Source organism: Eschscholzia californica, unplaced genomic scaffold (genome assembly GCF_041429995.1).
Source record: "Eschscholzia californica isolate CP2 unplaced genomic scaffold, dmEscCali1.0.p SCAF_1, whole genome shotgun sequence".
Taxonomy (NCBI): Eukaryota; Viridiplantae; Streptophyta; class Magnoliopsida; order Ranunculales; family Papaveraceae; genus Eschscholzia; species Eschscholzia californica.
The window spans coordinates 32,893,669-33,037,847 of NW_028238198.1; the positions used below are offsets into that span (position 1 = coordinate 32,893,669).

General features: G+C 36.9%; 7 protein-coding genes, 1 long non-coding RNA gene and 4 other non-coding genes across 16 annotated transcripts in view; 5 read left to right on the forward strand and 7 right to left on the reverse strand.

Moving 5' to 3' along the window:
• Window positions 1-10,865: 10,865 nt before the first annotated feature.
• Window positions 10,866-13,433, reverse strand: LOC147566203 (cytochrome P450 CYP749A22-like). 2 transcript variants are annotated; one of them, XM_086652699.1, is made up of 5 exons: window positions 13,075-13,433; window positions 12,604-12,827; window positions 12,250-12,482; window positions 11,563-11,946; window positions 10,866-11,446 (listed from the first exon to the last, which is right to left on the reverse strand). In XM_086652699.1, exons 1-5 carry the CDS (start codon window positions 13,394-13,396, stop codon window positions 11,443-11,445), a joined length of 1,167 nt encoding a protein of 388 aa, XP_086508825.1. In that variant the 5' UTR covers window positions 13,397-13,433; the 3' UTR covers window positions 10,866-11,442. The 2 variants fall into 2 exon arrangements, with proteins under 2 accessions (XP_086508825.1, XP_086508824.1); XM_086652698.1 differs by having other exon boundaries at window positions 11,558-11,946.
• A 732-nt stretch (window positions 13,434-14,165) lies between these two features.
• Window positions 14,166-17,904, forward strand: LOC147566204 (cytochrome P450 CYP749A22-like). The gene is made up of 5 exons (XM_086668218.1): window positions 14,166-14,500; window positions 14,610-14,833; window positions 16,439-16,671; window positions 16,755-17,145; window positions 17,374-17,904. Exons 1-5 carry the CDS (start codon window positions 14,197-14,199, stop codon window positions 17,800-17,802), a joined length of 1,581 nt encoding a protein of 526 aa, XP_086524344.1. The 5' UTR covers window positions 14,166-14,196; the 3' UTR covers window positions 17,803-17,904.
• A 14,052-nt stretch (window positions 17,905-31,956) lies between these two features.
• TRNAI-AAU (transfer RNA isoleucine (anticodon AAU)) lies at window positions 31,957-32,030 on the forward strand. The gene has a single exon. It is a non-coding gene; the product is annotated as a tRNA-Ile (tRNA).
• A 1,397-nt stretch (window positions 32,031-33,427) lies between these two features.
• LOC147566206 (calcium/calmodulin-regulated receptor-like kinase 2) lies at window positions 33,428-36,039 on the reverse strand. Its single transcript, XM_086652705.1, has 7 exons — window positions 35,720-36,039; window positions 35,502-35,655; window positions 35,175-35,301; window positions 34,946-35,031; window positions 34,340-34,411; window positions 34,038-34,241; window positions 33,428-33,946 (listed from the first exon to the last, which is right to left on the reverse strand). The coding sequence occupies exons 1-7, from the start codon at window positions 36,037-36,039 to the stop codon at window positions 33,860-33,862; spliced, it is 1,050 nt and encodes a 349-aa protein (XP_086508831.1). The 3' UTR covers window positions 33,428-33,859.
• A 1,183-nt stretch (window positions 36,040-37,222) lies between these two features.
• Window positions 37,223-39,613, reverse strand: LOC147566207 (amino acid transporter AVT6A-like). The gene is made up of 5 exons (XM_086652704.1): window positions 38,976-39,613; window positions 38,727-38,879; window positions 38,177-38,380; window positions 37,627-38,092; window positions 37,223-37,491 (listed from the first exon to the last, which is right to left on the reverse strand). Exons 1-5 carry the CDS (start codon window positions 39,394-39,396, stop codon window positions 37,359-37,361), a joined length of 1,377 nt encoding a protein of 458 aa, XP_086508830.1. The 5' UTR covers window positions 39,397-39,613; the 3' UTR covers window positions 37,223-37,358.
• Window positions 39,614-45,807: 6,194 nt separating this feature from the next.
• LOC147566208 (transcription factor bHLH49-like) lies at window positions 45,808-50,001 on the reverse strand. Of its 3 annotated transcripts, XM_086652702.1 has the most exons (10): window positions 49,563-49,884; window positions 49,287-49,361; window positions 48,265-49,179; window positions 47,926-48,135; window positions 47,772-47,837; window positions 47,602-47,670; window positions 46,938-47,009; window positions 46,622-46,822; window positions 46,374-46,461; window positions 45,808-46,258 (listed from the first exon to the last, which is right to left on the reverse strand). In XM_086652702.1, exons 3-10 carry the CDS (start codon window positions 49,072-49,074, stop codon window positions 46,221-46,223), a joined length of 1,554 nt encoding a protein of 517 aa, XP_086508828.1. In that variant the 5' UTR covers window positions 49,075-49,179; window positions 49,287-49,361; window positions 49,563-49,884; the 3' UTR covers window positions 45,808-46,220. The 3 variants fall into 3 exon arrangements, with proteins under 3 accessions (XP_086508828.1, XP_086508827.1, XP_086508829.1); XM_086652701.1 differs by lacking the exon at window positions 49,287-49,361 and having other exon boundaries at window positions 49,563-50,001; XM_086652703.1 differs by lacking the exons at window positions 49,287-49,361; window positions 49,563-49,884 and having other exon boundaries at window positions 48,265-49,278.
• A 17,175-nt stretch (window positions 50,002-67,176) lies between these two features.
• Window positions 67,177-67,254, forward strand: LOC147566209 (small nucleolar RNA R160). Its single transcript, XR_015231617.1, has one exon. It is a non-coding gene; the product is annotated as a small nucleolar RNA R160 (small nucleolar RNA).
• Window positions 67,255-67,548: 294 nt separating this feature from the next.
• On the forward strand, window positions 67,549-67,629 carry LOC147566210 (small nucleolar RNA R160). Its single transcript, XR_015231619.1, has one exon. It is a non-coding gene; the product is annotated as a small nucleolar RNA R160 (small nucleolar RNA).
• A 166-nt stretch (window positions 67,630-67,795) lies between these two features.
• Window positions 67,796-67,875, forward strand: LOC147566211 (small nucleolar RNA R160). Its single transcript, XR_015231618.1, has one exon. It is a non-coding gene; the product is annotated as a small nucleolar RNA R160 (small nucleolar RNA).
• Window positions 67,876-74,839: 6,964 nt separating this feature from the next.
• Window positions 74,840-77,963, reverse strand: LOC147566212 (wall-associated receptor kinase 2-like). The gene is made up of 3 exons (XM_086652700.1): window positions 77,020-77,963; window positions 76,373-76,519; window positions 74,840-76,289 (listed from the first exon to the last, which is right to left on the reverse strand). Exons 1-3 carry the CDS (start codon window positions 77,918-77,920, stop codon window positions 75,214-75,216), a joined length of 2,124 nt encoding a protein of 707 aa, XP_086508826.1. The 5' UTR covers window positions 77,921-77,963; the 3' UTR covers window positions 74,840-75,213.
• A 12,177-nt stretch (window positions 77,964-90,140) lies between these two features.
• Window positions 90,141-99,390, reverse strand: LOC147566213 (uncharacterized). The gene is made up of 2 exons (XR_015237398.1): window positions 99,322-99,390; window positions 90,141-92,964 (listed from the first exon to the last, which is right to left on the reverse strand). It is a non-coding gene; the product is annotated as an uncharacterized LOC147566213 (long non-coding RNA).
• Window positions 99,391-139,915: 40,525 nt separating this feature from the next.
• LOC147566214 (uncharacterized) overlaps window positions 139,916-144,179 on the reverse strand; it is a 6,625-nt gene continuing 2,361 nt past the window's right edge. For both annotated transcript variants that reach the window (XR_015237399.1, XM_086668228.1), the window contains exon 2: window positions 139,916-140,173. Coding sequence is in view for 1 of the 2 variants with exons in the window: in XM_086668228.1 (XP_086524354.1) it covers window positions 140,139-140,173 (35 nt within the window). In the remaining variant the exon portion in view is untranslated. The remainder of the gene's footprint in view (window positions 140,174-144,179) is intronic.

Below are 144,179 nucleotides of genomic sequence, written 5' to 3' on the forward strand. Positions count from 1 at the left end.
AAAATAGCCTTCATCTGCTTCTTCAATTTATGCTCCAGTTGTGTCAGCTGCTGTAGCATATGCTGTAAAGGGATAATGAGTTGTTGTATGATGTCTATGCTCTTGAAGATGATGAAAGATGAACAACAAGGGGAGGATTCTGAAATTGACCCAAGTTCATATTATAATAACCAATACATGAAAGCTCCAGGGAGAAACTACCAGATGAAAAGATCAGATTTTGAAAGCAACCCAAGATCATATTTCCAAGATCTTAGAGGAAAACCCCCTCACAATTCTGATCATATTAGTTATCGCGTTTAATTAGACCTTGAATTTAATTTATTAAGGAATGAGTTACTAGTTTAAGGATCTGTTTATGTTTGCTGTTTTGATAATCTTGGTTCATCTAGTCTGTTTTTTTTTTGTTTCAGTTTTAGTGTTTATGTCTTATAAATAAATTGTTCTGATTTGGTTATGGATCCTTTAACTTAACCTGTATCACTCTCCTATCTGTTGTTTTTTTTTTGTAAATTCTCAGATAGTATTTGGTTTTGGGTATTTGTTGTTAATTACTTTTATTTTGTTTACCGGACTTACTGTAAATATATTTCGATGATGTCTGGCTTCCCGGATATCTCTACGAAATTCAATCATGTAGGCTATACTCTTATTAAAACTTCTCAACCTGTTAGGGTTTGTCGGAACATCATAATTTCGAGAAGACATTAATTCTATTAAAGGTGGTAACTGGTAAAGCATATAAACCTTTGGTAGAGCCTAAGATGTTGCTCTGCTTGGCCATCTTTTAATATTTGAAGATTGTTCATGCTTTCATGGGGCAAAACCTCTGCATTCACATAGTCGCATTCCTCGACACGCTTTGTACCCCTACTTACGTCCCTTATCACTTTTGGGACACATTAAATTCACGTAATGTTCTTCCAAAATCTACATGGTAATTCAAACAATTCTTCGATTTTTCTGTTCCAAGCTGCATTCTTGTCACGCGACCACAATTCATATATTTCGTCTGACATAGGCGACATGTCGTCACCATTCCTTTGACCACCTACTAATGGTCTTCGTTGTCGTTCTTTAAACTTTTTCTCGCGCTCCCAAGACAAACCAGAACTCCCATGTTTTCTTCTCCAAATTCTTGAACTTTGGACTCCTTTCTTGGCTCTAAAATATTATTTCTCATTGGTTTATGGCTATATCCAAGGATTCCTCTTCTTATTTGGCCAAGGGTCATTATGAACAGCTCGTCGTTGATCTGAGATCTCAGTATGTGCTTCTTGATCCAGCTAAAGATTTTACCACCGAGCTATTCGTCAACGTAGGAAGGACCACTATACCTCCTTTTGTCTCATATTTTTTGTTGTTTCCTCCTCTTTGTCTAGGATGATCTTTAAGTGGATCGAATCAAGCGGTTATAGTGGGTATTCAATCCATGAATCATGATGACCTTTATATTATTTCTTCATGATGCATCAATGTCTTGTAATGACTATCGTTCTCGATTTCCAAAAAAAAAGTTACACCATGACATGGCATAGAGGTACATCCTCGTTGAGGAGCCACCTTATTGTCTTGAATAAGACAAGAAGCAATATCATCTTTTCACACCCTTTTAGAGGAAGTCAATGAAGGTGTACTTTAAATGTTTCTCTTTGAACCCAAAACATATGTTCGCATATTTAGAGATATATTATAGGCTCATTTGTCGGTAGTTTGAGAATAATCTCACACGAAGCGAAAAATTACTATAGTGACAGAGAATATAATATCTGGGTGACCTCGCTTAGTTCCCAACCGGTTTAAAGGAAAATATCATACATATAGTAAGTATGACCTTCAAAAGTTAAGCTTTTTCAAAATAATATTACACCTTCATGTACTAGGAATCAATTTTACTAGTATTATAGCTTTCACTTTGGCTCTTTTCCCTTTCACGATTCCTTTTTCTTAGTGGATGTTACTATGTTAGTGCTTTACTTTTGCTTGCTTAATACAAAGGAAAAGAAACGAAAGATGAGAGAGAAATTGGATCATGATAATCTTAGTGTGGCCCATTCGAGCGACTGGGAACCAAACTTTTGTTTTAGTATTCGGAAGTGAACTCGGAATGATAATCTTAGTGGGGCCAATTTGAGCGACTCCGCAACCAAATTTGTGTTTTAGTATTCGTAGGTGGAAATGTTGTCAAAAAGTTGAAATATTAAAAGATTGAGAATGATATAGCGATTCAATGATGGAGATTTATCTCATCAATAAAGATGTCAAAAATCCTAAATTTTTCCTTAACATAGTAGAGTATATATACAATAATGCTTTACCTATATCACTTTTTGACCATCTCCAATCATCTCACCAACTCCTAGACCAATCCCCTTATTGACTCCTTTGAGTCATTGTCCCTATGTAGTTTAATATACAAGAAATTGTGGAAGGTCAGGTTTAAATTTTATTACAAATACATTGATTTTTTGTCCTTCTAGACAACATAGAAAATTTAAAAATACACTTGAAAAACAATCTCAAAAGCACTCATTTTTCAATACCGAAAATACTCTTTTTTTGATCCAAAATTTCAGAAAATTTAAGAATGAAATTTCGAGTTTTACTTCCAACAGTAGTTTACAGAGAGAGGGAAGATTGCAAAATTTGGTCAATTTTCGCGAGCTGAATTTTAAGGGTTCAGTCGATTTTTTGAAATCAAATCATCAATCTATTTTAGGTTTAGGTGTTTGAATCTCTTTATTTGTTGTTTGAAGTTGAATTCGTAGGATTTTCAACTAATTTTTTTAACAAATTCTAGAGAGATGAAGTTTTAATTTCCATGGATAAATAATAATGGAAACAAAATCTTCTATTGTCTCAAGGTACAATTTTACTTTTTGATTTACTTACTTTCATTGTTATATACATACAAAAATAATTTGAACTTGTAATTATTTTGCGGTAGCTGAACAAAATGTTGATGGCTACAGTTACTGTAAAACAGTGCACACTTATTGCAAAACAGTGCAAACTTGTTGCAAGCTCTTCAAAACACTCAAACTCATTGCAAAACACTGCAAATTTGTTGCAAGCTCTTGCAAAGCTTTGGAAATCTTTTACAACTTAGATGGAAAATCTTTAGAAAGCATTGCAAAGCTCTGCAAACCATTTTGCAAAGCAGTGCAAACTCATTGCAAAGTCATCAAAAGCTTTGGAATCCTTTTGCAACTTAGATGGAAATTAAATTACTCTTGGACATACTTGCATAACCTTCAACGTAAAGGAACTCAAATTATGTACACCATGTGTGTTAAATTTTGATGAATTACGAGCTATTTGCATTACGTATTTTTTTAAGGGAGTTCGGGGGCGCAACCCCTGTTTTTTTTTTTCTGTAGATATTTTCAAAGTAATTAATTGGATAAAAAATGTAATTTCAGCTTGCAACATACTTGCAAGACTTCGCATGATTAAGCGGGAATATCAACATTTTAGATGAAACATCAAAGTTTCTATTTGTAACTCAGTTTTAAACTACTGCAACTGAAATTTATAACATTAATCTAGATGAAATTGTCACCTTCCGTATCACAACCATTCATCAAAATATTCACAAATACATTCATCAAGATATTCAGAGCAAAAAATAAATTCAGATGTCTTTTTTTTATTTAACCCAACAGTATTTATCACCAAAAATAATTTGAGCAACTATTTGTCCTCTAAGTTTCCTCATCTCATTAGGTTCAACCTCAATTTCTTCAATATCCTGAGCTTTTTAATAATTAAAATGAATTAACATACATATAAAGTGCAATCAACTCTGTAAAAAAAAAAAAGACAAGTCATTTAACTAATAAATTGAAAAAAAAAACATTTTACTTGCTTGTTAATAATCATGATTAATTTATACTTTTGATGTTTCTAATTATTGTGGACAATCTGTTGGGTTTTGGTGTCACCTAGTGATCTAAGGAGAATCTCAGACGTCTAGTACGTCTGACACTAGCTACCAGGATCACATGCAAGAACTAAATATGAACTGGAACGGGGTAGAGATTATACCTGAATCGCTTTCCTTCGAACTAAATCTGATGCTTTACCCGCAGATGATAGCTCAAAATTATAGTTCTTTTACTTGAGACATCCGAGCAAACGACTTGATCTCCTGCCTGTAGAGTCAGTTGGGCCCTTTTCGAGAGATTGAGACGAAGAACCCTTCTTATTTAACTAGATAGATAGAGTGAGAGATTTTTCTCTAAAATCTTTGGATTTTTGAGTCAAAGGTCCAAAATCTGGGGGGTAAACCCAAAAAAAAATCCACTCTTGCCCAAAAATTAGTTGCAGGTCCAAATGTCAGTTTTTTTATTTTTATCCCTCTATTGCCCTTGGACGGGACATGCTGACGTTTTCCTGAAAAAAAAACTGACTGGTAAATAAAATAATTTACCAGTACACGAAAAATTCAAATTTTCAAACGAAATTTCAAATTCCCTCGCAGCAAACCATCTCTTCCCGGTAAATAAAATAATTTCCCGTACACAAAAAAAATCCAATTTCCGTCTAAAAATTCCAAATTTTTTTGGACGAAATTTCAAATTCCCGCCCAAATTTCCAGTAAATAAAATAATTTCCCGGTCACAAAATCTTTTTTTCAAAATTTTGAAATTTTCAAACGAAATTTCAAATTCCCGCCCAAATTTTCAAATTTTTTTTACGAAATTTCAAATTCCCGCCCAGCAAAAGTGTCTAGTACAGAAAAAATTTTCCAGTAAATAAAATAATTTGCCGAAAAAAATTTCATTTCCCGAGAATTTTTCGGTGGCAGTTCCGTAAATTTCTGAAGAGTACAGATTCTGCTGGACGGGTTGTCAGATTCTTTTTCAGAAAAAAAAATCGTTTCCCGAGAAATTTCGATAGCAATTTTGTAATTTTTCGATGGCAATTTTGTAATTTTCGATGGCATGAACCGTAAATACTTTGTTTTCCAAGGGCCATTTCGTCATTTTTTTTTCGCAACCTGACACTTTGGACCTGCTTTTTATTTTTTGCCTACCTAGGATGGGAATCCTATTAAGGGCCTCCTTTTGGACCCTTCACCCAATCCCCCTAAATTCTCTACTTGATATTGTAGAGGATAGATTTTCTCTTGAGAAAATTCCATGTCTTTTCTGTCAAATATTAGTCCTTATATAGAGAATCCTAAAATTAGAATTTTGTTTGAATTAGGATTCGGTAAGAACTTCGAAAAGATAAGACTCATAAACCTTTTCTGAGTGAGATTTCCAGATGAGAGTTCCATCCCACCAGGGACTCCACTTTATGTGGTCGACCAGGGCAACCCCTTTAGTGCGTTGGGTCTGGTCGCCCACTCGTTTCAATCCTGATTCAACCTTCAGCTTACCAGTAAAAAATAGAATTGATAAATACATAGGGAATAACTATAACTGCAAATATTGCAATAACACTCAAACCTTGGAACAGGCAGTTTTTACACTGCTCTTATGCTCGGATAATTTGGTTTTATTTCAATATCAAATCGGATAATATTAACTCAGTCTTAGAATGGATGTTACAATGAAAAGATATGGAAACCAATCTTGCAGATTTATTACTCCAAAATTCTGTGGTTTATATGGAAAGCCATATGTGAACAATACTTCACGTACAATCTCCTATCCAGGTTATTCATAGAATTTCAAGAATTTCCAGAACAACGAAAGAACGAAAACACTAAGCAAAACTACAAGCAAGCTGGTACTTGGTCCCCACCAACATTCCTATACTACAAAATCTATACGGATGTTTCTTACAAACAGATCCCAGAAAGGGCAGGAACAAGATGCATTATTTACGACTCCTAAGCACAGTTCAAAGAAGCGTCATCAGACACGACCAGAAGAAGAAACTCGAAAGAATGTGAAAGCAAGGCGATGCTACAGGGCATACAGTGGGTGATAGAGCTGCTCATCGAATACCTCCAAATTAAAAGCGACAACAAAGCAATTGTGAATTACCTACACAATCCTCACACGACGATTAATTGGCAGTCCGCAACTCACATGAAAGAGATTCAAAAGCTTACCTCGCAATTAAAAGTGTTATCTTCACTTATATCACCCGAACCGGAAACACTAAAGCAGATAAATTGGCAAAATATGTGCGACTTCACAATCGTTCATGCACATGGAACTCCTTACCCGTCTTTCTTCTTTCTTAATTTTCTGTAATTTAGAAATTGGGCTGAAAATGCAATTTTAAACTTTTTTAGTTAAAAAGACAAGTTATATTTTTTTTTGTTAAAAACCCAAATTTTGTATTTTTTTGTGAAAACCTCAAATATTTGTATTTTGTTTGGTTAAAAACTCAATATTATTTACAAAGGTGTTGCAAGGGGTTGCAAGGTGTTGCAAAGCTGTTGTAAGGTGTTGCAAGGCGCTACAAAGCTGTTGTAAAGTTGTCGCAAGGCGTTGCAAAGCTGCAGCAAGGTTTTGAAAATTTAAAAAGTATTCAGGGAGCTAAAGACTAAAAAAAATTGACTGATCCTTTTTAACCAAAGTCCAAAATTTTCAGGAAGTTTTGACCAAATTCCCCTTTGGTTTTTTGTCTTCCTTCCGTGTACTTCTCAACAAAAAAAAACCAACATATAAGGCCAAAATTCTTACGATTTCAATTTTTTTGTTGAAATTTTTTTTTGTTGAAAGGTAACTAATATTACTAAAAGGTAAGAGTGCGAATACAATACATGTTAGAAATAAGTTTTGGGATGTTTTTCCAGAATCTATTGTTTTGAGTTTTTCCAACCCATTTCGCTAGCTTATCAGCAAGTATATTGTGATTTCTGGCGGTGTAGGGGAACTGAATGTTGTTGAAATTCGGGATGAGATCTTTGACTTCCTGAATGTGAGTTGTCGAATGCCAATGTATCGATTTTCTAGAATCGTGCATATACTGGATTAGATTTTGGTTGTCGCTTTCAATAATGATGTGCTTGTAGCTATGAGTAATCGCCCATCAGATAAAATGGCTTTGGCTTCACTTTCCTCGCTCGGACGAGTTCGAAGAGTTCTACTTTTGCTTAGGCCTGTAAATGGATCGAACTATTTTCGGATACAGTACTATCCGAATTTGAAATCCGAAATTATTCGAACTATCCGATAAGGGTTCGATATCCGACGGATTGTCAAAAATGACATCCGAATCCGATATCCAAAATGTTATTCGAATATCGAATATTTGTCCCATCCGAAATTCTGAATTTTAAGCCATAACATTATATCACACTATTATTCGAAATTCCGAATATTATCCGATCCGAAATTCAAATACAATATTATCCGATCCGAAATTCTGATAAGGGTTAAAGACTTGAAGTTGAACTTTGATTCTTTCAAATCTGAAGACTTAGTCTTAGACTTGAAGTTGACTAGTTGAGGATAAAGTTTTGTTTATTTTTTAATCCCTTAGGTGAATCTTAACCATTGATTTCAAATGCGAATCAGATCAGATTTTTTCGAAATCGGATATAGCTATATCCGAATCCGAAACCGCTATCCGAAAATTATCCGACAAGACATCCGAAATTCGAATCTGAAATCCGAAATGTCGGATTATTTGAGTGCGGATACGGATCGGATTCGGATTTTTGGACCACCGTTTACAGGCTTACTTTTGCTTCAATGAATTTGGCCTGTGAATCATGACTAATAAAGCTAATTCCAATACAATTGTTAATGTCAGTAAACGAGGTATCTGCATTAATTTTATAGTATGGGTATACTGGTGGAGTCCTACGTTGAGTACATAATCGTTTAGTGGTTTTAACTGCACCACGAGTGCGAGTGAATAATAAAATTTGATTAATAAATTGAGAGAGTCTATTAATGATATTCTCAAAACATTGATCACATCGTGCTTTCCAGATGTACCATAAGATATTAGAAAAATGAATGACATTCGAAGTACATGAGATATTGTCTAAATCCTGCCAGGATAAAATTCAATTAGAAACCGACTTAATATTAGTAGATATAATGTTAAAATAAAACCAAATAAAACCGAACATTTTTTGCAAATTGACAGTAAAGAAGAGCATCTTCAAGGGTTTCAATCAGGGTACAATTTGGGCAATCAACACGATTACCTATATATTTTCTAATTCTTTGACGAACAGGGAGCGTTCCGGCGCAACATTTCCAGAGAAAGATAGAAATACGCGGGATAGTTTTAATAATAATATTAGTTTGATGTTGAGAATGCCGAGCCAAGGTTAAATGATGCTACATAGATCCTACGGTGAATTTGCCCGATTGAGTGAAGGTCCACCGAATTTTGTCTTGCCCATTTTTTTTTATATCCATGGATTGGATGAGGTTACAAGTTTGTCTGTCAAACGTATTTTCTAGGATCTTATCATTCCACGATTGTTATGAATAAGCTGAGAAACTTTGGTGAGAGTTGAGTTGTTAGGATTCGATAAAGGAGGGGGTCAGAATCCATTGTTCATTCCGATTGTTAATTTGAGAACATTCTGCACTTCCAGGAATGTCCTTACTCAGCTGGGCCCGGGTTAAGAGTGTGGTTATAGTATTTGGCTTTAAGAAGTTTAAGCCAAATCGCATTGGTTTCAGTTTTAAGACGCCATGCTAGCTTGCTGAGGAAAGCTTTGTAATTTAAGTAGGGGTTGTGTATACCAAGATCGCCCAATTTTTTTAAGAGACAGATATATGACCATGCTTTGGTCATATCCCTTTAGATTTTTCCTCACCAGAAGGAGTTGCGCGAAGTTGCAATGCGATTGCAAAGACCTTTGAGAATGACAAAACATTGCATCTGGTATATCTGGCATAACTACTCCCAAGAGCTTGCCATAACTGCTTGCAGCTAGGCGTACGGTCTAGAATAGATAACCAACATATGGCCAACTTGAGAAAGGAAGTTGTGATGCCAATTGGAGAGTTCGGCCTGAATTTGATCTAGAATAGACTGGAAGACCTTAGTTTTGTTGGCGCCAATGAACAAATGATCTCCAAGGTATTTATTAGAGAAGGGGGTGTTTCTAACTTTAAGGCTTCGCATTATCATGTGTTTGAACTTCGGGTGATAGTTTTTAGAAAAGAAAATGTTAGATTTATTATAATTAATCATCTGGCCAGATGAGGAGCAGAATATGTGGAGAATCGATTCAAGATTATGAATGTTTTCAAGCAAGTTTTTGGCAAAGATGATGCAATCATCTGCAAAGCGGAGATGGTTTATAGTGAAGTCCGGTTTAGTCGTAGGAAACCCATCAAAATTATGGCCTGATTGAGAAGAAACAAGCAGTCTACTAAGGCCCTCCACAGCAAGAGTAAAGAGGAAGTGAGAGAGGGGGTTTCTTTGCCTGATGTCGTTGCTAAGAAAAAGGTAGGGCCCGGACAACCATTAATGAGGATGGCCATAGAAGAGGTGGATATGCAAGCCAAAATCATATTAACCCAGTACGAATTTTTTTTTTTGTCGTTGAACACGATTTCATAGTCATATAGATATTCTAAAGGCCTCTCCAATCTTTCTTTTTTCTTTCTTTCTTCTTTATACTTTTATTTGTCTTCTTCTCTATGTCACATTCCTTTTCTCTTTTTCTCTTCGCTAGCTACTATTCTTTATATTTCTCATTTGCTCCTCTTTTCTCCCCCCCCCTCCCCCCTCCAACTAAGGGCAGTAGTACGTTGTACGCCATCTTTTCTAAGTGCGCATATTTTTTTCTCTGTCTTTTGATTAATTTTATATACAAAATTCTTAGTTTTGCTTGTCGATGAAATGAGTTTTCGAAATCATACTTGTTTATTATATGAATAGTTTTTTAATTCATATAATCACGTCTTTCAAATATTCAGTTAAATTTCGTTCATGGATTTATTTAATTACATCAAATATAGTTCAAATATTTTTACTGGTATTATGTAATAATTGCGTGCATTAATACTTTTACATAGATATATTTGGCCGCGATTTCAGAGCATAAGTAAAAGTCTCAGAGAATAAAGATTCTGATCAACTAGATTTGACCTATGGGGTATATTCATTTTGAGTCAAAAAATTGAGTTGTATTTTGTCTCTTAATCTTCATCTCACTCTCCACCACCACAACTTCTAAACACCACAACCATTCTGACCACCGACCACCACTAGTCCACTACCACCTCTTCTCTCCCTCTATTTTTTTTCTCTCTCATTCCCTCGATCTCTCTCTCTCCTGCTTGTTCTCTCTCTCTCTCTCTCTCTCTCTCTCTCTCTCTCTCTCTCTCTCTCTCTCTCTCTCTCTCTCTCTCTCTCTCTCTCTCTCTCTCTCTCTCTTGTCATTATCTGCTGCTCATTCTCCCTCGGTCAAAAAAATGGAAAAAGCCAACTTTTATACTCGAAATGAGTATGCCTCATAGGTCACATCTAGTTGACCAAAGTCTTTATTCCCCGAGACTATTTATGATGCCTCAAAGCCTTTGCATGATTATATCTTCTTTAATTAAACTGTTCGATATTTTCTCAGATCTCATATCACATGAAGGGCTCAGATTAAGATATCCCACCTGCCCCCAAAACTCAGACATGCCAAGTGTGCTCACACAATCCATATGTTTTTACAAAATCTAGATTGTAACCCTTAGGAGATTCTGATTCTGGAGACTCTTTAGCAAAACTCGCTTAACATAACATATTACGAGCTGAGTTGAGGGAGATGAGATTTGGCTTCAAAACCTAGAGGTAGATGACTAGATGAGCTTGCTGAAATGAAGACTAGCTCATCCAAAGAATAAATGTTTTGGATCCTGAAAGGGTTACCACTAAAGATAGACTATATCATCACAAAATGGTCTTAGTGTTTTGACTACGAGAGTGATAAATTATAAATAGCCATAAACTATATATCAACTATGGTAACAAGCTACACCAAATAGTTACCAATACTGTAATATGATAATTCATGAAATAACAACTTCACAAATGATAGATGCATGTTTTTATAGTTTATTATTCTCCCCAAGCCGGTTTGAATCTACAAAGCATGTAAGATGATCTGAAGTCCATGTTGAGGAAGAATAGTAAGACGTTGAGTCGGGGAGTGGACATAGGCAGGCGATATAGTAAACCGATAATGTCTCAGAATCATGGCAAACACAATCTTTGAATTGGTCATAGCAAAGTTCATACCTACACAATTTCGAGGTCCGGCACTAAAGGGAAGAAATGCCATGGATTTGTTCTTTGTTGCCTTTGCCACACCTTCCGAAAATCGTTCCGGTTTAAATAGGTGAACATCTTCTCCCCATATATCTGGGTCATGATGAACTCCAATGGCTGAAATCTCAAGTTCTAAATTTTCCGGCAATATAAGATTTCCAAGTCTTTCCTTTCTTGTTACTCTTCTTATAAGGTGAGGAACAGGAGGATATAACCTCAGAGATTCATTCATGATCATGTTCATCTGCAAAAACACAAACGAACGAATTTCAAATTACGTACGAAATTATTCTTCATTAGACTTGAGGTTCTTTTTGGTATATATGAATCATTAAAAAAAACAAAAGCAATATACTTAACATCTTCAATCTTGAGAGGGATCTTTCATCAAAAATTGGATTCTCACTACCAAACAACTCAATCACTTCCTTTCTTGCTTTGTCTTGCCAATCTGTGTTAAGAGCAAGAAGTAGACATGTCCATGTTAAGAAACTTGTAGTTGTTTCATGGCCACCAACATAGAATGTTTTGCATTCGTCGATTATATCTTGTACTGAGATCCTCTTACTATCGTCTGAATCACGGTTAGCTTTTATAAGCAGCCCAAGAAAATCATTTCCATATCCATCTAACTCTCCCTTTTCCATATTTTCTTCTCTTCTTTTTATCATATTCAATATCAATTTTTCGATCTCCTTTTCAAGTTTCTCCGATTCAAGTTCATCTTTGTTTGGCACAAGTTTCCTGCACAACAAGGAAACCAAGAAATAGCATTAGAACCTTCTAACCCAAAGAACTTGCTGAGTTGCGTCCGAGCATTTCAATTACATCAATACTAGTAAAAGCCGAAGGCCCGATTTTAAGTTAATAGACAAATTATATTTTGTTTGGTCAATAACCCAATATTTGTATTTTGTTTGCTAAACCCCCAATATTAACCTTTTTGCAAGCAGCTGCAGGGGCTGGATATAAAAAATCGAGTGAAAACAAAAAATTTATGGGGAGTTTTGACAAAATTTAGTGCCACACAAAAATGTACTTACTTACCCTATACCAGGAAACCTTATCTTAAATGAATTTGCAGCTAAAAGAGAAGAAATTTTGATTAACATCTCAAAGATGTTCTTTCCTTCAACATAACTACTTCCAAAAGCAGTTCTTGATATCACTTCTGATGTCAAAACCCTAAATTCTTCAGATACTTCTATCTCCTTCCCTTCTTGATGCATCCATCTATCTAACATTGAATCAGCAGCGGTAATCATATCGACGATCATTCCCTTCAATGATTAATCCCAATAAGCAATTAGGTAACTTATAAACTCTTACACCCTAAAATCTAAAGTCTTAACCCTAACTACAGAATAATGAAGAAGAAGAAGAAGCTAGAAGAAGTAGTACCTTTAAGTTTTCTGCATGAAACGCGTAGTTAGCTAATTTTCGATGCTTAACCCATTTTGCTCCTTTAGACATGACAAGTCCATCTCCTACTAGCTTCCTAACATACCCTTCATTCTTCTTCTTAGGATATGATTCATCTCTATTGCTCAAAATTTCCTTTATCAAATCCAGATCAGTTATCACCAACTGTGGTTTTGATCCATGCCAAGAAAGATAAGTCTTACCTATAAATATGTACATAGAAAGAGCATGAGATAATGGGCAATTAAAACTTTGATCACAAAATGAACAAAAATGATAAAAGAACCCCCTTGATGATCCCATGACAGCATCGTGGCAAATAAGATAAGGAGTATTTTAGTCTTTTATTTTTCTCTTACATGAAAATACCAAAATGGCCCTGTCGTACGAGGGAGAGGTCACCTAGGGTTCTTGTTGCAATATGAATAAAATAGCTACAGCAAGTATTACCATAAGTTTTGATCCAAGAGTGAATATGAGGTTGAAGCTTAGGGAAGATGTCATGGGAGAATTCTTCCATGGGTTTGCTCCTGGATTCAGTCATCATGTTGAGGATTTTTTTGGCATTTCCATGGAGAAATTTGTAAGATGGGCCTTGGATTCCTTGTGAAGAAAAAGATCTTGTTATGAGAATTGGGTTGAACCATACTTTGTGAAGGAACTTGATCACAGTTAAGAGGAGGTAGAGTGAGAAAGAAATTGGGAGCAAATAGTAGATGACTGTAAGAAAGATTGGTATAGTAGTAGTAGTGATCTCTTCATTTGAGCTCATTTCTTAAGCCTTTTCTTCAATGAGGGTTTGTGATGTTAGTTTCTTTGATTTTTTGTTGTATTTAAGTGTCTATGAGTGGACCCAAAAAAAAAAGTTAGGTGGGTACTTTTTGTTCTAATGGGCGCATGTCACATACATTTCAATATTTCTCACAAATGTTAATATTCTCTTGCAAATGTTATACACACATTTTTGGTACACAAGATTTCACACACGACTTAAACTCATTTTTATTATTTACAGACCTATGCTATTCACGCGTACATTCTCCCCAAATTTGGGCACCTCGTTAAAATGTCACACTTCTATCTCACAATTTGTTGAGTTAATATTTGGTCAGCTTTGACCAAATAAGAATATCAACGGATTTACTTAAGCGGCTTGCGTCGGTTTCGCCAGCACATAAAAGTTATAATTAACAGAAAATTGAACCCGATATCCTATCTTAAATTTCCTATCATATACCAATCATAAAAGGTATATGATAGGTCATATGCTATGAGAAGCTATTAAAGGTATATGATAAAATATATGCCAGAGAAATTATTAAAGGATTTTCTATTATGTGCCATAATAGCAATGATGGGACATAAACTTTTTTCCATTTTAAATCAAAATGTTTGAAATCGGTATAATCATTTTGAGTAAGTTGAACTTTGACATGTTAAAAGTTAAAAATTTATAAAGAATTACCATGTATTCTAAGGATCCCTTGTAGAACAACCAACCTATAAAATAAGCCAAAAAGTAAACCAAACTTCTCACACAAATTACAATACAATATACTTCAAACAGAAGAAATGAATACTACTACATTACCCATTCATCTCAATCTCATCTATTATTTTCTCCCAACTTTTTTATCTCTCTACCTGTTCTTAATTCTGATAAAGTTCCTTCACAAAGTATGGTGGAACCCAATTCTCATAACAAGATCTTTTGCTGCTCAAGGAGTCAAAGGCCCTTCTTACAAATTCTTCCATGGGAACACCAAAGAAATCTTGAAAATGACTACAGAATCCATGAGCAAACCCATGGAGGAATTCTCCCATGATATCCTCCCTATACTTCAACCACATATTCACTCTTGGATCAAACTTTATGGTACTACACTTTTGATTATAACAACCTTATCTTATTGATGTTCTGATTCAAATTTTAATTACCCATCACTAATTCTCTCTCTCTCTCTCTCTCATTCACTCTAAAATAGGTAAGACATGTATAACTTGGCATGGTCCAACAGCTCGATTGATCGTAACGGATACAGATTTGGTGAAGGAGATTTTAAACAACAAAGATGGAACATATCCTAAGATGAAGGCTGAAGAGTTCACTAAGAGGTTATTTGGAGATGGACTAGGAACTGCCCAAGGCCAAAAGTGGGTTAAGCAAAGGAAAATAGCTAACCATGCCTTTCATGGCCAGAGCTTGAAGGTACTTCTTTCTTCTTCTTTTTCTTTTTACAACCATTATAAAATCCTAAGATTTCTTAAACTCATTTATTAATCATTAAATATTAATAACTCAATGTAAGAATTTTTAAAAATAAAAATAAAATCTAACTCAAAACTGATAAAAAAATTTTAAAACTCATGTGTTGGGCCAAAAAGGCAAAAATCCTTCGTGGGCCCCAGAAGTAGGATAGATCCTCTCTCAACAAAAGATAAGCAAGAGGTCCACAGACTGGAAATGACGTTTTATGTCGTCCACCTCTTCTACATGAAACACGGGTAAAATGCCCAACTAAGAAATAATGTGTTATGTTTCAAAAAGAAAAAGAAATTATGTGTTATGAGCAAATATTTAGGTAGCTTGATAATTCTTAAAGGTGTTTTGAAAAGTACAGGATTTCTAGAGAGAAGAAGAAAACTCTAAACACGAATATGATCGTTTCAATTAGAGAGAAATGTAATTTCGTGAAACTATGTACCAAAAGAGCCTTCAGAAGATAGTCTATGTCATCGTACAAATGTACAAACGAATTCCTCTAACTAAAAAACGGAATTGATTTTGATACATGTAGCAACTATTGTTCTTGAGAGAAAATACTTATAGAGCTTAACCAGATGATGATATGTTTGATTTCTTTATCAACTCGATATCTCTCATGTTAGAAATGATCGACATTAATCATGAACTAATGATAAAATTTTATCTCTAATGAATTATCGAGATGTTGCAACAAAAAATGATTCGAACAACGATTTTGTATTCCAGTTGAAAACAAAATAGAATTTTATCATAATGCATTAACTATCGTAACAAGAAGGTATGAACTAAGACAGAGATCATAATACATTATGAAGAATCATTATCCATTATGAAAATTCACTGGAATTCGTAAACTGATGGGTATCTTGGTCTTGAAAAATGATTTGGACCTCTAACCGATTATAATTTTCCTAAAATTAACGTTATTCCAAAATATTTGTACTCGTCGCTTACTTTTTGCCGAATCAGGAGTAATTACCCTTCTCGTGACACAATGGATTTTAGGATGACTTTTTCTTTAACACCATACATGAAAGAACTCGTTTTAGCATAAAACAAAGAATTTAAAAGGTCAGCATTTTAAAACAAAAAGTTAAAAGCTAAATATAAAATTAAAATTCAAACTGAAATTGAAAGTCGATGTGAAAGTTAGGGTGAAGTCTCACCTTTGAATTAGCTTTTAGGAGAGAGAGGTCCAAGACCGTCCGGAATCTAAAATATGACAAGTCTCATCCCAATAGTCTGACGGAAACTAACATGCGGAGAAGTTGTTGCATAGGTGTTGTAGAAATGGTAGATCACCAGTTTGCGAGTGTATACATGGCCCCCTAGCTCTCAAACAAGCTTTTGTGGTAAGAGATGCTCAATACCACTCATCAACTTACTTGGGGATGACACTTCCTTGTCTGGGCATGACAGTATGTTACGCCTATCATGTGTGACCTAGATCTGGTACTATATTAAGATTGGCAATGAGTGAAGATGTCCCAGACATTATTTACTTGGTTATAAGACTTTTTATATGTCTACGTGTGACTACTTTTGTAGGGAACAATTCCAACTATAATCACGACAGTGGAAGCGATGCTAGATAGATGGAGGAATCAAGAAGGAAAAGAAATCGAATTATTGGAAGAGTTTAAAGTGCTTACATCAGAAGTGATATCAAAAACTGCTTTTGGGAGCAGTTATGTCCAAGGGAAGAAAATTTTCGAGTTGTTGATCAAGTTGGTTTACCTTATATATGTTAATTCATATAGGATGAGGTTTCCTGGTATAAGGTAAGCAAGTTCTTAACATTATTTTGTTTACTTCAAACCTATATATTAGCCATATTTCCTGATCTCCTTCTATGTTATGGTAGCAAAATTGTGCCAAGTAAAGATGACATTGAATCAGAGAAAATTGAAAAAGAGATAGAAAGATTGATATTAGAAATTATAAAGAGAAGAGAAGAAACGGCGAAAAAGGGAGACTTGGACGCCGAGGGATACGGGAACGATTATCTAGGATTGTTACTAAACGCTCACCATGATTCAGACGAGAGCAAGAGAATTACAGTACAAGATTTGATCGACGAATGCAAGACATTCTACATAGCTAGTCATGAAACAAGTTCAAGTTTTCTAACATGGACATGTCTACTTCTAGCCACTAACACAGATTGGCAAGAAAAAGTAAGAAAGGAAGTGATAGAGTTGTTTGGGAGTCAGAATCTCGTTCCGGACGACAGTTCTATATCAAGATTGAAAACGGTAAACATATTGCTTTTTTACGATTCTATATGCCAAACAAAAATGATAAAATTACCCCTTGATGACACCACCTAGGTGACTTACTTGCCTACATGGTGAAGAAGACCAAAATACCCCTCGTCTTATTAGAATGAGGTCACCAAGGAAGTACGTGTATCACTGTTGTATGCATAAGTCCAAAATGACTAGAATTTCATAAATTTGATAAAATTCATTTGTGTTTTGCAGATGAACATGATTATGAATGAATCTCTAAGATTATATCCTCCTGTTAATTACCTACTAAGAAGTGTAACAAGAAATGTAAGACTTGGAAAACTAAATCTTCCTGCAAATGTGAATGTTCTGATTTCAACAGTAGCAATTCACCATGACCAAGATATATGGGGAGATGATGTTCACCTTTTCAAACCAGAGAGATTTGCAGAAGGCGTAGCAAGAGCTACAAACAACAACCCAATGGCGTTTCTTCCGTTTGGCGCAGGACCTCGGATTTGTGTTGGTTCGAACTTTGCTTTAATGCAAGGAAAGATTGCTCTAGCCATGATTCTGCAACGCTATCACTTCACTATTTCGCCTGCTTATGTCCATTCCCCAACTCATGGAATCTCTGCTCGGCCTCAACATGGACTTCAAGTCATATTACATAGGTTGTAGAAGGGATGGAGATATACCCTACCCAATGATGAACTTTTTTTTTTTTTGTTAAGAGACCCAATGATGAACTTAAAATTAATAAATTATTTAAGTTTTATATCACAATTGAGGTATTGTCTACAATCATCCTCATCTGTCAGAATTTTGATTGTCTTTTACAGTATATTATTTCAAGAAACTGAAGCATAGAAGATCATTTTAAATCTACAATTGTAACGGAAAAAAAAGGAAAACAGTAGAATGCATAACGGATCATGACGGGATTTGGATCAACAATCATGTGGGTGTTGGTGATCAACTAACAAAGCGTTTCAGAATCCAGTTTGATGCAGGGAAATTTTCAGAAGATATTCCGGGAGTTGTGGATGTATATCTTAAAATCTAGTAATTAGGAGTATAATATTATTCTGGGTTAGTTGAGAATTGTTATATTTAATAGTTTTATATTTTAAAAAAAATTCCAAGTTTTAAATTTTAATATTTAGAAGTTCTTAATTCAACCAAACATTATTGAATATAATGCAAAGTTAAGTTTTTCACGACCATAATAAATAAACTATCCGATCTATCTAATTTAGATAATGAAACTATATTACTTTCTAGAAATCGAAGGAACATAAAATGTCTCTATGATATCCATTTAATGACTCGTCTTTAAGAGTAAGAGGTAGGTGATAAGCTACGTTTACCAGTTAGTTATGAATGAATCAAAATGTGTTTGAATTTTGAATTTCAAATGTAAACTCTACTTCCTGTAATCTTGGAATTGACCGAGTCATGTAAGAACTGAAGGATATAATGCCTAAGTCTGAAGGAATAGTATCCTTCCGAAGGAGTGTCCTTCGACCAAGGTTGCAATGCGTACAATTTGGCGAATAGGATCTTAATGACCTTACTCGGAAGATCATTAGTCCGGTCCAATTAGGGGTCGTAATGCTTAGCTAGAAGCCAACTACGATCGTCGAATCAAGAGTTGATTCGCGGCTAACATAGACCGGATCCTACAAGGGTTACACATCAGAGTAATGATTTGAACGGAGAGAATTGACTAGAAGGATAATGGCAAATAATTGGATTGGATCCATTATTGGTAAGTCCAGAAAGATTCGGAGAAGTCCGAAGAGATAAACATGTCCGGGCCCAAAAGGGAGGCCCGGAAAGGCTTTAGGTAGGCCGGCCATGTGATGGCCGACCTAGGCAATAGGGTCGGCCATGTGATGGCCGGCTAGGCCCTAAGTGGGCCGGCCAAGGAAGCCCATAAAGGGCTATGTTGGTCGCCCACTTTAAGTGACCCAAAGGAGGGTATTTTGGGTGTTGCCTTATAATTAGGTTTTAGGAATCCTAGTTTGAGTCTAATACCTCTTCTAGGGATTTCAATATATACCTAATTATACAACCTAAAGAGAGAGAGTTAAAAGAGACAATTCTCAAAGAGGTTTGAATATTGCCTGAAAGAGTTTCAGAATATACATCTCAGAGAGAGAGAGAGAGAAAAGGAGTTTTCTCAATTATCTAGTCAAGAAGAAGGAGTTCTTCATCTCAACCTTCAAGAAGGTCCTAGCTAACTGAAAGGAGGGAGTTCAAGTCATTACTCGGTGTCTCAAGTAGAGGAGCTACACTTGGAGCTCTTATCTTCCGAATACTGGTCGGGATTTAGTTAGTGGGAAAGCGATTAAGAGGTAATCATCTTTCCAATCTAGTTCATTGGTATGTTCATGTATAGATCCTGGAAACTAGTGTTAAACATAGAGATGTTTGAGATTCCGCTGCCAACACTAGACGATTAGGTGTATGAGATACCCTAGTATAATCCCCTTCAGTGGCATCACGAGCCGTTTGCATGAACTATCTTTGACTAGACGAATTAGATTCATACTTGAACAACTAGATACTAGTGTTTATGATGTTTGAATAGAGATTCAAGCATAGTTTGATGAGATCAAATTAGGGTTTTAGAATCTATTGACGAACTGAATGATGAGATCATGGTTCAAGTGGGAGTAGTCAATAGAGGTTCTTGGATATGGATCCAAACGAACCATAGGCGAACAAGAAATAAACTTAAAAGATGAGATCTTTTAAGGGGTAATACTAGGATTTAACAAATCATTACGCAAACCCACATAAACTTTTACGTAATAAATCATGAGTGGTTATGCAAGAGTTCACAGTAACGCAACTTGATAAATTACGTAATAAGTCCCAAAAAGAATTTTGAGTAAAGCCTACCCAGATTAAGACACCTATTGAGCCCTTGTTCATCGATGGTGGGTCATGCCAAAGCAGGGTGCCATCTTTTACCTCGGGACAATACGGGTAGATCTATGAAGAGGTCTACATGTCTAAATGGGTATTCTCAGCGAGTCAGCAAAAGGGTTTTGGATTTCGAGGCTAAATGACGATTTAATGTTTAAATCGTTAACCAAGAGTTATAGGAGTATGATCAGTAAGGAGTTACTCACCCAGGACGACGAATTAAGGGCAGTGCCAAAGTACGCTTAATTTCGAAGGAATGGGATCTTGGAATTATATTATTCTAAGGGGACGACAAAAGTATAATAATATAGGCAAATTAAGAAAATTGCCAGGATAACAAGTTTAATCACTTTCGCACTTCTTACATGTAGTTTAATTATGACAAAGAACATCTTCAACCTCTATACCATACTTGAGAAATTGAACGATACCAACTTTGTTCAATGGGAGAGGAACCTGAGAAAGGTTCTAGGAGAAAGCGCAGAAGTATTGGACATTCCGATCCCCGTGCTTTCAGAAACCTCTTCTGATGAAGAACGTAAGCAAGTAGACGATATTCGAAGGAAGTCAGCGCCAGTAACCGGTTTAATGCTAATGGTCATGGAAAGAAAATATATAGATATGTTCATTGACATGGAAGCATACACCATCATTCGACGACTAAGAGAAGTGTTTGGAACACAATGTCGAATGGAAAGATTTAGAATCACAATGGTGACACTGGGAATGCGACTGGAGAAAGGGAAATCCGTTCGTTATCATGTTTTGGAGATGATTGATCACTTCAAATACATGGAATGGATGGGGTCTCCCATGCCAGTCGACATGGCAGTTGACATCATCCTGAATTCATTAGATGAAAGATTTCAGGATGTAGTAACGAACTTTGAAGATAAGTTTGGCCGGGTTTCCTTCGAAAGTCTGCTAGCGATTCTGGAAGTTGCTGAAAGTAGGTTCAGCACCCCTGAAACTCTAGAAGAAATTCTGAGTGTTCAGGAGACTGTAAATACGAGAACGGAAGACGTTAGGAGAAGGAAGCCATCTGGCAAGAGAATGGGCAAGAAAGCACCGAAACCCAGAACTATCCTTCCTAACAAGAGATGTCTTGTGTGCGGTAGTACATCTCATATTCGATTTTTGGAGTTCCGGTCAGGGTAAAAATTATTAAAAGTTATTCAATTAAATACAAATTCCTCAAGGTATGTGATACCTAAAAGACTCTTATCATTATGAATGACAGGAGCAAGGGGGAGCTGAGTATTTATTGAAGAGGAGATGAACCTGTCAAAAGCTAAGAAAGCAAGAGTTGCTGGAAAAGCTCAAGAAGGATCATAGACTCGATAGGCAATACTTTAAGGCAGTTTTAGTATTTCTTTTTCTTTTCAGAACATTGACTCTGTAATGAGATTATGGGAGTGAATAAAATATGAGATATTTTATGATGTTCTTAAAATAGCCTATTTAACTTTTAAGTAATTATACCAAATGATCCAACTTAGTCATTCTAATCTTGTAAGAGTACAAGAGTTCAGTTAATCGTAGAAAATAATGTTAGACATAGAAGTCTACGATTAATGTGATTAGAATGGACGTAAGACTTGATTTTGGAGAAGTTTTGGAAACAAATCCTAAATCAAGAAGTGGGTCTGGGTGACTAAAGAATATGATGAGATCATAAGTTCAATAGTCATCGCTCTTCCGAAAACACAAAAGTCTAATACGTATCAGCCAACCCACTAAAAACCTAGAAAAGCTATAGTGAATAATTGAGTCCATATGAATATGGATATTCTTTTAGAAGGAGTTCTAAAATTTGTCAATTATTCTAATGTCTAAAGCGTGTTAGACATAAGTTCTTCGAAAAGAAGAACGGGGTTTTCTCACAAATCATCGAAACACAATGAGATTGTTGCTCTCGATGGTGTCTTCATTAAAAGGAAGGTCCTTCAAAGAAGACAAGTGGGAGGAAAAATCGAATAGGATTCGATAAAGAGCAACAAAAGGAAGTAAGGAGTTACTTGCCTTAAAACGAAAGGGAGTAAGAGTTACTCGGCTAACGTGACGAGGGATGTCGCCTTGAATGGTTCGAGGGACAATCGCCTAGAAACTTCTTAAGGAGTTAAGAAGGTTGCTCAAAAACCCCAATGAGCCTTGAGAAGATTCAAATGAACTATAGCAGAAACCACTCTGAAATTGGACCGGAAATCCAAAGAGATAAGAGTAAGAATGGTTAAATCTTGTGCGACAAGAAGGTAAGTGGGAGTGAAACAAGCGAGTTTCATGTCCTGTATGTAGGAGACATACACGAGAGGACAGAAGACGAGGGTAAATTAACCATGGGCATCAAAGTCTATGGAGATAGACCAAAGGATGATAAAGACTCGTTCAAAAGGAGTTTTGAAGAGGTCTGAATAAGAAGATCTCTTGGAGAGAAATTCTACCCAGCTCCCGTGATAAACATGGGAGAGACACTTATGTTTGAAAACATAAGAACGATCATGAGATGATTGTTGTTTACCCGAACATCTAAGAAGTACTTGGAGTACGAAAAGATTTCGTCACCCATACAAGTTAGAAGATTGAAGAAAGTCATAAAAGTAATCTTCCGAAAATAAAGATAGGAATCTTTTAGGTAGGGCTAACAGGTGGAAAAGAGTTTTTCATGCTGGGAGTCGTTACTAACTCTACTAGATAAGAAAGTAAAATTAGAATTTGGGAAGTACTAATTTCAGTGGGAGAAACTGATATTATCGTAATAGCTTACGAAGAGTTCGAAAGCAAGATAATAACAAAGCAAAGTGAAAAGGAAACTAAATTGTCACCTTAGAACGATCATGAGATGCTCGAATCTAAGGAATTAGGATCAAGGAAGGAGTATCCTAAGATGACTTGTAAAATTGAGAACATGAAGGAGTTCACGCGGGTGCTAAAATTTTACAGACTCTTGTTATCCGAAATAAACTGGGTTTATTTCGTCATCTAAATTGTGGTTTAGAATTTAGACGACAGTCCAAAAGGATGGAGTGTTCCAGGTAGGTTTATTAGATACGTGATCTAATAAAAGAAACCCTACTAAGTGAACATGGAGGCACACCATCTTACTATCCCTAGTCCAGGTCATTAATTGGACAATAATGACTTAAGAAGACTAGCATGAGTGATTGACAAGATAGCGTTGTTTCTTGGGCTATGGGAATAAGAGTATTCAAAGGTCAACTTCATGGGTGTGTAGTTGATACACTGGAAACCCGCCAAATGAAAGTACTTCAAGAGTTGAAGTTATAAGATGTCATAACTCTCATTTAAGCAAATTGGAGAGATTCCTCAAAACATGAGTACTCACTCAGTTTATGGAAGGAATGTCGAACTTTGGTACCGTCAAACGCCACCCGTAAAAAGTGGTTATAAAAGTGGGATACTGGGGGAGACAGGATAGACATGAAACTGAGTGGGAGTACAAGAATGGATTATGTTTTCCTGAATAAAATCAGGATAAAGTATCTCCGGGCCACTTGATGAGAAACAACTGAAAAATGCATGGCCGTGCTCAAACGGATTAAGAGTTAATCGTTTGGATTGGAATTTGTTCTCGGGATCAAGAGAGTTTGATAAATATGACATATCAGATGAGATACGGAAAAAACATGGGAATCGAGCATTGCACTTGTTCTAAGTACAAGTGGGAGGCTGAAGGATATAATGCTTAAGTCTGAAGGAATAGTATCCTTCCGAAGGAGTGTCCTTCGACCAAGGTTGCAATGCGTACAATTTGGCGAATAGGATCTTAATGACCTTACTCGGAAGATCATTAGTCCGGTCCAATTAGGGGTCGTAATGCTTAGCTAGAAGCCAACTACGATCGTCGAATCAAGAGTTGATTTGCGGCTAACATAGACCGGATCCTACAAGGGTTACACATCAGAGTAATGATTTGAACGGAGAGAATTTACTAGAAGGATAATGGCAAATAAGTGGATTGGATCCATTATTGGTAAGTCCAGAAAGATTCGGAGAAGTCCGAAGAGATAAACATGTCCGGGCCCAAAAGGGAGGCCCAGAAAGGCTTTAGGTAGGCCGGCCATGTGATGGCCGACCTAGGCAATAGGGCCGGCCATGTGATGGCCGGCTAGGCCCTAAGTGGGCCGGCCAAGGAAGCCCATAAAGGGCTATCTTGGCCGGCCACTTTAAGTGACCCAAAGGAGGGTATTTTGGGTGTTGCCTTATAATTAGGTTTTAGGAATCCTAGTTTGAGTCTAATACCTCTTCTAGGGATTTCTATCTATACCTAATTATACAACCTAAAGAGAGAGAGTTGAAAGAGACAATTCTCAAAGAGGTTTGGATATTGCCTGAAAGAGTTTCAGAATATACATCTCAGAGAGAGAGAGAGAAAAGGAGTTTTCTCAAGCATCTAGTCAAGAAGAAGGAGTTCTTCATCTCAACCTTTAAGAAGGTCCTAGCTGACTGAAAGGAGGGAGTTCAAGTCATTACTCGGTGTCTCAAGTAGAGGAGCTACACTTGGAGCTCTTATCTTCCGAATACTGGTCGAGATTTAGTTCGTGGGAAAGCGATTAAGAGGTAATCATCTTTCCAATCTAGTTCATTGGTATGTTCATGTATAGATCCTGGAAACTAGTGTTAAACATAGAGATGTTTGAGATTCCGCTGCCAACACTAGACGATTAGGTGTATGAGATACCCTAGTATAATCCCCTTCAAAAACAATGTTATTAATCAATATAAATACCTCTGATCCTAACTGAAAGGATCATAGAGACTTAAAGAATTCTCATGGTATCAGTCGCCTAGGTTGACATCTTCTTCTTCAATCATGGCTGGAACAACTCCCACTACTACCCCATTCAACCTACCTCATTCTTTTCCCAGCCTAACCAACCGTACCTTTAGTATCAATCAAACTGGATAACACTAATTTCTTGACATGGAAAAAGCAAGTTCTCCCCGTCACGAAATCTCAGGACCTCTTTACCTATGTTGATTCAAGTTCAATCCCACCCCCTCCATTCATTCGAAATCCTGCTACAGAACAAGATGAACCGAATCTATTATTTCTTCAAAGGGCTAGGATTGATCAAACAGTTCTCAGTTGGCTTAACACCACTTTGTCCCCTCCAATCATATGCCAAACCCCTGATTTCCAAACCTTAAGAGAGTTGTTTTGTTACCTTCAAGATACCTTCTCTGCCCAAAACACTGCTAGGAAGTCTCAATTGATTCTTCAATTGCAAACAATACAAAAAAACAATCTATCAATGGCTGAATATGTAGGAAAAATAAAAGAAATCTACGACGCTATTTCTGCCTCTCATGGTCCAGTTCCAGACATTTTTTAGTTCTTCATACCTTACGAGGTTTAGGATCTGAATACTCCTCATTCGTTACTACAATTGAAACTATGGAGACCTTACCCACTTTCACTCAATTGCAACCATTCTTGTATACACAAGAGATGAAGCATACTCATCATCAATCCCTTACCTCTTCTTCTACTGCCCTGCTTTTCAAATAAAACCCACCTCATGTTCATAGCTCCAAACCACAATATCGCCAAACTTATTCACGAGAGGTGGTGCTCATGGCAGACCATATCAGAGAGGTCGAGGTAGAGACAGAAATCAATACCAGGTGAGTTCACAACCTCAATCGAGGTCTTCTCCACATCCCTCTCTTCTTGGGACTCTACCTTCAACCCAGGTGATGATGCATAAAATGTCCAGCCGTTGACTAACGTGTGAAGAGTCAAGATCAGACCTGAAGTCTACTGGATCAACACAGCTTAAGGCAACAGGACAGCTGAGCCCCTGATGGTCCACTGAATATTCCCCTAACTGGGAGATCGGCCAGAAGAAATCAGCCCTGCAAAAACGCCCTTGGCATGGACAGATCAGCCCTGGGGTCTTCTAAGGAATAAAGGGGGGTCAGCACAGGTTCGGCCAGTGTCTTACGCCCAGAACTGGGAGGCAGCAACACTAAGCTATCTACCGACTAAATCCCAAAACTTCTAGAAAGATCTCAGTCGGTCACACATCTCGAAATGTTTAAGCCAGTTTGGACTCCACATATCTAGAGGAGGAAACTTTTCCTTTAGAGTCTATCACACCGGCAAGAAATCTACGGAGAATCCTTGAACTTAAGAACTTCCACTTTTCAAAGATCCGGGATAGACTCTGAGAGAAACCTTAGATACTCAAGAGAGGAAACTTCCTCTTTGGTTTGACGACAACCACCTCACCACCGCCACTAATCACAGTCGGCCTAACATCGCCTATAAAAGACCCCCCACATCGTCCTTCACAGGACACGATCTTTTTACTCCAAAAAAGATCACAAGAAACTCAGAGTTCTCATAACTCGCCCCCAAAAGGATCAATAAATATTCATTCTTTTACTGCAAAGAGTACCCTGACTGGCTTGAGCGTCGGAGCGGTTTTCGAACCCTTTGCAGGTTTCCCCGCTCAGGAATAGACGAACAGAAGCAAGGAGCAGGAATAAAGAGAAGCAAAACAGAAAGCAGAGCAAGAAGCACAACTGAAAACAGGAACGTCAGGCTAACTAACCCCCAACATAATAGAGGATTCATACATAACGGAGGCTGTCATGCATCAACTCCATTTTTCATGTTGATCTAACGGAAGGCCAATTTTTGACATCAGCACCAGGTAATTTGTCAAATATGTGGAAAAGCAGATCACACTGCTTATTATTGTTATCATAGGGAAGACCATGCCTACCAACCAAATGATATTCCTCAATCCTTTGCGGTATATCAACCTTCGGAGATTCAGTACGATCCTAATTATTATGCTGATTCGGGTGCAAGCAATCACATGACAAATGATGCTTTGACAATGGTTACACGGGGGTCCTTATTATGCAAATGATCAAGTTTCAATTGGTAACGGATCCCTTCTCCCGGTTCATAATATTGGTAATGTTACTATAGGTTCACCTTCTGCTCCCATCACCGTAAAGAATGTCTTCCATGTACCTTCAATTACTAAAAACCTATTATCTGTCTTCCAATTAACTTCTAACCTTGATTGTTAAGTCATATTTGATCGAAGCCAATTTTTTGTGCAGGATCGACGAACGGGGAAGCTGGTCATTCACGGTCTTAAGAAAGATGGTTTGTATCAGTGTTCGGGCAAAGCTCTTCATGATTTCAACAATAGTGTTAGGGTTTTAAATTCATGTTTCTTAGGCAGTAAAATAAAGAGTGATATATGGCATATGCGCCTTCGACATCCCCATTTTCGAAGTTTTAATCAAGTTATTTCAAATAAGTTAGTTTATTTCCTTCTCTTTCATCTAACAGTGATAATAAATGCGAAAGTTGTGTTTTGTGAAAACATCATCGGCTTCCTTTTTCTTTTTCTCAAAATCATTCCCTCTCTCTCGTATCTTTGTTATTCATGCTGACTTGTGGGGTCCATCTCCTACCATTTTTAATTCTGGATTCCGTTATTTTTTAATCTTAACTAATGAGTTTACTCGTTTCTCATGGATCAGATTTTTTCGTGACAAATCAGAGGTTTTTGCTTGTTTCAAATCCTTTACAATACTTGTTGAAAATCAATTTTAAAAGAAAATTCAAGTCTTTCAAAGTGATGGTGGGAGAGAGTTTTCATCTAAAGTTTTTCAAGATTTTCTCTCGAATCGTGGTATTTTTCATCGTTTCTCATGTCCTCGCACCCCCAACAAAATGGGATGGCGGAACGAAAGATACGACACGTAGTCGGAACCGGGTTGGCTCTTCTTCACCAAAGCCATGCACCAAAATCTTTTTGTGTCGATGCTTTTAACACTGCTACCTATTTATTAATCAACCGTCTTCCCACACAAGTTTTACAAAATCAGTCCCCTTTTTCCGCACTATATAACAAAGTACTCGATTATTCTTCATTGAGGGTTTTTGGTTGTCGATGTTATCCACTTCTAACTCCCTATCGTAAAAACAAATTACAATGCTTCCGTCACTTTTGGTAGCCAATGGTTATTCTCAACAATAAGGTTTGGACTACGATGAAACCTTTTCATCTGTTGTAAAGCGGGTAACCATAAGATTAGTGTTGAGGGTTGTTATAACTAATGGTTGGAATGTACGTCAACTTGACGTTAAAAATGCATTTTTGCATGGTTTTTTAGACACCGAGGTATATATGCAACAACCTGTTGGGTTTGTCAATAAAGAATATCTGAATCATGTTTGTCGCTTGCATAAGGCTATCTATGGACTCAAACAAGCACCACGTGCTTGGCTTACTCGGTTCATTAATTATCTTCAAAAGTTGGGCTTTATCGGTTCAAAGTCAGACAATTCTTTATTTACTTATCGCACTTCTTCGTCAATAACTATACTCTTATTGTATGTGGACGATATTCTTATTACTGGTGCAGATGCCACTGTCTTATCAAGCATAATTAGTCGATTAAATAATCAATTTTCTATGAATGATCTCGGCGATATTCACAATTTTCTCGGTATGGAGCTTAAAAGGGATGAATCTGGCCTTTTAAAAACTCAGTCAAGGTATACCCTTGATTTGTTAAGAAATTTTGATTTATTGAATTCCAAACCAGTGTGCACTCCGAGTCCCTCGGGTCAAAAGATGTCTCAAAATGATGGTGAACCATTTTCAGATGTTACCTTATATCGGTCGTTGGTCGGGGGTCTACAACATCTCTCCTTAACAAGGTCGGATATCACTTATTCGGTAAATCAAGTTTGCCAATTTATGCAGTCTCCCACGACGACTCACTTTAGTGCGGTAACACGTGTATTCCGTTATTTGAAAGGACCACTAGGTAGAGGTCTATTCTATTAAACCAAATCAGATTTACCAACTAATGGTTGCACTTATAATTTAACAGCTTTCTCTGACGCTGATTGGGCGGGATCCAGATAATCTGCGATCCATTACGGGAAGTTGTATTTATTTGGGAAATCATTTATTATCATGGGCCTCAAAGAAGCAACCTATTGTTTTGAAAAGTAGTACTGAAGCAGAGTATCACGCCATGGCGTATACGACTGCCCACATCGCTTGGATACAGTTTCTTCTTTGTGATATTGGTGTATTCATGAACTCGCCTTCGACAGTTTACAGTGATAACATCAACTCTACCTACATGGCTCATAATCCTGTTATGCACTCACGTACTAAACACATTGATCTTGACTATCATATCGTACGTGAAAGAGTTAACCGTGGGGCTTTAAAAGTTGTCTTTGTGCCAACACAAGACCAAATTGCCGACATCTTAACAAAAGATTTGGTTAAAGCTCGTCATCGTGTACTTTGCTCCAAGCTCTCACTGAAAGATCAACTTGAGGGGGGATGATAAGCTACGTTTACCAGTTAGTTATGAATGAGTCAAAATGCGTTTAAATTTTGAATTTCAAATGTAAACTCTACTTCCTGTAATCTTGAAATTGACCAACTCATGTAACAACAATGTTATTAATCAATATAAATACCTCTGATCCTAACTGAAAGGATCATAGAGACGTAAAGAATTCTCAATAGGTTCCAACAACCACCACTTCCGCTTTGAAACGATTCTCAATCCCCTTATAAACGAATTGTTTTCCTTATGTTTTCGGGTTGTAAGAATCTCTGCATTGAATATGATATCTTAGTAATGGAACTAAGATCAACCCACCGATTATCAGAAAGAACTTCAACAAGATTTTATTCACAACATATAAAAAAAATCACCAGAATTAATCCATCGAGTATCGAAAAGAACTTCAGCAAGATTTTATTCACAAAAAAAAAAAGATAAATGCATTTCGTTTCAGACTAAGTACTACGTTTGTTGCAGTCCTTCTTCACATGTCCCTTCTTGCCACAAAAATGACATTTGATAGCAAATTTGCTCTGTATGACTCTAAGCTCATTCAAATTCCACTTATCTTTGTTGGTGTTAGAGCATCTTCAATGCAAAACTCAATCTTAGAAATCAAGAATGATGTGTCGAGGGTGGAGTAGAGGTATCTCAAGAGGACACTCTAGAGATATCTCTAATTGTCTATCATAATTTGAATTTGAATCAATAGAAATCGAATCTTCATTTATTTTCCAAAATAACTAATTATTTCTTTACATAAATAACCATGCCAAATAAGTAAAAAAAAAGGCAAGTTTAAAGTTTTGCATCGGAGACATACAAGAATTGAGGATCTCTATTTTTGCCACCTGAGAATGAGAATATCAATTGAAACTTGAGAAACGCGACTAATTGAGTTTCTTTTGAGGTTTGCATTGGATATGCTCTTACCGTGAATTTTGAATGACAAACTGAGAAGAAAGTGACTTGAGAATAAATTGAACTTTTAAATTTGCAGCTTTATCAGCCATATTAAGTATGTGTTCTTGAACTCCTCTATTCCCCTCGTATTTCGTTGTGGTAAGATCGGCCATAGGAGTAGCTGCGAGTAACTCATCTACTGATCGAGATCGTTTTTTCACATCTAAGGATTCCTTCCCATTTTCACTCTGTGGAAGTGATGTTTTCATGCATGTCGTTTGTTATGGTCATACCCATAAACATAAGTCTATTAGATTTTCCCCAAACTCTCATTATGCTAATTTGATCAGATACGCTATCATCAGTATTGTCTTTAGGTTTATCCACTAATAATGCAACATCAATATCTAAGACTTCTTGTGTAAACAAGACTTGCTCAAATTGAAATTGGAATACTATAAGCATGAGAAAGTAAGGCAATGTCGAATATCCCCAAAGCGGTCTCGGTCATTCGTCGTCTTACTTTTGAGTCTGGGCGGCTGGTTAGCAGTTCTATGCAAAATTTCAATGAGAGAAATTACTATTCTTCGTTATTTTAAACTGACAGGTCGCCCAAGAAAATCACCTAAAATTATTCAAGTAGATTGGCACATGCCTCTAGCTAGCTGGGTAAAAGTCAACACAGATGATTCAGCGAGAAGTAATCCAAGGGTTTCTGGTTGTGGTGGGATATTTAGAAATAACAGAGGCTTTGTATTAGGTTGTTTTGCAATACCTTTGGGTATTCAAAACTCGGTCTACTCAGAGTTGATGGTTGTAGTACATGTTGTAAATATGGCGTGGACCAGAAGTTGGAAGAGGATTTGTTGGAATGCAATTCTATGTCAGTTTTGCAAGCACTTTGTAAAACCTTCATAGTTCCTTGGCGTCTGTGGAACCATTGGAGAAACATTTTAGATCAGATTAGAGAGATGGAGTTTGGAGTCTCACATATTTACAGAGAAGGAAATGTTGTTGTTGATCGGCTAGCAAATGAAGGTTGCTCATTGGCAAATGCTAATTGGTGAAGTGGTGCGCCAAATTTTATTCTACCCTATGTCCACAAAGATGTAAATGGCATTTCTTCAGGACCAGGCTTTAAGTCCCCTCTTCTATTTGTAATTCTTTTTCATTTATTAATAATATCAGGTGATGATATCTAATGATAGATGTTCCTTGAGGTGCCAACCTAGTTGGGATGTCATGTAAAGCATAGTGAAGATATCACTCCTTTTCATTTTATAAAAAAAAAAAGTAAGGCAATGTGTGCATCGACTGAAATTGGACAATATGCTCAAATTAATGACATAAGTATATTCTTAATTTGAAAGTGCTTACTCTGAAAACATGAACTAATTGATATCATAACCCAATTAAAATCAAGAGTGACAGATACAACCAGGGCACTAAGATGGAAGAGTCCCGTTAATATGTCAACGTCCCTGCTGCAATATCATGAGAGGCTAGAGGCCATTACTCCCAGAATGAAGGATAAAAACTGATGGATTTATTAGGTTTAATTGAAGTCTTTAGCATAATTGGCCGCTGATGGAGTTATTAAGTTTAATTGAAGTCTTTAGCACAATTGGCCCATTAGCTCAGTTGGTTAGAGCGTCGTGCTAATAACGCGAAGGTCGCAGGTTCGAGACCTGCATGGGCCATTTTGCTTTTTTATTCTTTTTGATTTGAGAGTTAAGCTTTTTTTTTTTTTTTTTTTTTTTGAAGGTCAACTAATAAGCTAGTTCAACTTACCCAAACCAAAGAAAGATGAAACAAAACCAAACTACTACGCCAATTCATAGTACATCTCATTTTTTTATATAATTGCTTATTCAAAGAATATAACGGGGTCCTGCGGCGAAACCTCAGTAAGAGTGCTTATATCAGGAAAGCAACTTCGATCGTCTGTAGAACATAAATGTCGAGAAACACCAGTCTGGATATCGTGTTCTACCCAATCAGATTTCCGTTTGCCAACCCTTGAAGACGGGCTCACGTATAAAATCAATATCTGACCATCAAAGAAGATGGGTTCAATACAAACTGTACTATTCTCCAAAGTTTTGATCACATCTTTTCTCTTCATTCTCCACCTGTTATTTTCGTGATCATCGAGTACCCAAATTACTATTTCATGTTCTGGGGTAACCACAACTATGTTTACTTCATCTTCTACAACTCCAAACCAAGGATTCCATCTATTTTCCACAATTTGCTTTACGCTCTTTGGTATTTCAATCATCCCGGTCTCTAATGCTTATCCTTGTAGTCTTCTTGGAAACTATCCAACTCCATTTTTCGTTATTGTAAATCTTGAATCTAACCATTGTCTTTGTTATGACCATACAAACTACACTGTAGTGGTTATAGTAATATGGAGAGGAGGAAGTTGGCCCAAATACTAATCCGAAACAAAAAGTGCTTGTTTTGAGAGGAGTTTGAATAAGTTGGTTCTTCTTGGTTAAAGGGTTAACAACACAAATATAATTGAAGCATGGAAACTTAACCAAAAGAATGCCATGACAACTAGCTAAAATGTCTGCCCCTAAATACAGTTGCGGTATGCGACCTAGAGAAATGGTGGTCTCACTGACGAGATTGGGTGAAACATCGGGCTTACAAACGTCGATCTTTTCAAGTAGGCCTAAAGAAAAAGTGGACTCACAATTGGGTGAAGAGCGAGCAAAAGTTCTCCGAAGGATTTTTCCATCGTTAGATGAATGGTCAGAAAGAAAGCTACAAGCATCTCGATTGGTTTGACGACTAGTATGTTTGTTTACAAAGAAAGGATCAGAGATCAAGGATTTCCATCTTTTGCTTACGAGTTTAAATCGAGTTACAGCTTTTGCAGGGAGACGGATTAGAATTTCATGAAGAAGATTGTCATCAAGCTTGTTTGCAATTGTTGTTTGCATACAGTAATCTGTTTTGGTTTTCACGGTCCTACTGTTCTGGTAAGTAGCCGTGCGTTTCAACGTCATTCTTCCGTCGGAAAGTGGTGACGGTGCCGGAGAAGAAGAAGAAGATGGTTTGGCCTGAGAGTTAAGCTATAACCTGGTTTTTTAACAAAACTCCGCCAAATTTGATTTCTATTAACATGGTGGAGAAGTGCTATCGTCAAAACTGTAAGTACATATATACTCCTTAGCAAATTATTTCGCTACACAATACTTTTCTTAAGTATCAAACAATTTTGACACCTATACTTCAAATTCTCAAACCCACTTATTTGCTCGAAATGTTAGAATTTTTCAAAACATTAACATGACATTATTCATATCTGTACTTTCTCTTTCACGCTTGTCAGATTACTCAACTCGACTTGTTGGTTTTCTATCCGCCTTAAAACCTCAGGAAAATCTCCTCCTACAAACGACATTGTGTCTTCCTTAGTAAGGCGGCTTCGTCTTATTCTTGATATGGCTTGTGAAACATCTCCAATTGATGGCCGTTTTCTTGGCAGTTTATGTATGCACCTCCAAGCAATACCCTAGAGGAGCCTTACCTCCTCAATATTGCATTTTCCAGCAATTTTCCTGTCTAGTATTTCATCTATACCATCTGAACTCATACCCGCCTTCCACAAATATAAAACAAGATCAAGAAATTTTTTATAAGTTATCAAGATTTTTAACGTACTTTTGGAAGTGATTCAAAGAGAGACTTACGAGATTTACGTACTCCATTAAGTTTTGTTGGGGATGGATCCCAGTGATAAGTTCGAAGGTGATAATTCCGAAACTATAGACGTCGCTCTTTTTTGTTAACTTGTTACTCGATACGTAATCAGGGTCCATGTAACCATACGTACCCTTTAGGTTTGATTTCCTGCCATCAAAAACCTCTTCCTTAGATAGCCCAAAATCTGCAACCTAATTTCAATAAAACATAGTTAAAGATCAAAATATGAACTAAAAGTATTTTGGTAGCAAATCAGATACTGAAGATACGTGAACTCTTTATTTTTTACCTTCGCAGTCATTGATCGGTTCAACAGTATATTAGCAGACTTTAGATCTCGGTGTATGACCGGTGGGATAGCCTGTTCCAAGAGCAACAACGTTTAGTCAATTGTTTGAAGAAGAAAACTCCGTTATTTTCACCACAGTAAGAATAAATTTTATCGACCAAACAATTTGTCGAGTATTGACTAACTTGTAATGCGAAGATGTGAAACAAAAGTTCCATGTGCAAGGCACTTAGTCCCACATTGCTCAGCGACCCCCTTCCAGACCTAAGTTACAAAGTAACATCTTCTATTACATATTACCTAGGTTTTTTGGTGCGTTCAGTGCCCAGATTGGTCCAGGAAAGAAACCATGTTGGTCTAGTAGGCCGGCCAAAGAAAAACCTAGTATCATGTCAAGTAGTCGGTGGACCTAGGTGGTGCCTAAATAAATGACAACATGGTTGGCTGGTATCAAGAGGGCTTTTACACTAGGCAGTTACTTTGCTCATTTCAGCCCCGAGTTAGTCCAGCTTGGCAACTGGAGGCCGAGGCGTCAACTCCATGACACTCGAACCGCAAGGACACTTGATCATAAGGAAAAAAGAAAAGATGAATCGTGTACTATACCCCTTCATGAAGATACTCAATTCCATGTGAAATATCCAGAGCAACTTGGAGTCTTTGTTCCCAAGTCAAACTTCTTTCACCTTCACCTGAGAGATTTAAAACGATGATAATAAAAAAAAACAGAGTAAGATTTAGGTATAAAGTTCCCTTCGTACGATGCAAATACATTTATGTGCTCTTCAAATATGACTGATATACCCAACAACAAAATATAGGCGTATGAACTTACTATATAAAAGATTTTCCAAACTCCCATTGCTCATATATTCATAGATTAACATATATTGACCTTTATCTACACAATATCCGACCAAATTCACCAGATTCCGGTGATGAAGCCTTCTTAGCAGAAGTACCTGCAAAAGATAGAACAAGTCATGATGGTACAACGCCCCAATACTGAGATTTTAGAAATCTAAGAAACTACAAGTACTACTTATTATCACATTTTTCTTTCCGGGGGATGGAGAAAAATGCTAACGATTTTATTTTTCCAAGTACGGATATAGGAAAAGTTAAACTTTTTTTGTAGAAATATGAAGGAAATGGAAGTTACCTCAGTTTGGAACTCTTTTTCGTCCTGTTTTGAGTCAGAAGCTAGCACCTTCACGGCCACTACTTCACTTGTTGCCATTATAGCCTTGTATACCGGACCAAAAGATCCTTGTCCTAAAATAGTCGTAAAGTTCTGTGTCGCTTTCTCGATATCCCTAGAAACCAAATCCATTAGACATGTTTACTTCAAAAGTGTATAAGTTATAAGAAAACACATACTTGTGTGAGTATCTCGGAATTCCTGATGTTGAACCAAGAACATCTTTACTTTGGTGGTTCCACCAAGATCTTGGAGAGATTCCGACAGGCAATTGGGAACTGTTAATAGACATGGAATTCGAGAATGACGTACTGGCGTTGATGCTTGAACTCAGGCCATTCGCGCGTATAGGTAGAGAACTTGCACTACGTTCGATTACATGGTGAACATAAGAACGCTTTCTATACCACCTTAACCCGAAAAACAGAAGTGCTGCAATTGACAAGCCAATGGCAACACCAACTGTCATACCGATTATAACCCAATCTTGAGGTCCCATATAACTGCGTAGACATGATTCACTTCTTAACCACTAAAATGAAATATATGAAGTCCCAAAAATCAATTCTGATTGAGATGAAAACCATAAGAATCAAATTACATATTATCAAAGGATCATAAGATCGTACTTCATGATTTACATATGTGGTACAGATACATCAGAGGATGGAATAAGCACGTAAATCACCACAGAAGCACGTCAAGGATGCCAAAAGAAAACAATCCTGAAGACCACAAAAACTAACCGTGAAAGGCCATGAAAACTACTTGTACTTTATTTTTTACATATAAATCACATGGTATGATACATGAGGGCAAACCACAGCTCGGAAGGGTCATCCGATGAGCTCCTGAATTTTGGAGGGGCGCAAAATCGTTGGACTACAACTCCATATTCATAATCAAGTTATTTTACGATACTCCTACAAGACTATGGTTAATCTGATTTCACAGAATTCTAAAGCAATTATTCGCTTCTCAAACCCCAAAGAACATCAAATAATTTCATGGTAATCTCTAGCTCTTCGCCTTGATGATTCAATCTCTAATTAGATCAACAGCCACTAAGACAAAAGTGTAAAATAAGTTTCGAGATAATCTACTTAATCAAAGATTTGGTACTAACAAAAGTTCAAATTGGGTCCTCCCTAAACTATCAAAATCACAATATGGGTGAAGAATAAACTAGCTAAAACAAACAAAATTTGAAGAAAAACCAGAATAAAAGAAAATGATTCCACTTCCATAATTTCTTAAACACGACAAAAGAACCCATTAAAATGGTGAAGGAAACTTACCTAATGGAGTTCAGGATGAAACCAAATCATCATACGTCAAGCGATGGTTTTATTCAATCATTTGTAGAAGAGATAGATAGAGGAATAAGTAATGGTCATTGACTTCAAGATGACCAGGCAAGACTTCTTCTTTCTTTCTCAAAGAATATTGCAGTTACATTGATTAATTTTTAATACACTGCTACCAACTATTGTATAAACTAGTTCAAAAACCCATAAGAACTTGTCTAAAAACTATAAAATTATATCTCTATTAATCCATTTCTTGTATAGAACAATACATTTTGTCCAAATTGAGTCAAATATATATACACCTTCATAACTTCGGTTGTTCTTCTTTAGCAAGCAAGATTTATGAAATATGAAAACTTGCACATGAATAAATGATCGAAAGGTATTCCGTTGACGTTTCTACAATATATTTTTAGAGATAACATGAATAAAGTTTACATGATGTTTATTATGAAATCTATACAGAACAATCGAATAATAGTGGAGCGAGAGATGCCTTTCAATTACACTATTGGGAGGAGTTCTTCATGAAAAGAGCATAGGCATCACTATAGATGGCAATCAAGTTGGAGAAAACAGCAAGCCCAATCATGAAAATACCCAAAATCTTGTCCTTCTTTGTTGCTATACCATGAGTATCCCTAATCAATACCCAAAAACAAAAAAGCACATGTAAGAATTCATTAAAAGTATTAAGAAAATTCAAGTACATTTTCACTAAGCAAAGACTACCAGAAAATAAAAAGTTAGGTAAAAGAAGAAGAACAAAAACTCACTTAAGGGTGATGGCAGCCGGAAAGATGAACCCAATACAAACTGCAGTAGTAGCTCCAGTAAACTGAAAAGCATCCCAAATACTTGGTATAAGAGTTGCACCTAAGAAAACAACAACAATGAGTCCAATGCTGATCAAGGCGAACCGTCTATTATTCGACGATAAAGGACCTGCATGTGGAAAGAGGAGGCCGTCCAAGTTTAGGCGAAGAGCAAAAAAGATAATCGGGAAGACGAGCATTAGGTGGAGAGCATAGCTAACACGAACAACGTCGTTAAAGAATGAACTGTATGGTATGCCAAGATCCGTGTCGAAGTTGGCAAGCACATCATCAGAGGTTGAATCGCCAAATAGAAGGTACCCGAAGAAGCTTGTCGTTATGTATACGGTTGAGCATAATGCAAGGGAACTTCGTACTATCGATTGTATCTGAGAAGAATCTTCAAGTTCGTTGTTTATCGTGTGCACTACAAAAGAAGCCCAAGATCTTCGCATTGTCAATTTGAAAAGGAAGATATATTTTGCCATTATTTTGAAAAGGGGAGTATTACCATTATAATGGCAAATGTAAGCATTGACAAGAACAGGAACCACTGTGAAGAGTTTCCACACTGCTGCCAAATCAGGTAAATGAGGAAACAATTGCGGCATTGCTATACTTCCATTAATCAATTTGATGATAGTTATTCCCGCCGTGACAACAACAAATAGAAATGCCAGAGCAACTGACAGTGCAGATGTATATCTCAATGAATCTGCCCAAAATATATAGATGTAAGAAAGTCTCTTCCGCAAAAAGCCCAACGACCATGGGCCTAGTTATGACGTGATTAAACATTATCTACTCGATGTAGTTATCTAAAAAGTAGTCACATTAGACATTTAAAAGAGCAAATTAACGATGTAAGAATTGCAATGCAAAGAAATGGTGCTATATATATAGTTCGACATAGAGCATTTAGAGAGACTTCAATGTGAAACTATCTTGTCGAACTCTCCTCACAAACAACAAGTAATTGACGCATTCTAGCTCTAGAAAAGCTAAAATATTCAATGCCAATAGATTGGATAATAAGTCCAAAGATGAGGGATCAAACTTACCTACGCGTTTAAAGCAGGCTAATGGAGAAAATATAGCAAGAGTTGCAGTAAGAAGTACAAAGAAACGTCCGTTCCACCAATGTGCTCCAAACCATCCTTCAAATATACCAGAATGATGTGTCCCGCTTGACGATGACCCCGAAAGTACATCCCCTTAACATTCAAACAACAAAAACAAGAACAACCATAACAAATAGAAACTCAAATTCAAAGAATATAAAGATACGGGTCGGATAGAGAAAAGTATACCAATTATAATCATGTAAACCACAAGGACGCCGACATTACTGACGATGACACAGATCTGCAATGCCATCCTTCCCATCTTTCCAAATGCATCTCCCATGACACCTCCATACGAAACCGATTGCGCTGGTTTGCTAAATCTTAGCAACATTTCAATGGAGGACTCCGTCAAAAACGCCATAAATACAATAATAAGAATGCCAGGGATGAGACCCAAGACCTTCATTGTAGCAGGCAAAGCCATAATTCCAGCACCAACAATGGTTGTAGATAAATTAGACACAGCCCCAGTATAAGAAGCTCCATTAAATTCATCCAAAACTTCATCTGCATCTTGTTTGATAGGCAATAAAGGGGCTTTCTCATCTGGGGTTTGTCTGTTCTTTAACAAAATCTTCTCTTTAGGAAGGGAAATGGTTCCCATTGTCAAGTTTGAGAAGTTTGAGAAGTTTGAAAGTGGAAAAATGAGAAAAAATTGAAACTAATAAAATTCACAAATTACTCAAAACCATTGACCCATAGAGCAATTTACAACCCTTTGCCCCAAATCAAACTTCTTGGCTGAAACAATCAAAACTCAGACCACCCAATTCTTTCTTTCTTTCTCTTCCCCACAAAAAATTTTTTGTTCCCATTTTCCTTTTTTTTTTTTTTTTTTTTTTTTGTTGAAAGGGACAATTACAAGCACCGGACTAGACATTAAGATCGATCAACAAGTTCTCCTTCGACTGCCAAGTACAACTGACCCCTCGAGTTCTTGCCCACTTTGCTAGAGCGTCCGCAAGCTTATTGGTTTGGCGTGGGCAGTGTTGGAATTGAATGTTGTCGAAGTGGCGGAGGCACTCTTTGATATTCTTCATGTGATGGGTTGATTGCCAGTTGAGAGAGTGCTTCTCATCTTTAAGGTGTTGGATGAGATTGTTGTTGTCACTCATGATGAGAATGTGTTGGAGCTGGAGATCAGTCGCCCATTGAATTGCGTTCAGGATCGCTAAGCATTCACATTCCTCCGCCGTCTGTCCTCGCACGGGTTCAGCTTTTGCCATCATGAAATCTCCGGCCGTGTCATGAATAATGCAACCAATTCCCGCCATCTCAGATAGTTTGATGAAAGAGGCATCCACTTGTATTTTGACCAGATGATTGCATTGATGTTCCGGACCCGCGGTGATGATTCCACTTGTGGAGATTTGCTTTTCCTGTAGGCTGGTTGAGTAACATAGAATCTGCCTGATCACTTGTTGTGGTGTGTGAGCCTTCCGACCAAAACTTTTATCGCATCTCGCCTTCCAGATGAACCACATGATTTTGGCGTGGATCTCTATAGTCGACTCGTCCCAATGTTGCCATGTCATGATCCACTCGTAAGCCGAGGTCACTGCATCCGCGCGAATGTTGAAAAAGAACCAAATAGATCGCGCAAAGGTGCAGTGGAGGAGCAAGTGAGTCAAAGATTCCCGCTCCTCACAGAATTCACAATTAAAGCTATTGCCGATATTTTTTCCGATTTTTTCCTTGACAGGTAAACTGTTAGTGCAACACTTCCAGAGGAATAGTTTGATTCTCGGGATTGTTTTGATGGTCCAGATGAAGGACCAGTCAATCGTACTGCTTGCTTCATTTTCGTTGCTCAGAAAATTGTACATGGATTTGACTGTGAAATTTCCAGAGTTGGTGAGAGACCATATCATCGTATCCTCTGCCCCGACGTGCAGATTAATACTAAGGATGGCATTACTTATGTCATTATTAAAATATTGATGAATCAGATTCGTATCCCACTTGTTATCGGTAATCAGCTGGTTCACCGTATGGAAAGGACAATTGTTTAGGTTTGGGGTAGGTGGTTTGTGGTTGGGGATCCAGAAGTCCTCCCAAATGTTGATATTGGTGCCGTGGTTGACATCCCAAAAGATAAGGTTGGTAGTTTTGCTAATTGGGATAGCTAGAGATTTCCACACCCAGGAATGGTGAAGCTTCGGGGTAAGACGGTTTGGTGGACTTGGAAAAGTATTTGGCTTTTAGGAGTTGGGCCCAGGGCGCATGAGGAGTTTTGAGTAGGCGCCATCCCAGTTTACAGAGAAAAGCTTCGTTGTCAATGAGAGGTTGTCGAAGGCCAAGGCCGCCCAACTTCCGAGACCGGCAGATGGCAGCCCACTTGATGGTGTGGATGGATTTGGATTTTCCCCACCAGAATGACCGTTGAATGGTCTCTATGCGAGAGCTTATGCCTTTTGGGATGGCAAAGCATTGCATCTGATATCGGGGAACCGCCGCAGAGATAGTCGAGATGACCACCGTGCGACCCGCTTGAGAGAGGAGATTGGTTTGCCACTTAGAAAGTTTATGGTTAATTTGATCAATGAGGGACTCGAAGGCTTGTTTTTTTTTTGCTCCAATGAACAGTTTGGTGCCTAAGTACTTGTCCAGGGAGGAGGCTTGGTGCACTTTGAGGGATTTAGTGAGCATCCGTTTGAACTTTGGGTGAGTGTTTTTCGAAAAGAAGATGGTGGATTTATTGTAGTTTATGATCTGGCCCGATTCTGACCCGAAAAGAGTGAGTATGTTGATGAGATTAGTAATATTATCAAGGGTGTTCCGCCCAAAAATGATACAATCATCAGCGAAGAGAAGATGTTTAATGGTGAAAGAGGAGCGAGGGATATTGAATCCAGTGAACCTGTGGGGGGAGTCCGAGGAGTCTAACAATCTACTGAGGCCTTCCATGGCCAGGGCAAAAAGGAAAGGGGAGAGCGGGTCACCCTGTCTTAATCCTCTAGAGACATTGAAGGTGGGGCCAGGCCTACCATTGATGAGCACAGCCAAGGACGAGGAGGAAATGCAAGAATGAATCATTTTGATCCAATGGTTGTCGAAGCCTAAGCTATCCATGATCTCCTCGAGATACTGCCATTCGACCCGATCAAAGGCTTTAGACATATCCAGTTTTAGGCCAAAGAAACTTTTTGAACCTTTCTTGTTTTTGAACGAGTGGGCTATCTCTTGGCTCATGATGATATTGTCGGTGATTTGGCGACCTGGGACATAGGCCGCTTGAAAGGGAGAGATGATATCTGGAAGAGTGAATTTCAGACGGTTTGCCAGGATTTTGGTGATTATTTTATAGGTGGTGTTAAGAAGGCTGATGGGGCGATAATCGGTCGTGGATTGTGGGTTCTTGGTTTTAGGGATAAGGCAGATATGGGTGTGATTCGTGGACGGAGGGATGAGGCCTGTTTGGAAGAAAGACCTCACCATCTGGCCTATATCCCTGTTCACAGTGTCCCAGTTGGACTGGTAGAAGAAGGGGGGGTAGCCGTCCGGACCTGGAGCTGCCTCGGGTTTAAGAGAAAAGGAAGCTTTTCGAATTTCCTCATCGCAGGGAGTCGCTAAAAGAATATAGTTCTGATTAGGTGTGATCTGATGGGAGAATAGCTGTTTAATGGTACCTGTGGATAGAGTGGGGCTGGAAGCTGAGATGTTGCTGAGGTTGGTAGTGAAAATGTCATAAATCTCTTTGGTGTCAGAGCTCCAGGTGTTATCCTCCCTTTTGATAGAAGTGATAGTGTTTTTCCGATTTCTGGTGATGGCTTTTGCATGAAAGAATTTGGTGTTTCGGTCACCAAGCTGGATATGGGCCACTCTGGATTTTTCTTTCCATATACTTTCCTGAAGATTATAGACTTCTTCCAGCTGGGACATGAGGAGATGAAGGGTATCCGGGTCACAAGTGGTTTGAATGGATGAGGTGAGCTGCCTGATTTGTTGGTCCACATGCCCAAAAACTGCCTTATTCCAATGAGATAACTTGATTGCTAGGTGGTTTAGTTTATATTGAATATGATTGGGGTTTTCTATCCAGTTTTCCAGAATGAATTCTTTGCATTCAGGGTGTGACATCCAAGTTCTGATAAATTTGAAGGGCTTTGATCCAGAAGGGTAAGGGGGGTTGGTGGACAGAGTAATGGGCAGGTGATCCGATCCCACTCCCGGGAGATGTTTAATGCGGGAGTGGGGGAAGGAGGACAACCACGACAAATTAGCTAGGGCTCTGTCTAGACGCTCCTGGATAAGATTACCGTGGAATTGCCTGTTGGACCAGGTATAAGGAGTGCCACTGTAGCCTAGGTCTTGGAGTCCTAATTCCTGAGTGATGGAGAGAATTTGTTTAGCTTTGGAGGGGAGGGGTTTAGGGGAGCCACTCTTATCTGCCGGGTTCATAATAGTATTCAGGTCTCCAATGACGAGCCAGGGGGTTGGTGGGCTAGGGTTAAATTGTCTAAGGAGGTCCCAAGGACCGAGTTTATCCTTGTTATATGGGCAACCATAAAAGCAAGTTATGAGCACATCCATTCCCTTCTCATCGATTTTCAAGGAAATGTGAATCATATTTTGGTTGGCGTGGAGCACAGTGAGATCAAAGTTTGGATTCCAAAAAAGAGCCAGACCCCCTCCTTTATTAATAGGTTCTATAGTGAATTGCTTGTAAAGGCCGTGAAGGTTGAGAAGTCTGTTGATGTTGGTATTCATACATTTAGTCTCCGAGAGGAAGACTAAATGGTAGCTACCACCCCAATTGTTTTTAGTTTGATTAGAAACACAACTTCGGATGATGACGTCTAACAACAAATTGACATTTTAAACAATATATATATATATATATAGCAATTTTGGTAATTTTAATTGGTTGATGATAAAAAAAAAATATGGGATGAAAGTTCAAATCCCCAACCGGTGGTTTATTAACGGCCAATTTTATGAGCAGCAGTAGAACTAGAACCCCCAAATAGACGTGTGGAAATGATTGAATTTGAAATTTCTGGGCCAATATTTGCTTTGGGAATAACAGAGTGTTCAAATAGTGATGATACAATGGTCCTCCTTAATCTTCTAAGGTTATTTAGATTGCCACTGGTGAATTGCTAATGCAAAATTTTTTTTTTGTTGAACATTGCTAATGCAAAATTGTCAACAAAAACTCTTAACAATCTTAGACTATCTCCGATGCAAAACTCACTCGGGCAAAATAGTCATTATGTCAAGTCTCAATTGAAATTCTCGTTCCTAGTTGAACAAATATTGGCCCAACTATTGTTATTTTCTTCATTGTTTTTGTTGGTCTTTTCATTTTTACTATTGGTGACCCTTCTCGGAAGAATACTGAGGTATTGAACATGGATAGCATCAATTTTGGAAAAAAGGGAAAAAAAATCAACTCACTTTTGCCTTTAGGGCACCCATTTGATGAGTTGGTCATTTTAGTGAGTTGGTCGTTAACGGGGGCAACAAAAAATAAACGTTTGCCTTTAGGGCGCCAATTTTATGAGTTGGTCATTTTGTTGAGTTGGTCGTTAGCGGGGACAACCAAAATAAAGTTTTGCCTTCAGGGCGCCAATTTGATGAGTTGGTCATTTTGGTGAGTTCAGAGTTGGTCGTCGGTCGATAGCTGGGCAAGAAAAAATGAATCCAAATGGTTATAGGCTCCACCACAACAGAGGAAGTCCTGTGGCTATTGAAAGTCCAACGTCTCCGGTCATAGTCATATGGCACAAATTGAGCAGTTATAGGCTATAGCCATATGGATGAAACCATAAACTCTTCTATCTTTGCAAGTGGTACTTATTGAGCAGGTCGGCCTTGGACTGGCCCGAGCCCGACCCATTTTAGCCTGGCTCAGTCCGCACAATAGACAGGCCAAGCTAGCCCAGGCTATGTCTCACTGTCGGTTGATTATGATCCTCTTTGACCCAACTCGACAGTGAGTTTGGGTGGGCAAAGTCCGCCGGCCTGTCTCAACTTTTTTCCCCCTACAACTCTTTTGCTTTTATAACGAGTCGTTTATACACTTATAAATGACCAGACTCGGCAGAGGAAGTATATATGTCTTTTAGAGCATCTCCAATGGGACACTCCAACAAACACTTTAAAAGTTTAGTTGTCAAATGTTAATGAAGATTTTCTTTCCTAAGTGTCAATGTAGAGACACTCTAAATTTTTTCCGTCTCCAATGGAGATCTCTAGAATACCTCTACTTAATGAACATGTCACTCTTCAATTCAATAGCTAAAAAGTAGTTAAAAGGCAAGGATTTCTATTAGTTAGAATTTTAAACTAGCACTTAGAGAGTCTCAAGGAGACACTCTATAATAAATACATCCACCCCGTAATAGAGTGTCTAACAAAGTGTTCCATTGGAGAAGTCTTTTTGACAAACACTCTAAAAAATTATATGCGGCACTCTAAGTGTTAGAGTTTGAGTGTCCTGTTGGAGATGCTCTTAGCTTTTCTCAAATCAGCTCGAGAGACACCACTATAAATGTTCATGTCTCTTTGTTTTTCCTTCAAATTAGATCAAATGTTTCAGACCAATTTTAGTGATTTTAGAAACAAACTTCTCTCGTAAATAATTGTACTATTTTGGGAAGATTTTATGAATTTCTCTTCCTCCCACAAAATTTAAAGAAGAAATTGTAAGTTTCAAAGTTTTTCTTTAAAATTTATTGAAGGACCAGCCAGCCCTCCCTCGTCCCACCTCCCAAACAGGGGTTTCTCAAGCCCGGTCCCGATCCAGACTGGGATTTAAGGTTCAACAGGGGGCCGACCCGAATCTATTTCAACCAAGGCGTGGTAGCCCAGGGTTAGACTGGCCCATTCATTTTTGGATCGGGCCGGCCGATATGCACCTATAATCTTTGCAATGAAGGGATACATGTTATCACTAAATGAACTTCACAACTAATGGGCCGCTTGATGAAAACGTGGATTCCAGAGGAGCCCCTAATCTACAATCACATATGATCTTCCCCATCAATATGGAGCTCAACAAGATTCAGAGTTCAAAATAACAACCTTCAAAGATTTTCGATTTATACAGCAAGTGTAGTAACATTCAGAATTCAACTCCATATTCAATGGAGCTTTTACTTTCCATGAGAAATTGCTATAAAACTCAGAAGAGAGGAACAACAATTTACCTGTATAAATATACTTGAAGAAGTCCTCTTGGGTGGGACTCATATCTCCCCTTCTTTTGACTATACAACAATAACAACTAACATTTAGTATTGGATTCATTCGACTACAGCTATCTTGATAAACAAACAAGCTACTAGTATAGATATTCGGCTCTGGATATAGACGCTCTTGAGGTTCGCCGCCTCCAGGGTTAGGTAAAACTACTTGCTAGTTGCTACAAACATCACTGAGTGGGTCCTAACGTTGGATCACTGTAGAAGAGGATGTTGATAATCAATGCTCAACTTTCATGTGGCCAGGAGTTGAAGGACCTGAAATCCCAAAATAAGAAATTTAACAGCCATTAACTAGTGATTCATATGAGGAGATAAGTATACGGCAAAAAATTTAAAATATATATTTATATGGTGAGAAAAAAAAAATTACCACTTGATTCTTGACCATTGAGAGGAACTCCGGCTTCAAAATTCATTTGAATGACTCTGTTCAATTCATCGTCCCACACATGGGGTATCTGTAGATAATTCATTACAATGTTCATATACTTTCTAGGAAAGATAAAAGTAAAAGTAATTGGAAAAGGAAGACATTTAACATAGTTCATAGTGATTCTCCATCTAGGAGTAAGTTCTGTAGCTGTGGTTTCGACAAAACAGAGAGAGAGAGAGAGAGACCTGAGAGTTAGGCTCTTTGTATCCTGCATTCATGGCCATTAACTGAGAATTAATGGTTCTCCGAAGTTCATCTGATGCGTTTGCAATACCAGGTACCCCTTCTCGGAATAGACCTGGTTGAAGCGGATTAAACTGAGGATGGCCCATATCCATATCAGGTGAAAACCCCATGGATGACGGACCGAGTCGTGATTGAAGGATCTATATAAAAGATAATTAATGATCAGTTTTTACGAGTTGTAAAAATAACAAATCAAAGATGTACAACGCAATTATTCACACTGCTTGAGAGGATTTAGGTGGTGATTTCGCTCACATCTTTTGCAAGGAGCCCTTCAATGTTGAGGTCAATTCGTGGATTAACAGTTGCAAGCTTCATTGACAGAAACTGAAAAACAGAAGATAAAATTTATACCATTATTAGATCGTGATCAAGAAAAAAAGAGACAACATAAAGATGGATTCAGCACTAATGTCTTCCTGCTGAACAAAGTGAAGGTTAGGGAGTAGTAAACGACTTAGGTGGTTGTCTTTTGTCAATTTCAGAACTCAAATTTAACTCGAGATATCAAATGGAATCAGGTTAGATTTCACCATGTCATTTTTTCATCTAAGCCGCGTGTCTGACTCAGCTTGGGTGGCTGAATTGGGGAGATTTTGGGTCAATTCGAGTGGGACATGAGTTAAGTCTGAAGCAACCCTTTATATGAAATGAAAATTTCCCTTGCTTAAAACAAGTCAGACTCAGACGACTCAGCAGATCCAGATAAGTCAGCCAAAGGTGATGCAGAATAGACAATTAAAAGGATCACCTCCTTCACAGATGTGTTTGTTACTACCGTTTAGGTTTTCCGTATGAAATTCAAACGCAACTGAATTTAGCATATCAAATTTTATCACTGAATTAGGTATTTTACATAATGTAAACAACAGGAATATAACAAAAAAAACTTAAAACTTTCTGAATCCAAGCCTCATACCTCAACCTGCCGTTGCAAGGATTGCACATAGTTAATGATCTCATCGAGCATGACCGCCTTGCCAGTTACCTATATAAACCAGGAAACCCCATAAAGAAGCTTTAGTTACTGAGCATATCTGATGAAAAATATTTGAACAAGCACAGGAATGAGCTCAAAGGATGCAACACCTTACTACAACCAGGCACAAGGTCTTGCAGATACTTCATCCTCTCACTGATCTTTTCTCTTCTCACCTTCAATTCAAACAGATCAAAATTAACCCCAATCTTCGAATAATGAATAAAAATGATAATTATTTGTAGGAACTAAGAATTTTCTTACTCTTTCTGCAAGACTGTGACTGTTCGTCGCCTGCCCTCTTCTCGCTCTAACATGAATATAATCTTGCTTAGGTGGATCCTGAGCTTCAGTGCTATCTTTACCATGCTTATTAGCTTTACCAGTTGAACTAGGAGCTTGATCATCCTTTTGTTTTGGGTCAACATTATCATTAGCAGCTTCTTTACCTTGGTCAAGCTCGGAATCGTGAACCTGAAGTTATTTTATAATTTTAGGATCATTCACATGTAAGAAACTATGAAAATATTCGAATTAGGATCACCAAAATAGAAGCTAAAATTAATGATTTCGCGCGAATTAGAAGCACTAAATAGGATCTACCTGACCACCCCTTTTCCTCTTTTTCATACTAAGTCCCTTGGATGATGAAGGTTCATGTAGTCCACCAGCACCTCCGCTAAATTCAGCACCATCGGATTCAATTTTTGATTCATCGGGTGTTCTCGGAACATTTCCAGCTTTTATATCACTCTTCAGTGGACTCCCATCGACACTCCCTCGATCCACAGAAACAGCTTTAGCAACTACTGTAGTACTCAGCTCGTTCATCGGAGAGTGGGAGCTAGTTATAGGATTTAACCCATCAAAATGAAAAGCAGAAGACCTGTGAACGGATCCTCCGTTCTTAGAGTGAAGATTCAGAGACTCAGATATATTAAAAGGATTCACCATATCACTAAAACTCCTATTGTTGAAGCATGAAAATCTCGCAGCTCGCTCGATGAATCCAGAATCAGCTGGGAAGTGAGACAAACTGTCATGGAGCATTCCAACACCAGGAGGTGAGAAAATACTAGTTTTTGGTACTGAATTTGTTGGATTCCAACCTAAATTATCGATATTTGTTCCGAAAGAATTAGGTATTCCTTTTGGGACATTACTATCACATAAGCTTAAGTTTTGTGAACTAGGGTTACCCCAAAGATTTGGGGAAAATGAATCCACCATAGAAACAGAAGAACAAGTAGAAGAACCCATTATCAGATCCCCTTTTCCAATAGTAATGGAATTATCATTTGTATGATTCGAACTGCCGAATTGCCAATCTGTGTTCATATTTGGGGGATGGCAATTCAAAGTATTCTCACTCCTCTTCTCTAACCCAAATTTATCTTCCTCACCCATATCCATTTATCTCAAGAACAAGAACTAGATGCCTAGATGGGTATCTTTCTCTCTCTCTTAACTTTGAGCAATCAGTCTGGTCATGAAATCTTCTTCCCTCAAATGATCAATCTATCACAAAACAAGACATTTTAATCTAACAATAAGGTAAGAAAAAAAGAGAACCAACTTAGAAACATAAAAGGTGGAAAACTAACAAGAATATCAAACAAAAGTACCTTGAATTTGTACAAAAGATCCCTAAAATTAACTGCAGTCCAAAAATTAACTAAAAGAAATCCCAAAATGAAAACCTAAAAAGAAAATTTAAACTTAAAAGCAATTCAACCCAAGAAAAGGCAAATTAACTAAACAGTCAAAAAAGTAAACATTGATTTCAGGGATCAAAACAAATAGCAGTAAAAACCCTAGTCAGAGTTCACAAAACCCGGAGCTCTGAAACAGAGAAAGACACCTGACCCATCAATTAAAAAGTGAAGAAGAAAGATACCCACCTAAGGTTTTCTCCTACTTTTAGCTTCCTGACCTCCATTAAAGCTTTTTAATGAAACTTTGTTGAAATTGGGGTTTGTTCAACCCTGTCTTTGTTTAGCTCAGAACACTACTAAAAACTGTCATTTTTCATGATTTTAATCACAACCCATGAAAGAGGAAGTAAGTTAGAAGAGATTCTGAAATTTAAAGAGAGAAAAAGAGGAGTAAATAACCAATGGGTACTTCTTCTTCTTCTTCTTTGAGAGACGAAAGAAAGAGAGAAAGTATTAATTGGCAAGGGAACTGCATTTATACCACGCCTGTATAGAAAAAGAGGTCATTGAATGATTAACCACCGCCACTTTAAAATATATGGAAAATCCACAAAGCTTTCTTCACCACTTTTTTTTATTTTTTACTTTTTTAATCTTCTTTTTATTTATTTATTATTATTTTTTCAATTTTAGGAACGAATCCAATTCTTGGTCACAGCTTTTTACACAGTTCTGTCATGTTCACAGACGGTCAACGGATGGTTTTGACTGTCAAAACTAATGTTTCGAGCAGACCTATATTAGGACCCTCAACTTTAACCTTAGGGTGTCATTTAAGATTGTTTTATTTATATTATCTCCGCAACTTATTTGTCAAGTGTTAAGGATTATCTTTCCTCGTTGGTTATTTAGAGATGCTCTATTTAAAAAAAAAAAAGTTATTTTTCAAATGGCCCCCAACTTTGTGACCAGTTTCCCGCCTGGCCCCCTAGATTAGCAAAAATACTCATATGGTCCCCTTTTTCCATTATCTTTAACTTTCCGTTACTCTCTCTGCTTCATCTGCTCTCTCTCTAGATCTGTAGAGAGAGAGAGTTAAAAAAAACAAAATTAGTTTTTAGAGAGAGAATAAAAAATATATATTTAAAGTCGCCGGCCGGAAATTTGGCCGGCCGGCGACCCCTGCCGGAGAAGATGATGATGTGGCGTGGTCAAATGATGTGGCAGAGAGAGAAAATGAGATGGAGGAGAGAGAGTAACGGAAAGTTAAAGATAACGGAAAAAGGGGGCCATATGGGTATTTTTGCTAATCTAGGGGGCCAGGCGGGAAACTGGTCACAAAGTTAGGGGCCATTTGGGAAATAACCCAAAAAAAATTCCAATGCAACCCTTAAGAGAAACTCCAAAACTTATATTTTAGTACTCCCTCTGTCCTATTTTGTTTGTAGTTTTGGAGAATTCAACTTATTAAGAAGTCAACAGTTGGTAGCCCAAGTGGTTCCAAGGTGTTGACATAAACTCCAGAAAGCCCTGGAGGTCCAAGGTGGAATCTTTGGTTATTTGAATTGGGATTATTAGGGTGTAAATAATGTTGTTGGCCTTTAGGGCATGTTCTAGTTGGGCTATAGGCCCGGTCCTGTTAGTGTTTGAGTGGGCGGTTATCGAGCTTATCACATCTATGATGTATCAAGTGCCAAATGTAACGACATACGTAGATCGTAGTCGACTTCCAAAAAAAAAAAACTTATTAAGAAATGTTATATTATTGTTGACAAATATGAAGACTTTTCCTAAATTGCCCTCATTTAATACAGAGTATTTCATTAAATACAACATTGGTAGAAGTGTAGAACCAATTAGAACCTTTGAATGGTATTCAAACTAAAGGGTAATTTTGAGAATTTCATCACTTTAATAATTAAAAGAATGTTATAAAAGGAAGGGGAACAAACATTTTGGGACATACATAAAAGGAATAACAACCAAACAAAATGGCAAGGAGGGAATATAAGATTAATTGATTTGCTTATGTGGCACTTAGAGATCCTCAAGCGGACACTCTAAATTTAGAGTGTCCTCTTAAGGATCTCTAAAATAACTACCGCCACCTCTAGTAGCGGACCTAGAAACATGTCTTAGTGGGGGCACATTTCCTTATGATAAACAATTGGAAATTGCCTAAAAGTATTGAAGTGATATTCAAATAAGTAATTTGTACATTTTTGTGTGATATTTTCGATCACAACCGCTACCGCTAATTAGTGAATCTTGTTGACTGCAATTTCAATATAGATAATTGGTTTTATATGCACTTCAATGATATAAAAAAAATATATAGTAGAGAGTCTATGTCTTGAAAAATATCACTACAATTTACGGCTTAAAGAAGTTGAAAGAAAGAAAGAGATCATAATAATTTCTGAAAATATAATAAGAATATAAATATCTATATATATATATATATGAAAGAAATGGAAGCATGGGAATTATATTTAGAAAAATAACTAGAACAAAATTTAGTCGTAACTATAATAAAAATGTGAAAACAGATTTATAAAAGGGTCAAAGAACAAGTGATTTTGAAATAGGGAAAAAAAGAAAGAAAGAGGGCGAAAACGAGTTTAAAATGAAAAAAACCCATAATGGGAGTCGAACCCTGGTCCCTTAATTCAGCAACAGATTATCAAACCACTTACGGACTTACCCAATACTCAACATCTAGTAATATTTGTATTAAGACTTTTTTATGAAATATTTTCTTCTTAGTTAAAACCAAATTTTGTACTACTATTAAAGGAACCTGTTAAAACTAAAAGTCGCGGAAGCTATCGAACCTTCCTAGAAATTGATCCGACTATGAAAATTAATCGAAAAGCTAAGCCAAAATCTAAATATGCGAACAGAATTAACGAGGTTCGGTTTTAAAGCCTACGTCCTCGGGCGAACAAGAAATCTTTATTGAAGGATAGATGAAGACGACTAACACAACCCGCAAGTTCGTCCCAAGATGGTACCGCATAGAAATTAACCTTCTATACTAGATCTTCGACGACCGAGAAATTTAACACCGCTCAAAAACTATGAAAAATTTCTCTCACTCTTGCTCTCTCTCTCTAGCTCTCTAAAGAAGAGTTGTTGTTGCTTGTGTTGGTTTACAAGCACTCAATTCCCCTCCTATTTATACACATGTATCCACCGACCATAATAGGGAAAATTAGAAACTTAAATTGAAACCAATTTGAATTGGCATTAAACCGCCAATGTTCAATTTGGAAGTTGCCTTAAACTTGGAAATTGTCTTAAACCGCCAATGCCAGCTAAACCGCCAATGTTCACTTTTGGAAACCAACTTTTGGAAACCACCTCTCACAATTCTCCACCTCGTACACAATTTGATATACTTCAAATTTTGGACGAACACCAGGATACTCCTTGTAAGATATGTCTGCTTCTTGTAACTTCATCCGACTGCGCCATATGACCATGGCTGCCTACGTACCCTTTTACAGGATCAAGCCTACCGTAGTTCTACCAACCCTTCACATAAAGATTACCTTGTCGCCATTACGCCCTTTCGGGCAACTTAACACGAGCCGATTTGTAGCAATTCCAGGCAATGCTGGAACTTGCTACATGTCACCACTTTAGTCAACATGTCCGCGGGATTCTCATCTGTGTGTACCTTCATGAGAGAAACATCACCTTCCTCTATGACATCTCGTACAAAGTGATACCTGACATCGATATGCTTAGTGCGAGCATGATGAACCTGATTCTTCGCCAAGTGGATCGCACTTTGACTATCACACCATACATCTACGCACTCCTGCTTAACCCCTAGATCATCCAGAAGACCCCACAACCACAATGCTTCCTTCACACCCTCGGCCATAGCCATATACTCGGCCTCCGTAGTAGATAAAGCAACTGTAGATTGTAACATCGATCGCCAACTAACTGGAGCACCATGTACCCTAAATACATAACCAGTAGTAGATCGTCTTCTATCTAGATCGCCAGCATAATCTGAGTCAACATAACCGCTTACCTGACATGTGTCTCCACCAAAGCACAAACCCGTATCAACGGTACCCTTCAAGTACCTCAAGACCCACTTCACAGCTTCCCAATGTGTCTTCTCCGGGTTTGCCATAAACCTGCTAACCACACTGACCGCCTGTGAAATATCTGGACGAGTACACACCATAGCGTACATCAAACTGCCAACTGCACTAGCATACGGTACACGATCCATATGATCCTTCTCCACCGTAGTAGTGGGAGATTGTTTTCCCGAGAGCCTGAAGTGTGGTGCCAAAGGTGTTGACACCACCTTCGCATTCTGCATCCCGAACCGAGAAACTACTCGTTCGATGTAACCTTTCTGATTCAAGTACAGTTTCTTACTTGACCGCTCTCTCTTAATCTCCATTCCCAGTATCTTCTTTGCAGCGCCCATGTCTTTCATCTCAAATTCTTGACTGAGTTGAGATTTCAACTTATTTATCTCCACCATGCTTCGAGAAGCAATAAGCATGTCATCCACATACAAAAGGAGATAAATAAAGTCACCTTCGCGAAGCTTCTTGATGTATACACAACAATCATAGTCACTTCTGCGAAAACCATGCTTTAGCATGAAAAAAATCAAATCGTTTGTACCATTGGCGAGGGGATTGTTTCAATCCGTAAAGAGACTTCCTCAAACGACATACTTGATTTTCTTTGCCCTCAACCTTGTATCCCTCAGGTTGAGCCATATAAATTTCTTCTTCCAAATCTCCGTGCAAGAAGGCGGTTTTAACATCGAGTTATTCCAGCTCAAGATCACTATGAGCAACAATACTCAATAGCACCCGAATAGAAGTATGTTTCACGACTGGTGAGAAAATCTCATTGTAGTCGACCCCTTCTTTCTGTGCATAACCCTTGGCCACTAGTCTTGCCTTATACCTTGTACCCTTGATCTGGGAAGAATCCTCTTTCTTCTTGTACACCCATTTACAACCAATAACAGACTTACCTTCGGGCAATGGGACAACCTCCCATGTCTTGTTCTTGTGAAGAGACTCCATCTCTTCTTGCATAGCAACCAACCAACTCTCTCTTTCCTCCGCGGTAATAGCTTGTTTGAAGGTGACCGGCTCGTCGTCTTCCACCAAGAGTGCATATTCAACCAGATTTGCCTGCCCGTAATGCCTAAGAGGTTTGTCTGACCCTAACCTCTGTACCGGCTTATATAACCGTTTCAGCCTAGTGTGTACCGAAACATCCTGCTGATGTTGTTGTAAAACTTGTGTACCTTCCCCTTGAACCTCCTCATGATCGGGTTCATCAATTTCCTCATCCTGAGTATTATCCTGATGCTCCACCTGATCATGATTCCTAGAAACCCGTTGGTCTTCGGCTTCTACTTCCACTACTTGAGCTTTAGTAGACCCAACATCACCACAACTAGGCACCGTAGCTTTCGCCATAGCTACAATAGATGACTCATCAAACACCACATCTCTGCTGATTACAAACTTCTTGTCTTCCGTACACCATAGCCGATAACCCTTGACTCCTGTAGCATATCTTAAGAAAATTGCCTTCTTTGCTCTATTGTCAAGTTTGTTACCTTTAACATAGTAATAGGCCGTACAACCGAAAACCCTAAGTCTCCCGTAATCTGCATGTTCACCTGACCACACCTCGTAAGGTATGCCGCCATTTAAAGAAGAATGTGGAGACCTGTTCACAATATAACAAGCTGTAGCAACAGATTCTGCCCACCATTCTACGCCTAATCCCGAATTGGAGCGCATACATCTAGCCTTCTCAAGTAGTGTATGGTTCAATCTCTCTGCGACTCCATTCTGCTGAGGTGTGTTTACTACTGTCCAGTGCCTCACAATGCCTTCCTGATTACAAAACTCCTTGAATGCCCCATCCGTGTACTCGGTCCCATTATCCGATCTTAACGTCTTCAGCTTTCGACCAGTTTTGTTCTCAACCATTGCTTTCCACACCAGGAATGTGTTGAATACCTCATTCTTATGCTTCAGAAAATAAAGCCAGACAAATCTCGAATGATCATCAACGAATGTAACAAAATACCTGGAACCACCCTTGGAAGGTAACTTTGCCGGTCCCCAGACATCGGTATGTACGTAGTCTAATACCTCTTTGCTCCTGTGCTTGCTTGTAGAGAACGTCACCTTGTGTGCCTTCCCGAACACACAATGCTCACAAAACTCCATGCAAGGCTTCTTCATGTCCTTCAACAAGCCTTTCCCGCACATCGAAGATAGACCCTTTTCTGACATATGCCCAAGGCGCATATGCCAAAGCCTCGTACTAGCCGTTGGATCCCTTCCACTGATTCCTACTGCTACATCTCCAGTAATTGTTGTCCCCAAAAGTTTGTATAAATTACCGTAACGAGTACCTCTCATTACCACCAAAGAACCCTTAACGACTTTTATGGAGCCATTCTCTATAATTATCTTACAGCCGTTCCGCTCCAACACACCAAGGGAAATTAGATTTTTCCGCAAATCGGGTATGTGTCTTACGTCCGTCAATGTTCTCACCACTCCATCGTGCATCTTGATCCGTATTGTTCCGAGTCCCACAGTTTTACATATACTATCATCACCCAGTATAACTGTACCACCATCTATACTCCTATAGGTTTTAAACCACTCCCTATTTGGGCACATATGGTGTGACGCCCCTGAATCAAGCATCCACTTATCGAAGATCTTCTCAGACACCTCTGTCACCGAGAAACATTTGTCCGCCTCTTCTGACACATATCCCGCCTCTTGCATCTCTTGTTTCTCCTTGTAGCCTTCGTTCTTTTGCTTCAACTTTCTCTTTGGACAAGCCGCTTTAAAGTGGCCAAGCTCACCACAACTAAAGCATGTTTTCTTGAAAGAGCCTCTAGATTTGGATCTAGATTTCCCGCCCTTTCCTTTTCCCCTTTCATTACTCCTCCCCCTCGTTACAAACAACCCTTGTGCTTGATCCTTGTCTACTCCACCCGACGCCATACTGCTAGTAGCAACCTTACGAAGGTCATCCGCTAATAGCGAATTTCTCGTCTCTTCCATGCTTAGACTATCACCAACAAGCATCAAAGTTTGAACAAGGTTCTCATAGGATTTAGGTAATGAAAGTAACAATATGAGGGCTTGGTCCTCATCCTCAACCTTAACATCAATATCCTTCAAATCTGAGATAATCCTGTCAAACCTATTCACATATTCCTGAATAGAAGAACCCTCTTCCATTCTACATGTGAATAATTTGGATTTTAAGTAGACCCGATTCGTTAAAGTTTTCGTCATGAAACTGCTTTCTAGCTTTAACCACACACCCGCCGCCGTTGTTTCTTCGTCTACTAGGAACGCCACGTCCCTCTCAAGACACAACATAATGGTTGCCCGTGCTTCGAGATCTAACTCTTCCCAATCCTCATCTGACATATCTCCTGGTTTCTTTCCCGTCAACGTCTTGTGTAATTTCTGCGAGATTAGCAGATTCTTCATCTGCATCCGCCAATAAGAAAAATCGTTTTTCCCATTGAACTTCTCTATCTCATATTTCCCTGATTTGACCGTACCACTTCTCGATCCCATCTTCTTCTTCGTTCAATCTCAAACAAGGCTCTAGTACCAATTGTTAGAACTAAAAGTCGCGGAAGCTATCGAACCTTCCTAGAAATTGATCCGACTATGAAAATTAATCGAAAAGCTAAGCCAAAAACTAAATATGCGAACAGAATTAACGAGGTTCGGTTTTAAAGCCTACGTCCTCGGGCGAACAAGAAATCTTTACTGAAGGATAGATGAAGACGACTAACACAACCCGCAAGTTCGTCCCAAGATGGTACCGCATAGAAATTAACCTTCTATACTAGATCTTCGACGACCGAGAAATTTAATACCGCTAAAAAACTATGAAAAATTTCTCTCACTCTTGTTCTCTCTCTCTAGCTCTCTAAAGAAGAGTCGTTGTTGCTTGTGTTGGTTTACAAGCACTCAATTCCCCTCCTATTTATACACATGTATCCACCGACCATAATAGGGAAAATTAGAAACTTAAATTGAAACCAATTTGAATTGGCATTAAACCGCCAATGTTCAATTTGGAAGTTGCCTTAAACTTGGAAATTGTCTTAAACCGCCAATGCCAGCTAAACCGCCAATGTTCACTTTTGGAAACCAACTTTTGGAAACCACCTCTCACAGAACCCACATTGGGTCGTGGGGGCACGTGCCCCCACGTGTCCCAATGTGGGTCCACCCCTGGCCACCTTAGAGATCCAAGTTCAATGTTGCATTGGAGATGGATTTTGAAGAGGAACTCTAAAAAATTCGATGTGGCACTCTAAGATTTAGTGTTTGAGTGTTGCATTGGAGATGCTCTAAATTTAGAGTGTCCTCTTAAGGATCTCTAAAATAACTACCGCCACCTCACTTTAGAGATCCAAGTTAAGTGTTGCATTGGAGATGGATTTTGAAGAGGAACTCTAAAAAATCCAATGTGGCACTCTAAGATTTAGAGTTTGAGTGTTGCATTGGAGATGCTCTTAGGTGTCAATATAGAGACGCTCTAAAATTTTTTTTGTCTCCAATGGAGATCTCTAAAATCTCTTTACTTATTGAACATGTCACTCTTAAATTGAATAAGGAAAAAATAGTTAAAAAGAAAAAGTTTCTATTGACTTAAATTTTAAAGTGGCACTTAGAGAGTCTCAAGGAGACACTCTAGTTTTAGAGTGTCTCTCTTGAGTGTCTCTGTAATAAATGCTCACACATTATCATGGAGTGTCAAATAGAGTGTCTCATTGGAGAAACTTTTTTAACAAAATCTCTAAAAAATCCTAAGTGACACTCTAAGGCCATGTTTGGCGCGCGGGAATGAAATGTGATTCCCGGAAATTGCATTCCCATAACGCGATTCTTGGAATCAAATCACTCACTTTGATGTTTGGTTTGACCAGGAATAAGAATTCGATTCCCAATAGATTCCTAACTTGGTGTTTGGTTCATGTAGGAATCCGAATATAAATTTTTGTAAAAGTCCTATTATATCCTTAAACTACATAAATAAAACGTCAACTTTGATTTATATCTTGATCGGCATTATTTATTCAAATTTGTAGATATGAAATAGTAACGTGATACACCAATTTAATTAGTATTTAAAAATTTATTTAAATAAATAAAGGTCTCGGCTAAAAACTTTTCCTTTTAAATATTATGAAATCAATTGGAATGAAAAAAGAATAATAGAAAAGGAAAAAAACTAGAGAGAGAAATAGAGAGTTACGATCGAGAGAGCGAAAGAATTGTTATGGTGGTGGTTAATAATAGGTTTTTTTGTTTTTTTTAATTGTGATATTATGTGGAGGGCGATTTTAATAATAGTCATTCTAATGTTTTATTAAGGATAATTTGGTATATAAATATTAAAACAAAGCATTCCCGGGATGGGAATCACAAATCTACCCCCTCCGCGGGTTTGCTATTACCCCATTTTGAGGGAATCTTATTCCTCGTGAATAGGATTCCCCATGTATTCCCGCGAGACAAACAGTAATGAGAGGAAGAGTTTCAGTAATTTTCAATTAAAATGGATATCCCTAATTAAACATTAGTGGTGAGGGGGTAATGTTAAATTCCCCTTTATTTATTTAAATAATTATTTGTGTAGGTGACTCTAAAGGCACTCCATCTTTTTTTATCTTAGCCCATCTCCCTCTTGTCATGCCATGTGCTGACGTGCACCTCGGACGGGTATGAGGTCATCTTCTCTATTTGTCACGTACCTCATGTATCTTAACACCCCATTCGAGGGGGGGGGGGGGGGGGGGGGTCACGGGTTCAACTCTTGGAATACCCTTTTTGTGGCGAATTAATTTGGGTACTTAAGGTTCCTAAAAAATTTCAAACTGGTTTTTATAGAGTCTTTTAGACCCCCTCAAAGTAAATCCTAGATACGCCACTATATGGAGGAAGAGTAAGAAAATATAATGAAGGTGGAGGTTATTTTCGTACTTTTAACTGAAAAATAAAGAATTTCATCAAAAAAAAAAAAACTGAAAAATAAAGAAAGTTTCACTAATTTTCAATTAAAAGGGATATCCCTAATTAGACATGGGAGATTTTAAAAGGCCTCCCCGTTTTTGTTAAAAGGTCTCCCCATGGTTTCGTTGACTTAGTAAAAAACCTTTGACTTAGCTTGGTTAAAGGGCCCCCCTCTTTGAATGGGTGAAAAAAACCCCCTTTAAAGGTGTATTTCACCCACATTTTCTCTCCTCCATCTCATTTTCTCTCTGCTACATCATTTGACCACGCCACATCATCATCTTCTCCGGCAGGGTCGCCGGCCGGCCAAACTTCCGGCCGGCGACCTTGAAAATTATTATTATTATTTTTTTTTATTCTCTCTCTTCTCTCTCTCAAAACAAAATATTTTTTTTTTTAAACTCTCTCTCTCTAGATCTAGAGAGAGAGAGCAGATCCATTGAGGTCTGCGAAAAGACCTTCAATGGATCTGTTCGCAGACTTCCAAAGGGTCTGCGAACAGACCCTTTGAAGGTCTGCGAACAGACCTTTTGAAGGTCTGCGAACAGACCTTCAATGGATCTGCTCTCTAGATTTGTAGAGAGAGAGAGTGTTAAAAAAAAAAAATTGTTTTTAGAGAGAAAGAGAGAAGAGAGAGAATAAAAAAAAAAAAAAATTTAGAAGGTCGCCGGTCAGAAGTTTGGCCGGCCGGCGACCTTGCCGGAGAAGATGATGATGTGGCGTGGTCAACATCACCGGTCTTGGGTTAAGTTTGACCTAACGGCGTTAACTTTGCCGTTAGGTCAAATATTGATGAAGGAGGTGCTCTTTTGTAGAGGGGGCCCTATAACCAAATGGGTTATAATGAGGGGCACTTTTAGCGGGGAGGCCTTTTTAAATTTCCCATTAGACATTAGTGGTGAGGGGGTAATGCTAAATTCCCTTTTATTTATTTAAATAATTATTTGTGTAGGTGACTCTAAAGGAACTCCATCTTTTTTATCTTAGTCCATCTCCCTCTTGTCATGCCACGTGCACTTCGGACTGGTATGAGTTCATCTTCTCTATTTGTCATGTACCTCACGTATCTTAACACCCCCTTCAAGTGGGAACACCGAGCTTGTCAAATGTCTAACTTGAAGAAGAGAAGAGAATCACGCAAAAAAAGGCTCGTTGAGTTCGGCTTCGCTGGACCTATGATAACAAGATTGCACTTAGTGAACATAATCAAGACGAGATTAAGAGGTTCGTGACAGTAAAAAAAGAGCATAACCACTCGTGGTCCAGAGGGTCTTTGACACAAAACGACACCAAGATTAAGGTGATATTGACGAATCGATACAAGTCCCAGTAAGAAAGAAACAACTACTCATGATAAAATTGTCACTTTTTCGTTTCGTTTACGATTGATCTTACACCACAATTGGACTTATTCAAACGATAATTAAATATCTTAAAATCTTGTGTGCTGACTCGAAATTGGTGGAGATCGTGATGTTGATGAATCGTATACGATAAAGATGTTTTAGAGAATACAAAAATTTAATTGAAACTAAAATAGAAAACAGATTCAAACTAACTAAGCTTCGGGTTGAGGGTAGTCACTGAAGCAGCTACAGCCGTTGAGGTAAGCGAAAGCAAAATAAGATCCAAACTATAGTCGTCAGGGTTTTCTAGACTCAAATACCATAATAGATTATAAATTAGAGTGACTAAACTCTTTCTCGTCCTTATTTATAATATTGAGGAGGTTACAAGAATAGAATCATTTCAAAGAGATAAACTCTAAAGGGAAAAGATAAACATAAAAGAAACTATAATCTAGCTAGGATATTTGTTTCCTCTTTCGAGCCAGATTCATCTTCCTCTAGGTTTCCTTCTTTTATTTGTTCTCACCTTATTACTGTGCTACTTGATTTATGGTTATGTACTTGATTTATGGTTATGAAGTCGGTTTTAATTGGTTGTTCTTAAGTACCCATTTTTGGTCAGCATTTAGTTATACCCTATCGATTGGGTGACTGCTAATCGCTTTTGTTGTCCTTCAAAATGTGCAGGTTCATATGCCCCATTAACTTTATGTAATATATAATTGACTAGTGTATAGCCCGTGCCTTCGACAGGGTGAGATTGGTTTTTTTTTTTTTTGTTGAAGGGGGGTGAGATTGGTTAAATACATATTCTAGATGAAAATGCATAAAAGAATTAGAACGATAAAATACAAGTCTTTACTCAAAACACCTTTATATCTTTCCGCCTCACTCTTGTCTATATTTTTGTGTACAATCTATGCTTCATTTCTCACTACAAATTAAGATCTTTCCTCTATTGCATAATAAATGCTCCGTTATTGAAAATCTACAGCACTCTCCTCTCTTGAGGATTGATCGAAACTTGTAATATAATAGTTAAAACACAAGATTGAACAACTTTTTTGTCTATCAAATACCAATCTGCATGAAGAAATAGTAATTGGAATCAATTTAAATTAATAAAAATAATAATGAATTCTACAAATGGTCATTAATATTTGAGTATAATTGGAAAGTTACAGGGTTCTTTTGCGACATGATAATCATTTTGTTGCCTTCAAACCCAGTCTGAATTGCCTAACATTCTGTAGTAACCCAATTTAAGAGCTAAAAGCTAGCTTTTCTACAAATTATATTCTTGTTGCTAGAAGTTCTTCTCTCATGTAGGACTATTTTCACAAGGTACAACAGTAGCCTCAAAATAACAACATAACATAATCAAAGGAAAAAAGTGAAACGAAATCCATCTTAAAACATAGAAATTAACCAACAGAAAGAAATAAGTCAAATTTAAAAATGGTACCCGGAAGAAGAAGAAGAATAGTAGGTTGCTTATAATACTCACGTTTACGCTACTACAATAGTAGAATTCTTAGATTTATCCCAATCAATATTTGGCAAAATTGTTTGATTAGACCCCAGAATGACATGTTGTGAGTTATATATTCACTTCCATGATTGGTTCATGACGAATTTTTCTGAAGATAAGCATATTGAATCAAGTCGTCCTCGTATTTTCAGTTTGGGTTGCTGCTTGAGATTTGTTAAGGGTAGAAGATGCAGGTAGGGAAAATGGAAAAGGATCCAAAGAGTTTATGGCGTAAGGACAACTCACAGTTGGTCAATTTTGGGGTGGGGAAGCTCAAATAGGAAAGAAATCCTTTTTAAGTTACCCATATATCCTTCCTGATATCTTCAAATCAATATGGGCGGTCCATTTAAGCTGGAGATTGCAAATTAATACTGACGGTCGATTTCACTACAAATACTTATTATGATTAAGGACCATATTATAAATGAGTAAGGGGTTTCTAGACAATATTCCTTATTAAAAAATGATGTTTGTCCCAGACAACATTTTCTCCTTCTGTTTTATTATATAGATTCTTAAGGGTAGAAAAAATATGTGATGCCCGAAGGCTTAGTACTTATCGATGTTTTTCTCGCTTTAGACACCTCATACCCAAATCCACAGGTACGGAGTTTGTTCTTGGTGAAAGCTCCACGAGCCCACTCAAAAGACCTCGACATTGGCTAAGACATACAATTCGCCCGACCATCAGAGTACGCAAACCGTGGACCACCCTCATATGTACGATTTTGTCCTTACTTAGGCAACACCTACCGTGGTGTGAGGTTTGTTCCACATCGAAAGGCCTTCACACCTGTAGCTCAGGCTCTGGACACTCTCGCATTCGATGTGGACTATCACAATCTCTCAACCTCAACGAAGAGTCGTCCTCCACTCTTATACCACTTGTGATGGTCCAAACCTTAGCAGTTATCGACCTCATCCCTCATTCATACTCTATTCTAATTTCTTTTTCTACTAAATTTTGAAGATATTGAAGAATGGTACAATTCAAAGAAATTGAAGAAGATCTTTTTGTTACAATATCTGTTAATGATTTTGTTACGAAGTATACAATTTTTTTTAATTTTATACTTTTATCAAATAATATAGACGAAACCAGTTTTAATTTTGAGATAAAATTAAAGTTGTGTGTATTTTATTATTTATTTTGAAGCTTCGTTTTCTCAAACATTTGGTTTGATTTGTTCATGGTACAACGGTAGTACTAAAAGGCCCATTTGTGTTGAAAGAAAGTTAATTCGTTTTGATGACGGATGGTCTACCATTTTGTAACGCTTCAAGTGCTCAACAAGAGTGTCTATGGTGAAGACACGATTCATACCTAATATAATCTAAAACACAAAAATACATAATGTTCAAAATATCTTGATTCTTGAATAGTAGATGACACAATGTGTCGGGTTTACAAAAATCCATTATACATGATTGTAATTCACGGTCACTTCTCTTTCTCAAGCTAACTTTTGTCATATAAAAAGAGATACTCTCCTTTTTTTTTTTTTTTTGTTGAAATACTCTCCTTTTCTTGCCAATGCAATGATCAATCACTAACACCTTTCTTTAATTGCTTACTCTTGCAGCTTATATCCTTTGTTTCTGTCTCTATCATCAACCCATTTTTGCTGTCTGATCAGTACCCAAGGGGCCCATGGCCCTCTTGGGTCTATTTGAGATAGGGTGCCTCTAAGAATGACTTCCTTTTTATTCAGGTCCACCTTCACTCTCGGAACTCATTCCGTGTTGACGTGTTGTTCAAGCTCAACACGAATTAGGCGGATTAGGCTTGTCCGGGCGCGTTCAGACTTGACTAATATGTGTGGAGTGAAGAGAGAAAGCGGGTCTAAGCAAAAAAGAGGAGCACCTATAGACGCACCACACCCTTTGACACACATATGATCTTCGAGCCCATATCACTCGTATCCCTCCTCTCTGTTGCAATTGACATCTTTAATCACATTTAACAGGTAAATTTGGTCTAGAGTACTGGTTGTGAGGGTTTAAATAATGGATCCTGTATTCCACATTCTCTTAGCCAATTACTTTCCTTTTATTTGCTGATGTTGAACACAAGCGACTGTTGCTTTATAATGCGATCGGTCCAACCAACTAGCATGAGCGAAGAAGTCGTAAATATAACATATTTGCATAAGCAGTTAGCTAAACATCACATATCTATATCTCCTCTGGACCTCTTCAAAGTAAGTTTCTTGGATACTTTTATTTCGAAAAGCTCTTTTTCCTTTCTAGGAAGTTTATTTCTTCACGTTTTCTTCCTTTATTCCAATTGGTACTGTTTGATTATATATTTAGGGTGGGGACTGCACTGTTAAATGCATTTTCAAATCCTTGGGGACCTCTAATATAGGAACTATAAAATAGACTAATCGTCATTTCCCTTATAAGTATTACAATCCAACATATGTTTTATTTTGAAGAGTACGAAATCGATACAAAAGGATTATATGTTCAATCAAACATAATTTGACACGTGATCGAATTAATATTGACCGTGTTGCATAAATATCATTGATGCACCTACAAATCCATGGGAACAAGTTAGAAACCATAAATAGAGTAATCGTAAATAGAACAGAATTTCACCTCGCGAGGCAAGGTTAAACCCTAATATCCTCTATGAGAGCGATAGTTGTACTTGATTGCTTGATAGTAATGACTAGCACTATGGATGACTTTTAAAGGTAAAGGAACGAAGAACTTCGTAAGAGCACTCACCTCGCCAAATAGTTCGAGAAGTAGAATTTTAACCATGGTACTGTACTAGTATCAGCAAATAACTAGTGGAGAAAAACAAAGTTATGTGAATATTGACACACAACTCCATTAATTCATAACTTTTATCTTGTTAAAGGTTGTAGTAATAGTTTTTTTTTCTTATGAACAACTAAGCAGATGTTATTACCAAATTTACTAAACTTTTGCTAAAAGCTTAATTTTGTAATGCATCACCAATATTTATATCAAATATGTTGGACGACGATTAAATGAAACGTTTATGCTTTTAGCGCGCGAGGCTATTAGCAGGCGACCACAATTCCCATCTCTCTCTAAAATGTGCCTTCCTTGAATATCTATCCATGGAATCAAGGATTCACATCTCTTCTGAAATTGTTAAAAAAAAACCAGATCTTACAACTTACAAGATTTTCCCATAACTATCCCCAATTCCTCTAATTTCACTTCAAATCAAGCTCTTCTTGAAGCTTCAGATGGAACCATACATGTTCATCCATATCATAGATTTTTATATTGGATTAGGAGGGCAATGGGCTTTATATACACAAGCAATTTCATGTAAATCAAAATCTAGTGAAATTCCTCCATCATCTCTTCGAGTTACTGCTATATAATACCTCAAGAATCACTAAACAAAAGGTAATTTGATTAGAGAAACCTCGTCCGCTAATAGCATTTCGAGGATGGGGGCTGCGTGCTAATAGGCTCGCCTACTAATAGCATTTTGGGACCGATGTTTTGAGCAGCGCCATTATGTTAAAAAAACAACTAACGAGCTAGAGAGAGATGGTAGTTATAGAAAAAAACATTTAAGAATGAACGAATGAATAATCAAACAACACTTTTATAATTAGTAATAGGGGGTTTCTTTGTTTAGATTGGCGAGTGGGAGTAAACGGAAAAAAGAACTCTTTGTTTACTCTCTGTAATTATGTTTCAATCAATCTCTAAAGTTTAGGATTGGTTGCTAGATAGAAGAAGTAAATCAAATGTGTATTTCCTATGCTTAGAGGTAATATGACATTGGATTTAACAAAAATAGCCTCTCTTCAACAAAAAAAAAAAAAAAAACAAAAATAGCCTGCCCTTTCAACAATAAAAAGAAACAAAAGTAGCGAGCCAATAAATAGTATTTTGTTAAACAGTGTCTCCCTTTGAGAAACCACAAGTTGAGAAGTTATACACACAAAACGAGTTTGGGAAATGTTATATGCACTCACCATTTTTGTTATGGGAGATGCTAGAGTGCCCAGCTCGGTGCCCACTAAAATGCTCAATTGACGTGGACATTCTAGCTGCGCACTCTATCATTTCCCTTTTGTTATACGCACTGACATCTCCTTCGACTGGAGCAAAAAATACTGTACCTTTCATGTGAGTGTCTATAAACAAAAAATGGTGAGTGTCTTTAAAATTTCCTAACGAGTGTCACAGTCCCAAACCCAGGTAACAGCGCCGTGGCTGAAATTGATGTTTTACAAGAAACCCAACGAACCCTACCGAAGGGGCGCTTATATAGAAGCATCCCTTCTGGTAAACCCCGACCATTTCATTCCCCGCCCAAAGTAAACCCTAACCCTAATCGTCTGCAAGAAAACTAAACCCTCTCATCATTTCTATAAAAGGTAATATCAACTTTAGTAGTGAAACTGAAGAAGTAGCCGCTATGGAAGTTAGATCTTGCAGCTAACGGAACTGACAAGAACAAGGTCGTCGTCGTCTCTTGTTTCTCGTTCCATTCCTTGAAACCTCCACTCTCTGTCACACTTTTCTTCTTATATATAAGGTTCCAAAAGAAGAAGAAGTAAGGTTTGTAACAGAAGATTTTTCGGTATTGTATTTTCGTTTTGATTGAATCAACTGTTAAGTTAGCTTCACTAATTAGATCATTTAGGGTTTTGTCTGTAGATAGTTGGTCGTCTCATTGCACCAAGTAGCCCTTTGCTTCTACAAGTTTTGTTGCAAGGAAATAACGGGAAATTGGTATTTCGGTGCTAAATTGATTTACTGGCAAATTACCATCTTAGTGATGATCATTAGTGAGTGAATCAATCATTAATCTGTTTTGCCAGAAAAGTAATTGATTTCTGAAAGCAATATTTCATGGTTATACTTATTTTTATCATTTTTGGTGATAGTAAAGCAAAATGATGAGTTTGATAAGGTCTGAATATTTTGTGGAAAAGTACATCAATGGTCTTCAAAGTTCTCTGATTGCTTTGCTTATATTAATGCTTCTTCATATTGTAGCTAAAATTAGTTGGATTTTGTTTATGTGCTTAAAATGCTTGACGGCCCGTTCTTTGGCGCCCAACCACGGGCCGATAGGTGACTTGTCCGGGCCTAATTTGTGAGGCCATAAAAGGGGACCAATTGGGCCGGCCACATTATCTTTTGGCCTTAGTCGCCCCCAAAATTTGGGCCGTTTAGCACTTGTCATTCATTCTTCATACTTGGGCTATATTGTTAGCCTAGAATGCATTTGAAACTATAACTAATTTCTTGTGGAAGAAAGCAAAATGATGAAAGCTGGTATACTCCGAATTTTATGTAGAAGTTGTGTATCAAATGGTCTTCAAAGTTCTCTGATTGCTTTCTCTAAGAATGTACATATAATTTTTTTTTCGAATTTAGCGATGTATCATTACTTGTTCAACAACCATTACGAAATTCCAACTTTTTTTTTTTCTTACAATGCATGATTCAATCTCATATTTGGGCTTTTATGTTTGGTTTACTAGAATGACAAAGTGGCAGTAAAGCAAAATGATGAGATGATATGCTCTGAATATAATGTGGAAGTCTGTATATCAAATGGTCTTCAAAGTTCTCTGATTGCTTTGCTTGTCAATGTTTGCATAAATACCATATAGGACTTTGAATTTGATTTGATCTTGAGGTCCCTGCATCTCTAATGTCTTTTTGCATGTTTATTTCATAGTATTGGATGTGCAATGTTTTTGCCTCAAGGCGAAGTGGTATGTTTTTGCCTCAAGGCACGCTTTCCTTGATGGAGCCCATACTGATTGGTTTCCATATGGGGAGTGCAGCATAATCATAGGCACATATATTTTATCATTTTCCTTTTGCATCAAAGCGTAGAATTTCATTGCTAACACTTTTAATCTGTGTATAATGATAAATAAGTGCAGGTGATATTGTCTCTTTCAAGGAAAGAGCGCTATGACATTCTTGAAATCCCGAAAGAGGTTCAGGTTTGTCATATTTTTCATGTGAGGTACTACAAATTTTGGGCTATAGGCAGGTGGTAGTACACTTAATATAGAGCTTTCATGTTCTGTAATTTTTGTCGGCTTCCATGGAATGTTTAACGGCGAAGAAAGAACATGATCTTGAGTCGTAAACTTAAATGTACATAGAGCATTTTCATCTTGATTCACAAGTGTAATTCCCACACTAGAAACTTAATTGGGAATTAACGTTTACCATCCATGTGGGGTGTATATTAGTAGTGTAAAAGAAATAGGGTGTAGTCCTAATATCAATATAAAAGTGAGCGTAATTGTCAAAATCTCTCATTTCCATTTGCTAAAGTTTCTCGGGGTTTCTCTAAGGTTTTGACGGGGCAGGTTGACGCTGGTAGCTTACTTCAACTAAGCATAACTGGACATGCATAAGCTTGTAGTATTTTTTTTTTTTGAAATAAGCCTTATACATAATAAGAAGTCTACAGTCGGACCAGTTCAGGAAGAAAGCAAAAAAAAGGTCTAAAAGTAAACAAATTTAACAGTTAAGGGCATAACAAAAAGTATCATCCAAAGTGGGCCGCGGCAGCCAGGTCATGGGCCTCCGTATTCTGAGTCCGACAGCAGTATTGGACTTCCATGCGGGTCGAATTGATCCTACATTTAAGACCGTCGATGAGATGCGAGATTCGCCATGGGGTATCCATATCCACGGCCGAGATTAAATCCACCGAAACCCTACTATCCGTCTCGAGTATATAAGGCGGCTTATTCAGTTCATTCGCTAGGGTTATACCTAGCTCCACCGCCATCAACTCACTGTTGAGAGGAGAGATAGCCTCAATCCTCTTCTTCTTCACACCCAAAGTAACTCCATTCGAATCCCTCGCTATTGCTGCACATGTAGCTCCGTCTTCTCTGTATGAACCGTCGCAGTTGATCTTCGTCTTACCTACTGGGGGTGGACTCCATTTATAACCCTGCAGAGATTCGTTAGTAATACTTGGCATGGATAGATCTGTAACATACCTTAGTTCCTCCTTGGTTAACCACCAACATCGAAGTAAATCTGGATCCTTGTTTTGGAACAGACACTCATTTCTTGTCTTCCACCAGAACCAATAAAGGTTTGTGACTATATACCATTCCTGATCTCCTCTTTCCTTTTTCGATAAGATGTTAGATAAACATTTAATCGGGTCTGTTTTGATGTGTTGGATTGATCTCAAATCTGCTTGATCGAGGAGCTGCTGGAACATCGGACATCTTCCAAAAAGATGGTAAGTAGTTTCATCCACTCCAGTTACACATAGCTTACATGATTGTGGTTTGTCTGGAATGCGTTTATGAATGTTGTTTAAAGTTGCCAAACCATCGTTTATAAGTCTCCAAATGAACATTTGAACCTTTGGGACCATCTGTTTCTTCTTCCAAAAAATCTTCCAAGGAAAATCATTAGCCTCCTGTGATCTTACTGGGTTGATTTTGATTTCTGAGTAGAAGGACTTGGCTGAGAATTTCCCTGATTCTCTTGGTTTCCAGATAAGCATGTCCTCTTGATCTGTTTGTTTAATTTGTGTATTAATAATTGCTTGAGCTTCTGATGCCGAGAACCATTTCATGATGTTGTCTCTGTTCCATGCTTTCTCTCCCTGTTTCATGAGTTGAGAAACATATACAATATCTTGTGGGAGATTATTAGTATCTGTAAGTCTATGATTAACAAGGTCCTGGACCCAGTGGTCCGATCGAATTTTAATATGGTTACCTTTGCCTACAAGCCAAATGATATTTCTTTTAATGGTTTCTTTCGTTTGAGCCAAGGCCTGCCAAAAGTGTGATGTGCCTTGAGTCAACTCACAGGACCAAAAGTCATTATTTTTAAGGTACTTAGCATTTATGATCTTGACCCAGACTTCATCTGGTCTGGTAAGAAATTTCCATGTCAAATTAGCTATAAGTGAAAGGTTAACTTCATGAATGGATCTTATACCTAGGCCTCCTCTATGTTTGGGGGAAGCAATAATGTCCCAATTAATGAAGTGTAACTTTTTTTCATAAGTATGGTGACCCCACCAGAAACTACGCTCGATTTGCTCTAGTTGATAGACTACATGTTTAGGGATCAACTGAAAGCTACTTGTATATGTGCAAAATGAGGCCAATATAGATTTAATGAGGACAGTCCTACCAGCTTGAGTTGTATATCTTTGTTTCCACCCAGACAAGGTATTAGTAAACTTTTCTATGAGCCAGTTATAACTCTGAATTCTATTGTCTTTTTTGAGGACTAGGGCCCCTAGATATTTCTCCATGTCTGTCATCAAAGGAGCCTGAAGTTTTCCTATGAAAGCATCTTTTATACTCAGAGGCACCCCTTTACTGAAGAAAATAGAGGATTTGTTGAAATTTACCTGTTGGCCTGAGAAGCTGGAGTAGTGATCCATAATTTGAATAACTGTATCAAGATTATCTATATTTGCTTTACCAAAAATAATGAGGTCATCAGCAAATAGGAGATGTGTAATGGGGGGGCTGCTGAATTGACCTTATAGCCTGTAAATTTACCTTTGTTCTCATAATAATTAATAAGGAGGGAGAGCGACTGAGAGCAAAGAATAAAAAGATAGGGCGAAAGAGGACAACCCTGTCTTAGGCCTCTAGAGGCCGAAAAGTTACCAACAATGCTACCATTTATCTGAACATTAAAAGTGGAAGTAGTGACACATGACATAATTAAGGCAAGGATATTGCCAGAGAACCCAGTAGATTTTAACACAGTATAAAGAAACTCCTAGCTCACTCTGTCATAGGCTTTCGCCATGTCCATTTTGAGTGAGAAGATTCCTTTTTTGGCCCTCGAAGAGTTCATAGAGTGAAGTAGCTCTTTGGTGATGATTATATTTTCAATTATTTGTCGATTAGGAACAAATGCATTCTGGTTCCAAGATATGCATTCCTCCAAAAACGGTCTAATACGGTTTGCTATAATTTTCGTGATGAATTTGTAGACCGAATTGCAAAGGGAAATAGGTCTGAACTCCGAGGTTGTACTCGGGTTCCTGATTTTGGGTATTAAGGATAAGCTTGTAGTATTTATAATGATATGTATAAGCTCGTAGTATTAAAAATGATACGCACAAGCTCGTAGTATTTAAAATGCACATTTTAGTGCCGCACCCCTTTTCTTTCACCTCAGTTTATCTCTTAGGGTCCGTTTGATTCGTGTGAAAACGTTTGGATGTGAAAAACCCTTTTCTTTCTCGTAGGAAAGAAAACCAAGATTTTCTTACCAAAATCTGTTTTCTAGTGTTTGGTAAGTTCATGAGAAAATTAGTGGGGGAGTGCTAAAGACACCCTCGGTATAGTTATTGGCGCTTTTTGTCACATCTAAAGAGGGCGCTAACAGTAAAAACACTAGGTGCTCCATCGGTTCTCTTTAGAACCCTAATCTTCATCGTCCTTTTTTTGTTACCACTTTCTCTCTCTATTCTTCATTGTGAAAGGGAACTCACCAAGGTTCCGTTCATCGATGAAACCGGATATTCAAAAGGTAAAGACTTAAAGTTCATCAACTAAAGATCAATTACTTCATCTCCATAATTCAATTTGACTTCACTTTGGTTCAGCTACCTTGAACCGAATGATGAACATCTACTGTCAATTAATTCTATTGAAATTCTTGTTTCTTCATCAGGATCACAAAAGATCCAACCGTAATTCGATATTGAAGAATGGATGAACACATACTAATGATCCGCTATCCTTTAAGAATGATGAACCGAATGATGAGAATCTACTAAAGATCAGCCATCTTTTTAGAAGATTTAATTTGATGTTAAATTCTGATCTAATTCAACTGAGATCCAACCGGAATTCGATATCGAAGAATGCGTGATATTCGATTTCTTAACGTGTTTTTATCTTTCAACAATTTCCAATTTGGTTTGGGTACTTGAACCGAATCTTCTGCAATCAGATGACAAAGAAGATCTTCTGAAAATAAGAGTTTTATCGATCAATTAAATGGTTTTATTGTTCAATTTAGGGGCTGGATTCGTCATCAATTGAACCTAATTAGGGGTTCATTCTTGCATGACTCTTGAATTAGGGTTTGATTCTTCCATTATCCTTCATCAATCCCTTATTAGGATTTCACTCGACTCACAAACAGAGATATGCAGAGAGAGAGAAAGATAAACACAGGAGGAGAGAGAGCGCTTTTTTTGGTAAGGTGAGAAAACCATTTTACCACCTTTTTTGTGGTAAAAACTTGAAGCCATTTTTCCCACTTTTTTTTCACGGGAGAAATCAGTTTTCACATCCTTATAGCCCAACCAAACAACAGAAAATTGGTTTTCCTGTGAAATCGAATTTCCCAGCCCCGTTTTCCCACGTATCAAACGGACCCTTAGGTTTCTAGGTGAAGTGTTGAAAACACAATTCTTAATGTGGTCACATCCAATTGAGTGTCCTAAATTAAATACTATAGGTGGATGATTACCAGTTTACCACCACAGCCCCTTCCGTTTTCTTAGCATTACTTTGTAACATTTATATGTGAATTGGGGTGAATGTGACTTCGAGTATAAAAGCTGAAACCTCTCACATAAAGACATTTTTTATGGGCCGTTGTCATTGTGTCAGAAGACTCTTTGCCTTTTGCTCTTTAATCTTCATTTTCTCACATCTTTCTCTCTGTCGTTTTCTCTCTCACACTGGCTCCCCAACCCTTTGTCCTCTAGTTCTCTCTTTGAACTCATTAGTCTTTTGTTGTTTCTTTGGTTATAACTTTATGTAACTTTATCTTTGTTTTGTCTCAATTAAGATAGTCTGGGTTGAAGTAGGAACTCCCATTTCTCTAAGTTATGAGAGATAGACCATAAGCGAATATTGAATTATCAATAATTCTTCTTTCCGATTAATCGAGATAGACAAAATGAATGAAGTCTAAGAAAAATTTATGAAGTCGAGGTGTGAATAAATTCTCTTTCCGTAACAGTACAAACAGTTATGTCTTCGGGGTGCAACGATTACCCTTTCAGAATTTAAGATGATACTTTTGTATTTTGAAAGCCGACGAACCTTCAAAAATATTATGGGCTCTTAGACTGATGCGAATGGATCTTCTACACACTTGAATGTTATAACTTCACTCAGTGTTTCTCACTTCAGAATTACAGACACATTGCAATATTTCTAAAATCAGAATTACATTTCAGACACATAACAGCATACTAATTTTAGAAGAGAAGAGGAATATGTACAAGTGTTTTTTGGGGTTAATGGACATCCCTTTGAAATGGCGGACTCAACTTGAAATAACTGTCCACATTGGAGTCGGTGGCAATTTGGAACGCCTACCCTTAGACCCCGCCCAATATAGTCCAATAGCTGAGACATTTGGCCGTTAGATTGAGATCTAACGAAATCCCACTCCTATCCCGAATCAAACGTGACGCTGGTCGTTCGATCCATTCTGATCCAACGCTCTTCACATCGTCCTCAGGAAATCTTGAAGATATCAGAGCACGGCTGTTAGATCTCCTTCTAACGTGTGGATTGAACGCGAGCCGCCGAGATCTAGACGTGCTCACTTCGTCCAGATGGTCCCCAATCTAACTTGTCATCTTTGACGTTTTAGTCCATAACTTAATCAATCATTGTCCAATCTTTGAACTTGAATTTCTCGTTAATCTGGAATCGGATTTGGGTGACCCTTAGCTCTAAATTGAAGAGCTCGACAAGATGAATGCAATGAAGCACTTGATTTCTGTGTTTAACAAGTCGGGTCGAACCAAAATCGACTCTGATTCCGAAATCTTTAACATCAAAACCCTATAAAAGGAACTTAGGGTTCCTTCTTCCAATCATTTAAACAGATAAAAGACAACACTTTAAGATAAAGGAAATCAAATCCCTGTACCTCCCCCACCAAGGGGTATTATTAGGTCTCCAAAATCAACTCAAACCCAAAAATCAAAACAAATTAATTGTTAAGAAATAACAGAAATCAATGAAAGTTGAAGATAAATGATGGGTATTAAAAAATCACAGCTTTTCGGTGGGCGATATTGTTCTTCTTTGGACACCACTAATACCAGTAGGTGGATCATGCTGTAACCTCTCCAAACCCTTCTTGAAATCCCTCATTAATCTATTCCTTGCTGGAGTGGACATCACTTTGAAAATTCTTTCAATGATTTCTCTCTCCCTCTCTCTTCTGTTCAATGAACTGTAAAGAAATCAAAATAGAGAGGGGGTCTTTGTTCCGAAAGATTGACCCTTCTTTTCCTCTAACTTGAGATAGAAAACACGCTGAAAACATGAAGGGAGAGAGGCAGTGAGGTGGTCGGTGGTCGGAAATGGTGGAGGTGATCGGAAGTTGTGAAGATGATGAGAAGATGAAGATTAGAGGGAAATATGTGCAATCAAATGAAGTTTTCGGCTAAAAGATAAATGTGTCACCTAAGTCAATCTTGAGTGACTAAGTCTTTATGTCTCAGAGACTTTTCTTTCTTATGCCCCAAAGAAACGGAGATTGAATACACCATATTGAAGAAAAGTTTGCTTCAATGTTAAAGAAGAAAGTCTACTACCTTATAATCTCATATTCTTGTCTTATTACTTTTATATTTCACAACAATTTAAAACTCCACAAATTCATCTAGGCACACTCAATATGATTAGTTGTCCCTCCCTAATTCCCCTCACTCACTCTCTTTCTTTTTCTCTGTTTTGGAGGCCAACAAAAACATAAGAACATTATTAGTTACTTGCACATACCAAACTTTTACACAAAGGACTACCAATTGCTTTTAACTCTAAGATAAAACTTGCACTTCATGTCGATAAGCTATCAACCATATCAATTACGAAACATCCCAGGCATATTATTCAAACTGCATAGTACATAATAAAAGACTGTTGACAAGACCATCTATTGGCTTAGATGGTATGTCTATATCCTGGTCATGCTTTGTTATTCACCTCATGCATGATTGTCTCCCTCCCTATCAAACCTTCTAGTTCTGTTGCTACCTCTTTCATGGTGGGTCTTTCTTCACCTTTCAATTGAAGACATCTCCTTGCAAGTTCTGCTACTGAAAGGACTTGATCTTTGTTGCCTACATTCACAACTTGAGCCTCAAGGATTTGAATCAAATCTTCTTTCTCTAACAATGAAATGAAGTATGTCGAAAGATTTCTTTGTCCTTCAGATCTGTCGAAAGAAAAGGGTTTTTTTCCCGTTAAGAGTTCCACAAGAACTACACCGAAACTGTACACGTCGCTCTTAACTGTCAGTAGATTGGAGTGAAAGTACTCAGGATCCAGATAGCCTAACGTTCCTTGGACTAGTGTTGTAAAATGAGATTTTTCTAAGGGAATCAACCTTGATGCTCCAAAATCTGATACTTTTGCATTATATTCATTGTCTAATAATATGTTGCTAGACTTGATATCTCTATGAATAACAGGTATAGAAGCTGCAGAATGTAAATATGCAAGTGCTCCTGCGGTTTCTGTAGCAATCTTCAAGCGACTTTGCCAAGAAATTGACGACATCTCGTTACCATTAGAATGAATATGTTGGTGCAAGGTCCCATTCGAAACATATTCGTAAACAAGCAAGGGAACTTTAGTTTCTAAACAACATCCCAAGAGCTTCACCACGTTACGATGGTTAATTTGTATAACAATGACAACTTCATTTATGAATTGTTCGATTTGACTCTGATCCATTACTTTGGACTTCTTAATTGCAACAATGTGATTATCAGATAAAATTCCCTTGTAAACGGTACCATAACCTCCTTCACCGATGATTTGATCCTTGTGATAATTATTAGTCGCCAATTCTAGTTCATTTGCAGTAAAAATCTTAGCAGACTCTACCCCAGTATCATATGAAGCTAGTTGTTGCTTTAGTAGCAAACCACCATTATCTCTGAAGAGCTTTTGTTTTCGTTTGTTTCGTCTTACATTCTTTATACTCAAGAATAACCAATAACATATACCACTTAATAGCAAGAGTGATAACACAGTACCTGCATATACAATAGTTTTTCAATAAAGTGAAACATGAAGCAAACCAGATATATTGATGCAATAATAAGTTAAGAAATGGTACCAAGAACGATATATATTGTTCGGATTCTGCAAGTTTTCCCATTATCATGAGTTCCCCTTGGACATTTACAAGTATAGCTTCCAATGGTATTTATGCACCTACCTCGAGCACAAGGATTATGACCGGGATCCTTACATTCATCTTTATCTGTTATAAAACATTAGATTTTGAGTTCACAATAGTATAACAAAAAATGAAGTAGTTTAAATTCTAAAGGGTATTATGATATAACATACTAGCTATGCGAACTACATTAATAAGAAATAAATTACGTTAAATTAATCAATGTTTAGTACTTATAGGTAAATTCAGGACAATTTTAAAAATACAACAACAGAAATTTTGATGATTTGATATGTCAAAGAAGTGAGAAAATGATTATTTTTTGATAGAGATGTGTTTTATTATATGGTAGGAAAGTAGGTTGTAAATGACTCGGTGTTGAAACGTCGAGTGTATAAAAAGTGAGCCACCAAGTCACAAATTAAGGGATTCAAAGTTTGACTACAATTTTTAGTATTCTGAAACAGATTGATATGTTATAAAGACTGAAAATTAGTAGTTATGAAGTCATCTATTGTTCTTCGCCTTCGTAAATATCTACGATGATAGCTGATTTACGAAATGAATGTATATATTGCTCGTACCTTGGCATCCTGGACTAACATAAGGGTTACCTTCGTAACCTTTTTCACAAAAGCAACGGTATCCAAGAATGTTACTAGACCTATTACAGAAGCTTTTATCCTTGCATGCGTAAGTAGCCGGGTCTTTCTTCGCGTCTTCACAACTTTTATTCCCTATCGCCCATTCCAACACTAGTGGTATGTCTTTATGTTTCCTTCTGAATTTTGTATTGTTAAGATCTGTAGCACTGAATGTGTATCTTGCTTGCTCAGCCATGAATGAATGACCACAAGAAAGAGAAGAATAAGAAGACTTATTTGTAGGGTTCTCAAAGTGTTCGGCCCATGCTGCAAACTTATATACACCCTTTCCGATGGTGTCAGAGCAACACCCACTGCTAAGAGGACAAGACTCTCCTTCTTCAAATACCATAGGAGGGCCACATCCTGCGGAACAAAGGAGGAAATAATACCCACCCGCTTGTCTATACATGACAATGGTCCCGAGCGCGTTGCAACCCAGCGAAAAGAACTTGTTTTTGGTATCTGAAAATGTAAAGTTCGTGTGCCCCAAATCAACACGATAATCCTGATTCTTCTTTGACCCACTAGACTGATTGTTGCATCCGGAAGCTAGTCTGCTTTTTACGTGAATTTCACTGTCTGATATACTCATGATTTCAAGGTTATTAAGGAAGGGTTTGTGAGGGTTATAAGTTGTATTACAGTTTATGTTATAACCTTGCCCAAATCCAGCAATGGAACATCCTTTGTCAACTCCATCCACTGCTATACCAAACGGATAGGGAATGTCAACATTCCCACATTTGGCTTCGCAATCGGGTTTAGCCTGGTCGAATGTAGCCGATGTTGTTAAACCTAACAAACATGAGAGGTGGATTAAGATTAGTTGTGGAAACATTTTGCAGTAATAAGTAGCTAACTGGAGAGCGATTCTTAGTGAGGTGACTATTTTTTGTGGGTAACATTAGAGTTAAATAGCAATTTGATTTGGGTTGGTCAATTTGAATTAGTCTAATCGGTGAATTATATTATTGTTATTAAGTAATTTGGTGTATTAATTAATGTTGAGAAGACTTATCTTGTGATGTGTCTTGCTCGGGTCGTGGCGAAACAACATTAGTCTTTGTTGTGGGGTGTGGGACAAATGAAGAACACTAATTTGATTAATTCAACCTTTTTCGAAAGAGAAAGGCTATGACAACACAGTAATTCTGGATTTTCTATTCTGTTTCTCTAGTTGGTTACTTCAATACCTTAGCACCATCAACTTCATTAAACCAATCTGGAAACAAAACTAATTTTTTTTTAGGAAAGAAACAAAACTAATTGTATTATTCACTTTCAAAGAAGAAAAATAATTGTGTTACTAAATAAAAAAAGGCTGGTGAAGTTCACGAGATAACAATGTTGAACTTAAATATATTGGATTCAATTTATGCCACTCCATTATATTTACGCCACTCTATCAATTTTCGTCACTTGATTGCGGAACTAGTAGTGATGATCCATCACCAGTCTTGACAATTTCACGCATCCCAGAGAAAACTTGGTCAACTTGCAGTTTAATAGTAATTTTCTTGACATCAACCATGATCTATTCAAATCCAGTTTCGGTATACATTTCCAGATAAACAGTCAGACCTTTCATTAATTAGGAGATTTGTTATTTGGATCCCCTTGTCTGTAAATGACTTGTTGTTTAGACTCTCTTTTCTCAGTATTGCACTTTAGACTCTCTTTTGACAGTCATCAAAGTTATACTAAATCTTTTTTCACTTTACCTTTACATAATCACTATTGCAGTTTGGACCCCTAGTTTATAAGTTTGTTGTATCCACACTGAAATTTTGATCGTCATGTTCATAGATGACTGAAGTGAAATTCTGTCAGCATCTTCAATATAGTTTGATCAAAATCGATTCTTTCTTCTTATGGATACTATAATTTTAAATTTGAGGAGGTGGGTGGTTTTTCGGTGGTCGGGTTGTTTTCCAGTGGTCGGGTGGTTTCCGGTGGTGGTGGTTAACTGTAATTTAGGAAGAGGAAGTGTTAGATAATAATAAATTCAAATTCCATTCGAGCTTGATTCTTCAATATAATTTGATTCTTTCTTCTTCTAGGTACTATAATTTCAAGTTCCAGGTGGTGGGGTGGTTTTCCAGTGGTGGTGGTTAATAAATTCAAATTCCATTTGAGCTTGTTGAAATTAATAACGTGGTGGTGGTGGGGTGGTTTCTAGTGATGGGGTGGGTTGGTTTCTAGTGGTGGTGGTAACTGTAATTTAGGACGAGGAGGTGCTCGGTAGTAATAAATTCAAATTCCATTCGAGCTTGTTGAAGTTCATAATGGAGTTGGGTGATAACACCATGAAGAAGAAGGGAAAAATAGTCCAACGTATTTTAGAATTATTATATTTAATCTTTATTTCGAAAAAGGGAGTCTCATACTGGAAAAGGGAGTCCAAACAATAAGTAAATATTATAGGAAACGTGGTCCAAACAACAAATCTCCATTAATCTTATAGCAACATCAGTATGTAATTGTTACCTTGTTAACTGTTACTAATAGTTGGTATCGAATGGTAAGACCGAGTCAAAATTCAAAATTATCAAACTCAAATGTTGCTATTTATTTTGCTCCACTTTTTGTTTTTGGGTCATTGTCACTTTTCGCTACTTGAAGTAAAACTTTTCTAATTTTTAGAGGTCCTTAACACTATCAACACGACTCTCCCTACGTGTAGTCGCAATGGTTTTGGAGCGACTGCTTTCAGATTATCTTTTAGAGTTTGTCAACGTCTTGCAGAATTTGCAACCAAAGAAAAAATTCGTTGCATTACACCAAATCAATCTTTAGCGTCACCATGATGATTAGCTATATCCAAGGAATGAAATTTCAGTTTCGGTGCAAATTTCGGCCGGTTCAAAAGTGGAAACGTTTCGTGGAAATATTCCGGTCAGTGTGGAAGTTTAACAATCTAGGGAAATGATAGAAACACGTTGCAACTGAATTATTTATTGAAAATAAGACCTACAAAAAACAATTGTTATAAAGATATGATGTAGGGGCAAAAATGAAAAAAATTGATAGACTTTGTGATAAGATTCATTAATTTGAGGACTAATCTGTAATAAAATAATTAGATTGGGGGTCTAAATTGAATTATTTATCATAAATAACACCCAAAAAACAATAATATTACCGTAGGGGTTAATAATAGGACTAATTTGTTAATGTTAAGGTTAATTTGGAAATTCATAGTCACAACAGGGTGTTAGCTTAACAAAAACTAATTTCTAGGGGGTGATCATTAATAACCCTTACGAAACCCTAATAACCAGAAACCCAGCATCGATTTCATTTCAGTCGACCCTCCTCCTTCATCTCTTTCTCTCTCTAGGTTTTCTTGCCAAAATGAAGAGATTTCAAGAAGAAATTAAGAGACCTATTAAAGATTTGAGATGAAATAATGAAGAAATAAATAGAAAAAATGAAGAAGATAGCGATGAAGGTAACTATGCTTGCTTTTGGGTTCTTTAAGTTAGAGTTTCTGTAGATAGACAGAACTTTTTCAAATCTAACTACAATAACTCGAAATTTCCAATGATTTCAACCGAAATATGTATGGAATTTATGTAAGTGATGTTTCGTTTCCCTAATCTGGAAAGCCGACATATTTCGGCAATTTTGACGAAATATGTCGATTTTTCATTGCTTGGCTATATCACATATAGTTCAGTTCGGACTATGACATGCATCGTAGAATTAATGCTCGCGGATTAATATCGAAAATTCTTTTGTACACTTTGTTTGCACACTTTCATATTCGATCCATTGTCAAAGCCTTGACCTCATACATCATCATTCTCAAGATCAAAATTTTTTAACGTTGATTTTAACTCTTCGAGGAGTCCAGATTGAAATGTATTATTAACAATAAAAACTACACAAAATATTCTTTTATTTTCAACAAGCTATTAGATTTATGGACACACCTCAAAACCAAAGTCATTTGTTCTGGGTGATTAATATTAGGAGTGCAGTAAAAAATAACAGAAAAATATTTGACTTCTCTAACTTTTTTAAGGATTGCACTTCTAACTTTAAAGGACAGTTATTGTATCAACTCATTTGAATAACATTACTAATATAATGATGTCGGATTTCATTGTCAACTCATTTGAAGATACTGATTGTATCAACTCATTTGTATCAAAAACTCTCATTGACAAGATTGGAGAGATTCCTCAAAATATGAGTGCTCCACTCATCTTATATAAGGAATGTCTGACTTTGATTTCGTTATACACCGCGCCATAAAAGGATGTTATAAAGGCGGACACTGGAAAATACATGATAGACATGAAGCTAAGTGGGAGTGCAAGAATGCACTATGTCCTCGTAATTGAATTAGAATCAATATCTCCGAGCCACTTGATGAGTAACAACTGGAAAATGCATAGCCATGCTCAAATGGATTAAACGTTAATCATTTAGACTGACAGTGGCACTCGGGATCAAGAAAGTCAGAAAAGGGATGACGTATCAGATGGGATACAAAGTGACATGGGAATTGAGCATTGCACTCGTTCTAAGTACAAGTAGGAGACTGAAGGAGATGTCCTTCGACCACAGTGAAAATGCGAGCAATTTGCCAAATAAGACGATTGGTGAAGAGGACCATGAAAGTTTGGATGTAGGGATTGTAATGTTTAGCTAGAAATCAACTACGAAAGTCGAATCATTGACTGATTCACGACTAACTTCGTCCGGATCCTACATCGGGTTACACGAAAGAGTGTCGATTTGATCGGAAGATATGACTAGAGGAATGAGACATATAATCGTGAATTAGATCCAGAAATACGTCCAAAAGGTCATGAGGAAAGATAGCAAAAACCCGAAACAAAAGGGTAATGGGTCGGGCAAAAGTCCCGACCAAGGAAGGGTCGGCCAAGGCATGACCGCCCATACTATAAAGGCCGACTAGTCCCAATCTAATAAGGGGCAAATCTGGTCGGCCAACCTATTAGGGTTTCCCAAATGATTTACTCATCTAGGAATCTTAATCTTAATGAGATTTAGATATCTGTTTACGTGGTCATTAAGGAATCCATATCCGAAAGGGATTCTGACTCTTGAGATGCTATTTAAGGGTCTCTTTAGAACATAAGTAAGTGTTGAAAATTCTTAGAGAGATTTCCGCCTCTACAACATAAAGCAGAGAGAGAATAGTTTCGAGCTATCTATCTAGTCTAAAGAAGAAGGAGTTCTTCATCTAACTACAGGGGAGTTCTAGCTAACTTGAAAGGCGGGAGATCAAGTCGATTACTCGGGTGTCTCAAGTAGAGGAGCTACAATTGGAGTTCTTGATCTTTAAACCAAAGCAATCAATCGAGTCCGTTGAAATTAGCTATTCAGGTAAATCTCTAAACCCCTTAGTTTATCTTTAGCTTATGCCTGAAATCCTGGAGATACTAGTGTTAGACATTATATGTCTGAGATTCCTCTTAAAACACTAGGGGACACCATAAGCCAACACAAGTGACCATGTTAGCTATGTGGTTATTACTAAGTTCATGTTCTCAAAGCCTTTCACTAAGATGTCTCTAGTCTCCATAACCAACATTTACTAACTGATTTTTTAACAATTATTTCTTAAACAATTTATAACAAAAGTATAACGCTCTATCAACATTTTTTGGGTACACAACCCAAATCGTATCATGTTTTTGTCTGTTTGACAATTGTCAGGCGTACAATTCTGACAAAAAGTTACCTATTTGTCTTATCTGTAAGACCTTTCTATATTGACAGGTCTATAAATGGACCTTTTTGAACTAATAGATATTTCCATTTCTATCAACACTCCCAATTCCTCCAATCATAGATATCCGAAATTATTTCTATCCCCTCTGGCCCAAACCTATCCAAGGGCATCTTCTCTATAGTTTATGGGCTGGTGCAGTTTAAATATATAGAACTCAAACAACAATATTGACAAGTTTTGTAATACACCTCAGTGATAAGAATTTGATGTATGTTGTATAGGTCAAATGTTTGGTCCCCTCTTGAAAGGAGCACTAGGTATTTTATGTTCATTTTTTATTTATACATACATGGGCCCCATTCTTGACTTTACTCAGGGCCTAAAAAATGCTTGGGCTGTGAAGACACACGGATGACCCCTTATCATTATTGATTAATCAAGAGTGGGACAGCCTAAGGCGGCCTTGTTCTCTTTTCTGTGCACCCGTATATTGTTTAGAAGCACCACTAAACAGAGGCCTCAATTAATTTTCAACAAAAATTAACAACCACCTCAGATTCCTATAAAATATGGGTTCATTGGGGTTGTATCACCGCCTTTTCCTTTACTTAGGGTTATAAGTTTCCTTTGGTTCAGTTTTCTTGTACGCCAAGAAACCCTTATTCCTTGACTTTTTTTTTTTTTTTTGTTGAAAGAACCCTTATTCCTTGACTGACAAGTTCATAGATATCTACTAAGTATTCATTTCTATCTGGTTTTGCCGCCTCTGCTTCTATTTATATACATGGGTGGGGGTATAAGAATATGGACCTATTAATTGACAAAATTTTAGAGCCGGACTTAGTAATAAAATTTCTACCGTAATTATCAGTTTATGCATGTGCTGGTCCCGAGCTCCTACCTATACAGGATGACACTTCGGATGGAGGAATTGATATTTAGTTTATCGTTTATCACTGCTATGGTCCTTGTTCAACTACCTTATAAAGAGATAAATGGAAATCGAATTCCGACAGTAATATTCAACAATCAATCTTCTTCTATATTTCATGCTTTTGTGTTGGCTATCAATTTTGCCTTTACCGCAGCTGTTTTAACCATTATTCTCCGTCAAGATTTTCCGAAGTTTGCAAGACATTTTAGACAAAGTGCTATTGCTTTTACAGCTGCTGCAGTTTGTATATTGAGTTGGGTCTTGATACCTTTCTTCTGAAACAAGATGAGTCTGTGCTATATGAACAAGAAAACTATTATACCTTTTCCTCCACCGTCTATGCCAGTTTATATGTTATCAACACCAATTCTCCACTCTTCAACTACAACTTTGTAATATATACACATGATAGTTAGGTCAATAAACTATTAGATTATATACAAGTTTGCGTATATTGGTAATTTTATACATTTGTAAATTTACTTAGTTATTTATTACTTTTCTTTTTCTCTCTCTCGATTGATTGATGTAAAATTACAACCTAGTAGGCTGGTTAATTGATTAACTAGGAATAATGTTAGAATAGTGAGCTAGGAGAAAAATGAGATTCAATTCGTTAACTTGATGGTAATTACAATAGTTTTTCTACATTTATATGGAGAGGAAGAGTTAGTTAAGAATTTTTTTAGCATTAACAGAATCTTACGTAATGTAATCTTTGTGTGGTTACAAACAAAATATATAGGCACCACTCTTCTAACGGCACTTCCAGCCTCTACACTTTGTTTTATATTTTCTTACACTTTGTTTTATATAACCAGTGCCCATAGATCACTACTAGTTCTGTAAGCACGACATAAAAGGGACATAGCTTGCTGCACTAAGGGCAACTTTGTACTTCAAGGAACGACAACTTCTAATTATTGGAAACTGATATTGGCCAAAAAAACTTCATCTTTGATTGATGTTGTTCTCAAAATAGGTGCTTACAAATTCTTTTTCGAGAATTCATCTCTTTTACAATATTCTCAAATTTTACTCGTACCAACTAAAACTTTCTACTTCAAGGACTCTCCTACAATTTCTAATTAATAAAAACTTAGAATCACCAAAAACTTCATTTCTAATTGATGGTGTTCTCAAAATAGATGCTTATAATTTTTCTTGAGTTGGCCTCTTTTACAATTGTCAAAAATTTTACTAGCAATTAAGCTTTGATAGATTTGATCACTTGAAAGATGGGGGTTTTGGAAATTAACCCTAATTTTACTAGCAATCAACTGTAAATCATCCCTTCCCTAGTCGAGAAAGTGACGACGAAAATCATGTGGTTGGTTAGTGATGTGATTTGTTTTTCTATATTTATCAACAAAGTGATCTGTACCGAATTTGCATATCATCATATGCAGGGCCGGCCCTGACTTTTTAGTGGCCCGAAGCGAAGGGAAAAAATGAGGCCCCCTGTATTATCAGCAAACTCAAAGCTTACCTTATGACCCTGCGCTCATCCTATTGATTCTATGAAGAAACTAAAAATCTTTCCCTTCAATCAAGCATTCATACATAATATAATTTCTATAATTTAATCCTAACTCAATTCATCGCAATAGTTAGCTAGCGACATGTGTTATGCCAAAATGGTAGCCGATGATGCTTGGATGATTTTGTCTTTAGTTTTTCAAACCACTTGGTTTAGGCATCAAATTTATAGGGGTTCGTTCAATCACTAAAAGCAAGTGGTCATTCTTGTTCCCAGACTACATTTAGTACCTAAACGCAAGACCTATCGTTATATGACACATTTAGAAGTCAAGTGCAACAAGATGTTTATTAATGTGTTTGTTATCTCCATGGAGTGACTTCTTAAAACATTGAGTTCGAGATATCATATAAGGTTAGAAGGAGATGTATATAAGGTTAGGAGGAGATGTCTCCCAATAAACATGGTCATTTAGATTCATGCAAGATAAAAGAGAGTTTAACTAATTTCAATTATTTTGAACTTTTTGTTAACTACCTTACGTAAAAAAAAAATAGTTTTATATTTTACATTTTGAGAGATAAGACAACAAAACTTTTCGCGCAAGACCAAATTTCTCGACTTTCATTGATGAGAAAAAATGTTTTTTTTAAAGAGGTAGTTTAATACATGAAAGGGTTGAAAAATCTTAGAGGAGGCCAAAAAATGATGAAAAGTTCGAAACAACTCAAAAACTATAAGTAAATTAATTGTACTTCAAAAGTATGACAAAAATTAATAAGTGGATCTCAAACTATAATAACTTCAATAATTCACCATTAACAATACTGAACACTAATGAAATAAGTTTTGTGATGAAGTCAGAATAAATATAAATAAAAATAAAAATAAACTTATACTTTTTGTACAGATACTAATAGATAATAATGTAATTAAAGGCATTCAAATAAGTATGTAGCTGAATAAAGATGGGATGGGGTGAGAAATAGTGACCTATAGAAGTGACAAATAGAAATTGGAGATGAGTTGAGAAATACATCCACAAAGAGTACTTGTTACAATCAGACATGTGTCAAAACCGGTATTTGAAATTTTGGTGGGCCCCATGAAAAAGAAACAAAAGCATAAGGGCGGTGCATCTTGAATTGGGCGTTCTTCTGTTAGGTACACGTTGGGCCGCTTTAAAAAGATTTGACTAGTACAAAATCTTATAGACACCCTCATCAAATGTGGCCCCAAAAATTTGGTGGGCCAAAGCGAGGCATTGCTCGCTTTGGGCCAGGGCCGGCCTTGATCATATGTAATGCAATAGGAAGTTCAAGCAATAATAAACCACAAAACAAACTCGGTAAAATCAATTTTACACACCAAACACGACGAGGTTATTAGGGTTTTCTCTTAGGGTCCGTTTGATACGTGGGAAACGGCTGAGTAAGAAAATTAAACTTTTTCAAAGATATTAATTAACGAAATAAAAGTATGTACTTACTCGAAATAAATTTAGAACTGATATTGGATTTCTGGAAGTCAATAAAACTTCATTGGCAATTTTGAGATCAATCTAGTGGACAGTTTTCAATTTTAAACAGAATTGGCATTCACACACAAGACTTCGATGGAAGAAATTATATCAGACTTTCTAACAAGATTTATTGTTTGCAACAATTTTTTTCAAGGCTTATGTATTCAAAAGATTCTTGTGGTTAGAACGTCGTATTACTTACGCAGTAGCATTCGTGACGAATGGTAATTATCAAACTTATATAATGCTCGAAGGCCATTTAGTCACAACATAGGTCACGGTAGATAAACAATTTAGATAAAATCTATGTATGCACTGTTGGATCTGTTAATTTTTTTTTTTCAGAAACTTATTTTAGGAATATTTGTTTCCATACTATCTACAGAAAAGATCTTTTCAACAAAAAAAAAAAAAATCTACAGAAAAGATCTTCAAGTAACTAAAGGCACCTTTCAACAAAAAAAAATAACTAAAGGCATCAAACAGCCCAACAGCTGTGTACTCCTGGAATACCAATGATCCTTTACTGGCGGCATGAAAAGAAGAGTGTGTTTGGAAGAAATTTTTAGTTTTTTCACCCTATAAAATTTTGCACCTAAAATATCGACCTATTCAGAAATCAAAATCAATAGTTGTGATTTGCTCTTTCTCTATCAAAATATCGCCCTGAGATTTCTAATTTCGAAAGACTTCAATTGTGGCACTGTGTAGTGGAGGGGGCAAGTGCGGCGACATATCCGCACTGCCCACCACAAGGGCCAGGGGGCATCTTGAACTCTACGCTGATCCAAAGGCATGCAAAGAGTTGCATCCAAATTAGTTTTTTTCGAGAGTCCTGCTTAAATCTCGAACAAAGTACGAAACTCTACAGTAGTGAGAGGGAAGACACGTTGGCTATCCATTAGAGGGAAGACAAGTTGGCTATCCATCAGAGGGAAGTCGGAGATTTCTGCATGATTGATTAATCAAGAGTGAAACAACCATGCTTAAAAAAGAAAGAGTGAAACAACCTAAGACCGCCTTGTTCTCTTTTTTTTGTGCACTCGATGTTGTTTCGAAGTACCACACTACTGAACGGAGACCACAATTTTCTATTAAATAGGTTCATCAGGGGCTTTTCCTTTACTTAGGCCTATAAGTTTTCTCTTGATTTAATTTTCTTGTACGCCAACAACGTCCTTCTCCCCAAGAAACCATATTTCTTAATTGATAGTAAGGGTCCATTTGATACGTGTTAAAATAGAAGTGAGAAAGTCGTTTTCGTACGAAAATAGGTTTTCTGGTGTTTGATTGGACAAAAAAGAGTTTGAAATCACTTTTCGTGAGAAAAAAATGTGGGAAAAAAGGCCGAAACTCTTTCTCACCCTCCACATGTGAAAAGCCATTTCTCACGCTCTCTCTCCATTAACGCCCTCTCTCTCCACCCGTATCTCTCCCTCCCTCTTTCTCAGTTTCAGACTTCTCTCTCTCTCTCAAATCCCTCTACTATGAGATCTTGAAACTAATGGCGATGAGAGATTCAAACTAATGACTTAAATTTGAAATTCTAACTCCTTTGAACTTTCTGTTCAAAGTCGAAATTAGAACCCTAATGACATCTCTGAACTCCCCAATTGATGTAAATCGATTCACACAATTTATTCACATAAATCTATTAGCTTGAAGCCAACTATTGACTATGAAAACCCTAATTTCAGGAAGGTCGGAAGTCGAAGCTTCATTATCACCAACTTTAACAACCGATTAATATCTCTTTTGATCTCTTTCAACCGATTTAAACTTCTTGCTCTCTTTTGATCTCTCTCAATCTCATAAACTCTATCTCTCTCTACCATCTCTATTTTCTTTCTCAATCTCAGAAACACTAGTAACCACCACCATCAACATCCATTTACCAATAGATAGAGATTGAAGACAAAGATCAGTTTTTCTCTCGTCTTCTCTCTCTCTCTGATTCCTCACATGAAACAACAACCTTTTCTATGAGTTTGGTTCATGAAGCAAAGATGAGATTGAAATGAGTAGTAATGAGTTTGATCCATGTAGCTATCCTGCAGTACCCATCGAATTGCATAGGGAAGAGAGAATGATTTTGCTTGATGTGGTTGAGTTGCTATTGCAAACCTATTTTTGGATGAATTTGTTTGAGCAAAATCCATGAATTTGAAACCCTAATTGCAGCAGACTATGGAACTCTGAATCGATTTTGGGAGGGGAAGTGAGGTGGCTATTTCTCAATTTGCTAACCGACTGGGCCTATGAGTGGAGAAGGTGAGATGAAGAGAAAGAATTATGAAGGCACCACATGAAAGCCCAACTTATGGTAACATTTTCTAAAGGCACATACTATTTTCTTACTACCCAATCAAACGGACCCTTATAGTTCTCTTTCCCATCAGAAAAAAAAATGGTTTTCTTTCCTATCAGAAAAAAATGGTTTTCACACGTATCAAACGGATCCTAAGTTCAAAGATGTCTATCTATTCAGTATTTATCCAAAAATATTAATCCATTTATTGACCCCTACAGCGCCCATTCTTTTTTTGGCCAAAAGACATCCAGTCCAATGTTGATCTTGTTAGACTCAGTCATCAGAACACACATCTCAATATGATGATTATTCATTTATACTATATGACCAAAAGATTTTGTCAAAATATCGTGTTTGATTGATGATGTGACATGCCATTTTCCTCTTCTAGATCGACATGCCACGACATCAGTCGTGGTTATATTCAAGCAACATTTTCGAGCCATGTGGATTTCTCCTTTAATAATTATATAGATTTACTTTTTTTTTTTTGTTGGCTATATAGATTTACTTGGACCACAAGTCATTTCTATTTTTTTCGCCGCCTTAGAATTTACTTTACTTTTTTTAATCAAGTCCTATGCCTTTACCTATATATAGATGGATGCATCATGCATGTAAGCGTATGAAAGTGTTCAAACGTCCAAAATTTCTCAGCTGGGTTAAGAAACTAAATTTCTAGCAAATTGTTAGTTTATGCATGTGCTCCTCCTATCTTACGTATACACGATGAAACTTGGGGTTCAGATAGAGGAATTACTTTTTGGTTTCTCTTACGTCGCTGCTATGATACTTGTTCAACTACCTTATAAAGAGATAAACGGAAACCGAATTCCGACAGTACTGTTCGGCGATCAACCTTCTTCTATATTTCATGCTTTTGTGTTGGCTCTTAATTTCACCTTCACAGCAGCTGTTTTAACCATTACTCTCCGTCAAGATTTTCCCATGTTGGCAAGGCATTTTCGACAAAGTGCTATTGCTTTTACAGTTGCTGCAGTTTGTATATTGATTTGGGTCTTAATACCTTTTCAAAAATAAGGAACCAAAGATGGAATCAACTTAAGATAATAGGGAATGAGTTTGTTCTATATGATTCTTTGAACAAGAAAAACTATATATCTCTTCAACATACAAGTATACAGTCTAGGGAACTTCCTCCACCGTCTATGCCAACGCCAGTGTGTATGTTACGGACACCAATTCTCCGCTCCTCCAGCAGAAGTTTTAAATATATACACGTAAGAGTTCGATCAATAAACTATTAGATTATGTATAAGTTTGAGTATCCTGGTAATTTTTTACATTTGTAAATATACTTATTTATCAGATTACTTTTTATTATTCTCCTGATAGGTCGGTTGATGTACAGTTTAAACTAGTACGCTAATTATGTAAAACAAACTAGGTATAACAGTGCCCAACGGCCACAACTAGCTTTCTAAGCACGATACAAAATAAAACTGAAAAGGATCTTTTACCCTTCACTTATTCTTGACTTGTAACCTGCAACACTGACCTAACTTGAGCGTCAAAGTGTCTTTTTAGATATCCCCTTCCATCTCCTCACCGGCGAGCGACGGCTAGGAGGAAAAAAACTTTGAAGGTACAAGGACGATTTTCAAGGGGATTTCTGGGAAGCCACTTTTACGACATTATAAAACACAAAAACTAGAAGAAAACTGCATATACTAAAAGAAAATTTGAAACAACCTAATAACAAGGGCACTTTTCTTTTACTTCATATTAGAGCATAAGGATCGAGATCCGAAGATATCAAAGTCAAAGGTCCATGATATAGAAGAGATCCGAAGATATCAAAATCAACGGTCCAAGATGTAGACAATATTATTTGTATTTATCCTAGATAGATTCCTAGGGTAATAAGACACATAAGTCACTCTATAAATAGCAGTAACCTCTATGTATTTTATCATTGAGTTGCATTGAGTCTGAGTCTGTAACCAATCAATCCCACGATTGTGGAGATAATATAAAGCAGCCATTAATGGTTTTTTCCGTGGACGAAGGTCGTGATCATCTGACCGAACCACGTAAACTATTGTGTCATTTATTTTAGTTTATATCTTTTATTCTAACATGAAATCTTCACATGGTATCAAGTGCAGGTTAATCAATTTGATCAAACTTCTGCATTTTATCGATCTTTTTTAGATCGATTAGATTATCTTAAACAGGTTCACCAATCCTGTTTTATCAAAACAAAATCATCAACTCTCTCGTCATTTCATATGTATTTATCCACGGCTTAATCTCTTAGCCGAAGGTTGCACTATGCTCAAATCAAGAGAATCAGGTTACAAGTCTCTCTCGTTTTTATCAAGGATTAAGAGGGATTTCCTAAAACCTTTCCTGTCTCACTCGACTTCCATCAATCCCAGAAGAGGGTTATACTATAGTCGGTTAAACCCAACACTTTGAAGTTAAAACCCTAATAATAATTTCATCAATCATCTCCTTCAAGCTTCCGTATTATCCAAGGTACTTTCCTTGTGATTCAATTTTTTTTCTCTCAGCTTTTGTGTCAATCTAATATCCACTTGCGAACCATCATCATCATAAACTCTTTCTGAGATTTTCATCGATCAAAAACCAAGTTTCTGGATAGTTCAATCCCAAGGATCTCCATATGATTCTGCAGTTTCTTATATATGGTTTGTTACTTTTATTAAAGTATTAAGATCTATAGAAAAGTTCTAATCGACAACCTCTTGGTTGGGACGTTTTTTTATCTCTTTCTCTCTCTAGTTCTGAAACCTTATTTATGAATCCCAGAACAATCGATGAAGTGCTCTCCAATTCAAAATTTGAGCTTGAATTCTAGGTTAATCTGTTGCCACGGCATGACCACATGTAGGAGTTCAATGTTTTAAAAATAGAGTTTCAGAATTCAAATGCCTATACAGGTAACCCTACTTCTATGTATATGAAGTGTTTGTGAAAATGTTTCAATGAAACTTCTTTTGTTTCTTTCATGTCTTTTAGCTGTGTTGGTAACTGTAACGAAACAAGTCAATTATACGACTTTGTTGTTCGATCATGCAAGCTAAACGGTCGTTGAATCTTCTCTATGCCTGGAACAATTTAATACAAATCTCGTAAAGTCTCTGACTCCCACTCTGCTCTCTCTGTAAACTGTCTTTGTTCTTGTAACAAATGGTGTCAATGGGTTTTGATTCAGTGCTTACTATTCGTTAGCAGTACTTGGTATCCTTCTTATAATCCATAAAGAATGGCAAGATACCCATATGGAGGTTAGCTAAAGTGACGTTTGTATTTATCCTAGATAGATTCCTAGGATAATAAGACACCCAAGTCACTCTATAAATATAAGTGACCTCTATATATTTTATCATTGAGTTGCATTGAGTGTGAGTCTGTAACCAATCAATCCCACGATTGTGGAGATAGTATAAAGCAGCCATTAATGGCTTTCTCCGTGGACGTAGGTCGTGATCATCCGTCCGAACCACGTAAACCATTGTGTCATTTATTTTAGTTTATATCTTTTATTCTAACATGAAATCTACACACTTCAGAATCAGAATTTAGAAAATTTTGAAAACGGTCAAGTGAAGTAATCCTACAATTAGATTTTGTCATGTTTAGAGGTCTAGATAATCGTAAGCAAGGTTAAACAATGGCCACAAAAACATCACTACAGCTAAAGCTAAACAAACCTTGAACATGTATTATGAGTTTATGTGACATTTCTTAATCCAATGCATAAGTTTGCAATTCAATGATAAGAAACAAGACCTATTAAGGTGGCGAGAGGATACGGAGAACAATACTAACAGATTCTTAGTAGTCAATCAAGTTTAGAAGGGAGAAGAGAACCCAAGAAACGAAAAGAGCTCCAAGAACTCTTAAGCAATTGTTGCATCTCCACCACCCAGGAATTCTGCAAAAGAACTCATAAGAAACAAAGTAGGTTAGGTTACTTGTGGATACATTGAGACAACTAAACACTGTTAATGGATATTTAGTATAGATACATAATAAGCACAACAACTTCAATGAACAATTCAACGATGAGTAGCTTCAAGTAGGCTCACGTAGTAGCTAGGGCTTCAACAGTGGCATATGCTCATATTCATAATTTTCGAGGTGGTGGTGTGTGGTGCGGCATGGTATAGGTGAAAGTACGAGAATTGACCCAATGACCTAGAGAAGTATCTTACCATCTCAGCAAACTAAGTTCAAGTAATACAGTCTGTTCAATGAGAGTGGTGGAGTTGGAGGTGTAGTGGTCATGCGATACTGACGTGGTTGTGGAGGTAATGTGGTCATTGGCTGCAACTGTGATGGTGTGCGGTGGTGGTGGTGTTAGTGGAGATGGGGTGTGGTACTGGTGGCAGTGGAGATGATGGTTCAATGTTATTCGAGGTACGGTGTCGGTGTTACGATAGTGGTAATGGTAGTTTGGTGGTGGCGAAGGTATGGTGGTGGGGCAAAGATACTAAGATCTATTATGTGGCTCGATTTTTTTTCCCAAGATCTCGCCTTAGGAGAAAGTGGCATGTCCCGAGTAGAAAATAGGCATGTCATATCATCACTCCGACCTGACCTCTGAGCAGAAAAATTGGGCCACATAGCACAGTTGAAGAAAAACACATATTTGCCATAAACAAATCAACCCCTAACAGCCATACTACTTAAATAGGGTAAAACATCAAGTGAAAGTTAAATCTGATATCATCTGACTTAACTAGATTCTTAAAATATTTCTAGGTTTTTTTTTTTTTTTTTTTTTTTTTTTTGTCAAGGAATTGAAATATTTCTAGGTTAGTTCTAACAAAATGTTATATCATTCAACAAAAAAAAATTGTTATACAGTATTGTAATAAAAGTTCAGTTTATATTGTTCAATATTGTAAATAAAATGTTTCCTTGCCAAGTTATGTATCTTTTGGGGCGTTTGGTCAATATTGTGGTGTGGTTTAGTTGCACATTCACGATGGCAATTGATACATCAAAGATGTGAGGAGCACGATGACCGTCGAATTAAACCTTGAAACAAAGGGACTTGCTGAACGAAAGAAATGGCCTAAAATCCGTTCTAACTATATTATATATATACCTTTACGAACCCAAATTCAATAAACCATGGATTCTACCTCCTATAAGAATCGAATCTGAAATCTCAAGGATTTTGGAGTTTATGTCAACACTTTCAACCACTTGGACAACCAAGTGTCGGACATTTCAAATTCACAATTAGACTTAGCATGATGGCATCCATAAGTGGAAAATGTTACTACGCCCGACCAAATCCCAAACGAAGTACTTGGTTGTCCCAGATTTAGTGAGAGAAAGTACTCTTATTAAATCTGGCCCGATCGCGCACTTTGTGAGGGATTTGGTCGCGTCGGGTAGAGTATCTCCAATATAAAATTTAGGTTTTGCAATTGCAATGTACTTGCACCATATATCCTTATAATATTTATAGGTTAGGAGGGGAACATATTTCAAATAACAATTTACTGACCAGAATCTACACAAGTACTTCCTTAGAAATGTCTACACTCTACAAAAGATGCAGTTTCCATAAATGTTGTTCATAAAGTGCAACTTTGCAATTGCAAAACCTAAGTTAATGAATGCTAAGTCCAACTATTGCATGTGAATTTGAAACAAAACCACACCAAAATATTGAGCAAAAGACCCAACAATAGAATTGCAGTTTACTATTGTTAAGTACTTAAGTGAAAGCAATATTGTCTTAAGATAATCTTAGGTAAGCTAATCCCAGTTCAACTAAAAAAAAGGGTAAGCTAATCCAATTATAAGTTGTTTTTTAAATCAAAATTTTCAAAACAGAAAATTGGATCGAAGACTCAATTTAAGTTCTTTAAAGTCCAAAAGCAAGTTATATTTTGTTTGACTAAAAATACAACATTGTATTTTGTTTGCTTAACAATCCAACCATTTGTATTTTGTTTGGTTAAAAACTAAATATCTTTTTCAATCCCTTTGTAATTTTTTGCAACTATTTTGCAAGCAGTTGCAACCTTTTTGCAAACTAGTTTCAATCATTTCACAAACAGATGCAATCATCTTGTAACCAGTTGCAAACATCTTGCAATTAATTGTAAACCTCTCTCAATCAAATGTAAATTACGAAATACTTAGTGAGCTGAACAATAGAGAAAATTGAGTGATCATTTTTCACCAAAACAAATAATTTATATGGGATTTTAACAAATTTTCATATTTAAAAATGATGACTTGGACAATCTATATATATAATAAAAGAAGAGGGGTATCTTTTTTAGAATATACCCTCATATTCAATGACTAAGATTACACCTCTTAAACTTATCTCTGATCCAACTTCTCTATAAACCCTCTTCAATGGCTAATATTGCACATCCTAAACTTATCCCAATGCTTGAACTTATACCCCACAAACTTTCTTCAATGACTAAGATTACACATTCCAAACTTATTTCCAAAGGTGGGAAATTTGGTCAAAAACTCCCAAAAAAATTGGATGACTTTGGTTAAAAATGATCAGTCAATTTTTTTAGTCTTTAACTCCCTGAGTACTTTTTAATTTGTAACACCTTGCGACTGCTTTGGAGCGGCATTGCGACAACTTTACAACTATCTTGCAATAGCTTTGGAGCGCCTTACAACAGCTTTGCAACACCTTTATAAAAAATGCTAGAGTTTTAACCAAACAAAATACAAATATTTGTTTTTTTAACAAAAATACAAAATTTAAATTTTAAAAAATAAAATTTTATCTAAATTTTTAACTCAAAAAAATAGAAGTAGTTCAGTTATGTACTCACTCACCCTCTCCACCTTTCTCGCCAATTAATCACTTTTTAGTATTATGTTTGTATATGATGATTATACGTGACAGAGGAAAAAGATAAAATTTTAAAATTAAATGATAAAAGCACTTTGTCCTTTTTTAGTTGAATAGAAAAAGTAATGGTGCACGAAATCTTTGTTTGAAAAAAATACAGATGACAATCTGTATTTTAGATAGCCACTTGAGTTGGATGCACATTGAAGTTTTAGTTTCTTCTAGCTAGGAACAAGAACCAGCATAGAAAATGAAAACACAAAGATAACAATCGAATATTTTTCGGGTATTGGGGAAAAGAAAAATTTATGGGATACAAAATTTTGGATGGAAACAATTTCTTTTTATAATTTTGTGTTTCCTCCGAACACCACCTCACCCCGTTATTTCATTTTCTTCTTCCCCATTTTCCCTTCCCGCCACTACCAGCAACTCTGGCGACACCTCCACCATTAACTTCGAACATCGTCACCATTCCACCCTCTCTCTCTCTTCTATATTTCGGCAAAGTGGAGATCGCCGCAACCCTCCTCTCGAAAACCAGATGAGGCTTCACAGACAAAAGTTTCCGGCGAAGGGGGCCTCCCGTATGCATGAACTTAGAGAGAGAAAGAGATGAAGATGAGAATAGATAGAAATCGCCGGCCGACGACCCTCTTTTGACGACTTGAGAGAAGGGTATGTTTGGAGGAAATTTTCTGACTTCCCACTTATAAAATTTTGTATCCCGCAAATTTTTCTTGTTTCCTAAAATGTTGGCCTTTTCATTTTAAACTAACAAAGTTTTTTCCTTCAATTATAATGTCGAAAGAAATTCCATGTCCTTATGGTTAAATAGCAATGAACTACAAACCTTTTTACATCAAAATAACAAATTCAACATGTTTAGTTGGAGATTTACCCTTAATTTCTACGTGACTGGAATCTGTTAATGCATTATGCAGCTTGCTACTACAACATGCCTTAAATTTTGTATAGAAAATTATAACATTTCTCATAAACACATGTATTTACCAAAAAATACCAATTGTTATTGGGAGAGTAGTAGACTTCCAAGGGGACCGGCCAACACACAAATCTAACACCCCATGGTCTAACTAAATAAAACAGCTTTTTCACAAAAAACAAATAAATAAAAGAACTAAAACTCCATAAATATTAAAATAAATCTAGAGGACATTCACTAGTGGATGTAGGCATAATTAAAGATATTAATGGTAGAATTCAAGCATTTAACATGGGTTTACAAACCTTTTAGGAAAATGTTTGATCAACCCATTCCTCCACCTCGTGTCCTATGTGAATAATAAGACTCTCGATATTATTGTCTTCTAACACTTTTGAAAGTTGTCAAAATGAAATGGTGTTACTTGTCCTATCCAAGACGGTAAGATCAATTGTATTCACGAGTGTATTCTTATCAGAGTTCTAACCTGTTAATAATTTTTTGTTTAAGTGCATCATTAACTCAATCGTATCCCTTTGAATTTCAACACTTCTATTTGTACTAATAAGGTAAATGATTGTACATGAAGGAGGTTTTCCAAACTAAGTATGCATTAATTCAAGAGAACACTACGCAAGTGTTAACTGCATATAATATAGGGATATCACTTTAGCCCTAGCTACCCCCTAATTTAATTCTAACCATACTTTGGTGTTCTAATAGTGTTATATGACCTACAGATATTAAAGAATGCATGCAAATTAATTATATGAGCATTAAATTTTTGTGTACTATCACTAAAGGGATCTATATATATATACCTTCTGTCTTCTTCCTCTTCCTCTTCCTCTTCTTCTTCTTCATCTTCTTCTTCCTCTTCCTCTTGGTCCGCATTGGAATTGGACCATACAAAAATGGCTGTAATAACTAGGAGGAAACAAACAAATGGAACAAATATCTTATGTTCTCTCAAGAGAGAAACTACTAGAGCAAAGAATGCTAAAACCATGGAAAAACTTCCAACTAGCTGCAACAAGAATGCGATATTCGTAACGGCACGTAAGAACAAGCCAATAGCTGTAACTCCACGGCCAAAGGTCACTGCACGAAAAGCAGTTGGAGCAAAAGAAGGAAGAATTCCTACTGCTTGAAACACCAAGAAACCCGTTTCGGTACGAAATGAGAGTCTTGTCGATCCTATTCCCCATGATAGACGAGGAATAGAGAAGGGTAAAATCGAGATGAGAGGGAAGGGAATTTCCGCAGAAAATTCATAGCTGGATCGAGCACCAACGGATGAGCCCGAAGATGAAGAAGGGTTATCTTCTTTGAGAACAAGAATAACCTTAAAAGGAAATAAAGACCTATAGTTAAGTTGCTCAGATGATTCGACAGTGGGTTGTCCGTTGATAGTAGTTGAGATATCTAACTTAACCCAATTCAGTGGAGAAGTAGTGACAGAGATATTGAAAACTTCTTCTGAGTTGTTAGGACGAGCTTGCTCCATTTCTAGCTCTTAAGAAAAGATGTCTTCTACTGCTAGATTATTTGACAAAAGCTAGGGCTATAATTATTGCATGCCCTAGCTCCATCCATCTGAAGAACCTATGATGACTTTCCATGTTGGGCTTGGGCTTGGGCTTGGGCTCGGGCTCGGGCTCGGGCTCGGGCTCAATTCTGGGGCCGAGTATATACCCTCTTACCCCCATCCCAAATGGATCTATGATGACTTCCAATCTTGACTTACCTTTAGGGCTTGTGCTCGATCCTGGCCTTCAAATATGTTCTTGTTCCATTCTAGATCCTATCAGGCTATGATGACTAGTACCACTCTTGGATTTGGCTTGACCCATGAGCTTTTCAGGGCTTTGGACTCAGCTCCCGGATACATGGGCTGGCCATTCCCCTCATTTGTGACGATATCTTCTAGTCTGTTGGTAGGCGACAAAACTATTGACTTTGTCCACTCATGAGGTTGAAACCCTTGTTTTTGACATTTTCTCCTACCCATTTTCAGACAAGGACAAAGGGAAGGGGAGGAAATACCAGAACACCATCAAAAACCAAAACCACCAAAAAAGAAGAAGAGGAAGATTTCTTCCCTCTCTAGCAACAATAGACTAGTCGATTGGTAAAAAAAAAATTCAATTATTCCACATCAATCACTTATAACCGACAAGAGTAGACAAATATGTGACATACACACTGATGCGATGCATTGCGATCCGTACAATCATTTGATCGATTAATTCCCAAATTTAACAATATCCCAAGCAAAAAAAAAAGAAAATATGAGGAAGTAGTAATGATCCAAACACATTAATTATTTTCTCATGAGATCAACAAGAAGGCCAAATAAGAGCAGAAAAGACTTAAAGCATAAGAGATAAGAGGAAAATGTAAAGAGTAATGCTTAATTATCGATCCAATAAACTTTTGAAAGCTTATGTATATCATGATTCAAAGAAATTAATTAATGAAATAAAAGGACTTACTTGAAATAAATTTAGAACTTATAATGGGGTTCATGAATTCATCAAAACTTCATCAGCAATTTGGAGATCAATCTCCTAGACGATCTTCAAGTTTAAATAGAATTACATTATAATACAGGAGTTGATGGTAGAAATTCTATCAATTAGACTTTCTAACATGATGTATTGTTTGCAACAATGTTATAATAATAATTTTATGTTTATTTAATGATTTAATCCAGCTCTTACACTAGTAATTAAGAAAGTTAATGATATTTGGTCCTTTGACTTTCTAACATTTTTTTTTGTTGAAAGCATTGACTTTTTTTTTTGATGAAATGAAAGCATTGACTTTCTAACATGATGCATTGCTTTATTCTCTTTGTAAATGTACATGATTCTTAACATGCAATCATATATGATATGAAGGTTGTTGTATGTGATCAAGGTAGATACCATATGAAGAAGCAATGTTTATCTGTTTGGATCTTTATTTTTTTTAGATCTTTATTTTTTTGATTAAACCATAATTCCATTCATAACAAGGATATCAAATCCATGACATTACATGGTTGAGAGATTAACTCCTCTCTTCAAACAACATAAGAGTTACATAAGTGTAACAAATACTTTGTGGTGGCGTATGACATTAAGAAGCGGTTCTAAAGGTGTAACAAAAAGTGTTGGGGTACAAATAACTTTAGTTATAACCTTTCGACAAAGAAAAATGATTCCTGTGATTAATACATAGTTATTAGTTACGATGACAAAAGGTAATTTTAACCCAATATAACCCTTGAAGGCTCTCAACGAAAAACCCCTTGAAGGCCATTTTGATTCGGCCCGTACATTTTTATTTAATAAAAATAAAATGATGACTAACAAAAAAAGATGTAATAATAGCGAGTATGAAAATTATGGAGTAAAAATGACTAAGATAACACTCCGTGGTAAATAAAGTTGTGACGAAGATCTAATTTTAAATGTTTTTTTAGTTAAAAGGCCAAGCTATATTTTTTGTTAAAAACCGAAATTTTGTAATTTGTTTTGTTGAGAGAAACTAAACAAACAAAACAAACAAGAAACTATTAGTCCAAACAGTTGGCAAGATCTCCAATGGAGTGCCAGGAACGCCGGAGTTGATTTTGCCTTCCCCATTTTGCCAGCTTATCCGTCTGATTGTTGTTCAGTCTAGGAGTGTAGGAGAACATGATGCTCTCGAAACTGTTCTTAAGGCTGGCGATGTTGTCTAGGTGTTTCTCGGACTGCCATTGGATCGAAGTGTTTTTGTTGAGGAGGTGTCGGATCAAGTTTTGGTTATCACTCTCAATGTGGAGGTACTGAATTTTGAGATCTATCGTCCATTTCATTGCGCCAATAATGGCGCAACATTCTCATTCTTCAGCAGTTTGTCCTCTGGTTGTATCGGCTAATGCTGCAATGAAATCAGCCCGATCATCATACATAATACATCCAATTCCTGCTGGTTCTGACAGAGAGGTGGAGGAGGCATCAACATTTATTTTGATAAACGGGGTTACTGGTGGTTTCAATAAAACCTGACTCATTGTGGATTTCTCTGTACTCGTGGTCTTCAAGCTAGTTGTGGTTCCCATAATACGAGTAATAATCTGCATAGGTGTTTGATACTGTGAAGAAAAACATTTTTCACATCTCGATTTCCATATGAACTATAAGATCTTTGCATATAGGCTAGTAGTATCATCGTCTAATCTTTCCAAAGGAGAATCCATTCCTGTAGGCTGGTTATGTTATCTGTCATAATGTTAAAGTGAAACCAGATACAACGGGTATGACAACAGTGTAATAAAACATGAGTTATCGTTTCAATATTGTCACAGTATACACAATTGTAAGAATTACCAATATATTTACCTATTCTGTCCAGTACTGGTAGATTGTTCGTACAACACTTCCATATAAATAGTTTAATTCTCGGTGTAGTAGTTAAGTTCCATATGAATTTCCATTCTTTCATTTCATACATATAGTTTTAGTTTCTAAAATGAAAGTAAATAGAGTTGATAGTAAAGTTACCTGATTTGGGAAGACTCTTTGGGGAAGTACTTGGCTTTAAGAATTTTAGCCCAAGGAGTGCCCAGATTTTTGAGAATGCGCCAGACAAGTTTACTGAGGAAAGCTTGGTTATCAAGAACGGGAAGCCTGAATCCCAAACCTCCCAGTTTTTGGACAGGCAGATGGAAGACTATTTAATTGTATGGATGGATTTGGAGTTTCCCCACCAGAAGGACCATTGGATGGCCTCAATGCGATTACTTATGCCTTTTGGAATATCAAAACATTGTATTTGGTATCGAGGAACAGCCGCAACAATTGTAGAGATTACAATTAATCGGCCAGCTTGGGAGAGGAGATTGTTATGCCACTTGGAGAGCTTATTCTGGATATGCACGAGAAGATATGAGAAGACTTATTATTTATTGGCTCCAATGAACAGATGCGTGCCTAGGTATTTGTCAAGGGAGGAGGATTAGTGGACCTTTAGGTTTCGGATAATCATCCTTTTAAACTTAGGATGGGTGTTTTTAGAGAAGAAGATAGTAGATTTGGTATAATTGATCATCTGGCCAGAAGCCGCACTGAAAGTATTGAGAATTTGTTTAAGGTTGCTGATATTGTCAAGAGTGTTGTGACCAAAGATGATGCAATCATCCACGAATAGGAGGTGTTTGATGGTGAGTTAAAATTGGGGATTGGGAAGCCAATGAATCGATTGGGGTGTTCTGTGGATTCGAGGAGTCTGCTGAGGCCTTCCATAGCTATATTGAAGAGAAGGGAGAAAGAGGGCTTCCTTGAAGGAATCTCCTTGTAACATTGAAAGAGGGTCCTGGGCGGCCGTTAATGAGAACAACCATAGAAGAAGTGGTGATGCATGCATGAATCAGCTGAGTCCAATGTCTCGAGAAGCCAAGATGAGACATGATACTCTCTAAAAAGGACCACTCAATCCTGTCGAATGCTCTCGACATATCAAGCTTGAGGTCGAAGTAAATCTTGGGGCCACGAATAGTTTTGAAAGAATGGGTAATTTCTTGGTTGATAATGATGTTGTCAGTAATCTGCCTACCTGAGACGTAAGCGGCCTGAAAAGGAGAGATAATATCAGGGAGAGTTCTTTTGAGGCGGTTAAGCAAGATTTTGGTAATGATTTCGTAGGTGGTATTCAGAAGACTGATAGGTCTATAGTTTGTTGTGGTTTGAGGGGATTTGGTTTTGGGACTGAGACAAATGTGGGTGTGATTAAAGAGGGGAGGGAGGTGAGAGGTTCTGAAAAACTCTCTGACCATATCTATGACGCCAGTTTTGACAATGTCCCAGCTGGATTGGTAGAAGAAGGAACGGTAGCCATCTGGGCCAGGGGCGGCCTCTAGCTTAAGAAAGAAGACAACATTTTTTATTTCATCATCTAGAGGAGTAACCGAAATATTGAAATTATGGGCATCATTAATTTGAGGAGGAAACAGATGGAGCAACTCTTCCGAGGTATGGGTGCTTGTAGAGGAAGATATACCTAAGATTGGAAGAGAAGATATTAGCAATTTCCTTAGCCTCGTTAGACCAGGATCCATCATCTCTCTTGATGGAGGAGATTTGATTTTTTCTATTTCTATTGATGGCTTTGGAATGAAAGAATATAGTATTTTTGTCTCCCAGCTCGATGTTAGCGATGCGCGTTTTTTCTTTCCATAGGCTTTCATGCTGGTTGTAAACTGTTGGGAATTATACGTATCCAATACATCAATACATAACCTAATCATGTTACTAGTGTTGGTAGTTGAATCTCAATCATCTTATGATTAACACTAGGTTGTCCAGGATCTATGAATATCATCAAAAAAGACAAGGACGAACCTGCGAAGATATGGCCGAAACACATCATTCATAACCGACTGAAATGTTGATGGGCATTGGTGAGTCCAAAAGGCATGATCAGAAACTCAAAGTGGCCATCATGTGTGCGACAGGTTGTTTTAGGTATATCTTCTTCATGCATACGAATCTGATGATATCCCGAGCGTATATCAAGCTCTGTAAAAATGGTGGCACCATGAAGTTCATCCAGTAACTCGTCAATAACAAGAATTGGGAACCTATCCTTGAATGTGGCAACATTTAATGCACGAAAATCAACGTACATACGCCAACTCCCGTCTTTTTTCTTCACTAGTAACATGGGAGATGAATACGGACTTACGCTAGGACGTATAATACCGTTGTGCAGCATCTCTTGAACAATTTTCTCACTCTCAGATTTCTGAAACTGAGGGTAGCGATAAGGTCGCACATTAATAGGAGAAGTACCATGAATTAGGGGTATTTTGTGATCATGTAAGCGACGAGGAGGAAGACCAATCGCCGTCTCAAATATATCTTTATATGCTGCCAACAACTCATGAATTTGTGGATCACTACTTGCCCGAGTTGTCGTTGCCGTAATGAATGGTGCGAGTTGGGCCAAAATCCCAAATTTTTCACAAGCCAATAACCTTTGAATCACACGTCATTCAACAAGTACAATATGAGTAGTAGTATTGCCTTGTAAGGTATAAGTTTGCTGATCAATGATAAATGTCATGGTGAGCTCCTTAAAATCCCATAAGATAGGGCCAAGTGACCATAGCCAGGTAGTACCAAACACAATATCAGTCCCTGCAATAGCTAATAAATAAAAGTCTGCCTTGAATTGATAGTTCTGAAGTTTAACAGAAATATTAGCAACGCATCCCTTAGAGTAAGTTATAGACCCATCCCCCAATAAAATTCGAAATGTACTGGTTGAGTCTATCTTAAATCCTAATTGGTTAGCAAGAAACACATGCATAAAATTGTCTGTGGCACCTGAATCAATGAATACATTTACCTTGTGCATATTTGCAAATACTTGAAGACGCATTGTATGGGGTTTAAGTGAGTCTGTTAGTGCATGGATGGATATGGTAGGTTCAACGACTTCCACTTTTGCAGGTTGATTGCTCTCCATTTCATCATTGTTGTCCTCTTCTTCCTCAATAACCCATTCTTCTTCCATCATCAATAATTGAGGCTTTTTACATCGATGACCTGGGCTGAAGGGCTCATCACAACTAAAATAGAAAATTTTTGCTCTTCGTTCCTGCACCTCTGATGGAGTGAGGCGACGAAATTGTGATGGCACAAAAGCAGTTGATGGGTTGTTGACAGCCAATTGGGAGTTATAATTTGTCGTCCCTTTTGATGTAGCCACATTCTGGGACTTAACTACGGACCACGGACGGAACCAGAATTACAGACAAAGGGGGCACTTTAATACAAATTTGGTTGGTTTGTTTGACAATTTATTTACATGTTATACTTATACTTTGCTTGTAAAAAAATGATCTCTATGTATATATAATTCGAAATAAGAGTACTACCGTCGGTTAAAATTATGATTTTTTTAACCTCATTTTACTTTCATCACTTGAGACCGTCTTCTAAATAGTGATTTTTGAGTCAACAGTTGGTAGCCTAAGTGGTTCCAAGGTGTTGACATAAACTCCAGAAATCCCTGGAGGTCCCAGGTTCGAATCCCAAAGAAGGTGGAATCTTTGGTTATTTGAATTGGGGTTATTAGGGTGTAAATAATGTTGTTGGGCTTTTAGCCATGTCTTGTTGGGCTATAGGCCAAGTTCTGTTAGTGTTTGAGTGGGCGGTTATTGAGCTTATCACATCTATGATGTATCAAGTGCCAAATGTAACTACATACGTAGATCGTAGTCGACTTCCAAAAAAAAAAAAATAGTGATTTTTGAGACTAAACTTTTGTTAAATAAGTCACAATTCGTTTTTATTGTCCAATCTATGTGAGTGGTGGTCTCTCTCTCTCTCAAACTCTATAAAAATAAAAAAGAATGGGACAATATGTGTGAGGTTTTCAACAAAATAAATTATATGCTTTTTAAATTCAAGTTCCAAAGAAATTCGATGGTTAGTCTTAAAAACTAAGACTACATTGTAGAAATTATATAGGCACAAGAGATTGAACCCGGGTTGCTGAAGTCATTAACACAAGGTCCTACCATAAAACCTACAAGTATTTATTGTTATATTTTATGTACTCTTTGAACTAGTATCTGTAATCCTTGTGAATCAAAGTTACAACAACAGTTAATACGGCTAGGTCGAGGGGGGCCATGGCCCCCTTCGACCAAGCTGTAGTTCACCCCTGCTACGGACCATTTGGTGGAGAGCCTGCGAGCATTCAATTTCTCCTCTTGAATACGTGCCAGCTCCAAAGCTAAAGAGAGTGTCTCTGGTTTGAAAGATCTCACTTCATGACGTAATTCATCCTGCAACCCACTTATAAAACACCCAGTGGATTGTTCATCAGTCCAGTAATGTGCACGACAAGCCAACCGAACAAATTCTGTCTCAACTGACGCAACTTGACGCAATTTTAAAAGGGCCCCATTGAAATCTTCATGTCTGCGTGAACCAAATCGTCTCATAAAAGACTCAACAAAATGAGACCATGAAGTAAAAGCATGTTTAGTTTAATACCAGTCCATCCATGGTGTAGCATCATTTTCAAGGTGGAAAGAAGCTATTCCCACTTTTTGGTCTTCCGGTATTCGATGATACCGAAAATACCTCTCTGCCCTAGACAACCAATCAAGTGGATTACCATTATTAAATATCGGAAAGTCTAATTTCAAAGGGTGAACCATCACAGCAGATGATTCAGATCGAACAAACTGAGAAGACCCAGATACGTCGTGAATTGGTTCCTTTGAACCCACCCGAAGCTGTCGTATCTCCTCCAAAATTGTTTTCTGAAACTCATGCTGCTTTGTAACAATAGAATCAAGTGATTCTTGCAATCCCTTAAGCTTGGTGCCTGTTTCGGTTCTATAAGCTTGCAAATCAAGCTTGATTCCTCCCATCTCTTGAGCAGCCGGATCGCGTTTTCCCATTCTAAAACTGGCTCTGATACTAGAATGATAGAACTAAGATTAAATTGACAAATTTACTGGTTCGTCTCCACTCTAATACACTGCAAATTCAGAAAATACATACCTACATACAAAGACAATGAGGCTTTTATAAGCCTTTACCACTACCTGAACATGGATAAAACTACCTAGAACATGGATGGAAGTTACAATAAGTTATTGAAACGGAAATACAACTGGTTATTAGAACACGGTCTCTCTTATCTGAACAATGAAGAGTTCTGATGGTTGGAGCAGTTAATCTATCATTTTGGATCGGTTTGTTGTCGATCTTTGTACAGTAAACTTTAAATTCTACTTCTTGAATCAATTAGAGTTCATAGAACTAGGGTTTCCAGTTCAAGTGCATTACTGTTAATTGGAATTTTTTATCGATATAATTTACTTCGCTACAATATGTGAATTGATTTTTCTAGGGTTCACTTCTTGAATCGCCGACGACGCATAAGTGGGATTAGGATTTTGGATTGGGTTATGACTGATAAAATTTTTGCTACAATATGTAAATTGATTTTTGAAACTTCAGGTTGTTCTTGGCTACTTTTAATTGTTAATCTTGAGATGATTTTGATCCTTACAGAAAATCAAGTTAGATTGATAAAGATGAGTATGAGTCAGAACACCTGAGAAAATGTGAAATATAGATAGAGAGAAAGGGAGTGCAAGAGAGACTGAGAGACAGAGAGAGAGAGAGAGAGAGAGAGAGAGAGAGTTATCGGATGTAGAGAGGGTGAGAAAACCATTTTACCATCTAAAATGTGGTAATATTTTGTACCCCTTTTCCAACCTTTTTTCCTATAGGAGTTTTAATTGTATCAAACAGCTGAAAATAGACTTTTTTTTTTTACGAAAATCTATCTACTAACCTTATTTTCCTATGTATCAAACAGACCCTAAAGAAAGAACTGAAGTTTCTTTTCTTAGGGAAACAAGTTTTCTCTTGATTGGTAAGTTTTCTTGTACGCCAACAACACCCTTCTTCCCACGAAACCCTAATTTCTTAATTGGCAAGTTCACAGATATCTACCAAGTATTTATACAGATATATTTATCCATTTGCTGACTCCTAGGATCGCCCTTGACCATTGTTCATGGTCAAAAGACATCCTGTCTAATGTTTACCGTGTGAGACTCAATGATCAGCACACATCTCAATATGATTATTGAATAAACAACCGTGTATATAGCACTCAATACAGAAGTATTGTTCTAACACTATTTAATATCCATCAATGCTAATATGACCAAAAAAAAATTTTGTAACAATATTTATATTGATTTACTTAGGGAACAAGTCACTTCCATTTCGGTTTGCCGACTAAGCTTTTATTTATATATAGATGGATGGGTGTAAATGTGTGAAACTCTTCACACCTACAAAATTTCTGACCTCGCCTAAGAAACTAAATTTCTAGCAAATTATTAGTTTTGCATTTGCTCTTTCTATCCTACATATACAGAATGAAACTTGGAATTCGGTCAGAGGAATTGATATTTAGTTTATCGTTTCTCACTGCTATGGTCCTTGTTCAACTACCTTATACAGAGATAAATGGAAATCGAATTCCGACAATAATATTCAACGATCAATCTTCTTCTATATTTCATGCTTTTGTGTTGGCTATCAATTTTGCCTTTACCGCAGCTGTTTTAACCATAATTCTCCGTCAAGATTTTCCGATGTTCGCAAGACATTTTAGACGAAGTGCTATTGCTTTTACAGCTGCTGCAGTTTGTATATTGAGTTGGGTCTTAATACCTTTTGAAAAAGATAAGGAACCAAAGATGGAAACAACTAAAGATAACAGGGAATGAGTTTGTTGTGTATGAACAAGAAAAACTATCCCTTCAATATACAAGTATACACGTCTATGGAACTCCCTCCGTCAAGATTTTCCAGTGTATATGTTAGCAATACCAGTTCTCAACTCTTCAAGCACAACTTTCTAATACTATATACATGTAAGAGTTCGATCAATAAACTATTAAAGTGTGTACAAGTTTGAGTTTACTAGTAATTTTATACATTTGTAAATGTACTTAGTGATCTATTACTTTTCATTTTTCTATCGATGGATTGATGTAGGGTTCAAGCTAGTACGTTTTTTTTTTTTTGTTGAAACTTCAAGCTAGTAGGTTGGTTATGTAAATTAACCATAGTCCACCCCTGCATCAAAATTGATATCGTAATGGCACGTATGAACAAGCAAATAGTTGTAGCTCCACTAGCACCAATGGAAACTTTCAACTTCAAGAAAACTATCTTACAACCAATGGAACTTCCATCTGGTTGATCAAAAACTTCATCTCCAATTGATGTTGTTCTCCAATTAGGAGCTTACAATTTTTTTTTAAAATTCTCCGCCTTTTACTAGCAATCAAGCTCTTATTACATGATAAGTTGATTAATGATTAATCTATACATAACATTCAGAACTTACTATATACTTGGGCATGTAACATAGAGCTAATTAGTGTTTGGCTACTAATTCCGTGATCAGGAATTAGGTATTTAGTTTGTTGATAGTGGACGAGTGCCGTTCCTATGAGTTCGAGATCATACTGTGAGTTGAGCTTGAGTTCTGGAAAGTACATCATTGGATATCACCCATGATCATGAATCTAGGGCAAACTCGTGAAAATCATCTTGATTTAGGGGAAACTCATACATAGACTTTGGATTAGGTCAATTATGGTAACCATAATGAATTAGATTTGGGTCATAATCGAATTTGTAAAATGATGGCCATGTAGATGGAAGCATGAACAAAAATCAGTTTATGCATAATCATAACTTTGATATGGCAGAAAACCATGAAATGTTGATTAATTAGATGTGAGTTTTTGAATTGGGAACAGAAGAAGATGTCAAGAGTCAAGACTTTCTCAAAACACCCAAAAAGAACAAGATGAAAGCACGATTTCTAGGGTTCTAATGTGACCTTTTGTTACGATTGGACCACAGAAATAAAGTGTGCTACAAACAGGTGGCCCATTGTTTTAGTATTGTGCCTTTACAATATAGAGAAAATGACTGTATGAGTCATAATATTTTATATAATTAGTCAAAAAACACTAAACTTTTTCAAATAACTAAAATGTGTCATAATATTATATATAATGGTTAGTTTGGCTTAAAATAATATGATTAATTATTATTAGGGTTATTTCCCTAATGGCCCCCTATTTTGTGACCAGCTTCCCGCCTGACCCCCTACTTTACAAGAAATACCCATATGGCCCCCTTCCGTTATAACACCGTTACTCTCTCTCTTCACAATCTTTTCTCTCTCCTCCAGCATGTTTTCTCTCTCTGCCACCTCGTTAAAACAAGCCACATCATCGTCTTCACCGACGGGTCGCAGAGAGAGAAAACATGCTGGAGGAGAGAGAAAAGATTGTGAAGAGAGAGAGTAACGGTGTTATAACGGAAGGGGGCCATATGGGTATTTCTTGTAAAGTAGGGGGCCATTAGGGAAATAACCCATATTATTAAGGTCATTTTGAAAAAGGTTATTCCGGAAATGCCCCCATGCTCCTTCTTCACTTTTCTCTGTGTTTTTACTTTCTCTCTCTAGAACACCATAGCCATCATTTTCTTCATCTTCTTCTCCATTAAGGTAGTGTAAATGTTTTCTTCTTCAACAAATAAAATATAAAAATCTGAACCCTTTTATAAGGGTTTGAATGTTTTCTCTTTGTAATAAATAATCTTGATGAAACCCTAATTGATTCCAACTCCATAAACGAATCAGAATCAAACAAAATCGATAAACTCCTTGAAACCTACTCCAAAACCCAACTGATCGACGCTATAAACGATTCTTCTTTCTTTCGTAAAATACAAACCACAACTGATCAAGACATTTCTCACCGGAAAATATTCGTTCATGGCCTTTCCAGGGATACAACTCGTGAAACCCTAGTTTCTGTTTCTATAATGTATGGTATTCTCTCTAAAATGTATAAGTTAGAGATCTAGAGTTGATTGGTTGTATGAACATATATTTCTTATACTCTTTACATGTACTTCTTTGGATTTTGGATGAGCAACATGTTCTTAAAGTTTTGGCTTTGTTGATATTGTTTTTGCCAGGTCTTTGAAGGAACTTCAGGAATTGACAACAATTGTTGTAAACGCGTTTGCAGATCAGATTGTTGCAAACGCGTTTGCATATCAGATTGTTGCAAACGCGTTTGCATAACAGATTGTTGCAAACGCGTTTGCAGAAAAACGTAAAGGAAAAAAACGCCGTTTTTTTAAAGTTTTTTTTTGAAAAAAAAATATTGAAAGTGGATCTTGCTAGAAAGCTAATGGAAAATCATTTCTAAATATATAATTTTTATAGAAATCCGACATCTCAAACAAAAGTTATAACGATTTAAAATTTTAAAAAAATAAAAGAATTTAGTTACACAAAATGACAAAAAAGGGTATTTTAGTATTTGGACACTTTTTGACCTGAATAATAATTTTCAAATGTTTTGTGTTTTTCTACTCATTTTCAATATTATTTTGACCTTTCTAGAAATTACCTCCACAGCCGCTGTTTTAACCATTACTCTGTCAAGATGTTCCAATGTTCGCAAGACATTTTCGACGAAGTACTAATGCTTTTACAGCTGCTGCAGTTTATATATTGAGTTGGGTCTTAATACCTTTTCAAAAAGATAAGGAACCAAAGATGAAAACAACTGGGCATGAGTTTGTTCTATATGAACAAGAAAAACTATATCTTCAATATACAAGTATACAGTCTACGGAACTTCCTCCACCATCTATGCCAAGGCCAATGTATATGTTACCAACACAAATTCTCCACTCCTCGAGGCTCGAGCACAAGTTCCAAATATATACACATAAGAGTTTGAGTGTATATATTTGGAAAGTAATAGTAATAGATTATGTACGGTTTAAACTAGTAGGCTAGTTATTGATCGAACTAATAGATTATGTACGGTTTAAACTAGTAGGCTAGTTATTGATCGAACTATTAGATTATGTATAAGTTTGAGTGTACTTGTGATTTTTTACATTATGTATTAGATTATGTACGGTTTAAACTAGTAGGCTAGTTATGTAAAATTAACTAGGTACGACCGTGCCCATAGGCCACGGCTAGCTTTCTAAGCACGATACAAAAGAAAGCTGAAACAATTAAGCTGAAAAGGGACCTTTTACCCCTCACTTATTATTGACTTATAACCTGCAAGAGTGAACTATCTTGAACTAATTTGAAGGTACAAGGACGATTTTCAGGGGGATTTCTGGGAAGCCACTTCTCTGACATCATCAAACACAAAAACTAGGAGAAAACTGCATATACCTAAAAGAAATTTCGAAAGAACCTAATAACAAGGGCACTAAACTTTTACTTCAGAATCAGAATTTAGAAAATTATGCAAACCAGTCAAGTGAAGTAATCCCAATATGAGATTTTGTCATGTTTAGAGGTCTAGGTAAGTCGTAAGCAAGGTTAAACAATCACCACAAAGACATCACTACAGCTAAACTGCTAAAGCTAAACAAATTAACCCTGAACATGTATTATCATGAGTTTAATTAGGTGACATCTCTTAATCCAAAGCATAAGTTTGCAATTCAATAATAAGAAACAGTCACTAGAATCCAGAAAGAAACAAGACTACTAAGGTTGCGAAAGAATACGAAGAACAATACTAACAAATTCTAAGTAGTCAACCAAGTCTAGAAGCTAGGGAGAAGAGAACCTCAGAAACAAAAAGAGCTTTGAGAACTCCTTAAGCAATTGTTGCATCTCCACCACCTAGGAATTCTGCAAAAAAACTCATAAGAAACAAAGTAGGTTAGGTTATAAATTATGGATACAAACACTGTTAATGGATAGATTATATAGATACATAATAAGCACAACAATTTTCAATGAACATCAGCTAAACGATGAGTACATTCAAGTAGGTTCAGGTAGTAGCTAGGGCTTCAACAGTGGGCATACTGTATCTATTTAGTTCTGGATTGTTTCATCTCACTAAATATATGAATCTTTTAAAATCTTCTTATAAACAGAATCATACTTCATAATTTTTTATATCAATAGTCAATTGTTGGAGATTAAGAAAGAGATAACAACAATAACATTCAAGAATTTAACACAATATGGTGTGTTTGGTTGCAGGATTCCTATCAAAAGTGGGATTTGGTAGGAATCATGAATCCTTGGTCTGTTTGACTACCAAGAATCCTAAGACTCTTGAATCCTAAGGATTCCTAATTCCAAAATTTGTATTCGACCAAAATTCCACCCAACCCCCTAGGATTTGATAGGATTTTGGATTAATAAACCTAAATTTCAAACTTAAAATCAACAAAAATTTATTTCTTTCTACAAAATAATTATTTTAAAAATCATTATTTTTTGAAAATTCATTATTTTTTTGAAAATTCATTATTTTTTTAAAAAATCATTATTTATTTTAATTTTTTTTTTCAAAAATCAATATTTTTTTTCAAAAATCATTATTTTTTTCAGAAAATCATTATTTTTTTTAAAAGTCATTTTTTTTTCAAAAATCACTATTTTTTTTTTCAAAAATCTTTTTTTTTTTAAAAATCATTATTTTTTTTTTGAAAAATAATTATTTTGTAGAAGGAATAACTATTTTTTTGAAAAAAATAATGTTTTTTGAAAAATAATGATTTTTGAAAAAAATAATTGATTTTTGAAAAAATAATGATTTTAAATATATATAACTATTTTTACCGGAAAAAAATAGGTTTCATGAAATTTCAGTTACCTAGAGACAATATTTGGATGAGATTTTGTTTTTGAGATATTATTCATGAATTTGAAGGATATTATTTTAATTAGAATCTTATTTTATAAGAATCCAAATATAATAGACAAACAAACCAAAGGATTTTAAATGAGGGAATCAAGAATCCAAGAATTCTTATTGGTTACCAAACAAACCAAAAAAAACCATTTGGATTCATGAATCCTGCAACCAAACGCAGCATCAAGTTAATTATCCTTCAATCACAAATCCTCATTCAACATAAACACTAATAATGTTATTTTTGTCATTAACAAAGAAGAACACATTCAAAATTAGATAATAACTTTAAACACATACCCATAGATCCCTTGAATTTGTTCATCAAATTATTCTCCAAAGAATACCCTTATTCTTTTTCTCTCTCTAAGGTTTTTTCTATATACTGTATACAAAAAGAAGTTCTGCACCTCTTTTTTTAATTTAACTCTAGCAACCCTTTCTTTTTCTTTTACTCATTTCTACTTTATGACTCCATTTTACTCAAGCCCACCCTTATTTACACTTCATATTAGGCCCAGCATGTCCAAGTCTAAATTTGGTTGAAAGCCATTTTCAACATCAATGAAAAAAGGTCCACCACCCTTTGGTGCAAGTTGGACACCTCTCTTACCTCCACGAGATCGTGAGATCGAGTATCAGTGGAAGCAGTTTTTCATCAAAATTTATCTTATGTAATTTAGGCTATAGATAATGTAATTATTTGTCGGGCTTTAGGCCTCTTTGTTGTTGGGCTTTAGGCCGCTCTAATTCTTGATTTAGATTAAGCGGTTATCGTGCTTATTACATCTTCATGATGCATCAATGCCTTGTAACATCTAACGTATATCTTAGTCGAATTCTCAGAAAAAAGAAAAAAATCAATAAAAAATATATAATTTTCATGTAATATGTAACAAATATGAATTATATATGCCAAAGTACCTAAACAGTATCATGGAAATGAAATCAACTTGAGTGGTTGATCAAAGTTACCGAAGGATAAAAAATCAACTCTATTACGAGTGTATAATCATAACTATATATGTCTATTTTTGTGCTCCATTAACATCTTTAGATGGGAACGAATCAGAACCAAAAAGATTTGGTACATCTTGTAGTGATACTACAATTTGGAATGTTGAAAGAGGAATTATTAGAACTCAAATTACTAGCTCATGATAAAAGAATTTATGATAGTGCTTGGGGGTGAGATTGAATGACATGGTGACGCTATTATTTCTATAAGTATCATCAATCACAAAGGTGTTCCACGAGGCCAAAGGAAAAGAGACATTACAGGACAAGCCATTGTTAAACCAATTAAAACATATCTTAGGAACAATAATGACGCCTTTCACATAATCAATAAATTGTCTCTTACAAGTTTCTCACATGAGGGCAAGTTCGTTCTCGGACGAGTATGTATGATGGAGATCATCAACCACATACGGGCCCTACGACCAAGTCACCTAGGTTTAGGAACTAGGTACGTATTATAATTGTTTAGGAGTTTAGCTGTCTTATTTATTTAAGAGTTTTACCAAAATATTACTTCCTAATGTAGCTTCTTGTTAATAAAATTCGTACTAAATATATAGAACAACATAATATTTAGATTGTATAAATTGATTTTACATTTAGCAATTTCTCTTTTATTAAATTATATGTCCTTCCAGTCTGAAGGAGATGTCCTTCGGAAGGAGTGTCCTTCGACCAAGATGACAATGCGCTTAGTTTGTCGAATAGGATGATGATGACTTTATCCAGAAGATCAACTAATCCAGTCGAATTAGGAATCGTAATGTTTAGCTAGAAGCCAAGTATGATTGTCGGATCACTTCGATGATTCGCGACTAACATCAACCGGCTCCTACAACAGGTTACACCAAAGGGTGGTGACTTGATCGGAAAGAGTTGACTAGAGAGAAGTAGGCAAAAGGTTAGATCAGATCCAATTTGAAAGGCCAAAAAATTCGGATAGGATCCGAACAAAGATAGAAAGAACCAGACCTGAAAGGAAGCCCGGATCAAGAGAGATGGGTCGGCCATATGAAGTGGGTGGTCATGCCCAACCCATTAAAAGGGCTGCCCTGACCGGCCACATAAAAGGAATCCCAGATGGCACAGAACTCCCATCTGGGAAACCCACTCAGAAAAAGTTACTGAGTCTTATGTTTTCTGGAGTTCTTATTTGAATCCTAGTTCGAATAGTGTTTAATTTTAGGGTTCTCTATACAAGGACACTAATAAGAACAGAAAGGGTGTGGAATTTTCTCAAGAGAAAATCTATCTCTAGAACATCAAGTAAAGATCAAAATAGATTTTAGAGAAAATCTCCCAATCTATCTATCTAGTCAAAGAAGAAGAGTTCTTCATCTCAACCTCTCGATAAGGTCTAGCTGACTCTAAAGGAAGGAGATCAAGTCAACTTGCTTGGGTGTCTTAAGTAGAGGAGTGGCAACTTGGAGCTCCCGTCTTCGGGATAAAGGCATCGGATTTAGTCGAGGGAAAGCGATTCAGGTAATCTCAACCCCGTTCTAGTTCATCTTTAGTTCTTGCATGTGATCCTGATAGCTAGTGTTAGACATACTAGACGTTTGACATTCCGCTTAGAACACTAGGTGACTATGAAACCCTACATTTGTCTCATCCAAACATAAAGTATTTTACCAAGTAGCATCACCATGCCATTCAACCTCACCCTAATATCATAAATTCTTTTATCATGAGCTAGTAACTGAGTTCTAATAATTCCTCTGGCTCTTATAAGTTTTTCACCTAATGAAGGCTAAAGGCCCTCGGCGAAAATGTTGTAGGCCCCCGAATTACACATGAGACATCTCACAATTTGTGCTTAATCCGGGGGCCTACAACATTTTCGTCGGAGGCCTTTACCCGCACCCTTTCACCTATTCGTATCATTCCACTCGAGGAGCAAGTTAATAATACAAGGGTTCTTGCTACGCATCATATTTCAGTTGTCCTGCGGATTTTATATAATGACATGGTTCTGGTAGTTTCTTCCTTGAATCTTTTTTTATGGAATTTCGTTTATAAACTTCACGAAGATAATCGCGGGAAGATTGTTATCGTCGTTCTTGAAAGGGAAGCACTAGAAAAAGTGTTAAAGTTGATGAAGAAATTCAAGGTTGATTTTTCCATAGAATATTATGTTGTGTTTATGATCTTCTTCATCAAACTAAAAGATGACGGGTGATGTCGCAATTTGTTAGAAGTTTCTTTGTAGAAATTGCTTTTGCGAGATTCTTTGCAATATGAGATTGGAACTATTGATTTAGTCCAAGTGGTGTTCTTCGAATCCAATGCACCGTTCGCTTGAAGTTGGAATTAAGGATCGCATTGTTGATTGTCACTTGAGGGCAAGTTCGTTCTCGGATAGGGAGTAAGATGAAGACCATCAACCACACACGAGCCTTACGACCAAGTCACCTAGGTTTAGGAACTAGGTATTTTAATTGTTTAGGAGTTTAGGTGTCTTATTTATTTAGGAATTTTCAAATTTGAGTATTTTATGTGTTTCTAATTAGGATTAATTGCAATCAAGGAAACTAGAGTGTTATTATACTATTCCTAATGTAGCTTCACTAAATATATAGAACAACATAAAATTAAGATTGTATAACTTCATTTTATATTTAGCATTTTGGCTTCTGTATCATCCAAACATAAAGTATTTTCTCTCATACAGTACATCATAAACACAAAAAGATTTACTAAAATGATCTATGGTTCTTGCTACACTAGAAGACTCCCAACCCCCCCCCCCCCCCCCCCCCCCCCCACCCCCCCCCACCCCACCCCATCCTCACATACACCAATCTAACTTTCCATGGTGTAACACTAAATAAAAGAACTACCATAAACATGAAACACAAAACTAAAGGACAACCATTAGTAGATGTAGGCATAATTGAAGGCATTAATTGCAAAACTCAAACATTAAACATGAGATCACAAACCTTGTAAGAAAATATTTGGAGTATGTGTACACCCTGTACACCAAGGGTATCATTGTGTTCAGATACATTCCAAAGGGTCTCAAAAGACAACTTTGTCTCTTGTGTTATATCAGGCGGTAAGATGACAAGTACATACAAGTGTACTCCTATCAAAGTCGAACCCTTTAATGCTTCTTCTTTTAATTTGTCGTGTACCATAGGAAAATGGAATTGCGCATGTAACGCCCCAAACTTTAGCATTTGTAGATATTATCGTGCTCGACGATGTTTCTTTTTAGATTGCATTGTATTTGTGAATGCGAGTGTATGGTTTGCATGACAGATCTTTCATGTACGACCAGTCCGATTTACACAAGAGACTCTGCCGAATATTAATCTCGTATGTAATTGTCAGGCGTGCTCGTATCTATTTACGGGACACAAAGCGTCACATTACATGAAAGAAGTTCCCCAAACTAAATATGCATTATCTCAAGAGAACACTTGTGTAGTGTTTTCTGCATATAATATAGGGCTATTTTCACTTCAGCCCTACTCATTTAAATATAAATGTAACTTTTGTTATTTCCTCTTTTAATTGTTTTTAACTCTAACCATATATAGGCGTTCTAATAGAATAATATATAGTACCTAGTAACCTAGAGATACTAATGAATGCATGCAAATTTATTATATGATCATTAAATATTTGTCTACTAGTACTGAAGGGATATATATGTATATATACCTTCTTCATCTTCCTCTTCCTCTTCAGCATTAAAATTGAGCCATACAAAAATGGCTGTGATAAGGAGGAGGAAACAGACATATGGTATAAAAATCATATGCTCTCCCAAGAGAGAACCGACGGCAGCAAAGAATGCTAAGACCATGGAAGAACTTCCAACTAGCTGCATCAAGATTGCAATCTGTATGACACTTAGGAACAAGCCAATAGCTGTAGCTCCACTTCCAAAGGTCAGTGCACGAAAAACAGTTGGAACAAAAGTAGGAAGAATTCCTACTGCTCGAAACACCAAGGAACCCGTTTCACGAAATGACAATGATGCTGATCCCGATTCCCATGATTGATGAGGAACAGATACGGGCAACATGGAAATGAGAGGGAAGGGAATTTCAACAGAAAATTCATAGCTGGATGGAGCACCAACAGATGATGAGCTCGAAGAAGAAGAAGGGTTATCTTTTTTGAGAACAAGATTAACCTTAAAAGGAAATAAAGACCTATAGTTTAGTTGATTAGATGATATAACAGTGAGTTGTTCGTTGATGGTACTTGAGACTTCCCACTTAACCAAATTGGCTGGAGAAGTAGCAGCAACGGAGATACTGAGTAATTCTGATGAGTTGTTAGGAAGACCTCGCTCCATTTCTCTCACTAAAATTATCTGCTTCTGCGCTAAATTATCTCACAAAAACTAGGGCGAAATTATCGCATGCCCTAACACCTCCATCCCATTTATTACGTCCACCTGAAGAACTGGAACCGAATTCAAATAAAAAAAGAACTGGAACAGCAGCTTATTTTGTTGGTCTTGGGCTCGGGCATCTGACTTCAACAAAAAATACCTTATGTATGAGTGTATATATCAAACATGGTGAGTGCCTTTAAAAAATTTCTTATGATCTTTCTCCCGCCATAGAACATATTCCTATCTTGTCAATCTTGACTGACCTTTAGGGCTTGTTGACTACCAATCTTGGATTGGGCCTTGAGACATAATGTTTTCAGGTCTTGGGCTCAGCCCTGGGCTAGCTACATGGGCTGCCTGCCTGTTCCCACATTTGTGATGATATCTTTTAGTCTATAGGCAGGAAACAAAACTATTGATTTCGTCGACTGATCAGGTGTTTGCTCTCAAGCAAAAGCCAAAAAACAAAAAGGAATGGAGAAAGAAGATGAAGAGATTGGTTTTGCTCTCAAGCAAAAAACAATAAACCACATGAAACAAAGTCAGCCAAATCAAAAAATAAAATAAATTATTCGGATCAGACGTGAAACAGTTACTGGGATTTCTAATAACCATAACCTCAATTGAATTCCGCGCGTTTTGGCAACATGGGTAAACAAATATCTGACATACAGTCTACTGTGCTATGTTCCCATCCTTAGTTACGATCATTCGGTCGATTAAATCCAAAATTTAACAATATCCCACACAGAAAACAAAATACCGATCCGCAGTAATGATCTGGCCACATTAATCATTTTCTCATAAGATGAACGGCAAGAAGCCCAAGTAAGTATAGCACAGACGTAAATCATAAGAGATTAAGAGGAAATTTAACAGAGTTATGCTTAATTATCGATCCAATAAACTTGAAAAAAGTTGTGCAATTTATACTACCGGATTGGATGAAACATTTTCAAGGCTTATTATGTATAACACAATTCAAAGAAATTAACTAGTGAAATAAAAAAGGGGACTTACTCGAAATGAATTTAAACTTATATTGGCCGGGATTCTGAAATTCATCCAAACTTCATCTGCAGTTTGAGACCAGTCTTGTAACCATCTTCAATTTTAAACGGATTTGGGAGTCACATACAAGAGTTGAAGGGAAGAAATTATATTTTTGACTTTCTATTAGATCTATGATCTTCAACAATGTTATAATATTAATTTATGTTTATTTAATTATTTAATCCAGCTCTTACGATGGTCCAATGTTTTCTTCTTTTCGGAAATGTACCATGATGCTCACAACATGCAATAATTTGACATGAAAGTTGTTGCAAGTGGTAGTTAAGGTAGATACTATGTCAATGTTTTTTTGTTCCGATTTTGATTTGTATAAAATAAGCAGAACTTCATGCAATATCACCTTAAGCCACGGTGACAATACGCGACAATAGCCAAGTTACAAATAGCTTTACCATTTAGTCAAGGAAAACGATTCATGTGGTTAGATCGTGGCAATAAACCATGACAAGGTAATTGTTAAACTAATATAGCTCTTGAAGGCCATTTAATTACAACATAGGCTACGACATAAAGTTCTTGTCTAATGTTGTATAATGTCCTACCGTCGATCTCTAAACATCGTAAAGAAAGGTTTTTGAACAATCTCTCCTTCTAATTTTTATTTAATTATTATAAAATGATGATTAACCTAACAAAAGACGTGATACTAGCAAGCACAAACTCATGCCGTAAAAAATATTAAGGTGACACTCCATAGTAGATTAGGGGTTCAGAGAATGGTCTAAAAAACAAGAGTCGAAAACAAGGAGATTCAATTAAGGTGAGAGAAAAATGGACGGATGTTCCAAAAATAAGGTTCTGAGTGGTCAAAAGTAAATTTCTTTTTGATTCGTAAATCAATTTATACGAAACATAAACTTTGTTACACGTAATGTAAGCAAATGATAGCACACATTTCATATAATGATTTTATGTGGTGTTAACATTTCTGTGCTTCTATATATGAAAGTTAGGTGAAAAGCATGGCCATGTGATTTTCTTTGTTAAATACAAATGAACTTGAGGTCTGATTAATCAGACCTTATTACTTTGTTGAATAAAAATGAACTTTAGTGCTTTGTTGAATTACTACTGAACTTTAGTACCTTGTTAAATATAAATGAACTTCAATTTTCATCATTTTCTCAATTAAAATTTCAGTACACATTCAAAATTTTCATCATTTTTCAATTTAAAAGGTCTATGAATAGAGAAGGCGTGATTTTTCTTATATTAAAGTTGTCATGGAGTGCAATTACTTTAGAGTTATTTCCTAAATGGTCCCCTAGTTTATGACCCGCTTCCCTCTTAGCCCCTTAAGTTATCGAAAATATCCAGATAGTTCTCTTTTTGTCATTTCCGTTCTTGACTGTTAAAGAAAGATTTTTTTTCTTCTATAGTTATCAATCTTTTATTTCTTTCACATTAACCAAATTGTTTCCCTCTCTAAAAACGTTTTGTTCATCTTCCCCGAATTGTTTCTCTCTCTAAAAACTCTTTCTCTCTCGTCAACCCAAATATTCATCATCAACATTAGGGGTGAATCATAGAAATTCATCATCACCATCATCAGAATGAACCCTAGATGTTCATCATAAAAAATTCATCATCAATATAAACAACCAAATTAGACCTAAATTTGAATTTGCAGTTGGTAAACAAAGCTAAAATGCTAAATCAATACCTTAGAAGAAAAAACAGACAAGAGATAAATTGAATTTTGTTACAGTGGTAAGTATTATTGCATATATCAGAGTTTTGGGGATCAATTAAGTAAGTAACATTATCGCCTCCAACGCACATGACAAGTTTGGTTACAATTTTTCAAGGGTTATCAAATGAACTTAAACCTCGATCATCTTCGTAATAACATTAAAAAAAAAAACTACATCTATTCTCTCGGTGGAGAAGCGCGTGAATTCTATATAAAAAGTAGGAACTCACTTTCTCTCCTCTAAAACTTTTTCTCTCCGGATAGGGAATTAAACTCTCTCTCTAAAACTTTTTGTCTCTAAAAACTCTCCTTCTCTCTCTCTCAAAGAAAAAGATATGGTAAGAGAGAGAGAACCAAGTTTTTTTGGTTGCAAGAGAGAGAAAAAGAATGTTGACGTGGAAGAACTAAAGATAGGTAGTTTTGGAATAGAAAAAATTGTAGCGGCTCTGAGACGGTAATAGCAAAAAGAGGTCATTTGGGTATTTTTGATAAACTAGGGGCTAGACGGGAAGTTGGTCATAAACTACGGGGACATTTGGGAAATAACCCTTACTTGTATGAATCCAAAAGTAATGATATTACTCCTCCAAAATATCTGTATCTTAAAGTGAATACAGATAAGGGTGTACATTTAGTATCAAGCCAATCCGATCCAAACAGATTTGGGCAATTTGGGGACCGATTTAATGGTTATCTAGATTAGATCAGATACTAAAATGTCAAAATCAAGTAGTTTGGTTCGGTTCATGGATTTGTTTGACTAATAACTGAAAAAACCGAAACAAACGATTTATTATTATTATCTTTTATATGTTATATACATATAAGAATATATGATTTGACATGATGGATGGCGGAGATTCAATTGTTTATCATTTTTTATCTTCCTAATTTGTCGAATTAATCACGTACATGTAGACTTAATGGTTTGTGAGATGATACTAATTTTTAGCACGTTCTAAGTATAATTGTAGTGGGTTTTAAAGTCGAAAACTCAAAAATTTGATCTTGACAAAATTTTAACCTTTGGTCGATCAGTTATCCAACTGAACCAAATCGTTCGTGCATAGTTTGGTTCGGTAACCAAACCAATCCGTAAACGAACCAAACCATGAACTGATTGATTCGGATTGAGATTTAAAATAAACGATCCCTTTGGATCGGACTATGGATAGGCTCAAAAAGTCGGTTATCCAACCGATGTTCACCCCTAAATACAGATGCCTCGTTCACTCCTAATAATGAGAAAGTAGGAATTAGTTTTGTTATCAATGGTCACCAAGCAAATTGCATTGCAGCGAGAATAGTTGACCTCAAAGTAAGAACAAGCGAAAAAAGTGAAGCTAAAGCAACACTATGGGGCATCAGATAGGCAGTAGACAATGCATATAGATTCATTAACATAGAGAGTGAAAACTTTGAACATCATCTATCATATGAAGGATCCTTCAAATGTCATTCAATGGCAAACCAAATCTACAATCAAGAAGATTAAACAACTTAGTAAGCATTTCAGCAACACCTGATTCTCTCATATCAAAAGGGCAAGGAACATTCAAACAGATAAATTAGCAAGACGGGCAAAAACTCATCAAGAGGATAAGATATAAAACTAAGTTCTGGTTGTTATTTGTCATATGTATTGCAATAATACTTTATGTTATTATAATACTTTATGTTATTAATATTAGTATCTTCTTTTTGACAAAAAATGTAAGGATATTGCGAAAAAAAATGTGTATTACATTTATCTAAAATATAAAAATGAAGTTACGGTTGTGTTTTTTTTTTTTTGTACTTTTGATTCTGAATTGGGTGGATTTGAATTTGCTAAATTATTTTGTAAGTTAGATGTTTTTTTTTTAAATTTGAATAAATTAACAGTTTTACATTAATACCCTATTTAATATTTGGGTTAATTTCGTTTTGGCCCTCAATTTGTGACCAACTCACTGCTTTGACCCTACAAGTGTCAAGAGTTCGATCTGACCCCCATGACCACTTTTCGGGCAATGCTCACGTCATCAAGTCAAAACCAATACTGTTCTATACCCGGACTACCACTCTGATGAAAATTTTCTTATTCCCACACCAAATCCAAAGTTGTCAAATCCAAACGGCTATTAAATGTTCCAAATCTTCCTTCTCAAGATAGTTACTTTCTTCTTCGTTTACTTCATCAGTCAATCACTCAACTCCCTCCATTAGCTTCTTCATATTTCTTAGCCTCTTCTTCACCAACAATAAGACCTCCATTAAAGTTTTCATTAGCAAAAATCAGTTTTCTTAGCTTTGTCTTCATCTTTCGCCAGGTTGAGATCTGGTCCAGTTTTATCATCTGACAAAGAGATGGGCGGAGTTAGTTCTTCAACCTCGCCAATAACTTTCTCTATTTTCTATCAAATGTGTGATAAACCATTTCATTCAGCAATCGAATGTCATGGGTTTACAGTTCGTGCAAAAGCCCCAAATGCATTGACCTCAACGTCTTCAGGTTGCTTACACTAGAGAATGTAGGGTTAGGAAATAACTTTCTTGCCAGTTTCATACATGTCATGGTTTCTAGTGGTTTGATGAAGCCAAGGATGAAGATAAAAAGGTGGAGATAGATGAACAAAAATCCCCTCCACAATAAAGATTGAAAAGTCTCAATTTTTACAGCAAAGATGCATCATGCTTTTACTGTAGTTTTATGATCACTAAATGAAAGATTGTCCATGGGTAGACACCCCCTGCCCAAGATCAAACTGCAAAGATGGGAGGAGGATCCAAACATCGCTAACATATTAGAATTATGAAAAGAATTTTTTCTTGTGTTGTTTGCAACAATTTCTATTCGGTTGATAAGACTAAAGCGACCAAAGGAAATGGAGCAACATAAGATAGAGAAAGGGAGAGAACAGATGAAGATTATGTGCAGTCTTTGATCAAATCAATTTTTGGGCTAAAAAAAGAATATGCCCGACTATTGCTGCTTCAAGAAAACTCTACTACAACTTCTAATTAATGGAAACTCACACTCACCGAAAACAAAATTTCATCTTTAATTGAAATTGTTCAAAAGATAGTTGCTTACAATTATTTTTTTCCTGAGAATTTCCCTCTTTCACATCCTTCAAATTTTATTAGCACTGAAGGAAACTTTCTACTTCAAGGAAACTCTCCTACCACTTCTATGTAATGGAAACTCAAATTCACCGAAAACTTTATTCTTAATTGATGTTGTTCTCAAAATAGGTGCTTACAATTTTCTTTATAGATTTCGTCTTTTTCAATTCTCAAATTTTACTATCATTCAAACTCTCCTTGAACTTCTTGATAGATTTGATCACTAGAAATATGGGGTTATATCGAAAATAACAGTATTTTTTCTAGTAAACAACACATATGGGTATATTAGAAAAAGTATAATAAAGTAGTAAAAATTTAAAAGCAGTAAAAAAGTTATAAAATTATTTAGTAAACTTTATTTTAGTTCTCCCCAATATGGCAGAGCTTTCATTCCCTTTACTGCATAAGCCTAAAAATGCAAAATTTAAGTTGAATATATATAGGTTGGAACTTCTATTAAAGTCCAAGTCCATTATTAGTGGAGATAGTGTGCATTACAAAATTACAAGAAAGCCTTTTGAAAGACTATGTATAAAATGAAAGAGAAGTGGTTAAGTTACTCATGGAAATTGCACAAGTATGTCATAAAGATTACATGTTTGAAACTAATTTTCACATGTTCCAATAAATTTTAGAAATTAGCTATCGTTATGACGAAACTACGCAGTCTATTATCGGCAAACAAAAAAATGTTATAGCTTAATGTTGGTCACTAGAAATTATATAAAATTGTTATTTGGGACAAAGTAACTCGGTGTAATGGTCATAAGGGCTTCTAAAATATTGGTATGGTTATGTGGGCCAAAATAATATGACCAAAGACAACTTGTTTTGGTTGCGAACCAATAACAACTTAGGGCAAAACGATTTGACTAAAAGATATGTAGGTAGGCCAACAACTCTGTCGACTCACGTGGGTATACAAATATTTTTTCGAAGTGACACAAAGGAGAGCAATTCGTTTTTCTATTGTTCGGTTTTCATAATCTCTTCTTCTTCTCTCTGTAATGAGATCCCATCTCTACAATGAGAATGGACAAACATAAAGGAAGAAATAGAAGAAAATAACACAATGGAAGACATCAAGGAAGAAATAGAGGAAAATAACACAATGGAAGATGACAAGAAGTTTCTCTGATTGGAAGAAGAAAGATTTTACATAAACAAGATAAAGTTATGGAATCACTCAACCTTCATCTTTGAAATCAAATGTCAATGTCTCCGACGGCGTTCATAAATTCTTCTTCGAGACACTTGGGTTCTGTTTGATAGACTCTTTCTCTTGGGAAAAGAGACTATTTTCTCTTACATCTTAATTTTCCTTATGTTTGGTAGGTTATTCAGGGAGAGAGAAATAAAAAGGCATGTGACCTTTTTTTCCCATTTTCTTCAAAACCGGAGAATTTAATTACCCAGGTTTTATTTAGTAAACTTTATTTTAGTTCTCCCCAATATCGAAGAGCTTTCATTCCCTTTACTGCATAAGCCTAAAAATGCAAAATTTAAGTTGAATATATATAGGTTGGAACTTCTATTAGAGTCCAAGTCCATTATTAGTGGAGATAGTGTGCATTACAAAATTACAAGAAAGCCTTTTGAAAGACTATGTATAAAATGAAAGAGAAGTGGTTAAGTTACTCATGGAAATTGCACAAGTATGTCATAAAGATTACATGTTTGAAACTAATTTTCACATGTTCCAATAAATTTTAGAAACTTAGCTATTGTTTTGACGAAACTACCCAGTCTATTATCCGCCAACAAAAAGAAGTTACAGCCTAATGTTTGTCACTACAAATTATACAAAATTGTTATTTGGGACAAAGTAATTCGGTGTAATGGTCATAAGGGCTTCTAAAATATTGGTATGGTTATGTGGGCCAAAATAATATGACCAAAGACAACTTGTTTTGGTTGCGAACCAATAACAACTTAGGGCAAAACGATTTGACTAAAAGATATGTAGGTAGGCCAACAACTCTGTCGACTCACGTGGGTATAAAAATATTTTTTCGAAGTGACACAAAGCGCTTGTTAATATAGGAGAGCAATTCGTTTTTCTATTGTTCGGTTTTCATAATCTCTTCTTCTTCTCTCTGTAATGAGATCCCATCTCTACAATGAGAATGGACAAACATAAAGGAAGAAATAGAAGAAAATAGCACAATGAAAGACATTAAGGAAGAAATAGAAGAAAATAACACAATGGAAGATGACAAGAAGTTTCTCTGATTGGAAGAAGAAAGATTTTACATAAACAAGATAAAGTTATGAAATCACACAACCTTCATCTTTGAAATCAAATGTCAATGTCTCCGGCAGTGTTCATAAATTCTTCTTCGAGACACTTGGGTTCTGTTTGATAGACTCTTTCCCTAGGGAAAAGAGAACTATTTTCTCTTACATCTTAATTTTCCTTGTGTTTGGTAGGTTATTTAGGGAGAGAGAAATAAAAGGCACGTGACCTTTTTTTTTCCCATTTTCTTCAAAACCGGAGAATTTAATTACCCAGGTTTTATTTGAGAAAGAATTTCTCCATTTGACGGTCTCTCTCTCTAAATAACACATCTCTCCCTAGTGAAAAAAGAACTATTTTCTCTTACATCTTAATTTTCCTTGTGTTTGGTAGGTTATTTAGATAGTGAAAAATAAAAAGGCACGTGACCTTTTTTTTCCCATTTTCTTCAAAACCGGAGAATTTAATTACCCAGGTTTTATTTGAGAAAGAATTTCTCCATTTGACGGTCTCTCTCTAAATAACACATCTCCCCCCTCCTCTCAGTACCGGCTCTGACTTTTGGGGGGCCCTAGGCGGACTTATCGACTGGGCCCCTACATTTTAAGTCGAAAAAATATAAAGTTGCAAATTTTTTTAAGTTGTTAAAATTACACATAAAACAAATATCACTTAAACACCGCTCTTCTTGCCTTTTTCGATATAAGATCACTAATCACATTTTCTTTTAGTATCTCTTTTGAAAAAGAAAATGTTATCTGAAAAATAATGTAGGTCACGGGAGTCAAACCCTTGACCTTAGGATCACCAATCAACCACTCTACCAACTCTACTGGGCAAACAAACTTGCAAGATATGTGCATCAAAACAATAAATATAATGGTACTATCTATATATTATATAATGCTATATAAAATGAGGGCCCCCAACATTTGGGGGCTCTAGGCGACCGTCTGGGTCGCCTAGACCCAGGGCTGGCCCTGCCCCCTCTCTCTCTCTCATAGTACAGAACTCTCTCTCTCTCAAAATACACATTTCTCTCTCTCTCTCAAAATACATGTTTCTCCGTCTCTCTCATAGTACAAAACTCTCTCTCTCAAAATACATATTTCTCTCTCTCTCTCTAAACAGTACTACAGTACAAAACTCTTTTTCTTTCTCTTTCTCTCTCTCTTTCTCTGAAGTAGAGATGTAGCGGTAGATAAGAACATAAATGTGTCTTCCTCACAAACACATTGATCTCTCTTTAAAATTTCATGATGTAGGTCACTTTTTTCATACCTATGTCCATGGTTTACTCTTTTTCTCTCTGATGGTAAGAGGAGGTAGTTTGTTTATAATTATTAAAGCATCAATTTAGGTTGCTTCTCCTGACGCTACTCTATCATCAAATTGCTCTATCACTCTCTCAATTATTTTTCTTTATATAATTGAACCATTTTCCCAGGAGCTAGCAGTATTTGATTCACCAAAGTTTCTTAAAGTTGCTAGAGGCATACCTCTTAGTGAAGCTCTACTAATGCATGATATTTTGATCATACCATTTCATAGTATTTCTTAACCAAAAATGTTGCACAATGTGATATTTTATTGTAAACTATTCTTAGCTGGGTGCCCATTAATGTATATATATATATATATATATATATATATATATTTTTAGGATATTCTTTTCTCCTTGTCATGGATAATGTGATTTTTTGTGTGTTGAACAAAATAAAGACAATGTAATGTTAGAATCTGTGAATATATATATTTTTCTCTATTGCTAGCCAAATAGAAGAAAAGTAGAGATAGATAAAAATAGCTTATTTTTTTTCTTAGCGAACCAAACAGAAGAAAATACAGAAAATACTTTAGAGTAATTTTTCTCAGGGTAAAAGTTTCTCGGAGTAAAAATTTCGCTATTTTTTTTTTTCTCTACATTGATATCAAACACAACCTTGGTGGTGTTCTTGATGAAACTGTAATTCGTCTCTACTTGTTCATCATGATTACATATAATTACTATAATAAAATTCACGACCTTTAGGATCCTCTCATTTGTGATCTTTAGGATATTTTTATTCTGTGACCTTTAGGGTCTTTTATTTTGTTTTTGCAATATTGTACTTCTTTACCTTTATGTTGTCTTTACTCTTGTCATTTTCGAGTTGTAATTTACGATGGTAAATCCATATTGTACTCAAAGGAGTCAAAGTCTCTAAACCATGTAAATTGGATTTAAATCCTACTTATGAATGAAAGTTCTGGTGTATGCCAAAAAAAATTAAGGAGAACAAAATTAGGTAATCTTTTTCATTTCCATAGTCCCTCTCTATCTCCCTCTCTGTGTCTATGTTGTTTTCCTTCCCCAACCAATATTCATCCTTTTCTCTCTCTCTTCCTTAGCCGAGAAATTGAACAATGAAAACCATGCGGTTGGTTAGTGACGTCATTGTTGATTTTGTATATGTAATTTATTGAACAATGAAAACAATGAAGTGGTTTATTGTGGCAAGTTCAAACGGCAATAAACCACGAAGGAAACTACATCAAAAAATCAATTTATTCAGATCAAACATGAAGCGGCTATTGTGATTTCTGATAACAATAACATCAATAAAATTCCCTTCTCCCGATATGGGTAAACAAAGATTTAAGGGTTAAGTACTCTATTTTTAAACAAGCAATAATATATGTCAAACGTCTGACACACGCACTATGTTGATCGAATAAACCCCAAATTTAACAATACCCCTATTAAAAAACGAAATATATGGAAGTAGTAATGATTTTACCACATTAATCATTTTCTCATAAACTCGACCATAAGCCCAATTAAGTGGAGAACAAACTTAAAGCATAAGTGATTAAGAGGAGAATGAAAAGACTTGCTTAATCATCCATCCAAACTTGAAACTATTATGGGTCTCTCACCCATATACCCGACACGAGCACAAGCCCGGCAATACCACAGCCGACCCATGCAAACAAGATCACAAACCGGGCTCCTCCATGATCTTACCTAACTTAGATTTGCTAATATCTATTGTATCTCTAGTTGTACTTATCTTGAATCATATGTATAAACTATATATAGTATCAATTGTAACCCTAAACATATACAGAGAAATATATCACTTGTTAATCCCATTTGATTGTCTCATCTCTATCTCTTTGTTAATAGAGTTCTCTCTCTCCCTCTCTACGATCCTTCCATTATTCAAGTGAGTTCATTCACTTCACATGGTATAAGAGCCACTTCTCTTATTTTTTTTTTCGATGACAACTCCAGAAGATACCATCTCTGAAACAACTATGCAAGTTCCAAACCAAGTTTTATCTCCTTATGCTGTTCATCCTTCCGACTCACCAACTACGGTGATGATAACGCCTCTACTCAGTGGAGATAACTATCCGTCTTGGTCTCGAGGTATGACCAAGGCCTTACGAGCTAAAGATAAGCTCGGTTTTGTCAATGGAACCATTCCAAAACCAACCAACCCAAACGACCTCCACTTGTGGGAGTGTTGTAATGATTTGGTGGTCAGTTGGATCAAAAATTCCATTGATCCAGATCTTCGTCAATCTGTTCTTTATGATGATGTTGCCTCAGACATATGGAAAAATCTCTACGATAGGTTTTATCAAACGAACGCTCCGAAAGTGTTTTAACTTAAACGAGCGATTTCGTCACTTAAACAAGAAACTTCCGATGTCTCTTCCTATTTTACTCGTCTTAAGTCTCTTCAAGACGAGTTGTTGTCCTTAATGGCTATAGATCCTTGCATTTGTGGCCATGGCAAATCGATCCTTGATCGTACTAACCAGGATCGTGCCATGGAATTCCTCCAAGGTCTTCACAACCGTTTCTCGGCTATTCGAAGCCAGATATTACTTATGGATCCTTTTCCATCACTTTTAAAGATCCACTCTCTTATCAAGCAAGAAGAGATTCAACTAAACATTGTGAACTCTTCCATCATTGACGTTGAAGCGGCCGGCGTCTTTAGCCGTCGGTCACAACCATACTCGGTTTGGAAATCGAGTGGATTCATTTGACAAACCTCGTCCTAAACGACCACGTCCATTCTGTGATTTCTGTAAACTTCATGGCCACCTTCAACAAACTTGTTACAAGTTACATGGTTACCCACATCGCAGACAATACGGTATTCCATGAACGCACGAAACATATTCAAATAGATTGTCATCTAGTACGTGAAAAGCTTAAATCAAACCTCATTGCAACTAAGTTCACACCCACATCGGAACAACTTGCAGATGTATTCACAAAACCATTGGGAGTTGACGCATTTTCGAAGATTGTTTACCATGAAAGATTTGGGTCTAGCGAAGCAGATTCTTGGTATAAGAATTTTCGAGATAGAGGAAAGAAGTTGATTCACCTATCGCAAGAGAAGTACATTGAGAAGATACTTCAAAGGTTTCATATGGACAAATCTAAAGCTGTCAGCACGCCTCTTGCTGGACACTTTAGAATGAGCAGTCAACAGAGTCCGAGTACAGATTCAGAGAAGGAAGATACGGAAAGGGTTCCATATGCTTCCGCAGTTGGTAGTTTGATGTATGCCATAGTGTGTATTAGACCAGACATAGCTCATGTGGTTGGTACAGTGAGGAGTTTTTTTTCAAATCGGGGGAAGGAACATGGAATGCAGTGAAGTAGATTTTGAGATATCTTCGAGGGACTTTTGATTTGAAGCTTACCTTTGGAGGTGATCAGTCATTATTGGTTAGTTATACTGACGTTGATATGGTTGGGGATATTGATTCAAGGAAGTATACTTCTAGTTACTTGGTAACATTTGCAGGGGGGTTGTAGCATGCGGTCAAGGTTACAGAAGTGTATTGCACTTTCTATCGTTGAAGCTGAGTGCATAGCCGCAACTGAAGCTTGTAAGCAGTTGTTGTGGATGAACAATTATCTTGAGGAGATCAGATTCAATCGAGATAAGTATGTATTGCTTTGTGACAGTCAAAGTGCAATACATCTCAGTAAGAACTCGACGTTTCATTCACGTTCGAAGTACATCGATGTGAGGTATCATTGGATACGTGATGTGGTTGCTTCCAAAAAAGTGGACCTTCTTAAAGTTCATACAAAAGATAACGGAGCAACTATGATGACGAAAGCTTTGTCGAACGGGAAGCTGGAGGTCTTCCGAAAGATAGCCGGGTTGGTTGTCTTTCCCACCTAGTAGGAGAGGGAGTTTGTTGGGGTTTCCTCCTAGTGGAGAAACCTGGTTGGGTTTGGTCTAGTAAAGGAAATTCGGGCCCAAGTTGGTTTTCTATAGGTTAGTGAAATTAGAGTTGGAGGGAGTCTATAAATACTACCCGTAATCTAATTTAGAAGAGGGAACACAACTAGTAATGCACAAGAGAAGAAAGGAGAGAAAAAGAGGTATGCCGAGAGGAGGTCTGCAACAGGAGCTGAGAATTTTCAGCACGCACAGTCTTTGGTGTTCGGGAAATCCAACGGTGAGACCTTGTCTAATTGAGCTGATATGTTGCAGAGTTATTCTTGACTTGTTCATCTAGTTTTTGGACAGCTAGATTGGTATTTGGTGGTCGGAATCTCAGTGAATTTAGGGACGTTTTGGACCTCATATTTCTGGGTTGGTTTACTCTTTCTTGTGAGGTTTTTTTCGTGTTTGAGATTGATTCTTTTGGAGTCTGAGTCTCGAGAGTTGTTCCATTTGAACAAGGAGAACGTAGTTTGTAACTCAATTGCTTATTATAGTGGATTTGGAGTGGACTACTTGTCCCGTGGTTTTTACTTCTCATATTGAGGAGGTGTTCCACGTTAAAACCGTTGTCTTATTTACTTTCAGTTCTTCGTTTATTGCTACCACTATTCTACATATTTTCCCCATCAATAACAGAAGTGAGGAAAAACTTCTATTCCGGCTGCGTCGATGCACCCGTTTTTCCCAACATGTACTTCTTTAGTTGCTAAGGAGTATCTTCTCATGTTGGAGTTCAGCCAAACTCTATAGACGTGTGCAGGGTAGAGAAAAAGTTGTGGAACTTTGCATACGACGGGGGGATGAAACGACCGAGAAATCGTTTTGGGCCAACAACTCTTCCAACATCCTTGATACATGGATAATAGATGTTTCATTACTGGCTGGAACTAGTTTGGGTTGCGTTGGATCCCTCTGCTGGTCACCATATAGCTTAGGAGTTTCCTCGGAGAAACACCAAATGGACATTTAGTAGGGTACTAATGTTATATTTTATATTATGTATACCTACATAATGAATACATCGAATGTCTATTGTAGGTCATGAAGATGTTTGTCAGCAACTACAGACTTGACTAGCATGTCATCGATAAAGACCTTCATGGTGTCCCCTAACATCTTGGCAAACATTTTGGTGACCCACCTTTGATGAGTTACTCCAACGTTCTGTAGGGAAAAATGGGCACTTAGGCGCAGCGGAAATATAAGAGTTTTTCCCCTTTGTGTTAGTTACGAGGATAATATAAAAGAATAGTGGGAGCAATAAGCAAAGAACTTAAAGTAAATAAGACAACGATTTTTAACGTGGTAAACCTCCTCAATGTGAGAAGTAAAAACCACGGGACTTGTAGTCCAACCAAATCAACAATAATAAGCAAAGTAGTTACCGACTACGTCCACCCGAGACTCAGACCCTTCCCAAAAGAATCAATCTCAAACACGAAGAAACACGGAGAAACCCTCACAAGAAAGAACAAAACAACCCAGAATTCTGCAGTCCAAAACGACCCTAAATTCACTAGGATTCCGGCGACCAATCAACGATCCCTCCGTACAAATACTAGATGAATATGTCAAGAACAGTTCTGCCAAATTTCAGCTTAACCGGAGAAGAACTCACCGTCGGATTTTCCTGAACAACGAAGACTGCGCGTGTTGAAAAAGTTCAGCCCCGCTCTTCTCAGCAACCTCCTTCTCTCCCTTCTTCTCTTGTGCGTTTCTAATTGTGTTGCATACTTCTAATTAAGATTAAGGAAGTATTTATAGACTTACCCTTAACCCTAATTCCACCGTCATAAGTAACCGACCCAAGGAAACTCGACTCGGGCCCGGGCTTGGTTTCCTAATCCAAACCCAACTAGGTTTTCCCACTAGGAGGAAAACCCAACAAACTCCCCCTCCGACTAGGTGGGAAAACAGCCAGCCCTGTCGTCCCCTTCACAACCCTGGAAACAGCCAGCTTCGCTTTTCCTCGACAGCTCTGAACAACTAGCCCTGCTTCTTCTTGACAACCCTGGAAACATCCAGCCTTGCTATCCTTGACAATCCTGTAATCAGCCATCCCTGTTATTTCTTCCTGAACAACCAGCCCCGCTATCCCTCGGCAGACCTCCAGCTTCCCCTTTGGCATAGCCTTCGTCATCATATCAGTTATGTTATCGTCTGTATGAACTTTAACCAGCTCTAACTCCTTGGAAGCAACCACATCTCGTATCCAGTGATACCTCACATCAATGTGCTTCGAACGCGAATGAAACGTCGAATTCTTGCCGAGATGTATTGCACTTTGACTGTCACAAAGCAATACATACTTATCTTGATTGAATCCGATCTCCTCAAGATAATTCTTCATCCACAATAACTCCTTACAAGCTTCAGTTGCGGCCATAAACTCAGCTTCAGTGGTAGAAAGTGCAACGCACTTTTGCAGCCTTGACTGCCATGCTACAGCTCCCCCTGCAAATGTTACCAAGTAACCCGAAGTAGACTTCCTGGAATCAACATCCCCAGCCATATCAGCGTCAGTGTAACTGACCAGTAGTGGCCCATCACCTCCGAAAGTAAGCTTCAAACCAGAAGTCCCTCGAAGATATCTCAAAATCCACTTCACTGCAGCCCAGTGTTCCTTCCCCGGATTAGAAAGAAACCTACTAACAGTACCAACCGCATGAGCTATGTCAGGTCTGGTACACACCATAGCATACATCAAACTACCAACTGCAGAAGCATATGGAACCCTCTCCATAGCTTCCAGCTCTGAATCTGTACTCGGACTATGTTGACTGCTCAATCTAAAGTGTCCAGCAAGAGGAGTGCTGACAGCTTTAGATTTGTCCATGCAAAACCTTTGAAGTATCTTCTCAATGTACTTCTCCTGAGATAAGTGAATCAACCTGTTCTCTCTATCTCTAACAATTCTTATACCAAGAATCTACTTTGCTGGACCCAAATCTTTCATGGCGAAAAACTTGCTGAGTTGCTTCTTCAACTCCAGAATTCTCCTCGAATTCCTCCCCACAATCAACATATCGTCTACGTACAACAGTAAGATGATAAAATCACCTTTACCAAATCTCTGAACAAACACACAATGATCTGAAGTAGTCTTGTTATAACCATGCTCCCCCATAACTGACTCAAACTTCTTATACCACTGTCTCGGTGCCTGTTTCAATCCATAAAGGCTTTTCTTCAAGCGGCAAACATAGTCCTCTTTGCCCTTCTTCAGAAAGCCTTCCGGTTGCATCATGTAAATCTCTTCTCCAAATCCCCATAGAGAAAAGCAGTCTTTACATCCATTTGCTCCACCTCTAGATCAAGGCTCCTGCCAATCTAATTGCAACCCGAATGGATGACATCTTCACAACAGGAGAGAATATTTCATCGAAATCAATTCCCTTCCTTTGGCTGAATCCTTTCACAACCAACCTAGCCTTGTATCGAGGGAACAACATGGTCTCCTCATGCTTAACTCTATACACCCACCTGTTAAGCAATGCCCTCTTACCTTGAGGCAACTTCACCAGCTCAAACGTATGGTTCTCCTCCAGAGAATTCATCTCGTCTCTCATGGCCTTCCACCATTCATGTTTATGTTCATCTTCCAAAGCTTCGCTAAAGCTTTCAGGTTCTCCTCCATCAGTAAGTAACATATACTCACTAGGATCATACCTTGTCGAACGTCTCTAACCTCTCTCAGATCTCCTAACAGTAGGGAAGTTCTTGATAGTTGGTGTTCCATCATGATCATCACCATGACCACCAGTACCATCTTCTTGTGCGGGAGCATCAGCACCGGGTGTATCAACTTGAACCTCAACCTCGACATGACCATCGACAGATGTAGAAGGAGTAACCTCCAAATCAATCAAACTTTCATAACCCTGAGCTGGATTTCCGGACTTGTCAATGTCCTTAATCGTTTGATCTTCCATGAACACAACATCTCTGCTCCTGATGAACTTCTTCTCCACTGGGTCATAGAACCTATACCCAAAATCATCCTGACCATAACCGACGAACACATACTGTCGCGATTTCATCTCCAGCTTCGACCTTTCATCTTTGGGAGTGTGGACAAACGCCTTACACCCAAAGACTTTCAGATGACCATAAGAAATATCCTTACCGGTCCATACCCTTTCTGGACTATCACCCTCCAACAGAGCACTGGGTGACAGGTTCAACACATGAACAACTGAGCTCAAAGCTTCTCCCCAGAAAGTCTGCGCAAGCCTGACTGTGAAATCAAACACCTAACTCTCTCGACAATCGTCCTGTTCATCCTCTCAGCCAACCCATTCAACTGTGGAGTCTTGGGTGGCGTCTTCTGATGCTGAATACCGTGTTCTCTACAGTAAGCATCAAATGGTCCAGAATACTCTCCACCATAAAAAATGCACTTCAGTTTCTTACCTGTCTGTCTCTCAACCGATGCCACAAACTGCTTGAAATAATCCAAAACCTGATCTTTGGACTTCATAAGATAAACCCACAACTTTCTAGAGTGATCATCAATGAACGTAACAAAATATGATGCACCACCAAGAGATTTTGTCTTCATTGGACCACATACATCTGAATGCACCATATCAAGTATCCCGGGTTTTCTAGAAGATCCAGAAGACTTGAACGAGACCTTGTGTTGTTTCCCTGCAAAACAATGTTCACACTTTTGTAATTGCAAACCAGAAATACTTGTAATGGCATCCCTCTTGGATAACACAGACAATCGCTTCTCACTGATGTGACCGAGTCTCTTATGCCATAACTCCATGGCATCATCATTCTCCACTGCATTAACTGCATCCATGGAGACCTTAGCTTTCATCCAGTAGAACGATGAAAACTTATCACCTCGAGCCACCACCATAGAACCCCATGAAAGTTTCCACTTACCCCTCCGAATAAGCTATAGAAACCCTCATCATCAAGTCTCCCTGTAGAAATCAAATTCAACCGAATGTCTGGGACATGCTTAACTCCTTTAAGCAACAACCTAGTACAAATACTAGTCTCCAAGCAAATATCACCAATGCCAACAACCTGAGCCAAACCATCATTACCCATCTTCATGGAACCATAACTACCCGAAGTATAGGAATAGAACAAATCCCGCTGTGATGTAGCATGAGTAGTTGCTCCACTATCAATAACCCAACTGGATTCATGGCATGCAACATTAATAACATCACTCTCACATAGGGGTGGGATTTTGGCCCGAAAACCCGGAACCGCCCACGACCGTTCGAGTCCGAAGGGTCCGTTACCGCCCGATGTCCGGACGTGTCCGTATCCGCCCGACCGAAAGAACTTAAGCGGACAGACGCGGACATAGGTCCTTGTCCGGTGATCCGACCGAGTCCGCCCGCTTATATGGTCCGCACGACCGAACTCGTCTGTTTATCAGACCCTTTATACCCTTCCGCCTATATAATTGATTTTAAGCCTTTAGATTTGTAAAGTTAACTACAACCATGAGAGTTCAAGAGTAAAAATATCTCACCAGTAACCCTAGAATCCACAATAGATCGATCCTAATCCATGAGAAATCTCAATGATTATGTTTTAATTTTGTATTCATTTACTTTTTCGAATTTGAAAGTGGGAGTTTATAAAGTTGTATTTAGCTACTAAACAATTTTAATTTCGAATAAAAAATTCTTTATTTGCTCATTAGCGACCGATACCCGGTTTGCCCGACCAATACCCGGTTTGCCCGACTATCAAAACGGTCACGGACGGGCACTTTGTTGGAAAAAAATCCGAAATGTCCGTCCGTTTTGTCCGGATGTCCGAGTGGACACTTAAGACTTGTGCCCGTTCCGCCCAGACCGATTGAGTTAGTGTTCGTTTCCCGCCTGTCCGGACCGATTACCACCCCTACTCTCACAGAGTACAAGAAAATCATCTTCAGTAACAGTTACTCTCTCTCCACTATCTTCTTGCTTCTGCCCTTGCTTACTCTCTTTCTGCAACAACCAGCAATTCTTCTTTAAGTGCCATCTCTTATGACAGTAATGGCACTTCACATTAGCAAACTTGTTAGATTTTCTTCTGCTTCTGTTCTTCTTCGATTCTCTATGTGAACTTCTCCCCCACGATTCAGTAACCAGCACATCTGAACTCAAAGAACTAGGATTTGACTACCTCCTAGCTTCTTCATTCAAGATACTGTTCTTCACTAAATCCATTGAGATAACTCCTTCGGAAGTAGAGTTACAAAGAGACATCCTAAACACCTCCCAAGAATCTGGTAACGTACCAAGAAGCCATAAACCATGAATCTCCTCATCAAAGTTTATTCCCATATCAGATAGTTTGTTGAGTAACCCCTGGAACACATTCAAGTGATCAGTCATGGGAGTTCCCTCTCGATATCTTAACTCGAGCAATTTTTTCATCATGTAAATCTTATTATTTCTTGTCTTCCGAGCAAACAACTGCTCCAGCTTCAACCACAATGAACGAGCATTAGTCTCATTCTCGATATGATGTAAAACATTATCATCTACCCATTGCCTCATCAAACCGCACACTTAACGATTTAGCAATGTCCACTGATCATCAGTCTTCTCATCGGGTTTCTTCTCACAAAACACAGAGCGTGAAATTCCTTCACAAAGAGCAAGTCTTCCATCTTACCCTTCCATAGATGATAATTAGAACCATTCAAACATATCATTCTACCCATATTTTCCATCACTAACACAAACAAACCAATAACCGAAGTTATCACAATCCAAAGAACTCTCTAACCTAGAGCTCTGATACCACTTGTTGGAAAAAATGGGCACTTAGGCGCAGCGAAAATATAAGAGTTTTTCCCCTTTGTGTTAGTTACGAGGATAATATAGAAGAATAGTGGGAGCAATAAGCAAAGAACTTAAAGTAAATAAGACAACGATTTTTGACGTGGAAAACCTCCTCAATGTGAGAAGTAAAAACCACGGGACTCGTAGTCCAACCAAATCAACTATAATAAGCAAAGTAGTTACAGACTACGTCCACCCGAGACTCAGACCCTTCCCAAAAGAATCAATCTCAAACACGAAGAAACACGGAGAAACCCTCACAAGAAAGAACAAAACAGCCCAGAAATCTGCAGTCCAAAACGACCCTAAATTCACTAGGATTCCGGCGACCAATCAACGATCCCTCCGTACAAATACTAGATGATATGTCAAGAACAGTTCTGCCAAATTTCAGCTTAATCGGAGAAGAACTCACCGTCGGATTTTCCGAACAACGAAGACTGCGCGTGCTGAAAAAGTTCTGCCCCGCTCTTCTCGGCAACCTCCTTCTCTCCCTTCTTCTCTTGTGCGTTTCTAATTGTGTTGCATACTTCTAATTAAAATTAAGGAAGTATTTATAGACTTACCCTTAACCCTAATTCCATCGTCATAAGTAACCGACCCAAAGAAACTCGACTCGGGCCCGGGTTTGGTTTCCTAACCCAAACCCAACTAGGTTTCCCCACTAGGAGGAAAACCCAACACGTTCTTCAGTCTGAAGTGCATGACAGAATACGTATGTCTCTGTGATGAAGGCAGTCTTATCTTGGTTTTGCATATGCATTATCTGATTGTACCCCAAAAAATGTGGCCATGAAACTGATCAATTTGTGATCAACAGTGGCATCGAATAACATGTAAATGTGAGATAGTAGACATAAGTCCTTGGTGCAAAGAAAAATGAAAAACTTATAACCAATGACTAGAAGGTTTAGCAAAATTACCTACAAAAAAACTGAAGAAGACATAAGTCCTTGGTGCAAAGAAAAATGAAAAACTTATAACCAATGACCAGAAGGTTTAGCAAAATTACCTACAAAAAACCTGAAGATAAAAACTAAAGAGAACTGCATATACCTAAAAGAAAATTCCGAACAAACTACTAGCTAGGACACTAAAATTTTACTTCATAATCAGAATTTAGAAAATTTTGAAGATGACCAAGTTAAGTAATCCCAAAATGAGATTTTTTCCATGTCTAGCGGTCTAGGTAAGTCGAAGTAAGATGAAACATTTACCAAAAAAACATCACTACAGCTAAAGCTAAACAAACCCGCCAGAACATTTATTATAAATTTATGAGAAATCCGTTGATCCAGAGCATAAGTTTGCAATTCAATACTAAGAAGCAATCTCCAGAAAGAGATAAGACTACTAATGTGCCGAGAGGATACGAAAAACAATACTAACAAACTTTTAGTAGTCAATCCAGTCTAGAAGGGAGAAGAGACCCCCAGAAACAAAATGAGCTTCAAGAACTCTTAAGCAATTGTTGCATCTCCACCACCAAGGAGATCTGCAATAGAACTCATAAGAAACAAAGTGGGTTAGGTTACTTATGGATACATTGAGACAACTAAACACTGTAAATGGATATATTGTATAGATACATAATTACTAATAAGCATAACATCTTTAAATGAACATCAGTCAAACGATCACTACCTCTAAGAATACTGGAAAAGATAAGTTAGAAATTTCGATATAAAGTAATCCTGAATCATATTCTCAAAAGTGTCATCTTAATTCTAGTATAAATGAATCTATTACAAAAAAAAAAAATTTAATGGTTATTGTTGAGATACGTGTGTAGACACGTGATATAAGAAACGGATCGAGATGAGGAGATCCGACGATCAAGAATATTCCAAATGAGGGGGACGGGACAAACTGACCCCATGACCTAGAGAAGTATCTAACCATCTCAGCAAACTTATGCACAAATAATACAGACTTTTCAGTGATAGTGGAGGTGTAGTGGTCATGCAATAGTGACGTGGTACTAGAGGTAATGTGGTCATGGCTGCAAGGGTGATAGTGTGCGGTGGTGGTAGGGGAGATGGTGGTTCGGTGTTGATCGAGATATGGTGTTAGTGTAGACATGTAGTGATTGTGGTGATGGTAGTCTGGTGGTGAGGGAGCTGTGGTACTGGTGGTGCAGAGATTTATTACCCAAACAATACATGAATTGATTCAATTATAGTTATTGATTGTAAATGTTGAATTTAATTAAGTGACTCAAATTTGTAGAAAAAATTAAAAGAAATTTCAGCTTTGAATTAAAGTAGAAGTGCATGCTTGACCAATATATATTATTTTTTTTACTTGATCAAGGCAAATGAAACCTGAAGGAGAGACAAAGATGTATTTACTTTTGTGTTTATTTTGTTTTTTGGAAACTAATATATTGATAAAAAAGTGTAGTTTTTAGTTTATATTGGGTAAATGAGAAGATCAAATGGCAGATTTTGTGTAGCCATATTTCCTCAACACATAGCTCATATGATATGCTCCCCAAAGATTGTTATTTGTAATGCTTTAAACTTTGCAAACCTACTTTAAGTTTGTCTAAATTCAATATTGTCTAGGATCATCATAAGAATCAGTTACTATCTTTATTATAAAAAAAAAAATGTTTTTTGGCCTAATTTTTGTTCCCAAGATCTGGCCTGAGGATAAAGTGGCATGTCCCGGGTAGAAAATAGGCATGTTAAATCATCACTTGGACCAGATCCCGGCCACAAAAGTCAGGTCATGTAGCACTGTTGAAAAAAACACCTATAATTACCATAAACAAATAGAAAAACAAATCAACTCCTAGTCGTGATACTACTTAAATAGTTTAAAACATTAATTCTTATATCTGATTAATTGCAAAACAAGGAAAATCTGATTTAGTTAGTTAGAGATCACACCTATATGTAAAGTTAGTTAGGAACTTATGATAAGCTCGATTACGATCTACGTATGTCATTACATTTGGCACTTGATACATCATAGATGTGATAAGCTCGATAACCGCCCACTCAAACACTAACAGAACCGGGCCTATAGCCCAACGACATTATTTATACCCTAATAACCCCAATTCAAATAACCAAAGATTCCACCTTGGAACCACTTGGGCTACCAACTGTTGACTCTCTTTACACTCTTGTTACATCACCTTTATTCCCCCTCAAGGTGAATTGGACTTTCAGCTTGGCCTTCAAATGAGGAAATTTTTGGAAGAGTAAAAGGAGGATCTCAATTGCTCAATTAAGGACCTTCTGGTTGAAGGAGAGTTCCTAATGACAAGAATGTCATCAACTTAGATCAAAACAACACTTCGGCAGAACCTTATAAACAGGGAAGAAAGAGAAATACAAGTGATAAATCCTAGACCCGATAGAACAACCGTTATTACCATGTTCTAAGGCTTGCTTAAGACCATAGAGATGGTTGTGTAACTTAGAAACAAAATCAAGATGAAGTGGATCTTCAAAACTAAAAGACCATGGAGCGGAAAGACATTACTTATATGTAACTGCCTTTTGAGTTAAACAATATCCCAAGAAGACACATTAGATACTTCTGGATTCTAGTTTGTGAGTAGACTAAGGCTTTAGCCAGAGGTAACAAGGACATCCAAAGGTTCTAAGCATGTTGTAGCCAGCAACAACACCATAGAGCTTTTCAAGAGGGCTAACAAAGTTAATAGACTTGGTGGGAAGTCTACCAATAAAAAGAATTGGCAGTAAGAAGAACTTCATTCAAAAATGAAGAAGGGAGCTAGGGAAACTTGGATCAGAAGAGTTCTTGTAACATCATTAAGATGTTTATGTTTTGATTCTGCCACGCCATTTTTCTCTGGTGTATGACAGGTTGTTTGAAGTTGAATACCATGAGAGGCTAACAATAGTTGAAGTTATTTATTAATTCACCACCATTATCAGTTCTAATAGTATATAGTTCTTTGAATTGAAAAAAAACATGCGTAAATTCGGACTTTATGGATTGAAGAAACACCAAATAGTATTTATTCCAATCATCAATGACAATAACATAGTACTTAGAACGAGATATAACATGCTCATTAATTAGTTGGTCCCCAATCATCAATGACATTAACATAGTACTTAGAACCAGAAAAGATAGAAAAACTTTGAAGATCTAGTCAGAAAAAGAGAGTGATCGAGGAGAAAAGTTGAAGATCTAGTAAGAGAAACTTGGAGATGGAGAAGAAGATAAAAGAGAGGAGAAATATATTTTGGATTGTTCTTGTTGAGCTAAGGCTCTAATACCATAATTGGGAAAGGAAAAATCTAATACAGTTTGTTAGAGACTACATCTCTCCTGGCTAGATATAGAGTATTTAGTTAGGAACTTATGATTTCAAATAGCATTTACTGTCCGGAATCTACACACTGCCAAACCTAAATTAATGAAGGCTAAGTCTACTTAATGGTAGAAACAAAATACTACTTTAGTTGGATTTTAGGAACTTCCTTTGAAATTTGACGGTTATCGTGCTTCTCTCATCTTATTGATGTATCAATGTCAGTGTAATAACTATTGTAGCCAATTTTCAAAAATAAATCCAATTATTACATGTGAATTAGAAACGAAACCACATCATAATAGTGACCAAAATCCAAAGCCCCATCAGTAAAAAGCAGTTTATTATTATTATTTTTATTATGTTTCAACCGAAAAAAGAATAAACTGGAGTTTGATTTGGGTTTTGATAGGTCCCACTTAAAAAAATTAACTGAAATCTACCAAAGTAAACTTTTAACTCAAAAAGTGGAAGTAGTTAATTTAAGTTCACAGTCTACACCTTTCTCAAGCAATTAATCACTATTTAGTACTATACTTTTATAAAATTACATGTGGCAGAAAGAAAATGGCAAAATTTTAAAATTAGAACACAAAACAATTAGTCCTTTTAGTTTATTAGATAAAATAGTGGTGTACAAAATCTTTGTTTGCCCAAGTAGCCACTTGAGTTCAATGCCCTATAAATTTTTAGTTCCTTAAGAACTAGGAATAAGAACCATTTAATTAATAATGTGCAGAGAGAATTAGAACATTTTCCCTGATTGACTATACTTGCATGGGAAAGAAATCTTGACTTATTAATTGTTCACCAGGCATCTAGCTTCTTGTTAATCAAATTCTTACTAAAAATATTAGAACAAAGTAAAAGATTGTACAATTTCATTCCATATTTAGCATATGGGCTTACTTATCATCAAAAACATAAAGTATTTTCTTTTCTCTAATTACAATCCACCATAAACACAAAAACATTTACCAAAAAAGATCAGTTGTTCTTGGTAGACTAGTTAGTAGACTTCCAAGCCCCCAACTCACACAAATCTAAACATTCCATGGTGTATCTAAATAAAAGAACTATCATAAATATGAAACACAAAACTAAAGGACAATCATTAATAGATCTATCTAGGCATAATTAAAGGCATTAATTGTAAAATTCAAAGCATTTAACATGAGTTTACAAACCTTTTGGGAAAATATTT

Bases quoted from the DNA above. Each gene is read 5' to 3' on its own strand.
- LOC147566203 (XM_086652698.1), bottom strand. From the start codon at position 13,396: ATGAGCTCAAATGAAGAGATCACTACTACTACTATACCAATCTTTCTT. The intron at 12,483-12,603 runs GTACTACTTCTT...TAATCATTGAAG, and splicing joins TTCATGCAGAAAACTTAAAG to GGAATGATCGTCGATATGAT. The intron at 11,947-12,249 runs GTAAGTAAGTAC...CTTGTTGTGCAG, and splicing joins ATAAGGTTTCCTGGTATAGG to GAAACTTGTGCCAAACAAAG.
- LOC147566204 (XM_086668218.1), top strand. From the start codon at position 14,197: ATGAATACTACTACATTACCCATTCATCTCAATCTCATCTATTATTTT. The intron at 14,501-14,609 runs GTACTACACTTT...ACTCTAAAATAG, and splicing joins CTCTTGGATCAAACTTTATG to GTAAGACATGTATAACTTGG. The intron at 14,834-16,438 runs GTACTTCTTTCT...CTACTTTTGTAG, and splicing joins TTCATGGCCAGAGCTTGAAG to GGAACAATTCCAACTATAAT.
- LOC147566206 (XM_086652705.1), bottom strand. From the start codon at position 36,039: ATGGGACCTCAAGATTGGGTTATAATCGGTATGACAGTTGGTGTTGCC. The intron at 34,412-34,945 runs GTATAGTACACG...CTCTTGGAACAG, and splicing joins TTGAGTATCTTCATGAAGGG to GCTATCCCACCGGTCATACA. The intron at 34,242-34,339 runs GTAAAAAATAAA...TATTGAAATTAG, and splicing joins ACCGATCAATGACTGCGAAG to GTTGCAGATTTTGGGCTATC.
- LOC147566207 (XM_086652704.1), bottom strand. From the start codon at position 39,396: ATGGGAACCATTTCCCTTCCTAAAGAGAAGATTTTGTTAAAGAACAGA. The intron at 38,381-38,726 runs GTAAGTTTGATC...TATTTTGGGCAG, and splicing joins AGCCTGCTTTAAACGCGTAG to ATTCATTGAGATATACATCT. The intron at 38,093-38,176 runs GTAATACTCCCC...CTTCTTTTGTAG, and splicing joins TTACATTTGCCATTATAATG to TGCACACGATAAACAACGAA.
- LOC147566208 (XM_086652701.1), bottom strand. From the start codon at position 49,074: ATGGATATGGGTGAGGAAGATAAATTTGGGTTAGAGAAGAGGAGTGAG. The intron at 47,838-47,925 runs GTAAGAAAATTC...TTTGAATTGAAG, and splicing joins GTCACAGTCTTGCAGAAAGA to GTGAGAAGAGAAAAGATCAG. The intron at 46,823-46,937 runs GTGAGCGAAATC...TCTTTTATATAG, and splicing joins AAGGGCTCCTTGCAAAAGAT to ATCCTTCAATCACGACTCGG.
- LOC147566212 (XM_086652700.1), bottom strand. From the start codon at position 77,920: ATGTTTCCACAACTAATCTTAATCCACCTCTCATGTTTGTTAGGTTTA. The intron at 76,520-77,019 runs GTACGAGCAATA...GTTTTATAACAG, and splicing joins TGTTAGTCCAGGATGCCAAG to ATAAAGATGAATGTAAGGAT. The intron at 76,290-76,372 runs GTACCATTTCTT...TTGTATATGCAG, and splicing joins AACAATATATATCGTTCTTG to GTACTGTGTTATCACTCTTG.